General features: G+C 44.1%; 1 protein-coding gene across 4 annotated transcripts; it reads right to left on the bottom strand.

Annotated features, from left to right (window-relative positions):
* Nucleotides 1–17,055: 17,055 nt before the first annotated feature.
* On the bottom strand, nt 17,056–115,784 carry CYRIA (CYFIP related Rac1 interactor A). Of its 4 annotated transcripts, none has more exons than XM_074331710.2 (13): nt 115,663–115,784; nt 74,977–75,018; nt 73,190–73,347; nt 45,651–45,730; nt 32,676–32,797; nt 31,371–31,476; nt 29,406–29,542; nt 28,857–28,934; nt 28,565–28,681; nt 28,395–28,474; nt 26,819–26,945; nt 22,448–22,518; nt 17,056–20,406 (listed from the first exon to the last, which is right to left on the bottom strand). In XM_074331710.2, the coding sequence occupies exons 4-13, from the start codon at nt 45,718–45,720 to the stop codon at nt 20,343–20,345; spliced, it is 972 nt and encodes a 323-aa protein (XP_074187811.1). In that variant the 5' UTR covers nt 45,721–45,730; nt 73,190–73,347; nt 74,977–75,018; nt 115,663–115,784; the 3' UTR covers nt 17,056–20,342. The 4 variants fall into 4 exon arrangements, with proteins under 4 accessions (XP_074187811.1, XP_074187812.1, XP_074187813.1 ...); XM_074331711.2 differs by having other exon boundaries at nt 73,190–73,344; XM_074331712.2 differs by lacking the exon at nt 74,977–75,018 and having other exon boundaries at nt 115,663–115,739.
* Nucleotides 115,785–124,354: the final 8,570 nt, after the last annotated feature.

Raw genomic sequence — 124,354 nt, 5'->3', positions numbered from 1 at the left:
TTCAGCAAGGGACACAGAGGACATTATGTGACATACACCATTCTGCCATGAGTAGATGTGTCTTGAAGCCAAGTCTCAGGGTGCAAAGGAGACCCGTCTACTTGCCCCCTTCTATTTCCTCCACGTTGCCTTTTGTTTTTCTTCTCCCTTATTCCTCATTTACGGTCACCCTGCCTTTCTTTTCCTTTTCCTTTCTACCTACCCATTGCATGCCTACGTCTTAGGAAGGCCTGGGCTCCCACAGCTGAGGGCCTGAGTAGGCAGAGGGAAGGGCACTCGTGAGCTTCCTGTGGGCTCAGCGTACACTGTCTGATTGAATGCCCAGTACCACAGCGTCAGGTAGATTTTCTAGTTCCCACTTTGCATATGAGAAACATAAGGCTGGAGAAAGCAAAGGATGTTTCCAAAATCACATGTCTCGTAAGAGATCATCAGGCCATTCTTTGAGTGCCAACTGCATACTAGGTCCTGTGCAAGCCTGGAGTGCAAGATAAATATGACCTCTACTGTCAGGGGCTATAGTCCGGGAGCAGCAGCAGAGGGCCTGTGATGCCGCTGAGATTCTGTTGTTGCACGCTGCTCGGCACAATCAAATCACGATGTGGGGAGAGACATGCCAAGCCAAAGTGTATGGAGAGTTACAGGCGAGGCAAGAACAAAAATGTCAGTAATTGTTAGACTTGAGTGGAGGGAACCTGGAGATTTACTGTACTGCTTCTCCTACCTGGATAATATTTGAAAAACCCATGTCAAGTGGCTTCTAACTGTGTCTTCTCAGAAACAGAGACTCCCAAGTTCAAAATGGAACATTCCTCCTTAGCAATGAACACTCCTAGAAACACAGACCCCTCCAAGAGTGTTTTGTTCTTATAAGCCCTGTTTTTTTCTCTCTGGTTTACAGAGGGTCCTATGGGTAAACGGGGCCCTGAGAAAGGGGACAAAGCATGACGAGCAACGTATCCCCTCTGTCTGCAGTCACAGACAGGAGAGCCACACGGAATGTGAAGGCTCGTATCCAACTGGGACACTGGGGGTATTCCATCCTCTGTTTTCCAAGTCTTCCATGATATATGCATTATTTGTGATGACTGTTTTAGAAGACACTAGATAAAATCGTGATACTACCAAACGCATAGACTGTTGTTCTTTGGTCTTGCAGGAAAGCATTCTAACATGGGAGTCTCCATTTCTGAGAAAGCAACAGAGTAATCAATTTCCTACAAGGATGCTTTGTACAGGAAAGAGTTTGACTGAAAACCAAAGCAGCTGACTCTACCCCTTATCTGTTCCTTCCTGGCCCTTTGAACTCTTTGGCCATGAAGGCTTGTCGACAACATGGGCCCATCTCTAAACTGTGAATGGCAAAAGGCAGAGTCCTGTGCTAATGCCAGATCTCTTCCCACCCAAGATACAGCCATGTAACAATCTCAGTAAGCTGTCCCTCTGGTTCTGTTTGGATTTAGAAACTGGTTTCCGCTGCTGGCGTGGTGCTTGCACTGCCTGCGTAATCAAGACGCTGAGTACAGTCAAGCCCAGCTCTGTTGGTGGGTCAAGTCTGTTAGGCCACAGGGAATGGGGTGATTGTACCAATCTGTCATTCCAGTGCTTTTCCATGAGTACATTCTACATGCTGAGGCTTGTGTTAGGAACCTGGGGAAACAGAGAAACATGATGGAGTCCATCCAAGCAGGCCTGAGGCTACAGAAATAACGTAACTCAGGCTGAATATGTTCAAAAGCGAGTCACTATTTTGCTCACAAACTCACTTCTATTTCTGTGAATGATCCCCACCCCACCTCCCGACCCCCTCTACACCCACCTCCAGCTCCAGTCACTTGTACCAGAGACATGGGATTCATCCTGATTGTTCCCCCCCATCACGCACCCCAAACCCCTAACACCACATCACAATCTATCACCAAGTCTTCTAGATTATTTTCCTGCTTCTCCTTCCCCATCCCGAGCCCTGTCCCCATCCAGCCATCTCTCCTGATCTCCCTCCCCGAGTTTCCAATGACAGCCCTTCTCAGACGATAGCTCATAACACTTGACTTTTTAAACTTGACAATGCCTCTCCATCTCCTTCCAGATCAAGCCTGCCAATCATCTGAAGATCAGGTACTCTCCACGGTGCAGGTTCTTGAGACATTTCTCATCTCATTTCCCGCTCTTCTCCTTGGGGAGTCAACACAGGTTCTTCGCTTCTTCCAGGATTCAGTTCATATTTCCTTGATGCCTCCCCTGTCTTCCTTTGTTCTGTCTGGAGTACATCTCCCTTTGTCCACATGCTACCTGTCCTTCATACTTAGCTCAAATGCCACCTCCTATGTGAAGCCTTCCCTGATCTTCCAGTCTGAAGTCATCTTTCTTTTCTCAAAATCCCCTGAAGATTTCTGTTTGTAGAATCACTGTTGTCATGCAGGGCATCATGTGGGGTCGCTGGTCCCGCTCCCCACATAAGAACACAGGACATGATGAGGCCAAAAAGGAACACCCACGGAGCCATAGATAGGGGAGTCATACCACTATAGTCTCGCTGGCGGCTGGTTGGAGACACAGGAAGCAGGAGCCACATGATCCACAATCCACACTCCGCTTCTCTGCCAACCAACTAACCCCATTTGCTAGGTGCAATCCGCTGTGTTAACTGCAATCTGCTCTTGCCAGCTCAGCCACCACCTTCTTCTAGCAGCCCCCATTTGTTGCTAGCGTAGCCATGGCAGTTATATTAGTGGCCAATGGCTCACTGGTTACAGCTGACGGCCAAATAGCCACAGCTGAGGGCCATCCAATCACAGTTGATGGCCATTTACTACCTGAGCCAGCACCTTTCCACGTGAGGCCGAGAGCCTGGAAACTGCCCTCCTGGCTCTGTCCCCACAATTGTGGTTAGAGAACAAGCTTAAGATAGAACAGGCTTGGCCTTGAAATTTGATGAAGCCACTGAATAACCAGGTGCTCTTAGGGAGTGAGCCTCTCTAAGCCTCAGTTTTCCTATCCATGAAATGGAGAATAATCATACTTCATACATTTGTCTTGAAGATGAGAAATAACATACGCAAAGCAAAGTGCTTAGCACAATGCCCACTGTATGTGTTTGATAAAGGGTATGTATCATTATTATTCATGCACGTTATTATGCATTATCTTTAAGTTACGGGTATTGTCAAAGTCTCCTGCCTGTAAGACCTGAGTTTACCTACCTCACAGGGTGGTTGCCCCAGGGCCTGGCCCTGGTGGGTGATGGCTGATGGCTGCATTTACTACAGGGGGGTGGGGGCAGCCAAGGGCACAGCGCGGTCACAGAGCAGGAGCCCCGGGGCCCATACTATCAAAGGCTTGTGGCCCCGCAAGGACCAGCTTATTTCATGAAAACAAAGGGAAAGGTTTCCTTGAAAATCCCACTTTTTCCCAGATTTCCCTGTTGGCTGCTTCTGTGGCCACACATGTTTCAGATGAATCCACATTCAAATGAATTTCGGCCGACAAATAACTCGATACAGCTCTTTGGTGGGAGAGAATTCCTTCGGGATGAGGTCATGGTTTGGCTACAGTAAAATTAAAAATAACCCAGAACCCCCTGCCGCCCAGCCTGGCATCCACCCAGGACAGTGCATTTGGGAACCATTATCGGGTTTATCGGGGTAACGTATCGCAGAAAACCTGCTTCTGTTTATAGACCATTTTATTATTCCGTTTTGACATTTCCCTTTTTTCTTCAACCTTTTTTCCCCCTTAAGCAAATATCTATTAGACTGAGTTGAAATGTGATCCAACCAAATATACTCTTTTTCAACTTCAGGCTAAAGCAGGTCTGACTAGAAGCAGAAATGCTTAAGTGAGAAGTTATGATTTACTTTCTTTCTAAAGGGAAACAGTGTCAGAAGGAGAGTTTTATGTGACAAGGGAACTTTTGGAGCACAGAGCAGGGGCTGGCAGCTAACACAGACCTTGCCTGGTACTTAGAAGCCTGGGCATGGCGTTGCCCAGCACCCCCCATCCCCCACCCCCACCTCTACACACAAGGCAAACCCTACACAGTTCACAGGTAGAATCAGAGTCAGTTGCAAAACAGCCAAGTCCCAGATTGGACTGTAGGCATATGGATGGTGAGATCAGGAAAAGAATTTAGAGACAATGTACTCCCTTCCATTCCCATTTTCTTACTATTGGGTAAACTGAGGCTCACAAGGCTACAGTGACTTGCTCAAGCTAACTATCCAAGGATATGGTGTTAGACGGGGTGGGCCTTAGACTGGAGCTCAGAAGGTATGCATTTGAGAGCCAACTGTGCCGTGTGATCTTAAGCAACAGACTTGGCTTTATTGTATCTAGTCCATCTATAAAATGGGATAATAATTTGTGCCTTGCCTATTCATACAGTTACAAGAGGATTCGATGAAAAAAACAGCTAATATAGCAAATATTTACTGATTGCTCTCTATGTGTTACGTACTGTTCTGAGCCTTCACGTGACCCATCTGATACAGAAACCCTACCAATTAGATGCCAAAATGACCCCATCCTGAAGATGGGGAGCTAAGTGAGGCTCAAAGAGGTTCAGCAACACAACCAGTTACATAGATGGAGGATGGTAAAGGCTTGAACTGAACCTCGACTGCCGGATGCCAGAACCTGTGCTCTTAACGAGGACATGATTGGGTCTCTGTGACCAACTAAATCCGAACCCAAATGCGAAGGTGAAAGGTGAGATCTGGGCTGAGCCAGAATGGAGACCGAGCTCTCCCGACTCCTGTTCCTGGAGCTTTTTCCAGAACCTCAAACTACCCCAACTGCTGGAGGGGAGACGGTCAGGCTGCTTTTGTGCCCTTTGTGTCAGGCCTGGAGCAACAGATTCAATTATGAAATGGAAAGATGGTTTGAATTCTCTTTAAATGCATCAAAGTACAGACCAGAAAGGAATGTGTGCTGACGAGGGCTGGGGGTTTCAGAGGCCGGCGGCCTTCCCTGAAGATTGACACACCTAACAGCATTTCACGGGCATAGCTGTAAGGTTGTGAGGTCCCTGTGGTCGCTGAACGAGGCTCTACCCTTGTATTTGCACCCCTTTTCTCCTGCTCCTTCCCTTCCACTTCTGATTGGTCCCAGGCATGGCTACCTCCTGGCTCACCTCTTCACAAGCCCCTGGATGATCTGATGACGTGGCTCCTAACTTCCTCTAACTCCCATGTTCCCCTCCCGATTGTTCTCCATGCTCCAGCTCCAGTGCTGTGTGTGTGTGTGTGTGTGTGTGAGTGTGTTGTTGTTATTGTTGTTGTGTTTTGACCACTTCTTGAATGCATCACATTCTTGTTCTCTTAGGGTCTGTTGCCTCCCTCTGCCCAGAATGCTCTGTCCTCCACTGTTTGCCCATCTAACCACTCGCCCTTCAGGTCCGGGTCCAAATGTCCTTGCACAGACATAATCGCCCTGACCCTGAGTCCTCATTCATCTCTTCCCTACATCTTCCTTCTTCCTCCATTGAGCTTTTCTTTGCGTCTTTGCCCTCCTTACACTTGCAGTGTATTCATTTTTCATCTATCTTTTTATCTAGACTAGAGATCTATTACTGTAATAAACTGTTTATTGCAACCTGCATGGCTTATGAGTTTAAATGATTTTTACCTTGTAAATGGCTATATAAGCATCTTCGTAATGCTCTTGACTTTGCTTCTTCACCCTACAAAATCTGAAATATTATTTTTATGTTTATATTTTAAGATGAAGTTTGCCAACCCTATTCTAGACTGTAAGCTCCGTGAGAGCAGAGACCACGTCCCTTTTATCTACTTGGCATACCCAGTACTTGATTCAGCGCCTGGCACATAGTCAGCGTTCCATAAATGGTAGCACACTGAAGTTGCAATGGATTCTCCCTTTCTTCTGGTCGTCCCAGAGGAAGGCAGTAAGTTCAGTGAAATTCACTTGCATCCAGAAATCTCATCAGAACTTCAATTCTGTTGTTTCCTAGCTCTGAGACTCTGATAAGTCAACATTTCTGCAATTCCAGTTCCTTATCCTTCAAGTGAAGTTAATAATTGGAGAGATGACATAAGTAAGGTAGTAAATATAAAGGTGATTTGATACAATGTAAAGACTACATAAAATGTTGATTATTATCATACTAATTGATGCCATTGTACCAAATGTCAACTTGCTGCCTCTCAGCTCCCAATCCACCTTTCATTGCTTGCTCTGTGATGATGGACATGGACCCTGTATTTTCCCTTTGCCAGCCTCTGGGTCAAGGGGTAAACGTGCTCTGTTTGGCTCCAGTTTATATCCATTGCAGAGCTTAGAATGTAATGGAAAGTGAATAAATGTTTGAATAAATGAATGAAGAGTGGATCCAAAAATGTAGATCTAGAATCAAGTGAATGTAACATTAAAAACAAGACATATTTTAGCTGAAGAGAAAAGAATACATTAAAAATCATTGTTTAGTAGTTCACTGATCAGTGTTTCTTTAGAGGTAGGAGCTCCCTGCGACTGGCCTGTGCAGACATCAGCAGAATGACCTTCCCCTAAGAGCGTCATAGAAAGGCCATTCTGAATGGCATAGAACCCGGGGAACACTTGCCAAACTTTCACTGTCTGGATTTATGCTGATTAAGCTGATTATATATACACACATATATATAGTGTGTGTGTGCTGGTCACTTGGGGTCACCTTTCCCAAATATCCTGGCAGGGAAATGAGGACTTTCTTTGCTCATGGGTGTGTCTCATGGATTTTCATGGAGATTACAACTCTGACATATCAGTACTTCAAGCTTTTTTCTTAAGTAAAGCACAGACTTGTAAAAAGAAATAAGAGAAGACACAGAAATCTGGGTGACTGCCACAGGGCTAAATTGGATATGTCATGAATAATAAAATAAAGATGAAATAGGCCTTATTATTTGCAAATTTTAACTAAATCTATTAAAAATATTTAATTATAGCTATAAAAGTTGTCATCAAAATGGCCTACCCTAATATGAACATTAAAGGAGGAGACAATGAAATCTTCATTAGTTAATTAAAATTTCTTAATTTAATAAAGTGTCATTCTGATAGATGAAGCTAAATAAATGATATGCCCTGTAGTTTGCAAATGAAACCCTGAAATAAAAATGGTTGCAAAGAAAAACATTTTGTCTTTGTTTCATTCATTCATTCATTCATTCATTCATTCATTCAATGCCCCCACTATAGTTTAATATAACTCGTATGTTATCCAAATCTCAGAGTTGGAAGGCTCCAGGGCAATGCATGGCACTCAGTAAACATTTCTGCATGCACAGATGACCATCTACTCCAGCGCTCAACCAGGACACACTCAGAGGGAGAAACACTCGGTGCCAAAGCACTTGCATTTTACTAAGGATAACAGATGTCATTTCCAAGGTTACGGCTATAATGGAGGCATTAGAGACATTATCTAACATCTGTGAATGGACTGCTCGGTGTAGATGCCAATGATTGTGTTAGGCGAAGGCCGGGATAAAAGAATGAGGATGACGGGATGCTTGTCTACCCCTCTGCCGCATGGCAGTTGTCCTTTATAGATCGTAAAGTGAGTTTAGAAATTTCATTAACTGATAAAATTCCCAGCATGGGGCTTGCTCCAGGTGAATGCAGTGACATTGGCTCTTGTGGGAAAGTGGGCCAACCCCAGGAACCCAGCAGGAGGCATTATTCTGCCCTGGGCTGTGGGTCACGTTAACCAGCTAGTGTGTCCAGATCCACTTGGTAACGGGTTCCCTTTCCCCTCTCACACACACCTGTGCTTTGACTGAATGATAGTTATACACACCACCTGAGCTGAAATCTACAATGGATCCATCTCCCAATAACCAGAGAATGACTGAAGTTACCGTTTTCCAAACCTTTATTTGTACCTCCTTACCACCTCATGAAGCCATCTCTTCTCTTGCTCTGTGACATATCAGTCCCTAGGCTGTGGAGGCTCCAAACCCCAAGATCCAACCCTGAGGTTACTTAGGACTACAGCAGCTGCCCAAAACTAGCTTGTTGAGAAGAACTCCAGGAGATGTGTGATGGGAACCATGCCGGCTAAGAGAGAAGTACTATGACCCAATTCCTCACTTCCAATCAACACCAGGGTGATTTGTCACTGAGCCTGGCTTACTGATGGCCACTTCAATCTTTAAACCTTCATGCATATTAGTTGTGCAAACACCCATGTTCAAAATATTACCCATGTTCCCAGGCTCAGTTTATGGATCATACGCCCTAGGGAGATGGCCCCAATTACTCTATTTTCACGTCATCTACCTTCCCATTCTTTAGGGAGTTAGAACCTCGGAGATGCTGAGAAGCTGCCATAACCTCTGGATCAGTTGTTTTCAAAAGGTGAAGTTCAATATCTTTGTTTTTCAGTGTTCCATGGAGAGCAGGCCGTGAGCAGGTAGGAATCCAGACCCCTCATTGGCATGCTCCAATCAGCTCCACCTGTCTTTGTGTCACCTGCTGGGATTCTACATAAGCTTTTGTTTGACCAAAGGGTTTCTTTAAGGCAAAAATATCGAAAGCCGAAGGTCTAAACCAATGGTTCTTAAAAGAAACAATGTAGGCGCATATAAAGAGTGAAGATTCCTTGGCTCCCTGCAAAGAAATTCTAATTCAGCAGATGTGGACTAGGACTCAGAAAATTGCTTTGTTGACAGCGGTCTGGGGGTGGGAGGGGTTCACAGACATTTCAAGGCCTGGGGAACATGCAAGCTTTCTTCTAGAGAACTTCCTGCCACGATTGAAGTGCTTGCTCTCTGTGTTGTCCACTATAGTGGTCATTACAGGTGGTTACTGAGGATTTAAAATGCAGCTGGTAAGACTGAGAAATTGATTTTAAAATTTTACTTATTTTTAATCAAATTGAAGTAGCCACATGTGGTTAGTGGATACCATCTTGGTGGTGTAATACTGATATTTTCCCTATGAAAGAATCTGCCCTGTATCATCCTTAACAGGCAGACACACCTCCTTTGTTTGTTCAAAGACATTTTTGCCTATGCTGGAACATTCCCAAGTTGACTAGCATTAATTCATTTGCCTATGTCCCATTTATTATGTATCTGGGAATATATGGATAAACAAATTAGAGTATGTTTCTTCATAAAGCTCAGGATTGAGTAAGGAAGATTTCAGTCAAGGAAATGGACAAGTCCAGTCATATCAAAGGAGGCAAAGAGATCCCGATCTTGGCAGAGTTGGTTTAATTCATTCTGGATCTTTCAGTTTCTGACCTCCATGGTGCCTTTATGTCAGGTAAGGTTTTGCTTCAATAGTTAGAATCACTGTGGAATTATAGCAATCTCTTCCTGTGGGGAAACTGTCATGATGGAAGCACAAGCTCTGGAATGACACAGCCTGGGTCCTATTCCTCTGTCTGGCCTTTATTAGCTGTGTGCCCTTGGGAAACTTATCCAAACGTTCTGTGCCTCAGTTTCCTCGTGTGTAAAGTAGGGATAAATACTCTTACCTACCTACAGCCATTGTTGTTTAGAGAAATGGGAATAACATATTCTAAGTGCTTAACACACTGCCTAAGTGCAGTGAGTGCCAATAAATATTCAAGTTTTACAAGTTTCTCTAGCACAGTGATTGAGCGCATGAGGTCTGGAGCTCAGCTGTTTGGTTCAGAATCCTAGGCCTGCCACTTACAGCCCTGACAACTTGAAGCATTTCCTTAACATCTTTTGTGCCTCAGTTTTCTCCTCTGTAAAATGTGTTTGTTTTTTTTTTTAAACAGTAGGGATCACATAGAAAGTTTAATACACGTAATTCACTTAATTGGCCTCGCTCCTGGTAAGTGCTTTATTAGCATTTATACTTACTGGTACCTACTACAAATTGCTGGGTTCCTCTCTTCAGCCTATTTTTTCCAAGTCATCCTCCTGCCCAGGGGTCAGAATAATCTCTGAAGACATAAATTTGACCATGCCACTTCTTAAAGTCTTTCCACATGTTCCTATCGGCCTCATATCCTTTCACCTTGTCGTCCAGCCTCACCGCTCACTGGGCTCTCATCTTTTATTTTCCCCCTCTGCCCTTCAAAAGCCCATGTGCTCCACGCATATAATGCCCTGATGGTGTCATGCCTTCTTGCCTTTGCACAGGCTGCTGCTTCTAACCGAAAGAGGCACCCTTTCATCCTTGCCCCTTTAAATGTCTCCCTCCAGTCTTCAAAGCTCAGCTGCATCATGAGGACAAACTCTTTGTCATGTTCCATCTCGACCAGGCTAGCTTAGGTTTTCCATGTCCCTCACCACATGCCATTGTGTTTATCTCTATCTTAGTAATTATCGAATCGAATCAAATTTTATAACACCCCCCACCAGAATGAGAATTCTCTGACTTCCATAACTACATTCTTGGTAATTAGCACATGGTCTCATACCCAGTATAAATAACTCAGTAACTGAGAAATGAAAAAAAAAGACAAGTGATTGAGTTCCACAGAAGAAATAAAAGACGTTTTCACTGAGAACGTCCTCCCTTCGTCCTTAGGTCAGTGATCTTCACTTATCACTGGGGGAATTTAGAAAGGCTAATTTGACAACCCTTTGAAAAAATCATGCAAGGGAAACTATAATTCCATAGGTGCAGTCTAGTTATCTTGAGGCGACAAAACAAGTTAATAACAGGTAGTTTATGTCAACATGCCAAGCATGGCTGCTTCTCAAACAACCCAGCTCTGTCTAAGGCTAGAATGGGACATTTATTAAAAACACTAGCAAAGTCTGTCAAAGTGAGACTTTCATATCCATAATTCCTACCATCTGTAACATCTTATGTTACATAAGATCCCCAATTACCAGTAGCAGTGTTAATCCATCATCTGTCCTGAATATTTTTAGATGTTCCTTATGCATTTTTACTTAGCTCCCCTTTCTGTTTTTGTAAGTGTATGTTCTTCACTTGACATAATTAATTTTATGCTGACCTTATCATATCAAGGGACTATCCAAAATCCTTTGGGAATAATTTTTCAGAAGTAGTATAGGATATCATAACAAGTTATATTGAAACCAAAGAAAAAATTACAAGTCTCTCAATTAAGGAGAGGAAATCCAGTTTTACTCTCCCATCATATAATATTACAAATACAATTTCTTACAGGGTTATTAATTCTACTTAGATAAGAAGTCACTCTGTAAGTCTGTGGTATTATTTTTAATAATGGAAAGAAAACAGTATATTTTCAGGGAGTTGCTAATGCTCATGGTTTCAGAATGCATCTATTCTATCGATTCTTAATAAGTACTAGAGAGTTATTTATTCTTCAAGTTCCAGTTGGACATAAAACAAAAAACAAAAAACTCGGAGTCAAATAAATATGAGCAATTACTTACCATTTGTTAAATAAGGAGGCATAGAACTATACCTGTTTCTTGTGAAATGGTAATAATATCACATGTCCCTAAAGAGAATTGTGTGCCTTGTGAGGTATGAGCTTCTCCTTGATACAAATTTAAAAGCAAAGACTAGATAGTGTACTGAAAAGAGCTTTAAAAGATGAAACTTATTGTTGGCACACTTTACAAATGGAGATGCTTTTATGTGTAACATACAGTACAAGTCCCCAAACCAGACCCCCCAGGCCTACCTGTAATGTCACCAGCGGTTGTGGTGGTCAGTCAGCATGTGCATTGTCAGGGGTCTACCCAGGGGCCAAATCTCTCCACTCTTCTGTTTCCTGGCATCCATGCTTCCAGGCACACATACCCAAACAGACAAATCATATATTTGTCTAATCAAGTATAAAAAGAAGAAATATAAATTCAAAACAATTAATTCAAAGTAAATGGATATATCCACAGGTAAAAAGAAAATACTGAAAATTAAAAGACAATAATTTGTAAAAGTTTTTGTTAAGTATTTCTAAATGTGGATAAAATGTATTATTTTCTATGAACACATACACTACTAAAAACCAAAAGAAATGTATAATGTACATGAACAAGGATCACAAGAAATCAAGAATATTGACAGGCAATGCCTCCCGAAACATGTGGATTGAAATAGTTTCTTAAGCAATTTGTTTTAGATCTTCAAACAACATATAGTTCTCTGCTTCTTTTTAAAGTTTGAGTCTCCTCTCACCACTTTTATTTAACATTGTGCTAAAGGCTTTAAGTAGTGTTATAGCACAAGAAAAAGAAATAAAAGGGATTCAGAATGATAATGAAAAAGTAAAATTGTCTTTATTCTCAGATAGTCTATGTTAAACATTTTATAAAATCAAAGAAGACCTAACTAAATGAGGACACTTACAATATTCATGGATCATAAGACTCAATACTGTTACTATGTTCCTTCTTCTAAGTTAATGTGTAGATTCAAAGAAATCCCAAGGAAATCCCAGCACGATTTTTTTTCAGTAGAAATCAACAAGCTGATTCTAATATTCCAATGGAAATGAAAGGACTAGAATAGCCAAAATTAATTTGAAAGAGAACAAAATTGATTTGTTTTGTTTTGTTTTTCTGCTTTTTTGTTTATGGAACACCAATTAACACATCTGAGAATATATTTCAGGAAACTTGCTAAAAACAGTAGCATGGTACAGACATTGTCAGATATATGGCACAGAAAGCTGCGTGTGGGTTGTGTAGAGAATTGATTAGAGGAGTGAGGGAATAAAGTCTGAGTGATCTAAGGAAGAGATAATGAAGCTTGGAGTAAATAAAGCAAAACGAGCTGGGAAGAAATTTATAGTTTTTGAGAGATACTTAGAATATTTGTTAGGTCTCAGTGAGCAGCTGGGGGTGGGGGGTAGGGATAAAGAAAAAGGAAGAGTTGTTCCTATGAGTTTGTCTTGATTCTAAAGACATTTTGAGAATGAAAATGCAAGACGATACCTGGGCCTTTCAAAACTGTTTTCTGCCCATGTTATGCGATCTTTAGAAATCTCGAGCCAAAAAAAAAAAATAATAAATAAAAAAGCTTTTCCAGCTACCTAGCAACTTTATTTTTGGAATGAACATATTACTTTTGATAAGCAGAGTTCTAGAGACAACATTGAACCAACTAACAGGGCGTATAGATTCCAGAACAAAGGGTTGTGGACTGTTAGGGCAACACGCCTAGGTTGCTATCCAAGGTGCTGAATTGATGGCTAGTTATCGGAAACTCTGCTTTTGTTGCTCTTCTGCCTCTGATGGAGTAGCAGACTTGTCCCAGACTGAGCAAGACTTCATCTGACTGGCATGGCTGCCCTTGCTAGGATTGGCTGACTCAGGCTTTGATCAAGACAACAGTCTGCTTTCTCAGCTGGACTCCTGGCAGATCAGCTGCAAGCTGCAAGCTCTGCGTCCATGAGGGCTAAAAATATCCTGATAACCTCACTAATCATTAGAGAAATGCAAATAAAAACCACAATGAGATCCCATCTCACTCCGTTCAGAATGGCTATGATCAATAAATCAACAAACAAGTGCTGGTGAGGTTGTGGAGAAAAGGGAACCCTGCTGCACTCTTGGTGAGATTGCAGATGGGTGCTGCCACTATGGAAATCAGTATGGAGATATCTCAAAAAACTGGAAATGGAACTACCTTATGACCCAGCAATTCCACTCTTAGGTATCTATCCAGAGAAATCCAAGATGCTAATTCAAAAAACATATGCACCCCTATGTTTAATGCAGCATTATTTACAATAGCCAAAACTTGGAAACAACCGAAATGCCCATCTGCAGACGACTGGATTAAGAAACTGTGGTACATTTATACAATGGAGTATTACTCGGCTATAAAGAATAAAATCTTACCATTTGTAACGATATGGATGGACGTAGAGAACATTATGCTAAGTGAAATAAGTCAGTTGGAGAAAGACAAATACCATATGATCTCACTTATATGTGGAATTTAAAGAACTGAACAAATGAGCAAAGTAATCAGAAATAGTCTCAGAGATACAGAGAAAAAACTGATGATTGTTAGGAATGAGGGGGATAGGGAGGAGGGAGAAGGGGAAGGGATTAGACAGCATAAATTGGTAACTACAATATTGCCACGGGGATATGAAAGGCAGTTTGGGGAATACAATCAATAATGTAAAGATTTTGTAAAGAGGTCTTATTAGGGAGACCTCTTCATGGACGGTGTAGATGCTTGACCACTGCACTGTACACCTGAAGCTGAAGATGAATAACATTGTATGCCAACTATAATTTAATACATGTGTACATATAGTCACGGGATATGGAGTATAACATGGGTAATAGAGTGAATGGAGTTGTAATAGATATGTACGATGCCAGAGGGGCAATAGATTGGAGGACGGGGGTTATCACTTTATGAGGGGTAAAATGTCTGTTACATTGCTTTGTACACCTGAAATTAATAAAAAAAAATATCTTGACAGGTAGGTAACTATTTCCTCCAGGAATAAAACCGAGCAGCCAGAAGAGTAGAAAATTTGTTACTGTAGATGGTTGTGAGCTGTAAAAATTAATTCTCAGGGATTCATTTGAGCACCCTGAAATTTCCACTTTGCAGGCAGCTTCTATTGGCTACCAGCATATGTTGAACTGGGTCCTCTAAGGGACACGTTTTCTGCTCGCAGGAACTTAGTCTAGTGAAAAAAGCAAACACATGATTTAAAGTACTGCACAGTGGCTTATATTTAGCATCAAATAAATTAAGTGCAGTAGGGACCAAGAAGAGAGAGGATTAACATGGACGGCGATAGTTAGGGAAAGCTTCATAGAGGAAGTAGAGTAAGATCTGGGCATTGATGTATAGGTAGTTCAGATGGACAGTGAGGAAGAGTGTGCGTTAATGACAACATCGTGGGAGTGGAAATGCCCATGGTACCTAATGGAGGTAGTAAATACTTACCTGGTTCAACCTAGAGCTCTCTATTCTCTCATCCTCCCACCTACATGCACATGTAACATCACCACCTTCACACCCCGCCCACAGAGATTACATTATTTCTTTCATACAAAAGGAACAGACTTCTTTTAAATATTTCTTACAAACATTTGGAAGGAAATTCCATAGCTATCACCAAGTACTTTGGTATTTTCTAGAGGCATGCTTCTTCAAGGTGTAAGGAACCTTTGAAAACTAATGGTCCTCAAGTCACGATGTTGAAGACATCAGCTCTTTGGTGGCTTAGGAATGGTTAATAAAATACAACTCCTTACTTGAAACAAAACCTGTCATGGTGCAAACAAGGACAATTAAAAAATGAACAGAGAGTGCAGGCAGAGAAAAGGACGAATCTGGAAATGTGCTATTTGATAGGAAAAACTGGAAGACTTCATAGAGAACAGGCTTGAAGTGAGTTTACAAGAATTTTCAGCATAAAAGACTCTTTTTCCCTAAATTCTGGGACTCAGCTATCATCTCACTTATCATAATTTCAGAGGTATTATGATGGAGGCATTTTTCAGAAGGTAATTTCAGAACATCCATCTCTAACACTTCCAGGATTCCTAAACTTTGCATAAGAGAAAACAGGCAAGAGAAGAGCTACAGAATAAAAATACACTCTCATATATCTACTGGCCATTTGTATGTCCTCTTTGGAGAAATGTCTATTCAGGTCCTCTGCCCTTTTTTTAATTAGATTGTTTGTTTTTTGTTGTTGAGCTGTATGAGTTCCTCATATATTTTGGATATTAGCCTCTTATCAGAGGCAGAGTTTGCAAAAATCTTCTCCCATTTGGTTGGTCGTCTCTTTATTTTGTCGATGGTTTCTTTTGCTGTGCAAAAGCTTTTTAATTTCCAATAAACTTTAATTAAAAAAAATAGTCTCAGGAATTTGATGTGACCAGGACAGAAAAGCTCTTTCTTTGCAGTTTGACTTTTGAGCTGAAGCAGACAGAATGGCCAAGACGTCTCATTATTTACTAAGAGGTACCAAGTAGGTGTGATCAGCAGAAGTTTTCTACTAATAGAGATCAGGATTTTGGCATTGGATAGACTAATGTACTTAATGAATATGAATAGTTTAAGTAAATTGATCAATATTATTTAGTATTACCTAACCAGTCATTTAATTTATGATGAGTAAATATACTACAGACCTTTCAAACAGCAAACCCCTGAGAATTCTATCTACTCATTGATAACCCAAAGCAGGAAATCAGATGTGCATAGAAATTACAATATTCACCAGGTTTCACGAATGTGGCCAGCTGAACTCCTCATTCCCATCCTTCTAAGAGACCTCTGATTAACAATAAACTTTGTGGCTGGTATGAAGGCTATTCAATACTTCAGTAGCTGTATTCCAATTACATATATATTTCACTCATTTATTTCCTGTCTTTGACTTTCAACACTCCTCTCTCTCTCTCTCTCTCTCTCTCTCTCTCTCTCTCTCTCTCTCTCTCTCTCTCTCTCTCTCTCTCTCTCTCTCCCTTTCCTTCCCCTCTCCTTCCAGCTCTTGTCCACTTATAATTTGTCCATATGTCAATTTATAGAAACTTTTCTATTCCTATTCATTTCTCTTTATCTTTTGTCTAGGGCATCACTCTTGGGGAGTTGGACCCATTGAGAATATACACAATTAGGCCTCAGATGATCAGCTTAAAAGGTGTAGGCATTAAAAGTCATGCTCTAGAACAGTTAGTTTCAATGTCCAATAGTTAAGAGATTTGTTTTAGACCTAAAGTTCCCTGGAAAATGTACTTATATGAAATAGGTTCTTTGCTGATTTTGTCAAATCCGTAAAGTACTACTGTACTCAAACGAATGGTTGAAAGAGCATTTATTAGGGTTTCTTAGCCTCTGTGGACAAGTAAGCCTCATGTATTTTTAGATATCAGTCATGTCTGTTTATTTTATGCTTTTTTTCTTTTCTAATGAAGAGTCTTTGCTGAAGTAAATAAGATATAGCTGATACAAAGAGCAGTACATTTTGGGTATTTCACGTTGTGTATAAAGAAACTGAGGCATAGAAAAGTCCAGGAGAGACTGTATGATTTCCTGGTCCCCAGAACAGTTGTTTAGCAAATATCGATGTTTGGCATGTTTCATGACCACGTGCTTATCACCCACTCGACCTTGAACGTCATATAAAATAGACGTGTATTTTTAAATATATGTACCAAACTTTAATTTTCATTTCACACCCAAAACTTCTGTACAAAAAGAGGCAAAGCAGGCAAAAAAAAAATTACAATGACTTTAGCAAAAAACATATGACAGCTTTAAAACAGTGTTGTGTATGCAACAGCCTTTATAAGTGTAGTGGGGCAATTGAGATCCAAAATGTTTGTTTCTTTAAGATAAAATTCCAATATTTATTATTAACATCTAGAAAAACTCACAGCTGTCTAGGATGCAAGATTGAATGAGAAGTCTCTGAATTCTATTGGACAAGAATCCAAAAATTGAGTAGGCTTCATTTTTCTTTTGAGGAAGCATGAAATTGTTTTTACTTAAATGTGATGATGTATCAAAAATTTCAGTTCCCCATTAATATCTTGATATCACGGTGATGACTAGGGGCAAACGATGAAGCGTGATAGGAACTAAAGTTACAATCCAGTATCCAGGAATCTTTTTGGTTGTGAATGACTACCCCAGCCAGAATGAGTCACCCAATTCAAACCTTCATGGCTATTTGTTTTTTCACTTCTCATTCCTGGTGCCCCATGAAAGGTTTCTAAGAACAAAGTTATAATGCCAAAACAGCAGTGCATCAGAGAAATGTAATGTCCAGCTTGTTGCTTGCCCAACAATAAGTATCCGAGTAATGGAAAACACTGTTTATTTGAAAACTATGAGACATCGAATATGAAATATAATTAACATTGACATGGATGCTGCTGCTAGCACTTTCTCTTCTGAACCACTCACGGGTCTTGGATACACGTACATGCAGCACAAAGGAACATGATCGTTCACGACTCCAGGTGCCTAGAGGACAGTCTGCTGAAAGAATGTGTCTCCCACAACAGCTTGGAGTGGACCCAAGGTCCCTCACCTGTTCTTGATCACAGACAGCCAGTTAACCTGTCCTGCTGATAATCAGAGGCAACAGTTCAGACCCTGGGCTTTTGAGAATCCATGTCCTGGTGAGGCGGCTTTGAGACAAGGTGACCTGGCTAAAATCGGGCAGGCCAGCAGCCCCGCCGTTATGTTTGGTCCCATTTGATAGAAAGTGTCATTAAAAGTTATAAATGTGCTCAACTATTTACTCTGCAAGTCCATTCCTCTATGCAAGACTTAATCTCCTCACCTGATAAAGGAGGAGAATGGACCCAATGAGAACCATTCAGTGCCTCTGTATTTCTAGTCTTGACAGTTGTTGCCCAAGAATAACAAGTGGATGCCGAATAGAAGAATGTTTCTTACGATGAATAGTTAATGAATGTGTTCACCCAGTGTTAATCCTGTTTTCTGACTTCCTCTGGGATTTTAGAATCCCTAGGTTTGAAAAGGTCTTGACGGCCATCTAGTGCATTTCTGTTCTGATGAGAGAAACCCCATCCAAGCAGCTATACTGGTTCAGCTTGAAAAGCTTTAAGGAAAAGGGTCTTTCCTTTCTCCGTTGACTGACATTTAGACAGAGACCATGGAATCTGTTCTGCCACTTGACTGGATTTCTTTGTTAGAAACAAAACAAAACAAATGTATGTCTCCCCTTTTCTTGCAGGACTCAAGGGAATGCCAGCTGGACACTAAGGTCTGGAAAGCAATGGTGTGACAGCTTACATCTTGGGACACTGTGAATGATGTCTAACTCTGATGTACCCAGACCCAACTTCTGGAATTATCATTCACTGGGTAACTCTTCCGGTCTATCAGAAATAGGTAAAAATTATATAGGCCAGACTGAGAATTTATTTTAAAGTATCCAGTCACATCCCATAATATGTATGCATAGGCCACATGGTGAAAAAGAAAGAGCTTGGCGTCAGGAGTGAGGTATCCTGGGTTCTAGTCCTGTATTGGGGTGGATGAAGTGTGGGGGGTCCTGTGTGACTTCATCCTCTGTCTCATTTTCCCATTGGAGATTAGATTTGCAAGATTCCATTTTGAGCTCTGATCTGCAGACAGAATGACTCTAGGCTTTGTCATATCATTATTCCTGATGATAAAGTGGGGGTGATGCTTACTGGACTCGCTAAGGAAGAATCTAGGAGTCAGTTATTCTAATGACTCATAGTCTTATAGGGCTCTTGGAGATTATCTGTTCTCACTGTCCAGTTTATGGATGAGAAAGGTGAGACACAGAGCGCTTAGGTGAAGGTACCAAGATCACGCTGTGCATCAGTGGGGCTAGGACTAAATTCGGGAACCTGGACTAGGCTTTACGCATTGTAACAAGCTAGCAATGCGGTCAGAGAGGAGCTGCCTTTTAAATACCAGATAACCAGAAAACACAGATGTTTTTCTCCCTCCAAACCTGTCCCCTGCCCCCACTTTTCTGGTCATCAATGAAGTGCCCTAGACCTCTGTTATCACATGAATGGTCCACTGAAAACAAGGCTCCTATTGGGAGGGGCTGTGTGCCCAGCACTCTGCAAATAATTGCACTCTCAGCAAACTTACCCACCATTTCAAAGCCAGAGCCCCATCCCTTGCTCCTGTGGACAGAGAATGAAGCAGAGAGATGACTGTCCTGTTGCCTGTCCCCCCCAACTTGTCCCCCACTTCCAACACAACCACCTTCATCAGCCCACCTATGACAGCACACCTATTTTTGCTTCTCTCCCACTAACTAACTCAAACACAGGTGACTTTCCTCTTGCAAAACTGAAAGCAAACTTAAGAGGAATATAAATCTAGACAGAAAGGGAATATGCTGATGAATAAAATACGTGCCAACAGAAAGGTTGCACGTGTGGCTTGCAATCTGAGGAAAGAGAGGGGGTGTGCTGAATTCAAAACACTTGGGTCGGAGTCTCCACATGCATTTGTCTTTTCTTAGATTCCTCTCTCTCCCTCTGTCAGGATAACAGTTGTGTTTCTTGTAGCTGAGCCGACACAGGAAGTCAAATACTTTGTGTTTCTATAACTATACTTCCCAGAGAGATTACACATCTAGAAGTAAAACAATACCACAAACTATTAGCAATTTCTGACTGTTACAGGTGTAGTTAAAGGACTCCAGTAGCGAATTTCAAAGTCTCCAAATTTTGCCTTTGGAGAAGGCAGTTTTGTTTTAGACATCAAAGGTAAGGCTCGCAAGTCAATTTATGCAGCGCTGGGTTGAGTCAGTCAAGATACAAATTAAGGTCCATATATTTCAGTGACAAGAAGGAAACGGTTATGTAAATACACAAGTATTAACATCAATCTGTATTAAATTATGTAAACATATACATCTTCTGAGGTCAGTACATAGATCCTCTTCTTTGAGCAGAGCTTTACTGAAGCATTGCTCGAATCTGTTTGGAAGTCGATTCATCATTCAAGTGCTTTGTAGTGAACCTGGATGGAGAGAAAATTATGGAGTTCGGTGTGTAAATAGCGCTCTGTGAAAGCTTCGATAATGATGTAGCAGCCCATCTTGGGAGACACAGTTAATATTTATAAATCAAACTTAGTCTTGGTTTTTTAGACAGAGAGCCACATTTCAATGCCTAGAGTATTCTCAGACAGATTGAATATTTGATTCTTCCTTCCAAAGGAATTTTGTATTATGGTTATTAAACAAGTGGATCAAATAATCAAATAATTACACAGAAGAAATACAAGCAATCTCATTTTCCAGGGCGGTAGACTTCACATGATGGAGCGCAGAATCTTCTCCATTTAAGCTACCCCTGCTAAGTCATGACTTTAAAAATATGGGTTTGCACAGCAATATTACCCAACATCTAAATATTTATGGTCTTCCGTTTTCCTGGAAGCGCTTATCCTTATTGCCACCACAAGGGGGCACACATGCAGGTGAACAAACCAAAAAGCAGTGATGCAATCTGCATCCTCTTATTAACCTCGTGTAGAAATAGTTTACGAAAAGGAAGGAAGCAGAATCAACATGTAATACCATCTTGACTGTGTCCTGGGCTCTCTTTCATTTTCTCACACTACCTCTTTGCAGGAGAGGTTATTCGCCTCCATTTTACAGATGACAGAACAGATTCAGAGGGTAAATGACCCATTCCAGATCACAAAGATGGCAACGCACGATTTGTGAACAACCTGTGGTTTCTGACTTGGGTCCAGGTCTGGCTTCCCCAAAGCCTGTGCTCTCTCACTTTATCACAGAGCCTACAGAAACACAAATGCCAGCACTCACAGGGGACCCACAGCCTACCACAGTGCCCTGCTCTCGAAGTCTTGCTTCATGAAATAAAGCCGGAGAGTTCAAAAACTTCAGTAGCTAAAGTCTTCTTACTGAGTATGGAAAGCCAGCTGTCTGAGAAATGGCACCGTTGGAGAAAACCTTGGTTGACCCACAGATTCCGGAAGGCTCTAATACTAATGCTACATCTGTTCTGAAGAATGATGACTTAGAAGCACCACAAAACGGATCAATCTCAGTGTCTAGTTTATTTATCTCATGTGCAGCTCAGTTTCTTCACTTATTAAACGGGGCTAATAGATCAGCCTTACTTCTTTGAGTTGTGATAATTAAATGAGACAATGTGACTGGGAGTGGAGTGTAAAACATAAGTGTTGTACGTAGGTAGAAGATTATTGATCCATTCCACTTATTTTCATTGAACGCTTACTGCATGCACTACACTGAGGGGAACCAAAGATGAATGAGGCAGCAGGGAGGATAAAGCTTTCAAATTGCAATCCCGTATTGGAATGGCTTATGCACTGGTACGATTTGGCAGATTCCTATAGATGCATCACCGCTAAAAAATGAGGAGCCCTTGCCTGAAGTGGAGTAAGCACATGTTTCTTGGGAAGAGAGGCACACTTGGGGATTTACACAATGTGGAACAGGGTTCTCAGTGTTGGCAGCTGCATAGGTGAGTAGCCAGGGAGCTTCTGAACCAACACACACACACACATAATGGGTGCCTGAACCCCCAACCCAGAGATTCTAATTCATTTGGTCTGGGTTGGAACCTGAGCAGCAGTGTTTTCATAAACTACCCACATAATTCTCAAGTGCAGCCAGGTTTGGAAACCTCTGGTGAAGGGGGTAAGTGAGACCTGGGAAGCTGCTTCATCTGATGAGTCCCTGCTAACCACAAAGCAGTGTGGCCGGGCCTTAGGCCCATGACCTGCGGGGTCACCCAGGCCCAGGTTTAGGTCTGAGTTTGGCCATCTGCTGTGTGATTTTTGGCAAGTTATTTAAAATCTCTAAATCTCAGTCTTCCATCTGTAAAAAGGTGATGGTAAAAGTGGTGCTGACCTCAACAGGTTGTTGGGAGACTAAATGTGTCAAAACGCACAAGGAGTTAAGCCTGGGGCTCCAGCCCTCTATCCCTGTCAGGACAGCATCTAAATTTGCAATGGATCTGAAGGGTTGACTCCCCTGGCAGGTTTACCATGGGGTGGGGCTCACCTGAGGGCATTCAGCAGCCCCTCCACACTGTCCGGGGCCTGTTCCTTCAAAACTTTTATGCAGCCTTTCATCTAGGAGGAGAAAGCACAACATTTTATTAATATCCTAGTAATTCTGTCCGATGACATCTGTCCATTGTAACATCTGTCCATAATAATATCACATTATTTTTGCCCACAGAAAGCCAACGCAGAAATGACCAATAGACCTTCCTACCCCATCGGGCCAGTGAGTTGCTCCTCTGGGCTTCTAGAAGCTTCTATGTCAGTTTGTATAGTATACTACAATTGAATATGTTCCAATTCAATAATTGCAATTAAATATGCAATTGAATATGTTCCATATCTTGAGCCTTTGATCTTCTTGTTTTATACTCTAGAGCCAAGTGCAGGGTTTTCCCTCCAGTTTTATTTAAACTAATTATCATTATTCAGTTCATTGTAACCCTTTTTGAGACCCCACACACACACCATAGTGATATGGTGAGTATAGTTTCCAGGTTGTTGGTTGTGCTCAGTGGAAACTGACGGAATGAATTACAAACCTGATCATTTTCTGCCTTCCCACTGCCCAGAACGCTTTTCCTCATTTAGCTGTTTGATTGGCAAACTCTAAACAAGTTTTTTCAGGCTGAGCTGAAAATCTCCAGTACCAAAAAGCCTTTTCTGACTGCATTACCTTCACAAAGTAGAAAAAAACAAAACTTCTCTGTATTCCTAATAGTACACTGGCATTTATCAGAGAACCTTGGAGATTGCAGTACCCAGATAATTTGTCTTTCTCACTAGACCAGCAGAGGATTGGTAAAGAACAGTGGTGATGAATGTGAAACATGTGGAGGCAGGAGTGGGTTTCATCCATGCTTGTTTGTTTAATGTCCTCATGAACTTAGGCAAGTTTCTTAGCTTTTTGTGCCCCTGGACTATAATTTATTCATAATTTGGGAACAGCATGAAAGCTAAATTTATACAGATCACAATATATTCATAATATGCCCATTTAGACTTGTGTGTGTGTGTGTGTGTGTGTGTGTGTGTGTGAAGGAAGAACCTTTCTGTAAAGAATAAAATCACTCATTTGAAACTCAGATGTTCATACACTATATTAGATTTGGGAACACTAAGGGCCTCTTTTATAGTGGTCACTTATAAACATTTTCTGTGGGTATACTTCTGGTATATCAAAAGTTTTTCTTAAAGACCTGACAAACTCTGACTGATGGAGGCAGCCAAAGCACAGAGCTGAGAATCATTTGGGGGTCATGTATAGGCTCATCATGAAAGAATGTCATGGTCAAACAGAGATGTCTATCATGAGTACAGGATGGGATCAAGCTCAGGGATGCAGAGATTTGGACCCTGTCCCAATGGAGCTCATGGTCTAGGGGGAGAAGAGAGACAAATAGCTCATTATTATAGTTCGATATCTGTTCTTGTAAAAAAAACATATCAAAGGAACAATGGGAACATGGATTAGAAAAGGGGTACCCTTTGGGAATTTTTAGTTCTATTTCAGGTTGATTAAAGTCTTGGGTGTGAATAATAAAATGTGGTCAGGGATGTAGTCAGGGATGTATATTTAATGTCGGTTTAACAGCATGTTAGGGAGTTAGGGGCCTTTAGCTACAGACAACACACTGGATAGGTGTTAAACACCTAGCAACATTACTATATGGAAATGGATCAGAGGAAGCAAAATTGGAGATAGGAGGACCAGTGCGGGCCCTGGAGGGTGTGGAGTGTGAGAGCAGCAGTGGGCATGGAGAATCAGGGAGATGTGCGTCGATTAATCTGAGGCCCCATCCATAAGACTTGGTGATGTGAGAAGATATGGGGGTGAAAAAGAGAGAAAAAGACAATGTCTCAGTCCTGAGAGACAATTCCAGGTGTCTGCCTTTGAGACTGGGTTGGAAGAAGATGAAATACCGGAGACAAGAACCCAAGACGAGGAACAGCTTCGTGGGCAAAAGATTACCTTTGATTTGAGGATGGCCATGTTTCAGGTGGCCAGAGGAGGTGAGGTCTGGAATTCTGGGGATAGTTGGGGCTAGAGACCGGGGTTATGGAGTGACTCCTTATTGGATCATTCCATATGATTCTAAGGAAATTAGATGAAAGTGCCATCTAACTCCAGCCTGTTTTTCCTGGCACCCAAGAATAGAATCTATTCTCTCAGTGACACATACCCAGCTTGGGCTTTGGTGATGTTGCTCTGCTTATTCCTTCTGCCTGAGAATTTTCCTTCTTTCTGTCCATTTGGTAAAATCCTATCCCTTCTTCAAAGTCCACCATCACTGTCTGTCTCTGCCTCTAAGCAGAGTGAGTGTCTCCCTCACCTGGATTTCTAGAGCTCACTGTATATCCGTTTTATACTCCAGTGTATGCTCTTCCTCCAAGTGCATGTAACAGTACCCATTTCAGGGCCTTACAGATAAATATTTGTCTTTTCACAGTGGATGCCGATACCCTAAAGATTTATAAACCCAGTGTGTGTCACTGCTGGCTTAGAAGCAGACTGGAAGGAGACACTTTATGTCATCAAAGAAGATGGCCCATCAAATGCATGTTGTGTTTGGTAAACCCCAAACTTTCTTAGAGATACGTGCAAACTTCAATACGAGTAAGGCTTCCTTAGAGGCCTGCATGAACAAATAAACTTCATCAAGACGATGTATCATTAGATTTAACATTATGTAATGTTTACGACCTCAACAGAAAGACTCAGTAAATGATAAGCAAGGACAAACTTTTTAAAGGTAACAGCTATAAGAAACAATGGTACCTAGTGCATTTTTAAGTATTGACTCTGTGACAAGTGAACAAATGCCCATGGTAAATGAGAATGACCTATGAGTACCAGGTAATAAACTCAATCCATATTCAAACGATATTCATGGAGTTGTTAATAGAGTTATTTATACTCAGTCTATAATATTAAAGCTAAATACTACAGTTAAAGCCTCACAAAGAGCACAGTAAAAGTATTTATTGGTATGCAAAATTTCCATAATATACTGCTATAAAAATTAAATATCTTTTAAAAATAAAATTTAGAGCAGGGTGTTAATTTGTTAAATATATACACATATAGACACTAACATGAATATAAATAGAAAGGACACATATATGCTAATATATTGACAGTGGTCATCTGTCTATGGTGAGGTGACTTTATTTTGTATCCTATATTTTGTAAAATTTTTCATATTAATATGTATTTTCTTGGTAAACAGAAATAATTATATTAAAAATAACAAAGAGTCTGTGAAGAACCATGGCTAGATGTGCTAGGAAGCCAGAACCTCAAAATGAGTAATCCAGGTTGCATTTTTAATTGACAAAATTTCTTACATTCTGCAGACTCGTGGCCCCTCTGGGCATGTAGGCTTTCTGTCTACACAGGACTAAAGCATCAAAGATGATGTTCTGTACAGACAAATGAGCATAGAGTGGGCAGCACAAACTTATTCATCTCAGATAAGTTAGTGCCAAGAGGTCCTATTCTGTACTTCAGAGGCTTTCAATTACTACATGGGATACGCTACTGGAATGCTACAGGCAAGTGCTGGGCTGACAGGAGGCCTCCCACTATCAACCGGAAATCACTGGCACACCAAAATCATTTGCTTGCGAATCATATTCATTCACGCATTCAGCAAATACTCTATGGAACATTTATTTATTTATAATAGTACCATGCTGTATGTCCCAAGGACACTGCTAGGCACTAAATTAGATGTTAGGTATATAGATAATGGTCTCTGCTCTTGCCGCCACACTAAGTCTGTGAGAGACCTGGAAAATCCAATATGGCAGGTGCTCTGAGGGCCAGAGGAGAAGGAAGGCCCTGATCCGTGCAGGGAACAGGATGAAGGGACACTTGAGGAGTGTCTTAAAGGAATCCACCAATCAGAGAAGAGCAAGGGATTTCTGGGCAGGGAAAAAGGGCTCAAGAGAAGGCATGGGAATCAGGTGAAGCAACTAGTAAGGGTGGTAGCAGAGGAAGTTGGAACGTTGACCATGGTGCCTTGTAATCCAGTGTTTCTCAATGCTTTTCACATTAAGACTCACACAACATTAAAATATATTTATATGGCACTAAGTGAACTGAAGGGGTAGACCGTTCATGTGTTCGGCTCCTCGACAGGCTGAGGGGATCAGCACCTCATGTTCCTGCTAAGCTTTTGAGGTTGGATGTTTTGTTATAAGTGCATGAAAACACTTGACTTCTTGCTATAAGGAGAGCTGCCATCTTGGAGAGATCTCCCAGTGCATGAAAGTGGGAGATGGAGGAGAGGGAAGGAAAAGCAAGGTCTGTTTGGCAACGTTGGTGAACTCTTACGTGGAAAGCACATTTTATGATTATTCTTACATCAATTTTGGACGTCTTGCAGAAAGCTCCCACAGGGTGGACGTGGTCGTAGAGGATGATGACCCCAACCATCACCCTCATGCAAAACATCAATGTTTCTTCACTCGTGAACCTGCTCCTGTACTCCCTGGAAGAGATGAAATGGCAGCGCTGTTACTTCCTGGCCCGAGCACATTCGTTTCTGGCTCCACAACTGGCTACTTTAGACTCCTCCAATCCTCTCTTGAGAACAATCCCGGACCTGCAACCACTGGGTTAATATGCTCTTATAGAAACCCATGATGATAATTCTCCTTGAATCTATCCAACTAGCAATTCAGTGTGAAAATAAGGTAAATTAGAGGGCAGTAAATTCTCGTCTCTTCTGCCCTTCAGTGAGCCAGCTCATCATGTACATCACACCCCCACCCATCAATCTTGAATATTTTATAGCAGGTCCCTCTGGCTGTCCAAGATTATCGAGAATAATGGCTTCATTATGGAGAAAAAGAATCAAGCTCATTTCCACAGAGCAGCTATCGTGTCTCCAGTCAGGGTAACTTCCTTTGTTAAGATACAGGCTGCAGATTGAATTAAACTGGCAAAGATACCTAAAAGAAATGATGTACCATTTATTGGGCTGAGAGTATTTGTGAAGTCTGAATTTTGTTCACGTACCTTGACAGGGTCTCTGATGATTCAGATAATTCAGGCCAGTACTAGAGGCTTTCCTAATCTTTATTTCATCACGAATTGGCCCCACAATGAAGATGATTACTGTTTTTGTCATGGAATAAATCTTAACTTTGGTATAAGTGAAATGTTTGAAATTAATGCCATCTTATACTCGAACGGGACATCAAATTTTACAAGGCATTCTTGATGCCTTTGGGCCTCCCAACACTACAACCTGGATGGCATTATGGGAACATCATCATATAAGGAAAGCAAGGTCCAGGCTGTTCGGACTTGTCTATGGGCCCAGAAGGGGCTACAGACATAAGCGGAACCCAGACTTTTGAATGTGGACTTCCTCATTACCATGCTGCCTCACCCTCAACAACATCAACCATTTTTAAAATCTAGGAACTAGTTTAAATACAAAGAAACTGTGCGTGTGTGTGTGTGTGTGTGTGTGTGTGTGTGTGTGTGTGAGAGAGAGAGAGAGAGAGAGAGGAAGAGAGAGAAATTCATCATCATTCTTGCAACAATCTTACCACTTGTACTCTTGGTTCTAAACCTTCTCTCAAATCCTTTCTCCAATATATTTATAATAACACCCAGTCGTTTTACTCAATCCTCCATTTGGTTCTTATATAATTTGTATAGCATCTTTGATTCAAGTTTTGGTCCTGCCATCTAACAAGCTGTTCAATCTTTGGGAAGTCAGTTCACCAGTTTGGACCTCAGCTTCTTCAGCTCTAAAATGGGGCTAACTACACACTCATCACCCAGCGTTCTTTATGAAATTAACTTAGTTAATATATGTGCAAATATTAACGTGCTGACCAATGGTTAGATGTCTTCATCATCATTATATTGACAGGCCCTGCCTAGGTAAACTCTCAACCACAAATACATGTCTGATGTAACTTACGGCGTCTCCAGCATGACTTTACAGACACTTGTCATCGTACTGAGGCAGTCTGTGGTGTTCTCTATTGGCAGGGTTTTGTTCTAAATGACAGACAGAAATGGGTGTTAGCCCTGCTAGCAGCTTTTACGTGCAATCAAGTAAAAAGCACCTTGGTGTTCAACCTCACTTACTTCGGAGACAAAGTGCATTGTGGCATTGCTCAGGGTTTTCAGCATGGGCGTGGCTTCTGCATAGAAGAGGGACATACGGTTGGCCATCTCATTGTTGACTTCGTTCTCAATGTCTAGCTGATGAAAATAAGAAGAGAAGATGCAATTGTTCAAAAGATGGTCAAAATCCCCAGACAATGTCCTCTGGAAATGGAATTACAGACAAGGATTGTCTTGTCCCTGTGCCTTGCCCGACACAAAATTCAAAGGCATGGAGATGGGGTGCCTAGACCCAGGAGCCCCAGGGACTCACATGCATGTTGTTGATGCGATTGCGACTTATTGTCCTTCTGTAGTAGCTGAAATCATTCTGAATAGCCGGGTTCCTCATCTGAAATCCAGAAGGGGAGAAAGAAAGTCAGCTCTCAGCATCAGATGGGGAACACCCATTAGGAGCCCAGACACTAGATTTTGTAAATACACCAGGACTTCCCGTTGTTACACGAGTCAAAGCAATTCCTGCTTAAACATGACCACTCAGAGCTTCATTATTTAAAAATATGCTGTTTTTTTACTGTAGGGTTGACTTCGGGAAAGAGTATATTTGTTCTCAGTGAGGAATGACACTCGAAAAGGTTTTCTCTAATTGCATTAGGCAGATTTTGAATTTCCACATAAAAACTACCATCTTAAGTCACTTCTACCACAATGAGTACAAACTGTCACCGCCTTATAGGTCTCTCTAGGGAGTGAGCTATGTCTCACTCATCTCTATTCCCCCACCCCACAGCACTGGGGAGAATCTGTATGAGTGGGCACACAGTACAAGTTTCTTAAACTGTCAAAGCATATGTGGCCTAACCTTCAGCTCATCGAATCGAAGAGTGAAATGCAGAATTTCCGCGAACTCCTTAGCCAGGGCTTGCTCCCGCTCCAGGTGTTGGGTTGGCGTGTAGGGTGGACAGGTCAGAGATTCTAATAAACTCTGAAGAGCTTTTTCTGAAAGTCAGAGGGATAAGTACATATTTGAGGGGGCCCACAGAGATCCTTCAAAAAGCACAACTTGGCAGCCCCAGTTGATATTCTCAGAGGTAACCTGCACGGGTCTTTCACCTTATCTGTGTGAAATGTGATGTGTGTGGCTGAAAAAGAGAAGGCGCCTCACGTATGAGCTACTGCCCCCACTGCAGAGTCCCCCATGGCCACACAGTTTTATAAATGTCCCTCAAAGCTCAGGGAGACCCTCTCCTGTTCGGTAGTCCCAATTCCTAACACTGTTGGAAACCACACATACTTGTTTTGGGATCATGTGTATGCGACAGACACTCATGATCCAGGATGAGATGAGGTGGCCCTGAGCACAGGGGTTAGAAACCTGCTTTGCAGGGAGAAACATCAGGTCTCATTCCAGCTCTTCTCTTCATATACACTCTAACCTAAACCCAGGAACATTTTTCCTACAAAACCCATTGCCATATCTACCTCCATTATTGTCCTTGAAATAGTATCATTATTCCTACTTGACATTCCTTTGCAGTTTTTTCTTCAATATATTTCTAACAGCATCAAGTCATTTAACCAACCCTATATCACAGGGTTTGGCAAAATATGGCCATAGGCCAAATGTGGGCCACTGTCAATTTTTGCAAATAAAGCTTTATTGAAACATAGCTGCACTCACCCCTTTATGCATTGACTATGGCTACGTTTGTGCTACAATGGCAGTTCCAACAAACAGAGAATGGCCCATGAGCCTAAAATATTTACTGTCTGTCTCTTTATAGAAAAGTTTGCCAGCACCTGCTTGATAGTCTTTAAATGTCTTTCATAGTCTCTTTACAAGGGCATTTCTAGCCTCTCCCATCTAGGGGAATGCACTGTCTTCTAAGGCAGCTAGCTCTAACTTGGACTGCTCGGAAAGGGGGATCTTTTCCCTCCTGTTCAGCTGAAACATGGTTCCTTGGGGTTTCAGTTCATTGAGTCTAGACATGGACTTTAAGAAAACAGAGAAGTCAATCCCTCATCAATCTGAGAGTCTTCAGAAGCTCTCGTTTCCTGAAAAACCGGTTCAGTTTCATTCAATTACTCCCTTTGGGTCTCAGCTTCAAGTTCTCTTGACATCATGGCTGTCATTCTCCCCAAACATTTCAATCTCTCTGTTTTCCTCCTAAAATGTAGCATTTGTTTATGGCAAAAGTAGAGTAGAATGTGACTACCCTATTCCTCATTCTAGATATATTATATTAACTAATGAAACCTCAGATAGTTTTACTGTTGGGGAAAGTGGTTATATCACATCGGTGGTCAAACTGTGTGTGTTGTCAAGCAGACTTGACTTTACTCTTGCTTCTATAAAGCCATCCTGTACGAGTACAGAATTTTTTTTTGTTTTGTTTTGCTTGTTTTTGTTCTAAAGCTTAAGGGCAAAACATTATGTTTGTTTTTCTTGTATTTTACTATATTAAATTCATCACATGACTCCAGCTAACCAAGTTCTTCTTAGATTAGTAGACATCCTGTATCTTCCAACTTCTCTACCATCCAGAAATGTATGACAACATTGTTAAGAGCTGGATTTAGCTGAGAACAAGACCAAAGAGAAACCCACCAATAGAGATACTCTAAATATGCCAAGGACTTCAGGAGATGTGATGTCGAGGTGAATTGAAAGAAATGAAAATGACAGGAGTTGGCGTCTACGGCTTCTGATGGGACATAGTAAATGATGGGAGACATTTCCTAAGGCCCTGAGATCTTCATGCTACTTTCTCAAATACCATAACAGAACTTCACACGTGGGACACAAAAACTATGAACACACACTCACCTAGCCTTATGGAAAACTCATAAAATCTCTTTAGCCTCACGACCAGAGGACACACTGCGTTCCAAGCTGTCTCTTGAAGCTGAATGTCATTGGGATTTTGAATTGCCTATAAAAAAAAATCATAGAATTGTTTAAAAAGAAGCAATAAGCTCCACATCAAAATGACTTAAGACTGAGAAAGGATTTTGGTTCTAAAATATACAATTCCTAGTGTACTTTGCTAATGTGTGTTTCTTAAATTGACAGCAGTTCGTCGGACTGTCCTCCAAGATGCTCCATTAGAATGGCGATTTCAGCACTTGAACATAATGCAAATGACTCTACAATTAGATCCTCTGTCAACTTACTTTTTTTCCATTATCTTTAATGCAAAAAAAATGCACATCTAATTGGAAGCAATTCAGCCCTCCTCCATCACCATTTATTCTTTTAAAGTAGAAGTGCAGGCTCCGTAGATATTTTCCTTTCCTGACAGTCTATGATGTTACCTAAATTACCTACATTAATGGTGACCCCCAAAGTAGGAAAAACAACCTTTTAACAGGCTGTTAGTTTCTGAGAAATGCTGTTTTGCCTGGGTTTCAGCAGCTTGAGAACTGTGATGTTAGCGGTATTTTTTTCCAGAATGATGATGGCAGCGGCAGTAAGGTGTGTGTGTGTGCGTGTGGGCACGCGTGTGTGTATGACACTTCCACAAAACAAATATATCAAATAATAGGAGTGTGAAGTTTCTTGCCTTTAAGGCATTAAGAAGTCTCAAAAGTCACATTGAAATTTTCCTTTTTTGTTTTGGTGGTTGTTTTGTTTTTCACGGATTTATTTTTTTAATCTCGCAAGTCAGTTCAAAATGACAGACCTGCAGGCTACTTAAAGTGAGCTAGTTTATGACTGTTGTTTGCAATGCTGGTGGAACCTGCCAAACTTATTACAAAATGTTGGAAAGTTCATGTAAACCCAGACTCACATTTCAACTGTTGTTCACAGACTTTATGTATACGTTTCCCTCAAATGAAGTAATAGACTGACAAATTATTATTTAAATGTGAGTTCTGCAATATCACATGTATGTCTAAGAAGAGAATGGCTAATATTTTACATGGTCTACAGCACCGTGTGCTCAGATTAATGTACTAGAATAAAAGGGGCCATTCATACATTTTTTTTTTAAAGACACATTACCCTCCTTGTTATTCCTACTACGCTAGGAAATACTAGGTCTATTACTTAATCTTGCTGTGTGTGTGCGTGTGTGGGTTTCCCTTCTCCTCCAAGGGTGTTGTCAGCTCAGTATTATCATTGGCATACGTCTCGGATCTCTGGCCCCGCGCCCTTGTAAGCCTGCAGGTCTGCGAGGATGCTCTCGGAATCCTGGAGGACGGCACTGATCTGGTTCCAGATTTCCCTCTCTCCTTCTGTGGGCTGGGCATCTAGGCAGAAGGGGAACCAAAAGACAGAGGGCTTGTGTTTACAAACAGCTGGGGAAGAAGGTCAGCGTTCCGTTCCACCTGCTACACAATCCTAGTTTATTCCTGCAGGTTTGCTATTTACTCTTTGATAAGCTGCTGGGAAGGGAAAACTAACACAATTTCTGCCCGTTACTCAGTTCAAAATAGTCATCAGTCTTTCTGCACACATCACATCGAGCATGACAGAATCGTTGTAGGCATTCTGTTACTTATTTGTGTAGAACACATTATTTTGCACACCTACTATGTGCCAAGCAGTGCACTGGGTGATAGAAGGTATAAACATTGTCTTGTTGAGCCTACTTTTAATAGGAGAAGCTACTGAATATTTTCAGTTAGGATTGAAAATCTATGACTTTTAGTGTAGATGGGACCCCCCCCCTTATTTCCATATAAAAACATAAGCTTAAAAGATTAGATAATTATCCTTTAGAATCATGACAAAGATGTATCTTTCCAGAGCACAGTGCAGTGTAGAAAGCATTATTTCTCACTGAACATGAGCTCAAGAAGTGCAGGGAGTTCATTATAAACATCCATATTGTTCATCTTTGGTCTTGACCGTGAACACTACTCACAAAAATAAGCGACAGGCAAGCTTACATAACCAAAAGACATATCCTAACAATCACAGAAGCACCCCCGTAGCTACTCAGTGAATTCCCACTTGACTACATCCTTGTGGACAATATGTATTTTTGTCCCAGGAGTATTTTATAGGGGCTGGTGGGTGGCAGTTGAGTGTGGTAATGATTGGGTTTTATTTATCTCACAACACCTATAGACTAGATTATTTGTCTGGCCTAATAAGAAAATTAATCTCCCTCTAAAACAAAGGCACTGCTAATGGAGAAAGGGGATAGATGTCATCTACAATTCTGGTTTCAAAAATCCAAGTCGCAAGGGACTACATTCTCTCAGCGGACCTCACCAGTGAAAGGGAAAGATAGAGGTATGCCTAGTCTAACACTCCCCAGCTCAAATCCCAGTTTTGACCAATCTCGCTGGGAGCACAAAAGGTGGAGCCTGCAACATATAATAATTCCCAATGTTAGCCTGGGGTTGTAAAGACAGAATTCACAAGACAGGGGACACCTAAGGGAGGTGCGGCCCAAGCTGACCAGGCCTTCAAAAGGCTGAGTATAGCAGCACCCCTACTAGAAGGCCAGATACGGTTGCCCAAGTTCTGTACTCATGGGCCAGACCTACACTAATCCAAGGCCTTGAGAAGTGATGCCCACTGGGATTTTTAGAACATTTTCCTTACCAGGTTCCGCTACAACCTAAGAATTGGTAGAGTTACCTGGTGTATTTTTTTTTTTTTTAGAAAAACAACAACATAGATCCTATAGATTATCCAGAAAAATTGCAAACTATCCGTGCTGGGAATGAGATAAAAATTCAGCTAGGAATGAGAAGGGACCAAAGTATGTGCACACCAGGGTTCCAAGAAGAAAGAAATGAGTGGGCTGGGAGGGGTGGAATCCGCTTAATGTAAGGGATGCGACTTGAGCTGGGCAGACAGGTGATGGGAGTGCATCCATGAAGAGCATGAAGACAGTTCGGCAGTGGGCGGAAGCAAAGCTGGGCCTAGAGGAGGAGAGAGACCTGCCAGTTTAGAGGACAGGACCCAGCCTGAGAAACAGAAGTGGAAGAGAAACACATTGCTCTGTTATCGTTTGCGACCTTCCAGCGTTTCCCATAAGCACTTGGCAAGTTGTCTCAGGTACAGTAGCATTCACAATATTAACCACTTTATATTTTATCTTTTCCTGCTTTTCCAAACTTTCGCAAAGTGATATGTGTGTCTTCAGCAGAAAGCTAGAAACCCACAAGCTACAATACAGAAAGCCTGCAACTGAGGAAAGCATTTGAGTGGAACAGAATTCCAGGGTAGCACTGGCAATTTTCAAGGAAGAAGAAAGTCGGGGAACAGAACATATGACAAAAAAATGCAAAGCAAAGGTCCTAGAAAACAAATGAAAATCAAACACTGATTAACTCAAATCCTTTCCCCTTTTGATGAATGTTATCAAAAAAAATCACAAGCTAAACAAAGACAATTTCCCAAAGAGATATATATTTGAAGCACAGAAAAAGGAAAATAGAACCAGTGACCAAGATTCGGAGGGGTAAGTCTGAATGTAATTATAAAGTAGCGTGTAAAAGCAGAAGGCACTTGGAGACCAGAAAAGGAAGCCTTCTAATCTTAGCTGTCACTTGGCTCTACCTTAGCAAGGCACCACTCCATACATTTTAAACAAAACGGAATGAAAGCTGAAATCTAGAGGACTGCTGGAAAAACAACAATGAAAAACCCCATCCTTTTGATGATGACTTACACACAAAAGGAGAAAGATTTCAGTCAGTTTTTAAAAATAGAAGTTTTTCTTACGTACTTCAAAAATATGACAGTTTCTGATAGAGAAGCCTAAAAGTGGTACTGGGTATAGAGAAAGGAGCCTCTCTCTCCATCCCAGGTGAAGTGACACTTTGTGATACAAATCGACACTGACATTTATGAGACCACAAAGGATTGGACAAGGAACACGAGGGGTGGTGTCACTTCTCTCCCAGGGGTGGCAGAGTTGGCGGTGGGGCGGTGGGGGGGGGGAGGCTGTGGTGAACACCTTCCGTCATACAGTAACTCTCTCCTGGCAACTGGCATGATCTGTGAAACAGGACCCTACGTCCCCAGCCTCCCTCTCTGGGAAAATGTTTCTTTTGGCAGATATCCTAGTGTCTTATTTGAAATGTTTCTCATGTGGCCCTGTTTAGCAGGGGTGAGGTGGGAGAAATCCAATCCATCATTCCTTCTTTCATCCCGACTTAGAAAGGAGTTGGCTCATTTTCTTCCATAATTTGTTAGTTTTATTACATGTCCTATTTTTTTCCCTCTTTCCCCTGCCATGGAACTGAAATCACCTCTTCTTCCAGCTAATAAGTAGGCCCTTGACGCCAGCAGCACGGTCCCTGCCTTCTGGGCCAGGGAGCTATAAGATTCTCAGGGGACTAAAATCCCAAGTGGCCTCAATTTTCAAGGTAGAGTGCTGACTGGAAGAAGCTTGATTCTGTCTGTCTGTTTCTCCTTTCAAATGGGAAATGGACTGTGTAACCCTAAGGGACGCTTGGCAGTGGCCCATATCCCTGTGGAAGTCCATAATTCATCCTATTTTTATCCTCCAGCTAAATGATCAGTCAGGACTAATTAATGAGAATCGGATGCATTAGAATGTAGGACTCTGGCCTTATTTGTTTCATCTGACGTTGTATCTCCAGGACCTAGCAAGTGCCTGACACATAGTAGATGCTCAAGAAAAACTTGCTGAATGAATAGTTGAATGAATGTATAGTTGAACATCACTCTGTTTTGTGATGACTTTCCTACCAGTCTTTGACTTCTGAGGTTTTTGGAGACAGAATCTCTATGCCTGCCCTCAGTGCCCCATGCGCTGGACCGATTGGAGACACTCAGTAAACATGTCATGAATCAATGAATAAAGAGGAAAATGACCAGGTGGCAGAGATTGCAGGTGTAGGAAGCCGTGAATAAAATGAAGATCCGATTACTTCTAGATGCTCTGCTCTGTGTCTTCTCCAATGACTATTATGCCTCTCACTCTAGCATGAAGACAACAGTTTAGTGGTTACCAGAGGGTAAGAGGGGGAGGGGGTGGTAGTTGAGGGTAAAGGGGATCCAACATACGGTGATGGAAAGAGAACTGACTCTGGGTGGTGAACACACAATGACATATAGATGATGTATTACAGACTTGTACATCTGAAATCTATGTAACTTTACTAACAATTGTCACCCCAATAAACTATAATTAAAAAAAAAAGATATGTATTTGCCTACAATCAAATTGGCTATTCACACTTTCATTAATATGTGTGTTTTTAAATCATCCGTCCTTTATCTATGGCCACAATGTCTCCTCAGTGTGGTTAACACACTAATAGGTTATTTGATGGGTGAAAAATTGCACTTATGTTTACTCTCGCAATCCTAAGGCTGCTATCATTTTGCTTTGGGGAATATTTCAAGAGACTTTGGGGTCTATACTTTCGGGGTTCTCCATATTCAGATTCAATTTATTGTGTCTCCAGAGGTCAAGGGGAGACATCTTGAAAAAGACCTGGACGAATTAGTGATCGAAAAAGGTTACTATGTTTAACCTACCAGCGATCTCCTAAAACATTTGCTGAGTCAACAGAAACTCTGAATTATGGGTTTTGTTTTTCTGTTTTAACACAAAGATTGACCTTTAGTCAAAGGTGCACACACACACACACACACACACACACACACACACACACTAATATTATTGATAGAAATGGGTCCTTATTTCCTGTTGTAGCCAGTGAATTCTTTGGTGATGTTTCTTCTAAGAATCACATTCTAAACCTCTAATCGTCACCAATGATTCCATTGAAATTGAGGAGAATGGTTACATAAAGCTGGGTCGCTCCTATCTAACAATGAAGCTGTTAAAAATCCCTTTGATTTATACAGGTAATTTCAGAAACCAATACTTCTAGGAGCCCTGGAACAAGCCCATCCAGGCTATTCCCCAGGCGATGATTTAAACCCCTGTTCTGTACTTGCCATTGTGGAAAATGCGAAAATGTATCATGTGCACTGTGATCTTGAATAGATACATTCATTGTCAAGACCTCAATGAATTCCCAGTGCCTTGAATTTTTAATGGAAACAAATTCCTTCATCAATGAAGAGAGTGTAACGCTGCTGTTCGTTCTGTTTGCAGGGGATCTATTTATCCTCCTTTGGCTCAATCTGCTATGACAGTGGATAGTAACTGTCAGCATTTTGGTGTCACCGGGGTCAGGTGGAGGGTTCACTGTGGAGGACTACGATATTTACTGAAAGCAGAATGCTTGGCATTCCACTGTGGGGATGGAGAGGAAGGTGGCTATGTGTTTTGTTTGTCAGGAATGAACATCTTCTGGTGAACATACCCCAGGGCGTGACAGCAGGGCTCAAACCAGAGCAGGGCTGTCACATCAAAGGGCTCTTATCTTTGTACATCAGCCAAGGATGTACTGTGGCTTCACAAGCAGCAGGAACACACACACCTTCTCCTAACAACCTGTGTGGGACTGTATGGAAAATCTGACAGAGAATCAAACAAATGAACCTAAGATAACACGAGGAGAAGGCACAATTTATTTGGAGATGTCTTTGGCTTTGAAGGAAGCTCTGGCATTTCATCAATAGGATATATCGCTATCTCTTCCCCCCACCAGCTGTTGTATAAACACTAAGAAAGGTACAACAAAAGGGATTTGCCAAAGCCATAAATTAAATCTATAGCTCTTCTTCCCAACCCACTTCCTCACTCCACCCCTCTCCCTTTCAGGATAAACTAAGAGACATAAGTAACTATCTATTATTAACATTGGGGGAAACAAAATGGCAATGATTTATATAGCACAATACTAACTGCTTACAGAAACAACATAAAATTGCAAAGGTCCATTGGAAAATATAAGTGTGACTGAGATGACATATTTATTGGTACAGAAACATTAGTCAGCCCACACCAGCGGCAAGAGCCCTTTCCCATGGAACAACCAAAGAGGGATTGCAAAGAGCAGCGAGGGTTGAAGTGCTTGAAAGCTTGTTTATTTCATTCACATGCAGTGTGATGTCATGGGGGGGAGGGGAACTCCAAGGATAGAGTTTTTGAGACTCAGCTCCTACGGCCACTTTTGCCACTCACTGATGTTTAGACACCAGCGCAAACCAATTCATCTCTCTGAGCCTTCGATTAATTCTTGGTAGAGAGAGGGAAGCTAACAGGAGCCCAGTCTCCTCGGTGTATGGTCCTGCAGGGACGATGACCTGTAGGGTCATAATAAAGATACTGACATAGATGAAAAGCACCTAAAGAGCAAAAGCACTAGAAGTTTAAGGAGTCACGGTGAGTAAATCCCTGTGTTGGCATTCATAAATTGCTTCCGAGGACTGTTCTCTTCTGCGGTTTATTTGTTTTTGCTTGTAAAGTGACCAAAATATCTCTTATTTCCCCCCTTTCCTCTCCCAAGATTATCTGGTGTCCTCTGCACAACCTTAGCAGATGTGAGGGTACCAGAGAGGGACAGATGAAAGAAGAAATGAGGAGTGGCAAGAAGTGGACTGGGTCAGCAACAACAAAATCCCAGATGATCAGCTCAGCTGACACCCTCTTTGGTTTAAAGAGTAGGAGCCTGTAGTCCTAACAGGGCACAATATTCAGAGCCTTTCTCAGAGCACAATGGCCTGGAGGTTTTAGAATTTCCTTCTTAACACTCCCTCCACCCACACACCAGGATTGTTCTTGGAACTCCTATTATGCTCATAAAGGTTTGTTTGGCTTCTGAGAAAATCATTTCTCAGTGACTGTCTTCTAAGGAACATGTCTTCAGCCCAGCCTAGAATCTGTACTTCTGGCTAGTCCATCTCTACTCTGTTCTATTACAGACTTCTCTACTGCCTGCACTATTATCTCTTCAATGTACTTGCATCTTAACTCTGCAATAAAATTATATATTCCTGGAAGAAGAGATCATGTTCTTCTAATGTTCCTATATTCATGTGTCCATGTCATCCCTCCATGCTTCCCTGCCCCACCCCCACCCCGCTGCTCCTACTGCAATGCAGGAGATGCTCTGCATACAGGTACTGAATTAGCATCAATCAAAAAATTAAAGTTTCTAAACCTATGCTTCATACACAGTCCTATGCTGGACACTAGACGAGGAATTTAATGACAAAAGCATACGGCGCCATCCAAATCCTCTCCTCAGGGAGGTTCTTTAAACTGCAGTGAAATGATACCAAGGAAACCTAGTTAGATAAGAGGGAATGAAGAACAGAACAAGTAAATATAAAAGATCTATTAGAAGTACAGACACACACACACACACACACACACACACACACACACTTAAAAGATTATTGACAGTTCTAAGTAAAGAGAAAAAAACATTGCAAGGAGGAATTTGTAGCATATGACAAAACATATGACAAGCACACAAAAGGTGGAAGGATGGTGATTGGAAGTAGACTGTGATAAGGGTCTTAGCTTTTTCATGAAGTAAAGAATACATTTTGAAGATAGATTGCAATAAATTAAAGACACATATTATAATATCTAAAAGAAGCACTAAGAGGCATACGTAAAAGGTCAACAGAAGAGACAGAATACCAAACATTATTTGATTTAATCAAAAGACAGAAAAACATTAAGAAACAAAGAGCAACTATAACAAATGGAAATTAACACCAAGATAGAATACAAACAGCAGTTAAATGTACATACAATAATTAAATGCAAATTGACTAAACACTGCAATTAAACAGTAGATATTACCAGTCAGGATGAAAATCTAGGGCTATGTGTTGATTCCAAGAACACTATAAAGATAAAAGGGACAGATAGGACGGGGAAACATATACTATGCAAACACTAAGCAAAAAAACCTGTATGATCAAATTATTAACTGCTTACAGGTATATTTAACAAAAGCTGTCCAAGACCTCTAAAAACTATAAAACTTTGCTGAGTGAAATTAAAGAATAGCTAAACAAATGGAAAGATATACCATATCCACAGGTAGGAAGAGTCAGTATAGTTTAGATGCCAATTCTCCGTAAATCAATCTATAGATTAAATGTAATTATAATCAATATCCCAGCATGACTTTTTTTGTAGAGATTGAAAGCTAATTATAAAATTTATTTAGAAAAATAAAGGAGCTGGCAGAGTCAAACCAATCTTGAAAAAGAAAAACACCAAAGTTGAAGGATTTATTCTTCCTGACTTTAAAACTTATCATTTGTTATATTTTGGTATTAATTGGTGAAAGGATCAATAAAGCAATGGGAGAGAATAGAAGAACCAGAGTAGCCCCCACACGTTGTAGTTAACTAATTTCTGATAAGAGTATTAAAGCAATCTACCAAATAATGTTTTATCACATAAAAAATAAACAAACCCAACACTTCTCTCATAACATATACAAAAATTAGCTCAGGATTTGTCACTGACCTAAATGTAAAGCTTAAAATTCTATAACTTCCAGAAGGAAAAATAATAGAATATCTTTATGACCTTGGGGTAGGCCATGATTTCTTAAAGAGAATATAGCATGTACTCAATATAAAAGAAAAAAAGTGATAAATTGCATTTCAGCAAAATTTAAAACTTCTGTTCATGAAAAGACATTATTAAGAAAATAAACAGGCAAACTACTGACTAAGTGAAAATATTCGCAAGCTATCTCTCACAAGACAGCTATCAGAACACAGTAAGGAACTACAACTTAGCAATACAAAGAAAAATAACATAAACAAAAATGGGTAAAAGACTTGAGTAGACAACATTTCTTAAAAATGATAAGCAAATAACCAACAAGCACATGAAAAAGTGTCCAACATTATCAGTTGCAAATTAAAACCACAATAAGATACCATCCCATAATATACTACCATAGATTAAAAAAAAAAAAAAGACCGACAATAGTAAATACTGGAAAAGACATGGAATAAGCACCCAAGGTCCCTATCTTGCTGGTAGGAATGGAAAATAGTACATCCGATTTGGGAAACTATTTAACAGCTTCTTGCAAAGTTGCAAAAAACCGACCCAGCAATTCCACTCCTAAGCATTTATCCAAGAGAAACGATGCCCACAAAGATTCTACACGAATGTTCATAGCAGGTTTACACATAACAGCCAAAAAACTGGAAACAGCCTAGGTGTTCATCAACAGGAGAATGAACACACACACTGTCATACAACGGAAGAGTACTCGGCCAAATAAAAAGGAACAAGCTACTGATACACGTAATAACATGCAGATTGTAATCTACTTGAACTTCTTCCTACCTTCCACTCCAAGACAGACACTGTGTGAAGGACTGAGGATGTATGTCACTCTAGAGCCATACCTCTGATTGACAGCTAGCTCTGTACTTCCTGCTTGGCAAACGGAAATGGGGAAACAAGAACTAAAAAGGGCTCTCTGGGACCAGTTCTGGAGAGCTCAGCTCCGGATCTTGGAACGCCCAAGGAAAGGTTACTTGGCTAGCTCCCCTGTCTCAAACGCTATGGTGGGCTCATGCCTCTTTTGGATACCTTAGTTAAATGTGGTTTCCAAACTGGATGGTGTTCAGAAGTACCCGGGGAATGTGCACAAAAGCGGATTCTTGGGAGTAGGCCATTGAATCAGAATTGGGGGACGAGGCTCACACAACTGCACAAAAATGAGGTATACCAGATGTTGCTAATGATCATTTCAGTCTGGGAGTCGCTGGAAGGCTAATGCCTGCTGCCCACTCTGGGTGCTATAATGGTAGATTCGATTGAACAATTATCAGCAGACCTCCAGGCACAGATCTTTCCATACACTGTCCCCAAAACCATCACTCATGGAAGATTAGGTTGCATTTTATTCCCCTCTGTCTCCTAGCCTTCAAAGAGGAAATGTAGACATGACAAGGAAGCAGAGAGACAAAAACAAAAAAAGTAGTGGGATGAAAAAAAAACAACAATGAAAAAGATAATTAAGTGGCTGTGCAGAAATGTGAGCATAAAGTGTAGAACTTACAGCAAAGGTCAAACAAGAATTTAAATTCAGACCTACACAACTGGAAAACCGAAGGACAGATGTGTCTAATTTTGTATTATATTTTGACCCAGCTTAATTATATCTATTTGACCCAGTTCAATTATATTCCATCACTGACTTCAAAAAGAATATTCAACACTCAAAGCAGAGGTGCCAAAACCATTTAAGCTGTTGTTATATGCTGTTCAGGCTTCCTTCCTCCCGCCACTGCTTACCCCTTAACTCTTTGCAATCCAGCCTCTGCTCTCAAAGTAATGTCTGAAATCTGTTCTCTCCGTGGCTACCAGTAGTTGGGGAGCTCACTTACCAACGTTCATTCCCTTTTCAAGCCTATCTTTCTTGACCACTCTGCAGCATGTGAATCCATTTACACTCCCTTCTTGAACGTCTGTGCTCTCCCGACTCCTGGATCCAGCCTGTTCTGTTCTGTTCTTGCACATCGCCCGTATCTGGTACAAAGTCTCTGTGATCAATGCTCAACATGAGCTAAGTTCTGGGTCACAAAACTGAGTGGAGACCAGGCTCCACCATCAAGAATCTCAATTTAGTAAGATATTCTCCTTCCTTTACAATGTAGTCCCTTTCTTGGATCCTCTAATCAACCTCTCTTTAAGCACAAACACACCCAAAGTTCCCTTTTGTTCTGCTCTCTAGTTTTCCCACAGTGATTTCATCTATTCTTTTCAGAGATGAACCCCAGTTATGGACCTCCAATCCTGATCTTCTCTACCTTTCATGGTCTATCCCAAGCCAGCCTTTCCTTTTGGTCCCCATTTTCTTTCAACAAGCATTTGGGGCTCAGTCTAAATTGGGCCTCTTGCTATTCTTCAAACATGCCCTTTCTATTCATACTTCCATCTGTTGGAAAACTCTCCCCGTCTATACGTATAGAAAAACCACTCATTCTTAAAGCCCATTCCAAATGCCACCTCCTGCTAGAAGACTTCTCCGATTCCTTCACTGGTCTTCCATTTCCTGAAACGAGATGTGCATTCTTTCTCCCTCTTTCTTCCCAGGCCACCCCGTGCATCTCTAAGGCCCTTTTCTTTACCTTATGTTGAACCGTTTGCCTATAAATCTTCCACACTAGCCTGAGGCTTCATTAGGCAATGAATGTCCTTGTTTAACTCTGTCTCCCTAATGTTGCCTCGCTTACATGGATGCTCAGAACCATACTCAACATACTGTTGTTGTATTGAACTGAAATCTATACACTCAGGGAAAGACCATGACCACAGCCTTCCTTCCCTACCTGTCCATCCGTCATCACTCTCTCTTGAAAACCACTCTTAGAAAATAAGATTTGCAGAATAAAAGAAAACCATTCTTTTCCCCATAAGATGTCTTACTTTGTAGATGGCTAAAACTTCCCTCTAGTCAGGAATAGAATAATGGTTATAGGCATAACTTCGGAACTCTGATGTTCCAAAGAACACTACTGAAAACCACCACTGCTTCAAATCCCTGAAGATTTTACTTTTATCACTTTAAAGGCTTTTAAAATTAGACTTGACAAAGAACTCAACACTACTCTTTGTGGAAGCATGGAAAGCCAAGAATCCAAGAACAGCTAAATAGGCACATGGGGGCCACCGAATCTGGTAGGCATTTGCGAGTGCATGCACAGGTGCATGTGAAATTTAAAGCTTCCAAAAAAGAACAGGCATGCACTCCCATAGGTGTTTATATACTCCAGTTTTGAGTGAACGGGGTATTTGGCCTTTGTACGTGCCAGATGCAACAGTGTAAAATGCATATAGCAAGAAGGGGAAAGAACCAATTAAAAATGCAAGTAGTAAAATTACGGTGGTGGCATAATAGATAATTTGTTTTGTAAAAAATTCTTAAAGTTATTCATAAATCTTCGTTTTGAGAACATCCAAGATACGCATATTCTAGAGTAGCACAAGTTACACCAGTAAAAAGCTCATTCATTTTGAAGTACAAGTCAATCTGATCTTGAGCTTCTAGATGCACCCTTACCAAACCCAACCAAACATAACCAAACCCAGCCAAAACCAACCAAACCCATTCAAACCCAATCCAATCCAAGCCAACACAGCCAAACACAGCCAAACAAGAACAACAACAACATGGCAGCAAAATGAGTTAAATCAGAAGTGAGATATAATCTAGATCAATAGTTTTTTTCAGAACACATACATGAGCTTTGGGGTCACTTTTCCTTTTCAAGTAGCTATTTTAGACCTACCAAAGATTCTGAAAAGATACATCTAGACTTCTACCTTTTGGTTTACTGCACCTTGAAAGGGTCTTCTAGCATTTACTTAGAAAATCTGTTAGGAACTTTAATCTATATGTAAGAAGGTTCCAACTTATTTTTAATATAGATAAAATACTTGAAAAATTAAAGTTTTAAAGCAGATTATAGTCTGCAACAGATGGTGAATACCAGGAAAAATGTCATTTACCTGTGCCCACTATTGTAGAATTGTAATTAAAAAGGGGGGGGGGCGGTGGAACACTGCAGTGAAGATGAAATGAAACATGAGCTTAGTCAATTTAAAATGAATGTCACTCATCTGTAAATATATTTAATCAGGAAAATAAATAAGATAAGAAAGAATCTCTGTGTTTATTTAGTCATGATTGATAAGCTATTTTATCTTAGAAAAGTATTTAAAATTTTTGATAAAAGAAATATAACCTTTTAGATAAAAGGAGTGTGTCTCAAAATCCTGAAATAGTTTTATATTATCAAATAATATATAAAGAACAGATAGAGGTGCCTCAAAAATAAGTTACCCATAAGTCTTATTTCTGGTATTGATCATTTTTTTCTTTCATGTCTAGTGATAATTTGTTTTATATTAATCTGTGGAAATTACTATGTATACTATTTTTATTTGTAATGACATAGAAATTCATGAAAATTATTAGGAAAAATACACGACGATGATGATTTATGCTAGGTTTACAAAAGCTGATCACTTCTAAAATCAAAGAAAACAATAGACATATTAAAACAGATGTTCAATTGAGATTTTTAAAAAATAGTAAAAGAAAGAAGGAAAATCGTCTTCAAAGACTCAGAAAGAAATTCATAGTGACATTTGAATGTTTAAGTATCATATAAAATTTTCATAACTTTCCTATCAGCAAGCTATAAAAAAAAATAAAACGTTTTCATCATTACATTTTAATTTTTGGAACTTACTTTCAAAATCCAGGAAAAAATGTGGATAGTTTTCAATTTCCCTGGTAAGGACTTTGAGCAAGTTTCCCATGCCAGCAAACCTAGGAGAGACAACACAAAACCATAATATTGTTAGCAGTATACAAAATCAATAAAAGGGTTAAACACATCTGACTAACTTGCATAAATACCACTGGATCCCCATAGCTATGTCTGAAGTCCCAGTATCTTCATACCGGGAGATGAGTAAAAACTCAGCAAGAATTTCCATGAAAAGAATCAGGCATTTTAGTTACAGGAGGTACAGTTTAGGTATATTCTGCAAAATGATCCCTTTCCCTGAATCTTACAGTTAATATTTCAGTTTTGCTTTGTTTCCGTTCCACTGATGTGAAACATACTATGTCAATGGACAAGCACAAGAGAGAGGGTATTATTAAAACATCTGTCAAGAAAGGTAAGTTTCTTTAAGTTCCCAAGGAAGAGAGTTTTTTAAAAACGCCAATTTACAGCCTCAGGGACCCCTCTTGGCCTGTATAGGAGTCCACATTCCCCAGAGGTGAAACCCCTAGGCAAGCAGAGGCATCCATAACTTGACATTTCACTGGTAAAGGGATTGGGTACATCATGAAGTGTCAAAATAAAAAGGTATAATGTCCAAAAAGTTATTCTCAATGAAGCCGCAGCCTAAGGCATTTGCAAGAGTGAATCAAATCTACAGAGAAATAACAAATTGGTTACATTTTCTGCAATCTCAACCTAATAAAAAAGAATAGAGAACACGTATTTATTATTTAAGTAAACAGCAAAACTCTACTGCTCTCAGCTCTAGGTTAAATTATCTTCCTCAGGAGGCCACAGGTCCATTCATTCATCAGGACACACTGTGGAGCTGCAATTCGATGCTGGGTGCTGTGTGCTCTCTGGAAGGAATTCCTCTCACTCGTGACTTAGATAGCTCAGCTTGTGAAGGATCAACTTGAAACACCACTGGACCAGTAAAAGGGAACTGCAGGGCTGCTATTTTTGATGCACGCGGCTTCCTACAGTGTTTATGTTGCTACAGAAATTTATATATATGTGTATATATATATATATATATATATATACATATACATATACATATACATATACATATACATATATATATATATATATATATATATATATATATATATATATATATATGCCACTGGAAGAAAGATGTGATGAGAGAAGAACCCACTAAAAGGATCACTTTGTGCCTGAAAACACATAACAAGCAGTTCCCATGGGTGCAGAAGGTGGTATAATCTAGTCTCCATAACCTTCCTCAGAGAAAAACACTGGAGCACTCACAGATGCCATCTGTGCGGTCAGTCAGCTAGAAAAGGGACCCTTCAGGAGGCCTGCGTGCAGTTCTAGTTGTGTTTCCTGCTAGCTCTTACCCAGGGCAAGCTAGTTCACTCTCTGAGCCTCAGTTTTCTCATCTGTAAAATGAATTTGTGAAATGTATGTGTTTCATCAAGTTGTGAGGATTAATGAGAAAAACATAAAATGCTTAGCACAGTCCTTATGGAAAGTGCTCAAGAAATGTTAGGTGCTATTATATTATTATATTACTATTGATGAAGACGATGATAGATACCACTACCACCACCATTATCACAACAGCCTTGGAATACTTAGGATTCTCCTGTGAAAGATGCATTAGATAGGTTGTATGCAGCTCTAGGGAAGAGAACTAGGACCAATGAGAAAATAATGAGGAAGATCTTCATTCATTGCTATGTAAACAATTTCTAACCATTAGAATTGTCTGAACATTGTATAATTCGCCTTGTGAAAAAGTGACCTTCCTGTCCCTGGTGGTGTTTTAGTACAAATATGCTATATCAGCCCTTACAAATTTTGTAAAAATGGATCATGTGTTGGGCAGAAGATTGGATTGGATACTTCTTAGACCTGTCTCATCTTGAATTATATAACTATTTGGGCATGTATGCACATGTTCACACACACACACACACACACACACGCACAGTGAGAGGCAAACACCATGCTTCTGTCTTCCAAAAGAATCTTCCCTATTCTTTCTGTCATTCTTCTTTTCCTCCTTTGCTTTTTATGTACACCTCCTTTGAAGATACTTTTGAGCAAAGCCTTGTATGGGGTAGGTTCTACCAAATTAAAATTTGGAACTGAGATAGTCCATCCCTGCCACGGAGCAACTTTCGTAAACCCTCCCGTGTCTCTAAGAATCTGTTTTCAAGTTAATGAACAATTTCAATTCAGACCTGGAGGCACTTCTTGTAGGAAGACGACTCTACTGTTTAGTAACGACCCTGAATTTCAGATAAAATGCCTTAATGGAAGTTAAATATTCTTAATTTCCCTAGTTTTGTGCTATTAATGTGTCACAAGAAACCCGAGTAGATTTAGCTTCCTCCTAAAACTCTGTCTTGTGCATGATTTTACTGTCAGAAGACGTAGGTGGGAAATATGTCAACCCTTTAAAATTAGTAACAGAGTGGAAGCAACACATGTGGAAGTACCTTCAAATATTAGTTGGCTGAAGAATTCTATCTGCTCAGAGGTTATTTAAGCTGGTTGGCTGATATGGTCAAATATTTCGAACCATGATTCTAACATCGACCGAAGTCAATTAAGGAACTCCCAGTATGCAAGACATTTTATATCCCAAATAAGAACTGTCTGGAACAATGACTGTGGGACATTATGCAGTATTAGGGGTCAAGTCCAGCCCTATGGAACCTAGAAAACATGCATTTCAACACAAGCTCCTTGAATCACTACAGCAATATTTCATCTCCTTCATGGCAAATGATTTGATGCATCCTGCTTCCCCCCAAAGTCGCCAAGAATTCACGCACATATATACTGGTTTAAACTCTGCAAAGTCAGTTAACATCACACAGATGGTCACTGAGTAGAGACCGTGGTTGTTTTTAATTGGACCCAGGGCTCCACTTGGAAAGCCCCCTCACCCATGGGGCTTCCATCACAGCCCCAGCCATAGTCCTCACGACACAGCCTCTAATCTTGCCAACAGCTCAGTGCTTGTAGAATCCATTGCTATGTACCGTGTTACTACTGAGATGGCTTCGTTAATTCACATCAAGATGATTTTTAATATTTCATCTTATTCAATAAAAGAATTTACGAGAAGTTAATACGTACTAGTAGGATATGTGAACACTTACATAATGAAAATGGGAGAAAGAGAAGAACAAAAGCAGAACAAGAAGATGAAGGTAGAGAGGCAAGTGGTACATGAATCATGTCATCCAGACCATAAGGTCATCACATTTGCTGGAGATGGCTTATCAGTTTGGACCTGAGCTTCTTCTGACAGCCAAAACAAAGGAGAAAAAGGGATCTCTTTCCAGATTTGGAGTTTGGAAAATAAAACAAATGGGTTACACTGAGCAAGTACAGCTTTTAGTGATTAAAAAGAAAAGGAAAAAGTGATCACGGCTCAGACAGTGGAGAAAAGACAAATCTCCAGGTAAGAGGAGACTTTCACAGAGGAGGTGGAGTAATACCGTGTTTCCCTGAAAATAAGACCTAGCCGGACAATCAGTTCTAATGCATCTTTTGCAGCAAAAATTAATATAAGACCGGGTATTATATTATATTACATATTATATTTATTATATATTATATTATACTATATAATATTATATATTATTATGTTATTATATTATACCTGGTTTTATAGTAAAATAAGACCAAGTCTTGTATTAATTTTTTGCTCCAAAGGATGCATTAGAGCTGATTGTCCGGCAAGTCTTATTTTCGGGGAAACACGTTAGTATGTAGAGCATGCTTATTCTTTAAAACTAGTATGTTGTCTATATCGTAAAGTTTAGGTTTACTTTAAACACACACACACACACACACACACACACACGCACACACGCACATGCGCACATACATGCACACGCCTCCCGTGGCATCTCCAGACAGCAGTAAATTGACGCATCCCTGGGACGTGACAGAGCTACAGTGTTGCAGGTGAGAGTTGCGACATCTGAATTCATTCCTGTGGGGAAGGTCTGGCAGGGGCACAGCGAGGGCGAGTACAAGGTCATGGCTACCAGATGAAGAGCCAGGAAAGGAGTTAGCAGCTGGGTCAGTGCTCATGAAGGCATGGGCCCCGCAGATGCCCCGTTCAGGCAGCTATAATCATCTTCACGTTTCCCAGAAGAAAAAGAGGTTCGGGTGGTTAAGGGGCCTGCTCCACACTAGTACTGCACCTTAGGGAGGGCAGTACTCGCAGTTACAGGGAGGGACATATTTCTTTAGGGATTCAAAGAAGAGAGAAAAGCATGTGGACCGAGTCTTTCAGCAAAGTTTGCTTATGGAAGAAGTGAGCTGCCACCCAGGCATGGCGGACGCTGGGAATCTGGATCGGCCGAGAGAAGCCCTCCAGCTGGGGGGCTGAGGGAATTAAGAGTGAGAAGGGAACAAAAGGCACAAGTTGAGTGACTCGACAAGTCTTCCAAAAACAGAAGCCTTATTCCTCAAGGTTTCTTTATGGCAATCTAATTTTGAAAAGGGTCCTTTCACATTTTTTCCCAAGTAGTCTAGAAGGAGGGCAATTCTCTGGTCCTTGTAGGAGGGCTGACGGAGCCTGTAAAGATTGCCCGAATGTCCCTGCCAAAGGAGGCACTTCATCCCCCAGGGGTGACAATTTGGGATGTACACATGGTATTTTCTATGACTACTTTCTTGGCTCTGTACTCAAAACCACTTCCAGGGGAGTTGGCTCTAAAGCTGCTCAGTGGAAAACAATTCTGTTAAAGAAATAGTTCTCTGCTAACATTTCCAGTTCCAAAAAAAGAGGAGAGAATTAAAGTGCAAGAGGGCACACACATACATTGTTTTTTTGGAGTTTTTTGTTGTTGTAGTTATTGTTGTTTTTTTCCCCATTTGGAACTCTGTTTTTGTTTGGGAGAAAAAAAATTAAATAATAGCATTAGCTGCATCCCCGTAATGTAAAACCAAATAAGATCAGCCAGAGCTTGTGTTAAACGGATGTGGCCATAGTGTGTGAGGAAATTTGTGTGTTTTCTATAAATAGGACTTAACAAAGGACTCACGCGTAGGGGGTAGGCACTGGGGGTGGTGGCCTTGCCTGTGTACCCCAGAATTTCAATGCCCAATTTTCATGACTAGAGAACAAGCACTAAAAAGACTTTTTCTATAGCTATGGCTATTTGAAGGGACAATTCCTAAGCCAACACCACCTTTTGCCAATACAGAACAGAAGGTGAGAAAAAAATAAATAAAACAGCAGCTCCACGGTTTTATTTTGTAATATTTTCCTTACGGTCTAAGATGATAAGTATTAAATGCCTCTATCCGAAGGGATAGACTTTGTTAGCACTTTGAATGAGCCAATGCCTCCGGGAATCTACAGTATTTAGCATCTCTGGTGCAAAGGCTCTAAGGAATTAAGGTTTAGATGCTAGATCCATAAATCAGCATTTTGGGGATTGAGAACTCCTGGCACATCCAAATATTTTTGGCAACATAGTTAGTAAAGAAACTACAGACCAATCAGGTATTTATCAGCAATAATGTATTTATATGACATCCCATCTTTGTCAAAGGTGTGTCTGGCTGCATTTATCCTCAACATGAGCATGTATCAAAGGCAGGCAAGGTCTTATTGAACCCATTTTACAGATCAGAACTGGTGGGTCAGGCATAGTAAGTGTCCTTCCCAAAGTCTTCCAGATGGATTCTGGACTTCCTGATCTGAAGTCCCACTGTATCCTCCCCCACCACAATGCCATCAGAATACCTGCTGTATTAGAACTGGGATCATCTTTTAAAAATTCTTATGTTACAAAAAAAGCACTTGCCCAGAGGCCCACAATGCATGAGGCCACAGAAAGAACCAGAATGGGGATGTCCTGACTCTTAATCTTATGCTCTGTCTACTAACACAAAATATAAGTGGGACATCAAACCCATCTTGTAAGACCTGAAAATCTAAGGTACAGTGTGTTGCTGTTTCTTGAGACTTTCTGCTCCACGTTGGTAGCGTGTCATCAGAACATGCGAAACAGCTACATAACATCCGCACTGGTGGTTCATAAAATTGTGTGCACGTGGGTGTGTGCACGTCTCTCCATCCGTACCTGGATTATCCCAATTCAGACCCTCAGCAGAGCTTGCCTGTGTCCTGAAAACAGCCTCCAAACAGCTCTTCCTGACTCCAGCCTTGTCTCCTTCCCATTCATTTCCATATTGCTGGCAGAGTCATCTTTCTAAACACCCATCTGATTATGTTACTTCCTTGCTTAATACACTTCTGTGGCTCCCCAGTGCCTGCAGGATATAATGTATCCAAATGCATGCACTGTGCACGGAAAACCTGGCCTCTGCTCGCCTCCTGCTCGCCTCCTCCGTTCCCTCTCTTCCTCCACACCCCTGCCCCCTACCTTCCTTACGTGCTGCACTTCTCTAAAGGAGCCCTGCTCCTCACTGACCCAGGGCCTTTGCATATGTTGCTCCTTCTGTTTACAATTATAAGGACAGCTAACATTTTTTAATGATCAGCAGGCCATAGTGATGAGAGCTTTTCCTATATCGCATTTTAATTTTTACAACTGGATGAGGTTGGAACTCTTATTATCCCAATTTGAGAGCTAAAGAAATAATCTTAGAGATTTAGAAACCTGCTCAAGCCCACAATGGCTGAGCAGGGACCATCTGGAATCCGGTTCCATCTGACCTCAAAGGAAACTGCTTCCCCAGAATTCCCTTTCAAGTGTGAGTTTGGAAGTCAGGGCCTTCAGAAGGAACCCTGAGTCTTCCTTAGTCTTTGGCTCCACCTCAAATAAAACAAAACCCATTCCCTTGAGTGAGCTCTGCTTCTCTCTGCCCACCTAACACGCTTTGTGCACCTCGTCACAGCGCTTATCAGTGTGGACCCTAATTACACGCTTTCTCTCATAGCTCTCTGAATACAGTCTTCTTGGCAGGGCTGCCCTTATGCCCCATTGTATCCCCAGCATTAGCACAGGACCTGCCATTCAGTTACCATTGGAAAAGAAATCCTTAAGATTCCTCTGTCCAGTGGTTCCAAAACATTGATCAGTCCATGGCAAAATGAGAAAGAAAAAAAAGGCTATGCTGTGACATGTCTCGCTGAAAGCTAAAGTTATTCAAACATTTTTAATGCTGCAGTGATTTTATTTATTTTTCAAAATGATAGCAGATAGGTGCATCCTAAATCGCTCAAGTTTATTTTGAAACTGTACTGGTTTATGAAATGCAAACTTCTAGGAGCTGCCAACCCGGTCAGTGACTTGCCGGGCTTGAGAACAGAGCTACAAGAGGGGCCTGGTGTCCGGTCTCAGACCAGGGCCCCCAGCTGCACCCTGCTACCCGCCTTTGTTAGTTTTACCATAAGTCTGATCTCCTAACTGCAACGGTGACCCGAGATTTCCCCAGCACAATGGAGGAAAGGAGTCCAGTTCTGGCTTTAGGAATGTTTCTGGGGACTGGATGTGATTTTAGAAGGGCTATTAAGACAATCTACCTTTCAACCTGATCCACAGCGTTGGAGAAATCATGATGGCAGCCAGGATGGCAGCTGCTCCCAATGACACCAGAGGCTTGCAGACTCCCCACACCACCCTGCAAAGCAAGCACCTCCTCTGGCTTGCCTCCCATAAACCATCGGTGGCATCCAGGAAGCGGTCCCAGGAGGAAAGGGGACAGCCCTGATCCCTGTTATGCTGGTTTTCACAGGGCTCAGAGCCACTTTTCTCCTGGTAACCGCTAAATCCCCTTATACAATACTTACATTACTTAATTGTTTGGAATTATTAAAAAAAAACAACAACAGTTAGCCATGAGCCTATAATACATCAGCTACCAAATAGGAGGCTTAAAAAAACAACAACAACTTTTCAACCCAAGTATAGGCACATTTCTCAAACGATATAAGCAAGCACCTGTTTTTCTAGGGGGAAAATGCACCAATGCAATGAAGTGCCTCAGCTTATAAATTCGGGTGCCTGGATCTGCTAAACCAAGCTATGGATTTGAGAGAGCTGGGCTGGGCTGGAAGTCCCTTCCTCATCTGCCACTTCTGCAATGAAGTCATAAGGTTTTCTGTTCCGTTGCCGAATGTGTTGCCAAGAATCCAACAGATGATTTCATTCCAAGATGAAGGAGGAAAACTGAACGAGAGTGAGTCTATTAAGCACTTTCATCTGACAATAAAAATGAGTTAATGGCTAAAATGTGTTTTCAAAACGTTTTAACACTACAAGTAATGGCGCTCAAATGGGAAAATGCCTTGAATATTCTCATCGATCATTAATGCCATGGTGTCCCTCAAAAGGGATTGGCGTTCCCCGTGGAATTCAAGCTGCTGGAGTCCAGTTGTAAGGCGGTCCACGGGTATTCTCAAAAAAAATTACTGAGGGACCACTATGGAGCTGAACAATTAACTTCAGGTTGAAAATAGCCCTGTCAATATCTGAGTTCAGTTTTCTAAAATAGACTATTACCTCATCATGGTTAATTTCTCCATAAACATCAATATTACAGCAGCAAAAAGTCTCCAAGAAATGAGGGCAAAATTAGATTCTTTTTTTTTTTAGGGAATGAAAGTCAATGGGACTCCCAATCTGAAATGCTAGTCAACATGGAAACAATCAAACTGGGGCCAGGTTCGGGACCAGCCCACCGCTGGGAAGTCATTAGTGAATTTGTTCACTTTCACTTGTGAAATCAAGAACATTGTTATAAGGAAACTGCTTGATAAGGCTGTCCCTTACCTAGTGGGGGCGCTGACAGTCGTAGCCCACCCAGGCCAGCGAATTTCAAAGGGAATGAATGAGAACCTTTGCAGAGCCGCAGCCCCAGGGACCTAATTGCTAGTCTTGGAAATACATTTTGCTTACTGAGTGATGTTAGGCAACTTGTTTATTCCATCTCTCTCATAGGGCCTCACTTCAGTCTAGAAAATGAAAGGAAACACCGAGAAGTTACCTAAAGTTTGGGCTGTTCTGACCATCAGTGATTTAGATTCATCAGACTGGCAGGTCTCTTGGATTAGAAACTTCCTTTCTCCAGAATTCCTTCTCAGGTATTGGAATGAACAACAGCCAGGCCCCTCTTCCTCGGAGCACAAAGGAGCAAAGGTGGAATGCCCATACACAGGATGGTCAAACCTGGAGGGCCTCTGTCTCCCTGCTCCTCTCTCATCTCTCTAAATGTCCCCTTCCTCCATCTGACCCTTAAATGTCGGTCTCTAATGGTCTTTCTTATACCTTGTCTTACCATCCCAGGTAGGACCCTCTGGACTCCAATTTTCACCCATATGCCGAGCACACTACTTTTAGCCCCAAATTTGACCTCCCTCAACTCCAGACCTATACATTTAAGTGAATTTCCTGCATAGAAATTTTTTGGGCAGTGAGGATTAATAGCCTTTCATTCTGCCCTCCCCACATGGCCTTCTCCTCCCTCCTTCAATGCAAAGGATCGTCATCCATCTAAGTATAGGAGCCAGAAAGCATAGGAGTGCCATCTGACAGCTCTGCATCGCCTGCACCCCTCAGACCCATTCTCTCACCAAACTCTATCCACTTAATTTCCCACATTGCCCTCAGATCCACCTCTTGTCTGGGCCCTTCCCCTTGTTGTATCTCTTCTCAGCGCCTCCAGTCACTATCTTCACCTTCTCGCCTCCCACCAATCTGACACCTGATACCCTAAGCATCTCAGATCCAGCATCAGTCTCTGAGCGTGTTACAGGAAATGTCATGTGTAAAATCAATGCTGGTGAATTAAATCTCTTGCATTGCTGTTATCTTACCATATAACCTTAAAAAAAAAGGCTTTCCCCTTGTTTTTGCCTGCCTTTCGCTTCCTGGGCAGCTGCCTCACACATTTGTGCTTGAAGTTTCTCTGCCCCCATAGTTTGCTGTCAGGTGGTGAAATATGACCCTAGCAGATCAAGGCACAGGGGGGCACGGCGCTATTGGAAGCAGTCCTTCTGGGAGGTGAGAGCCCTCGAGGAATCTCACCGGCCCCAGAGCCCTGGATTGACTTCATTCGTAGGTCTAGGTTTCCAGAGGCTGAGTTTTCTTTCTTTCTTTCCTTCCTTCCTTCCTTCCTTCCTTCCTTCCTTCCTTCCTTCCTTCCTTCCTTCCTTCCTTCCTTCTTTTTTAATTTTTATTGGGGAACAGCATGTTTTTCCAGGACCCATCAGCTCCAAATCAAGTTGTTGTGTCCAATCTAGTTGTGGAGGGTGCAGCTCCCTGGCCCATGTGGGAATCGAACCGGCGACCTTGGTGTTATGAACACTGCACTCTAACCAACCAAGCCAACTGGCCGCCCTGAGGCTGAGTTTTCTTAACCTGGGGCCTACCTGTGTACCAAAGGCAGCTTTGGAATTGACAGGTCAAAGCAAGTATTACTTCCTTCCCAGGCCAAATTTATTTGGAGGAGAGTGCCCCGTCAAAAAATTATATAAGCATGAAAAACATCCACAGACACCATGTGGGACGCTAAACTCCTCAAGGATCAGAGTCCAGGGAGCTTGGTGGGCTCCACCACATCTCAAGCATTAACGACGTTCAAAGTGCCAAAAACCTCCCTTGAAATCTTCCTCAGAGGCAGGGCTGGCTCTGCTTCCATTTCCAGTTTCTGAAAGGAAACTTGATTTCAAAGTACTCTTCAGTGCAAGCCAAACTAACATTTTAAAATAAAATACCTGGGTCAAACCCCAAGGAAGCGGTGAAGACCATCAAGAGAAGTTGGGTCAGGAAAGATGGGCGAGGTAAGGGTTTGCTCAGGGCGGGGCGGTGGGGCCCTTGTGCTGGGGGACAGCTGCTTCCCCAGACAGACTCCACAGCCCAGTGGGGTGTGTAGTTTGGTGGGTGGAAGGAAGGCGTGTTTAGCCTAAACACTTCCCAAGTTGGCTGTAAGATGGAGCTAGTACAGTTTTTTACAAGGCATTCAGGGCCATAAAACCTGCCCGACATTCACCTGAGTTTCAACTCCTCTGAACATTCTGTACTCTGATCACATCAGAATATGGACAGTGCCAGGGGCTCTGGCCTCCCTTGTTCTTGCTTCTGTATTTTTGCTCATGCTGTTCCCTTTGCCTAGAAAGCCCTTACCTGCTCCTCTCACTATGGATGTCCTGTCTATCTTTCAAGGTCCAAATCAAATAGTATTTCCTCCCAGAAACCTCCCACCCACCCCACCCCCCAGGGTGAATTAACAACCTTCCTTGCTGCGAATTCTTTCAACGAGTATGTCTTCTTCATTTTCGGAGTGTCACCCATGTCAACCACTCCTCCCCACCCAAGTACCAAGTGCATGTCCAGCATACAGCCCTCTTCATTTATGTCCCTTGAAATAGCTTGGGAGTGTTAGATAAATAGTCATTGCATAGCAACGACAACAAGATGTCAACTGCAAGCAAACCGAGCAGAGAAAGCAGTTATTGGTAAGAGACATGGGTGGGGGAGAACAAGCGTTTTCCTAAAGAGAAACATTTTGGAGTGTGTGACTCTGTTGTTTTCTGATCCTAGATGACTTTGAGAATCACATGAAATCAGCCTTCTCAGAAAAATGCACACATGCGCATGTTCACATATATATAATTCCAGGAGGTACAATGAACACACTGACACCCAGGAATAGAAATTCCTCATCTATTTTAAAATCGCCAACACCAGTCAGGATGAGGAAGACATTTCTAAGTGTGTGGACCACGAACCACACTGAAAGGGAAGCGGAGTCATTTAGAGGAAATGGCCTGGGCTTGGACACCTTGGGCAAGTCGTTCTACTCTTTTGAATCTGTTTTCCTCCTGTGTAAAATGCAAATCATAGTACTCCCTTTGCTGTATTTTTATTGAGTAAATAAGATAACGCAGGTAAAGCACCTAGTATCTGGCATACAGTCAGCAAGCTTTCTGCACCTCCTATCTTGCATATAAAACATTGCAACCACAATGCAAACAAGTGATTTCCCTTTTAGCGATAAATTCTGCACTGCTGCTTTGGAGCAAGGGAAGAAAGCCGGCCCGGACCACCGCCTCAGTGAAGAGGTGAAGCAGAGTGCCTTACGGCTGCTGCGGGCTCATTCACATGGCTATTAATCATACAAGAGCCCATTTATGACAAATACAGGTCACTCCCTTTGCATGACAAGGCATATGGGTCCACAGAGCCCCATTATCCAAAAAAAACAGAGCATTGTGGGCGACGCGGGCGAAGCCGAGTGCACACACACAAGCGGACATTGTAAGGCTGTTTGCACAACCCTGCAGTGCTCCTCGCGGATTTCCTGCCAAGGAGACATTTAGATCTCATGGAGTCTGCTGCAGACATTTGCTCATTCAACATGGCTTCAGGCAGGGGGCTGGAGAAACCCGGCTGCGAGGTCCCCTCTGCTGGCTATCCACGGCACTGCATGCTGGGCTACTTGGATGATAAAGCAATGTGCTCTCAGGATCCCAGCCTCTTCTCTCTGTTCCCTTTTTAAGGAGTACAGTGCAATAGGCATGATCTTTGGGGTCTGCAAAGCCTAGTTCAAATCTCAACTGTAGCTATATGTATTAGCTATAGGTCTTTGGATCCGTCATCTCTTCCCTCAGATCTTACTTGCTTAGATGGAGTCCACTGTACACATTTGACTGTGGCCGCTGAAAGGGAATGACAGACACATGGCAGAGTGCCTGCCACTAGATCAGTGTGGATTGAAAGCCTGCATTCCACCTTCTCCTCCTGACTTCATAGGGTAGGTATTGTCATCTGGCCTCTGGAACTAGCAAAGGCAATCAACAAGCATCTGTTGTCTTTACTAAAACTGCAGCCAGCCTTTAGAGCAGAAATGTGACGTGATCTTCCTGAGGTCTTATCTCTGTAAACTTGTTTCCCAATTGTTCTCCCTTCCTTGCTTTACATTGTGTGTGGTGTGTTGGCACAGGTAGTCTATATGCACAATTTCACCTGGCATCTCAAATGCCCGACCTCCAGGACAGGCTCAGCTTGAAGGTGGAGGATGGGTTGGCAGAAAATATCAGCTAAGTTGTACCTTTTAAAGATGAAAAAAGGCCATGCTATTGAACTTCTTAAACTGGGTGGTGGTCTGGTGTTCAGTGTAGCACCAAGAACATGAACTTGGGTTTGAATCCCAGCTCAGACACTACATAGCAGGGTGGTTTTAATCAGTGTATTTAACATTTACCTAAACTCTCTGAGTCTGAGCTTCCGGATGAGTAAAACAGGGATTAGTTCAATCTGTTCAAGGGTGGTTTTTAGGAATAATGAGCCAACATATATAAATAGCATAAATGATAGTTGCCATAATTACTATTATTACTATTGCAATTTTTATTGTTCCACCCACTGGTCTTAATTCTGTCCCCCTGGCCAAGGAGAGGAGTTGTTCTTTCCTCATAACTATTAATATCTCCAAGGGCTTTAAATACCATCCTAGAGTATATGTACTGATGACTTCCAAATGTATAACTATTACCTTGACCCCTTGCTTGAACTCCAGATTCATATATCCAACTGACTACTTGACTTCTTATAGACACCTCAAACTTAACACATTCAAAATTAAAGAGTTGGTTTCTCCCCTCAAAATCTGTACCTTTTAAAGTTTTTTCCATCTGAATTGTTGGCAATTATGGCAATTCCATGTTTTCAGAAGCTCACTCCAAAAATATTGGTGTTTTCCTTGACTTCTCTCTCTCATATACCATATTCAAGCTCACAAATTCCCTCAGCTCTATTTTTGGAATATACTTTAATTCCGTCATTTTCACACCCTCCATCATCAGTGCCCTAGATAAAGCTAAAAGCCATCAACGTCTCTTGCCCAGAGTATCACACTCACTTCCTAAACAGATCTCCCAGCTCTCCACTCCTAATCACTTAGTCAGCTGCTACAACCGTGATGCTTTAAAAGTTGCATCATGTTACTGCTCTACTTAAATTCCTTCAATGACTTCCGGTTTCACTTAGAGTATAATGCAAGGTCCTTATCGTAGTCAACAAGGCCCAATGTGATGTTATCCCAAGGTAGTTCATTTCCTACGTCTCTCACCCCTTCACTGTGCTGCTCACTTTTTCTTCCTTTCTTTATTACATATGTTTCTGCCATAGGACCTCTACATTTGCTAGTCCTTCTGCCTGAAATGTTTCCCCCCAATATATCTGCACGATTTTTCTTTAGGTTTTGTTCAGGGTTTACGTTTAAGCAAAGCCCAACCTAACCAACCTGTCCAAAAGAGTACTTTACCCCACCCCCATGCACTGTCTTTATTTTTTTAACCTCTATTACCATTGACATATATACCCCCAACTCGAAGACTAGGGCTTGATACATAGTAGAAACTCCATACATACATATGGAATGAATGAAGTCATTTGTCCATGAACAAAATTCCTATGGCCCCTGGAACTTCTCTTTCAATAAACATAAGCTTCTCCCTCCACATTTCATGGCGGTAGAGGCTCTCAGGTCAGCTGATATTTTGGTCACACACTTTCACTTGGATAAGAATGGAGAAGCAGCCACTCAGGGCATGGGGAAATGTATGGTTGGGGAGTACGGTCTTAGTAAGGGATAGAATGAAACTGTAACGTACAAAGTGAGTTTTGGGGGGTGGGGCAGTAGAGGGACAGAAGGCCAGGACAATCAGCTGGGGACTGATTAGATAGGAACTCGGAAACTAGAAAGCAGGAGCAGGGACCCTCCTGAGCAGGACTGCAGCTTGGCCCCTTAGCGGGTCAGTTGGTTAATGTGTAACCCTGAGCCTGAAGGGCATGGAAGACAGCGATCACTGCAACGCCTCTAATGCCACCGAGTGTACAGGGAGTCACGGGCTCTGTGTCCTAATCTCATTGGAGCCACTTATTTGCTATCAGTCTTTAGGGAAGGTCATTCTCCTGCTCTGAGTCTCATCCTTATCATCTGCAACCCACCAGCACTGGCTAGGTCATCTGGAAAACTCTTCCTATTCCAACAGCTTAGAGTTTTATGCAATGAGAATGTTCAACAGTTACCAAATATACATTTAGACGACCTAAGGACAAACCATGAGCTAAGTTAATTAGATGTGGGACTCCACTTCCATTTAAGGAAAAGAGCTGCCCGCTAACAGCAGTCCGCAGAGCATCCCTGGGCTTGTTCCTCGAAGCCCTTTGGATTCAAGTTCTCCGGGAAGAATGATGACGACAGCGTCCCAGCACTGTCGCATGTCCCATGCTGTATCAAAATTGGCCACTGCTGCAATCAGGGATGCTGTCGAGTTTATCTCTGTGGAAAAGCAGTGATTCAAAACTCAAGTGGAATGCTTAAACTACTAAAGAGAAATTGTTCTCAAGTCCTTGAATACTTTTGAAGCATCAAATGTCATGAAATGTACAAATACGCGAACCGCAAATAATTTTCACATATTTATAAAGTGGGCCCCGAAGTACCTACATTAGGCAATGCTTAGACAGCCTGGTTTAATCTATCACATGTACTCAGAGGTCTCACGTGATGTTCTCTAATTCAGACTCTTTTCCTTTGGAACTCAAGAAGCAATCAAGGACCTGCCTCAGTCCCAGCCCTAGAAGCCGAAATAAGGTCTCACTGCAATTATAACAGTAGTAAAATTGTAACATTAAGGTACTAGGTTGGGGATAATTTGCAAATACCAAAGCTATGTCCATTAGCTTTCAAAAAGTTCCTTGAGATGATGAAACAATACTGTTAATACAGGTCCCAAGGCTTTGGAAGTCTACTTACATTGCCCAGGAGATGGCTGTATATAGTAGGAATAAGTAATAAGCTTCTTCAGACTTCCTACAGTTTTTGTCTAGTTGGCTGTGTCGGGTTATCTGTCTACCCACATTTCACATCATATTTGATTTGATTCAGCTGATCTCCTGCCAACACCCAAATCTAAATGCTCCCTAACCCTTGAATTCGCTCCCAAGTTAGAGCTGACCTCTTCCTGCCTATGGCCCTAAGATATGTACCCTGAATATATTTTTATCAAAATATACAATATTCATGTGTGTGCTGAGCTCCTTGAGGGCAGGTCTTAATCATCATTCCACCCTCCATACCTAGCACAGTTCGTGATAGAGTATAGAAAATAAGTGAATCGTCCAATATGTGAACATTTGCTCTTTGTGGAGACCAGAGGTAAATAAGACGTGGTCCCTGCAGTGGCCTGGGAGCACACCCAGGGCAAGACGCCATGTTCAAGGACAGCTGGACAGAATGGCAGGCTCTATCTGGGTAAAGAGAAAGTGTTCCAGGAAAGGAACGCAGGAGAGGAAGGAGACGACTCATCCGGGGCTGTCCCGGAGGATGGAGAGCGGGAGAAACTGCCAGTGGCTCTCCAGCGAACAGTGAGGCCTGGGGTCTGGAAGGAAGGGGACCCCAGGACCCTCACTACTGAGATCACACTCTCAGTGGGGTGGGTGGAGATGAGGGGCCTTTGAAGTGACAGCTGTCATAGGCTCAGCCCAGAGATCTGTTGGTAGATCCCAGTCTTCTGGTTATGATGGAGTGGAGTTTTCCTATGTGACTTTTAAACCTCCCCTAACGGTAGCTCCGTGACAGGCAAACTGACACCCATCACCGTCCTGGGCGGACTCCCAATACTGCCTCTCTCACTGCAGTACCAGGAGTCCTCTCAATTCCTGTCATGCCCGCTTACCTGGCGGCCTCTCCTCCTCAAAGGTGAATACCCCGGATGGGAACTGGGCTTACTGATGCTTGAACCCAAAATAGCCTGCTCAGGAAATACATATTTCTGAATAAATGAGAAAATGACTGGACAACCGATGGCGTGAATGCCAAAATCTGTATTCAAGGACCTCTTATCTGAGTTCCAGCCAATTAGTTAGAAAGAGAGAAAGAGGGAAGGAAGGAGGATGGGTGGGCAGGAAAGGGGAAAAGAGAGGCAGAGAAGGAGGAATGAAAGAAAAAGCGAGAAGGAAGAACTAAAGAAGAAAGGAAGCAGGGAGGGAGGGAGGGAGGGAGGAAAGTTGTTTTCCTACTTTCCCACTAGTTTGGTAAAGATATAACTAGTTTCAGGCATATGAAGGGACAGAATCATAGGGATTCCACGCTATGTTTGAAAAGTAAAAGAAAGAAAACTTGAGTCATCACAAAAGCAAAATATGGCACAAGTGGTGCCAAAATTCCCCTCTGAAAGAGCAGGATTTAAGCACAGCCTGTCTCCTGCCACTCGGAGGAGATGGCCAGTGACTCATCTTCCCCAAGAGAAGCTTGTGACACTTTCTCAGTGTGGGCTCTGACCCTGCCAATCAGCTTCTGGAGGCCCAGCTGGGAGAAGTCCAATGTCAGGGACAGGTGTGGCAAAATAGCAGCGTCTCCTCACCAGCTGGGTGGTGGAATCACGTTTTCTGGACGATCCTTAAATCAAAATTCCCGCACACGTCTGGGAGACCCCAGTGGTCTTTCAGAAGTGGTCCTTCCTACCTTCTGACCCTGGGCCGGTGGGCCGGTGGTGAGAGTCCTGTCCTAGGTAAGGACATGCTACTCTTCAGCCACCTCTCCTAATACCTATCAGAGCTGACACAGAGGGCCCTGACACTGAAATTCTGAAGACTCGAAAAATTACTTCACTCAGCCCCTCCGCTTCCAAAAATCCTCCTTATCAGAAAACCACAGTAAGAGCAGCTATTGACTGAGTGTCAGTCCCACATTTTAAGTGCAGCCCACAGACTATATCTCATTTCATCCTCATAAGAATCCTCAAAAGTGGACAAGTAGCTTAGTTTCAAAAGTTACTAAAGTGGTATGTTATTTCTGCTAAAACAGAAAACTTTTCTTTGGGCAAATGCAAGAGCTTGCAGTTACGCATTTTCCCCACTAAGGGGCGGTATCAACTCACATTGAAAATGCCAGGCCAGGTCTGGGTAAGTACTCAATACAAAAACAGAAGTTTGTTAAAAAGGACAAAACGGGTCAATTTCAACATGCTGAATATTTTCTAAATGTTATTCCTCCTAGTAGTAAAAATTGTCCAAACCCACAGCCGCAGCAGCCAATGCAGTAACTCAATTCCTGTTCAAGGTCATTTCAAAAGTATTGATCATGACCAGTTTGCCAGAAAAGGAACCATGACATTTGGGGAAAAAAAAAAAAAAAAAATTAATAGAGTCAGCCATTTGGTTTAGTAATTGTCCTTCCTGGCCCCTTCTGCTAATTTCTTAAATCATGTTTTCCACCCAGGGGAACATCTGTCTTGTGGCTGAATCAACTGGACTCCAGCTGCAAAGAGAAAAGATGACGGAAAAAAAAAAAAAAAAAAAAAAAGACTAAACTCCTACTCTAAACTTACCCAAATGAGTTTCTATCACTCACTTTGATGAAACTTTCATTAGCAATCGGCACCGCCACCCCAGGGCTTATGGACAGAGAGGGGACAGAAGGAAGGTTTTTCGTTTCCCAGAGGATGCTACTGCAGGAAACTCACAATCCACACAGAAGACAGCAAAGTCACCGTGCAACTTCCCGTTTGGATTTATCAACCAAGACCACAATTGGACCAAACAAACAAACTCACCAAGTTTATCTCCAAATTTATGTTCAAGCCCAGCCCTGCTCTTGATGACTAAACCTTGTGTTGTCCTGATTTGAACTTCACCCTGCAGCCGGGGTTCCCAGGCTGGTGTCTGTGACCACAAGGGACTCTAAATTTGAAAGCTTTGCCCTTCGACCGCTGCCGCGGGGCTCTCAGGCCTCCCAGGCAGATCAAGTACTGTTTAGGCTATGTCTTAATTCCACTTGAAGATAACAAATTGTTATTCTAACGTGAGGTCCAGGGTCGCTCCTCAGTTCATAGCATCTGAGAACCCAGCTAAACAAAATCATCTCAGGTTATCTGACGCCCAGTGGAATGTGAGAAACACACTGAAGAGACAGTGGAGACGACGGCTCCCCTTCCACTTGCTCGCCTGTGGCCTGGAGCGTAAGATGGAGAGACACTGCATTCTAGACTAAGCACTTGAAGTTCCAGAGTCAAATCCCTTTTGTTATCCTGTATCTGCAAGTCAGTGGTTGCTTCAGGACTGGTTGTTTTAGCGGGAGTTCCCCTTATACTGGCTTAATATGCATGTTGTTTTATGAGTCAGTTCATTTACTGATCCCACTTGGCACAAATGAGAGACCAAAAAGTAACCAGATGGCATTTATTGGGTGCCCACTCTGGGCCCGGCCTGTGCTAAGCGCTTATAGTGTCCCAATCCTGGAGCCTGGGACTGTGTGGCTTTCCATTTTCAACACTGCCTCCCACACTCTCTCAGCCTCAGTATACTCACCTGACGAAAGAATCAGACAGAACTTCAACCCGACAATCTCGCAGATCCCCCTGAACTGTAAGCTCTTAGGAAATTTCCAAGGCAAGACTTCCATATAAATCTTTGTAAAATAGAAAATCCAGGTGTTTAAAGGCAATCCTCGCTTACTTAAGAAAAACAAATTTGAAAAACAGCAAACAATCAACCCATTGTATGCAGCAATTCATTAGTTTGACCCTCTAACAGACTGTCCATGACTGACCAGACAGCTAGCATCTCTCGGGACGGTTACCAGCAGCTCCCACTTCGCTCCGACCAGGCACTCAGCAACTCAGGACTATCCCGCGGTCTGACCTGGAAGGTGTGCACGGTGCACAGGGCAGGTGCCATCTTCCTCCCCTCCGCTCTAGAAGTGGGTTGGCATGGTAACGCCAAGCCAGTCTTCACTGGATTCCACCCTTCCCTTTCATTCTATTATCACTGTGTGAAATCTTGCCCCAGAAGGACAGAGAAATCCTGAGGGTGAGGTCGGATGTCAGAGGAGAACAAGCAAGTCTTTGTCGGGCCTTCAAGGAGGCTAGGCCAGGCCAGGGCTCTCAGGCCGCACACAGAGGGGCCTGTGCTTGCTCAGCCGGGAGCAGCGGGGCCTGCTCTGTCCTACGTGGTGGGGCCTCCACGTCCATATCCTGAGCCCTCTTCCTCTCTGGACACCAGAGCTGGGCAACGTGGCGGGATCTCCACCAAGTGCCCCGAAGCATTTCACATTGAAAGGCTTAGAGCAGAGCGTACCCTCAGCACCAAAGCCACAGAATCACTATGAAGCAATTCCTCCCCTTGACTATACTCCCTGTCTCCAATTCAGAATGGCTCCCCTGTCCCTCAGCAATCCTTAGTCATCTCCTCCATCTTCTCTCCACCCACCGTCTGCCCCCATTCCTGCCTCCATCCCTGTCTTGCTCCCGTCCCCACCCTGGGCCTCCCAGCTCCTCTGAGAGGACTCTGGTCTCCTAAAATGCTTTCTTTAGTTGTTTGAATGGTGTCACACACTAGTGACATCTGACTATTTATCACTGCTGCTGACTTCAGCTTTGAACCTTTGTCATCTAAGACTCGTTCCGCACACAGGAGATACTTAATAAACAGCCATTAGGTGACTGAACCCACAACACATCCCAGAAACTTATTTTTAATAGAAAATTCAGCTGAGGCTTTAGATGAAAATACAAATAGCTAACACTTACAGAGTCCTTTCTATGGGCCAGGCACCACTCCATGTGCTTACACATATTAGCTCGTTTAATGACCACAGCAGCTACTGGCTTTCTCATTTTGCAGATGAGGAACTTGGGGACCGGGAGAGGTGGCAGCCTGCCCCAGCTCAGAGGAGGGTACAGCCCAGGCAGCGTGGCTCAGGCGGGGCCCTAACTACAGCGTGCCACAGCATTTCACAATGAGCACAATGAAGCAAACCTCACCGGGGGTCCACTCCAATGCACAATACTTGTTATGTGCCATTCCTTATAACTAGGGACATGGGCCATTGCAAATGTCACCACGTTTCCTCTGCATGTGATGGCCACTGAAGACAATCGAAATTGCTATTGCCCCTCTTCCTTGACCAGCAGCAGTTAGGAACAGAGAAAGAAGGGGATCCTGTGGGGGCACTGACAGCCAAGGGGAGGTCCTCAGAGGAACCGCTTTCCAAACCTGCTTCCAGCATTAAGAATTCTGCACAACTCCTCTGCCACTTTGCAGCCGGGTCCTGACCCCTGGATTTCTTCTTACTTTCTATCCAGATCAGGTGACATTTCCATCCTGGGGACCTGAGCTTACAAGGCTCAAACAGGGAAAAGCAGGCTCACCATTAGGGCCAAGCCAAAGTCCCCACACTGATTTTCCTCCTATTCTCCAACCCAGAGAAAAAGCAAAGACAGAGCTGAAGGGAGCTAGAGACCTAGAACAAAGGAATGAGACAAGGGCAGTGGCTACACCAGGACTCACGGCACAGGCTGGGTGGGGTGGGTGCAGGCAGAGCCTCCTCTGACTCTGTGAACTGCATCAGCTGTTCTGTGTTGATGGAGGCCTGGTCTTCCATGAAGAGGCAAGGGGTCTAGTTTGTCACCTTCCAGAGAGGCTTCCTGGCGGTGGTGACGCAAATATGAGCCCCACACAGGGGTCCTGCTGGACCACATGGGAATTCAGTAGGATTCAAAGACTGTCCTTGGGGATGAGTTCGGAAATGGAAGCACCTGGAAATCAAGTCCAACTCTCTCATAGTGATGATGGAGAGGGAAAGGGGTGTCCAAGGTCAAATGGTGAGTCAGTGCCGGAGCATGGGCTAGAACCCAACTTAACCAGACACCACAGCCATCTGTCCTTTCTTTTTTTCCTTTTCTTTCCTTCTCTCCCCTCCCTCCCTTTTCTTTCTCTTGTTTTCTCTTCTCTTCTTTCTTTTTCTTTTTAAACTTTACCTAATATCTGCAAAGGAAAGGCTTACTCCCCTGCGTACAGCCAGGGTTCTAGACAGAAGGAGGTAAGAGAAAGTTCATGTTGAGATCTTTCCTTAGATGGAGACAAGATGAAATCAGGTACTGTGACTTCTACTCAGCCAAATCCATCAAGAGGAACCGACAGATCCTCCAACGCAAGAGACAAGAGCGCCCTGGCTCTGGTGGGGGCGACTGGTTCTCCCAGAGAAACGGAAAGGAGGCCGTGTCATGAGCTTCCTGTGTCTCTCAGAGACTCCAGCCAGAGCAAAGCCCCTGCACCTTAGCTGGCTGTTGCTGAGATGTTTAAGCCGAGCAGAATGACACATGGTTAGGTTCAGAGAGCTCTGTGAGGAGGGAAAGTGCCCAATGCCTGGAACTGGAACCAGCTGCCTTGGTAGGTAGTGAACTCCCCGTCCCCGGAAGCATGGGAGGAGACATGTGCAGGGCAAGATGTTGCACCTGAGGAGTCTGGAGAAGCCATCTAGACACACGCATCCCTGACCCCACCACAGAACGTCACTACTCTGCGCAGCTCTGCAGTGTGGAGCTCTAAGTGAGGACCACGACCAAGAGAGCGTCTTCGTTGCTCCTCAGTGGTTTACCAGAAGCTTCACCTATTTATAGATACGGTGACACGGCATGTACAGTGGAGGAGAAGGCAATTAGAAGAGAGCTTGAATCCTGACCACCTAGTAGATGTGGGCCTTAGACAAGCTGCTCCGTCTCGCTGAGCTTCAGTTTTCACTTCTGTAGTTGGCACCAGTTCTCCCTCCTGGAGCACCTGTGACCTTCCAGTATCATGAGTGCATAGACCTGGGCTCATCCGGGGAAGTGTGCAGGATGGCAAGGGCAATTCTAACCCACCCATTCATCTTCCATACGGCACGTGTGACTGGAGGTTGTTGGCCCCAGGCTGTGTGCTGGGTTAAGATGTAATCTTAACATATATATACATATATATATATATGTATATATATATGTATAACATATATATGTATGTGTGTAGACATATATCTACACACGCATATATAGCATACACATATGTACATGTGCATATGTATATATATATGCTTTATATATATATGCACACATATACTATGTATATATATACTATGTATATATATATATAAAATATATTATTTTGTTTCCAAGACATATTTTTCCCAAGAGGAAGGCAGGACAGACAGAGTTTTAACAATCTCTTCCAAGTTCTCACGGTGAAGAAGCAGACCCAGTTCTCTGCAAAGTTGAGTCTTGCCACTAGAGAGCTAACTACAAGCTAGGCTGTTGAATCAGTGTTTGCGGATGATGGACATGGATTCCCCCTCCTCTTCTTTCTGCTTCTTTTCTTAGTCCTCCTTATCCTATTCTGCTCATTGACACCTCCACGGGGTCGGAGAAGGGATCAACTCAAATTAGTCACTTTAATTATTTTTAGTCACTGTTGGGAACAAGGTGGGACGATGAGGGGGTGGCTACTAATGGATTTTTAAAAAGCAGAGTTCAGGTATTATCTGTGCCTGACGATCACTCTGGCAATTTCCTCCCCACCCATCACAGAGGATTGCGTGTGGGCCCTTATTTATAGAGTGCTATTCTGCTCTCTCTCTCTCTGAGATCCCAACTCCTACTTATCCTTCAATGCCCAGCTCATATGTCCCTCTTGGAACCCTTCCCCGACTCCCCTGGGCAGAGAACATGCCCCTCTCTATACCCACCTCGTTTTGCTCATGTTGGAGCTCTTACCCTCTATCTGCCCCTGGGACTGTTGGCTCCTGTCCCTTTGTCACAAGCTTATGAACTTTGAGGGGCTGACCGTGTTTGATTTGTCTTGACGTTCCCAGGCTTAGCACAGTGTCTGACGCGTGGTAGGTACTCAGGTATCTGCTTAATGAATGCGTACATTTCTAAAGAGAACACTGTTATTTTAGTATTCAACAGAGAGACGGTTAAAAGATGGATATTACCCATTCATTTTCTGACTAACAAAAAATGTATCATGACCTACATTCCATGATTTCTACTAGAATTGCTTGGGCTTTTGCCAGCTACTCTCTCCCATCAGGAACAAGACTCATATTCTAACCATTTCCCAGAAATCTGTGTACCAAGACTACACGTGAAATGCTGTCAACATTTAACTTTCACAAGGACACTCGGTGGTGGAAATGGCTGGGGATTCATCCACTCTCGGCAGGCATCACCTTCAGTCCATCTGCATTAACCTGCTTTATAGCAGAGGAAACTGGTCTTATAATATTAACAAGGAAACGGGTATGAATAAGCACTTTAAAGAACCAGGTGTCACACACATTTAGGCCCTCTGCTTCCTCATAAAACTCCAATCTTATCAGGCCACCAACCTTTGCTTAAAGAACTCTTACCTGCTCTGAGTTGTCTTCAAGCTACACTCAACCCTCTTGGCCTGACATTCACCTTTCCAGCTTCTCTCTCTGAAAGAGTCCCTCATCTCTCAGACTTGCCTCACCTCACTTTCCACAGCCACAGTGGATGGCAGTGCACACAGTTCCTCCAAAGGCCAGCCCTTGCTTATGCTTCTCCTCTGCCTAGAAACTCCCTCCCCTACTCTCCATCTGCCAGATGACACCTCATCTCCAGGACTGAGTGGAGACAGCATGTCCCCTGGGAGCTTCCCCGGTTCTGCTCCTCAGTGTGGGTTGGGGCCCCTCCTCTGGGCTGCTCACACTCACTCTTACACAACAACGATACGTGTGTGTTGGCAGGTCACTAGCAGGTCTCCCAGGAAAACCGCAGATAGCTTGAGGGCAGGGCTGAATCCAGCTCTCATTGATCACCCAAATCTAGCACTGGCGTTGACACACAACAAGCACTCAGATGTTTGCTGAGTGAACGGATCCTCCCTCTACACTGAAGGCAAGTCTTGGCAAAGGCCTAGGTGAGTGAATTCCAGGAGAACTGGTAGAAGTGACCCATGGGAGGTTCCAGTGGAAAAATCCCACGCTAGCAAATTGGCTCCACAATGACAAAATTAGAACACTTTGACCTAATTTACCGATACATCTTCCCCAAGCAGCCTTGAGCCAGCGCCAGACCCTGGGACCCTAGGATGGGGCCAAGTCTCATTCATCCCCAGAGTTTCAGTACCTCATGCCCAGTGCAGGTTTTTGAGTGGATGGCTGATACTCTACTAGGCAGGAACACCCATCCTTATTTCTGCTTAGGATGCTTTAGGGGTGGGGCCTTTGAGATGCTCGGGGAAGAGGGTAGAAGAATCTCTAGAAAAGCCAGCCAGAACATATAAACCCATGTTCTTACAGGGGCTAATGAGGCCCTGCAGGATCTGGCCACTATTCTCTGCCCTCGTGTCCTTCCACTGTCCCCTCATTCCTTCTGCTCCAGTCCTCCTGGCCACTTGCAGTTCCTGAACGCCAAGCACATCCCCACCTCAGAGCCTTTACTCCTTCTGGCCTCGCGCCCTCACTTTGTTCAGGTCCTGCTGAAATAATACCAGACCTCATACCCTATAGAAGAGCATTGCTTGTTCCCCCAGCGTCCTAGCTCTCTGATATATATATATATATATATATACTTTTTTTTTTTGCTTTATTATTATTATTTTTTTACATAACATTCAGGACTGCCTGGTATGATGCATGCATGTATCTTTAGCACCTGTTGACAACTCTCCGATCTTACCAGAATGCAAGCTCCACGAGAGTGGGAACTTAGTTTTGGTCCACGCTGTATCCCTAACACCAAGAAGAACACCTGCCACATGGCACATGCCCCACAGACATTTGTCGAATGCGTGGCTGGCTGGATGAATGAATGCCCCACAAGAGCAAACCGACGAGGAAGAAAGCCGTGCCATGATCCTGAATGCACACATACTTGAAGCTAACTGTCTTGCTGAGCACCAGACCACAACACCTGTCCCCAAATCAACTGATCCCAGTTGCCGGGACATTCCTCTGGGTCTTGGGACTATGCTGGTCTGAAGTGGAAAAGCCGCGGGAGGGAGTCAGTTTTCAGTGAACACCTCATGGGACAAAGGACGGTGTCAAGGTGCTGGGAGAGGGGCACGTCCTGAAGTTGGACATGTGAGCGACGGCTTCCCCTGAAGACAAGCTCTGAAATCAAAAGCCTGTTAACTGCTCCTCTCCTCTGTAACTAGTCGGGACACGCAGTGTGTGTACCCAAGGCCGGTCCCTGGATTTTAGGGTTAAGGCTCAAATGGAAGCCAATGGGGGAATAAGAGGTATATTTAAATAGCTATAAATAAGGTTGGGCAAGGAAAGACGCAAACAATTTTTAAGGTCTAATATAAGCAAGAAACTATGCAAATGCATCACCTCCTTTGAGTCTCACCACAAGCCTACAACATAGTCTCCTCCTTATAGATGGAAAACAGAAGATCAGGAATTTAAAACCACCCAGGCAAAAATAACTCAACCAATAAATAGAGAACCGAGATTTGAAGTCAGGTCTGCCTAATTTCAAACCTCATCTCCTTCTTCTGAAGTAGGCTATTGCTCAGGGACCACGCCGGGGGAAGAAACAGTAAGAGGAAGAAAGAAAGGGAGCACAAGGTAAAGCCCTTTCCCCGGAGAATGAGAATCTGGTATGAGGAACAAGTCTGGGATAAAATGATGCTGGGAACTCAGAATTGGGAAACACCTTAAATATCACCTGTACTGTGCTCCGCTTTATAAAAGGCTTTGGTTTTAGTTTCAAGAAAACTCAAGATATCTAGATGAAAAAGGAGAGCTTCAGGAGGGGGACAGCAGGTGACATCAGCAAGGGAAGGTCACAAGCGTGTGGCCGTCCCATAATACTGGTACCTCTTTGTGATTCCAGATCTTGAATGCGTGGGTCTGTGGGCTAGCTTAGAGGAGATGCGTCGATATAATAGAGCCCAGGGAGCTGAACCCTCAGTAGGTCTTTAGTCATCAGGAAGGGATATCAGCTCATGTCACATCTAAGTCAAATAAAGATGTTCAAACAGACGTGAACCCCTCTTTATAGACGATAAGCGAAGTGTCTATAACGGCTTGGGAGGAGGTGAGAAAAGAAGGAGGTAACAAGAGAGAAGCAACGCGTTGGCAGTGAGGGAAGAGGGCGAGGGGAACGGTGACCTGCAGCTCGTGTTCCCCAAGTCCTCCTGGGTGACAACTTCATGAACTGAATTTGTCTCCAAAAATGTTCTAGCGAGTGAGATGCCAGCTAGACTGCTGCACAAGACCTAAATTCTGTCCCAGGTTGGCTACTTAAGACCTTCTCCCTTTGCTCATCTAAATCGCGACGGCCAGTATGAGCAGAAAGGAACCCCGATTGTGCCTAATCCAACATCAATTCTGGAAGCAAAAAGCAACCTACAACTAGAGCTGTAATATGCTCCCCTCCTGCACATAGTTCTAAGCTACTCTATTTCATGGCAAAACAGTCAAAAGTCTCAAGACAGCAACACTTCCACTCGGAATGCACGTATGGGTCCCAGGGACTGTTAACCATTTCAAAATCACAGTGACCTTGAAATGCATGTTGATTATTAATTATGTCCTTGTTTTTGTTTTTTTCTTCCTTTTACATGTATGTGGTGTTAGGAGGCATGGCTTCCAATCAAAGATGACAAATCCAGTGAAATGACCCTCCTTAATCCTTTCACGTGTTTTATAAGCATGCGTATAACATACTCAGCCCCCTAAAAATGGTGGGTATCACTGTGTTTCTGCTATCGCCTAAGTCACTTGTTTCTTACCTGGAGATGCCGCTTCTGATTCAGATTCACCAATCCAGGCTACGATGGAACGAACCCGCTGAGGCGCTGTCACGCCAAGACACGTCTGGCTCCCCAAATCAGGGCCGTGGCCCCCTTGAGTCCTGTGGTGTCTCTGTCCTTAAGTGAGTGGCAATCTGCTAAAAGGGAAAGCGAGTCATATTACTGTGAGAGGCCATTTCCTGTTCTCCTTTAGTAATGATACATTTTTGTAAGGAAAGTAAAGAGAGTTCCAGAATCACAGATAACCAGGGCTGGAAGAAATCAATGAGATAACCTTGTCTAATGCTTTCATTTTGTAGTTGAGAAAAATTGAGGCTCATGTAAGGATCCGACAAGTTGGGCGGAGAATCCAGATTAGAACGGGTCTCTGACTCTCTGGCCTTTGGAATTTTTTTAAAAAGCAGCCACATGGTCAGACTGACTCCTCAAACAACTGGTTATTGACCCTAAATGGGAAGTTTTGCTTTGTTTTTTAACAGATTTTTCAAAAAGGGAGGTGGCCCTTTTTCCAGATTGCTGTTTTTGTCGTTTTTGCAGTTTTAAACGCTGGGAGCTAAATCAGTAAAACAGTCCACCTCATGGAGTGTGGTTGGGGTGGTTCTCCCTGTTTCCCCTTAGAAAAATATTGTTATGGAACAAACAGCGTGACCCAGGAGCACAGTGGTGGGTGGGCTTTGTTTTTCCGTAATAGGCACGTGCGCACCCAGCCAGTAGCTCTGTCGGTCCTCCCTGTCTCTTCCTTTCTGTCTCCATGTTTCAGGAAAACACAGTAACAGACATGGACTCTCCTCCCATGGGTATCATTTATTATGTGATTCTTCTGGCTATCATACGTTTGAACAGCCATTCCTCTGCACAGACAACCAAAACCAAAGAAGGGATCTCGCATTTATTAAGCAAAAAGTATCTGCCAGCCATACCATGTGACTCTTATAGATATATGTTCTTAATTTGTCCTCAAAAACTCCCTGTGAGGTACCACTAACTTCATTTTTCCAAAGGGTTAGGGAACCGAGCTTCAGAGCTAGAATGATTTGCAGAGTCATAAAGAGGATACAGAGCAGAACCATTAACAAACTCACACATACGACTCCCAAATCTGTTTGTCCATCCACACTGGACTATCGTTATTAAGCCAACACACTAGGAGTTTCGCATTGTTTTAGCTTGAATGCAGGAGAAAGTTCTTTGGAAGCTGCAAATTGTTGTAAGGATATGAAGGGTTATTCTTATTAGATTCTCTTTCAGACGGGGGCGGGGTGTAAAGGCCAGGCTTCCTGCCGCGCTCCCAGCTGGGGCTCACATGCCCCAGAAAGCCAGGCTAGCTCTGGCTCCAGTTCTCAGCAGCCATGAGGGCCAGTCAGTCAGGAAATCATGATTATCAATGCTCCACGCTTTGTTCCTGTTGTCAGACAACAAGGGCCATGGCTGGAGAGATGTGGTGGGGGTGGAGAAAGAGGAAGAAAAAACAGGAAGTGAAGGGGGGAGGGAAGGAAATGATAGAGAAAACACAGCAACTTTGAAAAGTCCTTGGCGTGACTGAGAAAGTGATTTCTGAGCCGACAGTTGTGGGGCTGGCCTTGGATTTGGGGAAAGCATGTCATGGTGGCAGCTGGGAGAGACTCAGGATTGGTGCCCTGACATTCTCACCCCAGAGCACAACCCGAAGCCCCGACACAGGGGCTGCTTCCCACGGCCACTGGGTGTGGACGCTGGGCAAGGCGAATTTCCAAAGCAGAACCCTGTGGGAAGACCACATCTCTCACCTCGTGGCTGTGGCTGGGAGGCCAGGTGCGCCGCAAAAGAACCTGCAAAGAAGAGAATCTGTTGAAGTGATCGAGCATCAGAGGGTGCCATCCCATCCCCTGTTTTCCTTGTCAAACACTCTCAAAGTTATAACCCATTTTCATATATATGATTGGGACTTGATTCACCCAACTGAGCTCAGCTTTCTTCTACCACGAAACTAAGAAAGTCTGGCAAGTAGAATGGTGAGTCTCCTTCAACCATGTCTCTGAGAGACTTCCAGAATCCTTTCCTATCCATCTCGTCCAATCTACTTGTTTATAGACAAGTTCCCTAACTCCCATCAGCCATCATTAAGGATGGCCATCACCTGGTAAGTTGAACAACCACACAGATAATCCTAATAAGAACCTAGTCATACTTTAATACTAATACCAATCACACTTTACAGCCTCCTGACGGGTACCAGGAGAGTGTAGGGAATACACAGCCCCCTAACAGGCAAGCCCTCAGATACCGGTCCCACCCACCCAGGGGTTCCCTAAACTGCTTGTGTATTTGGAGAAGCTAACAAAAAAGTGCAATCCCCATCTGGAGCAGGGGCCAAAGCTTCTGGTGAGTTTTGATGTCACCAGCCTGGCAAGGGTCCCTGGACTTGTATTTGTATAACTTGGATCCTAACTCAGCCCTCAGGATATCCCACTTCCTCCCATCCTATAGATTCCATCACAGAGGACCTACCAGGCAGGACCTGGCCCTGATTTTGTAAATTATTTCCCCACCATCTAAACAAACACAGAGTGACAAAAAGTAAGCACGTCTTTGAGAGGAGTTCAAGCTTTCTGACCGATGGCTAGTGGTTTCCTGTTTGAGTCACCCACAGGCCAGATGTCCATCCGAGAGAACTGAGATCAAGCAGGGAAAGACACTTACAACTCCCTTCTCGGGCCCCCACATGCAGCACAACCTCACAGCACATCAATATTAATTTGCTTCCATCGCCAGCAGCTGTGGACGGCCAGAGATGTCGTCACGGTCCCTCTGCTGCATGGAGGGGACTGACACCACCTGAGACCATAAGAACTCCACACTTCTATAGCACCTGGCAGCCAGCAAAATGTTTTTCAATATCTTGTCTTCTTCAGTCATTTTAAATGGGGCACAAAGCAGAGGGGTAATTATCCCATTATGTAAAGGGAGGGGGGCTGAAATCCAGAGACATGAAATGACTTATCCAGGGTCACACAAGAGAACTGGGATGAGACTAGGCATCTCCTCATATCTAGTCTACTGACCTGTGACCTTTTCACTACATTGTGGGCCCCCACCCCCACCCCATTTAGTGGAGGGGCTAAGGAATAGCTTAGAACCGAGCTGCGTGTCTTCCACTTTTGAAGGTTCTGGAAGTCGGAGGGCAGAGCAGGGGCAAACTGAAAAGAAGGCAAGATAGATGGTGAGAGAACTAAAGGGCTTGGAAGAGCACATTCCCAACCTCCAGCTGAGCAGGTAAGAAACCTGCAGCCCACGGTGGACCATGCTTGTTCCAAGTCTCAGGAAAGCAACAGCACAGCCAGACTCTGAGGCTGGAAACCTCTGTGTGGCCGCTTTCCCTCAGCACCAAGCGTACGGGCTGACATGAAGAAACACAAATGGGCAGGTCTTTAGATAACAAGATAGCTACCATGTATCATGTACCTACAGTGTGTCAGGCGTTGTTCTCACCCCCTTTTACAGAGAAGGAAACTGAGGCACTCATCCAAGAGATTCAGTTTTTGAGTGGCAGAGTCAAGATTAGAATGCAGACCAATATGCAATTCTCCCTCCCCAAGCAGTTACATTAAAATGAAAAAGAAAGGCTGAGGCACGCAGAAAGGCACATTAGTGGAAAGAAACAGGGAATCAAATATGAACACTAGGAACGGACAACACCTTCGTTCAGACGACCGAGGAAGAGAGGCACCTCTCCAGGGGGGAATACTGAGAGGTGCTGTGCAGGCAGGACCAGGAATTTGGTTCCCAGTCCTCTTTGGGTGGTGGCCCCCCAGGGGCAGTCAGCACCCGTCAATGACGTCCTGGCCTTGGTGTTTACACAGCAGCACTCTTGGGAGGAGGAAGTAGGTTAGGCCAGGGAGGGGCCAGAGGGAGGGCCACAGATGGCAGTCATCAGGGCGAAGGGAAGGGATGGTGTCTTAGGAATTCAGTTCCCATGTCAGTGGGGGAGGGACTCACTGGGCAGGTGGGCAAGCGAGATGTTGCCTGCAGTGCCCACCGTGAACACTGCACACACTCCCAGGGACAGTAGGCTCTGGTTTCCGCCTCCCAAAGACCTGGGAGCAGGGATCACCCCTCACCACTTTAGAGATGGAGAGATTAAACCCCCAGTACCACTGAATAGTAATAGGAATAATAATAATAATAATAATGGCAGCCGCCATTTGTTGGCAGCCTGTTAGGTGTCAGGAAATAAGCTACATGCTTTCCCTGGGCTATTTAGTAATTACACTGACTCTGTGAGGGTTCTATGGTTATTTCTAATTTACAGTTGAGATTCACTAAGTAATTTCCTAAAAGTCAAAAAGCTAGTTGGCCCAGAGAAAGGATCTGAAGCATGGCCTGTGTGACATTTTGTCTCATGATTTCACCCACCGTAAGCCACACGTGCTGTGAAATGGTGACTTGTGATGGTGCAATGCTGTTAACCCACAACCAACTTCTGAGCTGCAAAGCACACAGGTACAGGTTTGTACTTAACTATATGACCCACATTATATCTATACTAAGTGCATATACACGGTCACATACAATTCGGGTGACCATGTGATTTATCATCCCAACCTGGATGCTTCTGAGAGTAGAAAGGGGACCATTCACGTCACTGGAACAACAGGCATAAACTAGGACTGTCCAAGACACACAGGATAGATGGTCATCCTAATATAATCCATAGTCCTGTGGGGCCAGTTATTTTTCTGTCCAGTTGTCTCCTAGACAATCCTCTGCTTTCTAATCCACATAAATATCCTTGGCAATGATTCACTCTTCCTTTGCTCATCAGAATGTCTTCTAAATCTACTGGGCTTGTAAGCTTTATATATAAAACAGACCGATACAACCTGGTTATAAAGCAGTCATGCTATGATCTGAGAAGCAAGGGTGTGACTACCTTTAGCAATGTATTTTTAAAGAACTGCTGGGTTCCCTGTGCCCTGGCACCCAGAACCTGAATGCACATCTGTTCCGATAACCAGCCAGCCCCCCACCTGTGAGGGCTCCGTGGCTCTCCTAAGGCCACCTAAGGCAGCTGGATGGGCAACCAGTGTGGGAAGCAGCTACTGCCCAGACCCCCTGGAGACTCAGCAGGCCACTGACAAGACACAGACCCTGTTTCCTCAGAGGGCAGCGTTTTGCCGGAACAGGCCTGGCCTTTCTTCACTGCCAGCAGGCACTGACCCTGCCCAGAGATGCAGAGCTGGGCTTGTTTGGCCAAAGATCTCCCCTTTCACCCCACTTGCCTGGGGAGGACGCACACAGCACTTAAAGCCTTTTGTTTCACCCTTTCCCAAAGAATCTGCTGTTCTTTTGAAACCAGGAAATCAGTCTTGAATCAAACTCACACAGGTAAAGTAAAATGCTAATGAGAAAGAAACAGGCCTTAGTCCATCCGCTTTTGCATTTATTCAGTCACGGAGAATCACAGGGCTTCTAGTTCAGTGACTAACTGACAGCTCTAGAGAAGCTCACTGGTCTGAGGAGCCCCAGAGATGCTGAAGGGGCTCAGTGGCAGGCCCTGGGGGCCCCTCCTGCAGTAACACAGCCAGGCTTTCCATCTGTTCTGTGAAGGGGCTTCTGCAAGTGATGTCATTTGGTAAATGGGCAAAATCCTTTGATCAAATTAGGTCACATTCAGAGGTTGTGGGGGGTTAGGGCATAGACTCATCTTTTGGGGGGGCACCATTCAACCCACTACTGCCATTATTATCACTAATGTTCTTCAGGGACATCTACCTGAGCTCTGCAGAAAGTGGGGACTTGTTTAATGGCACTCAGCCAGTGGGGAAGGTGGAGAAGCCGGACTAGAACACAGTTCTCCAGGTTTCTTCCATCTCAGCATGTGGCTCTCATGCTGGGGACCCACAGTGGGAAGCCAGACGCGAGCACAGCCTAGAGACCTGATGGTGACCGACCAGAGTGGCCTGGGCTCAGGCAATCGGAGACTGTCAGAGGGCAGGGACTGGATGACCATGAGGGCACAGACTCTCACTCTTCCTCACTTGCAGTACGCTGCACGTCACGTGACTATTTCCCTCAGCCCTCATAGCAATCCTGCGAAACGGTGGTACTCCTGGTAGCACCCCTTACAGATGAGGAACTGTACAGTGATGCAGAGGCCGAGTGCCCAGCCCACGCTTAATAGCAAGTTCGTAGGGAAGCACACATTTGAACACAAGCTCAATCTCCACTGAACTCCAAGTTCAATGGAGAAGCCAGCCCCTCACACACAGATGGGGGATCTGTCACGGGCTGCGAGGGCAGTGGCCAGTGGCGAGTGGTAGCAGAACCAGAAGAGCCCAGATCTCTACCCCTGAGCTCCTATTTGCTCAATTTCCCAGGGCTGTGGTTTAACATCTGTCCTGATGTTTTTCCCACCTAAACAGCCATTAAGGTAAGTGCCCCCATGTCAATGGCAGGAGGACACCAGTCAAACTGGCTGATGACTTCAGAAAACTCTACCTAGGTTTTCAACTGAACAAAAGTGCCAGGTGGATCCCCTGTCTTTAAGACAGTATTTCATAGTGTTTGTTACACCAGGTCCTTCTCTGGGGTGGGGAGGAGGAGACAGTTTAGGAACCTCGTTTTTCTGACAACCCCAAGCATCAGTACAATGAAATCTCAGACAACCTGGGCGTTTTCATGTTCCCTCCTCACTTCTCAGGGCTGCAAGCTGCCTTAACAACTTAACAGGTTTGAGGCATCAGCAGCTGACACCGCCTGTCTCCATCAGGCAGGCAGCAATATGACAGAGATTAAGATGTACAAATTGCCAGTTATAATAATAGTCATGGGGATGTAAAGTACAGCATAGGGAATAGAGTCAATAATATTGTAATAAGTACATAGGGTATCAGGTGGGAACTAGACTTATGGGGGTGATCACTGCGTACGGTATGTAAATGTTTAACCATTATGCTGTAAACCCGAAACTAATATAATATTGTAATCGAAAAATTTTAAAAATGCTTTTTAACAAGATAGAAACAAACACAGTTCAGGCTGCAGTGGCCGTGCCTGACCATCACCGGTGATACAAACTCGGGGTACACTTTGATGTAGCACGAATGCTTCATAGGGGGGCAAGGAAACCTGGGTCTACCTCCAACTTGGCCTTGGCGGGGCCGGGTGACCTGCAGTTCCTCATTCTCTCTGGTCTTCAGCTGCAAAGTCTGTCACATGCAGATCTTACAATGATGTGCACCAGCCGGCTTCTTTGCACTACACTGAAGATGCGGTGAGTTCTCTCTTCTAAAGCACCATAGCTATCGATGTTCACGTTTTATCTTTGCCTTTGAATGGAAAGTTCCTTAAGAGGTGGGGCACGTCTTACTTTTCTTTACGGGCTGATTGTAACCAGCCCCGAGCCTGACACAGATGACCAGTGTTGAGGGTTGAATTTGTACAGTTTGGCTTCCTTGAGGACAGTGAGCAGCTCAATGTGGCTGGTGGGGAGGAAAGAGGTGGCAGGAACACAGTAGTAAAAGAGGCCGGTGTCAGGCTGTGGATGACTTTCCGTGCCCTGACGCTGCCTGATGTCCAACAGTAAGCTCATGTAGCAAATGCCTTTGAAGTACTAGTGGGAAGACGGAGCTGCAGAAAGAGCCTGGGGTCTCAAGCCCCACAGCTGTGAGCTGTAACTTCTTTGAGCCTTGGCTGTCCCCTCTCTAGTATGGGAACAATGTCTCCATTTCAGGAATCCTTAGGGTTACCCAACATTAAAAGTGGCCAGTGCAGTAGTTGGCACCTATTTGAACTTCAGCAAATACGACTGCCCCTAAATAAGTGGGGCAGGACTGACCTGGAATGTCAGTTAAATAACTGTTCTGGAAATTCAACGCTAGTGCTGCCTAGGAGTCATAAACTAAGAAATGGTGCCGCGGACAGATCACATAGAGCGCAATCTGAGAGCCAATGGCTGGATTATTTGTTGCCCACGTTGCCTGTGATTCGGGGGTGCTCCAGCAGATCCGTGAAACCCTGCAGCACCCATCTCCCCAAAACGACATGGGTCTCCCATGGCGAACACCACCAGAGTGCCACAAACCACCTGTGGGCTCCCCAGCAGCCCCTGGCCACGATTGGCATCAACAAACATCCCCTCTTGGGTGGCTTATGTCGAGTGTTCTAGAGAAACCCCACTTACACCATGAGGCCAGATAGAAGGCAGAGCACTGTGGGTCGAGCAGCAGACAATCTGGACTCCCATTTCTACTTTGATGTTAAATTTCTCTAAGATCGGGCAAGTCACTCACTGCCATCTGGATAATGAAGCGGACTTTGAGACTTGGGACCCTCAATGTCTAGAAGAGTCCTTCAAGGAAGTGTTTTTGTATGAACTTCACCTGTGACATACACTGCCATTTGTGAAAGCAATTTTCTTACCGGGCAGGCTTCCTCTAAAAAGCCCATGAAAATGGAGCATCTCTTGTAGAATACCCCAACCCAAATCCAACAGGAATATGCTGCAGTCCACGAATCCCTGGTTTCTAGCGCTCACCCCATCAATTCTTGGCTGTGCAACCTTGGGTGAGTTGCTGTACCTCTCTGAGCCTCAGTTTTCTCACATGAGCATCAGAGGTAATAGTATCTAGCTCATACCATTTCCCAGCAACCATGCTTTGTAACACTTCACAGAAAGTGCAAATCCCGTATCACTCAGACAGTACAAGGTTAGCCATCCCTCCCCTCCGTGGATAGAGCCAGACACACTGCCACAAAGCAGGTGCGGGAGAAAACAGGGAATTGCTATTATTCTTAGTAAGGGACAGAGTCAGAATTGACAAGAGGAAGAATGATTGAGAAGGTACCTGCGACAGCTGGCAGCCGGCTTATCTATACTGCCGAGGACGTCACCCCAGCCTAGGCAGACAAACACTGGAGATTGCCTGGAGACAATAGCACAGCTGCTCCCATTCCTGGGTCCCTGCTGCGAGGCAAATCAGGAGTCATGGTCAACATTCAGGGCTGCACTCATCCTCAGGACTCCAGAGGATCCTGTCTTCCCCACCAGCACAGGGTTGCAGGGGGTGAATCACACACCCTCTCACCAGGGTCCCAGCACCCTACACCTCACCATGAGAAAAAGCAAGGTGGGAGCTGCGAACAGGGAAATGCCAGCGATAAGATTCCCACAGAAACCAACTCTAGGAAATGTACTTTTTCTGTGAGAACCAGCCCCTTCTAACAAAGTCCATGTTCCTAAGCCTGGCTTTCAAGTCCCTCCATGACGGGTCCCTACGCATTGAGAACCATCCTTTATATACATTCTCCATTTAAGCCCAGTGTGATTTACTGTTGCTTCCTGTTTTCTTTCCCAGCTGTGCAGCCCAGCCTGACACCTCCATGCCATCTATCATCCGTCAAGGCCAGCTGCAGCGTCATCTTCTCCATGAAGTCTTCTCTGATACTACTCTGATACCATTCTTATATTACTCTGATACTTCTCTGATACTTCTCTGATACTACCCTGATACCCCAGTCCACACTGACGTCTCCCGTCTCTGAACTCTCATAGCACTTTCTAGCTGAGCCACCCAGCATTTAGCACCCACGAGTCACCTCATCACTTTTTGACTGGACTGTTGCACCAACCTCCTAACTGGGTTTCACCCTGCCTGGACTCTGCCCAGAGCTCTGCAGAAGGAACTTTCTATAGCACACATCCGATGATGTGTCTTTTCTGCTTAAAGCCCTTCAAGTACTTCCCACTGGCTCCAGGATCAAATCCAAATGCTCCCGCCCCTCCTCCGGGGTTACACACATTACAGTCACACCAACTACTCTCCCAGGTTATGTAATGAGTTGGTACAAGAAACCAAAGGTGGGACAAGAAACCCGGTCACGTGATAACCAGGGAAGGGTTCTTCCCACAGTCCCAGACCACCCCCACCTCGGGTCTAATGCTGGACTACAGAGAAGATGGCCAGGAGCATACGGCACAGAACCATGGCCAAGGTATAAAACACAAGATCAGCTAAATCCTTAGGCTTGATAAGTCCAGTCAATCTACCAAACAATCAACTGTGAGAGTAGGTTTCTGAAGACATCAGATAGTGCATTTGCTCTTTGCATCAACAGTGGGGTGGAGGGGGAGGTATTATTTCTCCTTGCACATGTGTGGAGGCTGAGGCTTACAGAAGTCACAGATCTTATCCGGACCAAAACTCCAGCCAAGCCCCGTCTCCTGTGCTCTAACATTGTATATCCAACAACCTGCTGGTCCTCACTACCTTGTACCTACAAGCACTGCACACTCAACATAACTGATACAAGCAACAGCCCTTACCTCCTGCGCTGCCCAGAGGTTCACTCTATCCAGGATCTCCTACTGATGACTCCCTATGGATTTGGCCCTAAGACCACAGCTGCCCTTCTGCTCCTGCAACCCCTTAGATGGAAAGATTATGAAAAGAAATGTGCATTTAACAGAAGACGGAGGGAGGAAATTCTACTCTAACAGTGCTATACTTCTCCCAGCAGATGAGCAAAACCCCTTACTAGGCTAATGCTTCCCCATCACACACCACAGTAATAAGTGTGTGTGTGTGTGTGTTTATGAGGGAAGGAGGATGGGTGGAGGAACAAGATCCAAGGGGAGCAAGACGAATATTTGAGCAAAGCACACGTGGATCCAGTGGCATCCTGAAACCACCTGACACTGGCTCACCAGAGCCACTTATACATAACTCTTCCCAACCCCATGTTCAGTAAGATATTGTAAGTAGAAACCAGCCATGGTGGGAGTATTTACACCATGAAATTAGCAAACATCTTAATCAGGTGTGTTTTGGTTTTGTTTTTCCCGGAGAATCAGTTATTAAACATTTACCAGCATACCACTAAATGGATCCATGAGGACGCTGGGTTGGGAAGGCAGGCGATTTGAATTGTAGCTATAGCTCTGCTCCCAACTCAGTGTGATGGGCAAGTTTCTGCCCTTCCTGGCCCTCAGTTGCCTTAATGGTAAAAGAGGAGCAAAAATCCTTGCTTTCCTCACACATAACTACATAAACTAAGACAGTGGCTAGAAGGACATTTTGGTAAATGTAATATTATGAGGACGTATTTGGCAATATCTACAAACATGTTTGGTTGTCACAGCTGAAGTGTGTGGTGCTACTGACATCCAGGGATACTGTAAACATCCTACAAGGTGGAAAAGAGTCCCCACAACAAAGACTTATTTTGCCCAAGATTTCAGTAGTGCTGAATTGTGAAACCCTGATCTAAAGACATTCAAACAGTGGCAGATTCAAGTTTCCTGAACACATGGGCATCCAGGATGAATATAAAGGAAACTGGGTCAGTTCACAGGAACCCTGGGGGCCAATGGTACAGAATATTGTGAGGTTTGCTACAGGGTGACAATGCAAGAATAAGTCAGGGCTCTTGCCCTAACATGGTGCCAGGCACACAGTAGGTGCTCAGTAATGGTTTATGAGAAGAGCAAACGGGTGCAGCTGAAACCATAATGCACTCTGTCTCGCAAGCCCATGTTTAGTGTGTCAGCCCCTCATGCACACAGAGTGACCCTAGGTAGAAGAATCTGACAAGTGTGATTTCACCTCCTCTGGGAGGGTAACAGGAAGAAACAGTGTGACATTCCAGCCCTGGAGACTTGGGTTAGACAAATAATCACCAGCCTGGCGATCACAGCAGTGGTGGTCAGAAGAGCAGTTTTATTTAAGTCACTTTCTAATATGAGTTGAAACATCTTGAAAGGTGAGGTTTTCAAACCCTCCTCCGGGGAGGCAATTGTTAACACACAGCAGGCAGCCCTGCTTCCAACACATTCAGAAACCACTTTTTTGTAGACAATCCTTTCATCCTTGTACCACTGGGGACTGAAAATACATTTAGCACAAACCACCCGAAGTGGAAACAGCATCGGGTAAGAAATAGTCTAGGCGTTGTTGACAACCAGGGGGAACCGTATCAAAATCAAATGCGTCTGGCACAACTCACAAGGGCAGATGCAGTGACATGCAGCACACTACTGGCCCAAGGACAGTCAGCGGGGCTGTGAGGGACATGTAACCACAGCCCTCCCGGAAGTCCCCTTGCGAGCCTCACAATTCCCCATCCTCACACGGGGAGCGGCAGCTGATTTCTCAAGGAGTGGCTTACAGGACAGAGGACTTCCCTCGGTGTCTCCCTGAAGATCTGAATCTTCCCAGAAACCGCCTGACTTGCAAAGCCCTTTAATTAAAAGCCCCAGGGCTCAACGGTAATTCTACATGGGGCAGGACCCGGGGGCTTCTCAGGCACCAGAACTGCGAGCAGAATAATGAGGATCATTTTGCCCTTCCTGGTCTATGAATGACAACTCACTCAAGTACACATTAGACTCACAGAATGCCAGAGCTAGGAGCCACCTGAGCCACTGGCTGCCTGCCCCTTTCACTTATGGATGAGAGCCATGGCCCAGGGGAGGAGACGGACTGCCCCAGGCCTGCCCAGCGTTTCTTAGCGACTCTCGGCGACGTTGAGTGCCCAGAGAATGTTTTTGTTCAGGTTTCTCACCTCTCAACTACAGGGCTTACGTGGAGCTGAGGCACAAGCTGGTTCCTATCCAGGTAGGACCCGGAGCCACAGAATGAAGTCGACAGCTTCAGGGAAATGCATTTCAGCACAACCACTTTGTGAGAACCGGCTCTATCCTGGGCTGAGCTTGGCCCCTTCCTTCCCTCACCTCTCATTCTGTCCTCACATCCACGACCCCACAACCTGGGTCTTATTGTGCCCGTAATGGAGAGAAGGGAGCCCCTGCTAAGAGAAGTCAAGAAATGTGCTTAAGGCCAACCAGCTAATGAATTTCTTTGATTCTAACACTTGTGCCTTAAATAAATTCTTTTCTTTTTAAATTGAAACTTGTACAATCTAAAGCAACAATATGATAACTTCTTCATAATGGCAAAATGATTTCACTGTATTATCAATAATTTCCTGATTTATTGGACTGCAAGCTTGACCTTGTTCATACCAATAATGGCCAATATTCCTGACTATCCTTTATGTGCGAAATACTTTACAAAATAATTCCTCATTATTGAAAAATAGCTGCACATAACATCTCCCTCTCTCATTTTACTGATGCTAACACAAAGACGCAGTGTTTAGATGAATTTCCTGAGATTGCACAGCCTATCACTGGCAGAAGTGGGATTCTCACGTAGGTCTGTCTGACTCTGAGCTTTGTGTGCCTTTGACCCTAACGACCTGCTTCTTCCCCAGTGACTGAGTTGACTCAGTGCTAGATGAAATCCCACAGATGTGGGGGGCCCACCTCCTTCTTAAATGTGTCAGCTGGGCACAGTACCGCAGAGGTGATGAATGGGGCCGTGGCTGAGAGCTCATCTTGGGTTCTGAATGCAGCCACACACCTGAACGGCACACAGGACAATCACCAAAGTCTACCTGGTGGGGTGAGTCTTTGCTTAGGGTGCGTCCAGAGGGACAGCCCAGGGAGGAAGAATCCACCAAAGCCCAGCCTACAGCCTATCACCAGCTTCCTGCGTTCCTTCCACTCTGCGGATGAAGATTCTAAGAACCAAGTACGGCACCTCACTCGTGTTTGCCAGTAGCTCATGAGCGACCAGAACAAACGAATACATAAAACAACAATTAAAATACAGATGTTCCCTGACTTACGATGGGGTTGCATCCTGATAAACCTGTCGTCACTTGAAAATATAAGTAAAAAATGCGTTTAACACACCTAACCTACCAAATATCACAGCTTAGCCTAGCCTACCTTAAATATGTTCAGAACACTGACATTAGCCTATTGGTGGGCAAAATCATCTAACACAAAGCCTAGTTTATAATAAAGTGCTGAGTACCTGGTGTAACTTATTATGTGTACCGCTTTTGCACCACCTTAAAGTTGAAAACTGCTAAGTCGACCCATCATAAGTCAGGGCTGCCACATGTAGTAGGTGGGCAGCTAACCTCACCTACCTGGAGGGAAGCTGGTCTTAAGGCTTCATGGGAAGGTCAATGCCTGAGCTGAGTGTGGAATCTGCACGGGACCCAGCTGAGCACACGGGGACTTGAGAATGAGAGTGGGAAGGAGGGTGCTGAGAAGACTACTTAGTGCAGCCATAGGTGTTGCATTTGGAAAGGCCCCTCCCTACCCAGTGCTCTGCCCGGGAACCACCTTGTCCTGGGGGCCTGTGTTCTGGGTTAGCTTTCTGATCCAGTAAAGAGGCCAAAAAACCAATCACCAAAACCCCACCTTTCCTATTTATCTAGTTAATGGTTCCAACTTCAGATAAAAGAACTATTTTCACAAAGCCTTTCTTGAATCCTAGTGAATACGTAGGTGGATAAAGCAGATCTGATATTCAGATGACACGACTAGGTCTTTGCCGTGGAGCGTGGGCACCAGAATGGCTGGCTAATCTGTTTCCTCTCTCAATCAGCCTGGCTCTGTGGATGTCCGACTCCTGCTGAAACCAGGCAAGACAAAGCTTCCCAAGCAGACTGCTGCCCTCCGAAGTACCTGGACTGCAGGCCAGTGTGGGGGATAAAAGCTTCCTTCAGAGGGACAGTTTCCAACCATTGCACAATTGCCTTTATTAGCATAATGCCTCCTGCATTTTGTAAAACACTTTCCTTTTCCATCTCAGGAAGAATGCAGACACAGAAATTGCTGCCACTGGGGGGGGAAATTGTAAAATTTAAACCATGAGGCATTTGTTCAAGACTCCTGGGTAATGATGTCTCTTGATATATAATTCATGATAGCCTTAAAGCTTGGCCTACTTCTGACACAGAGATCATATATTTTGGACACATCGGGGAGGGGGAGGGATGAAATCACTTTTAAATGGATCTTCTGTATTTGCCTTTTGAGTACAGCAGACAATATTCTGGACCACTTTTTTCTACCATAAGCGTTCCCTTAAAGAGCTTTTTAAAAATATTTTTCTCTCTTAAATTGAAGACGCAGCATATCACCCAGTTTCAGTTTTATCTTCTGTAACACTAGATAAAAGATGAGGCTGAATCCATCTGTTAGCACATATAGGCTGCAAACTGTGCGAAAGCAGGAGCACACAGACACACACACACACACACACACACACACACACACACACTCCTTGCAAAAAGGGGGGAAAAAGAAAATTTATCGTCAGCAACCCTACCCATTGCCGACCAGATAGCAGCACTTTTATCCTTTTATGGGCAAATTCAGGAGGAAGCCAGCCTCACCACAAAGGCTGTTCCCCTCCGCTGCCACATGAATTGGGATGCTGGGACTGGCTGCAGGCCAGGCCCTTCCCCCACAGCCGGGGGTTCCAATCTCACCGAAATCACTAATGAGCCCCCTGGGTGCCATTACCTGCCATGTCTCAGCCTACTGTGGCCGATGGTGAATCACAGAGCAGCTAGGACGTTTCCATCCTCTGGTACAAAAGCCACACTCCTGGGGCTGGATTTTCTGAAGGAAATGAGCAGGCAGGCTGCCTGGGCCCCATGTGGGTCACTTGGCATTTCCTGTGGCACTGCTGGTTGGGGTGGCACCATGAATCGCCTCCCTGGTCTTTGAGAACTGCTTTTGCTGAACAATTCCCAAAAACGCTATATGCAATCGATCAGATCAGATGCAATTTATTAAATCGGATGCGATAGCCAATCAGAGATTGGAGGTTGGAGGTGACCTGGCTGGGCTGTCACCAGAACTCGCATCGCTCGCGTCTCCACAACTGCCTCTTTGAAGTGGGCACAGGGCAGGTGGAGACGCCTGAAATGCACAGAGGTGCTTTGTTTCTTAAATGCAGAAACCATGTTCATCACAGAGTTCTAAAAATAAGCAAGTTTCATTTCATTAATGAGGTGAAGCTTAACACTCACAGTTTGGAAGAGGATGGGGGTGGAGGTGACAGGGGGAGTGACCACATAAGCCACTGCACTGAACAAGGCTCGCGCGGTTTTTAGGGAGGGCTCAGAGCCAGAGCTCCACTCCACACACCCTGCACGCTGGAGGGCTACGTCCTGCGGATTCCGCTTCTGCAGTGTCTCTCAGTGCCCCTCCCCCTGCCTCCCCCTGCCACTGCCCTAATTTAGGCCTTATTATCTTTCTCCAGGATGGTTTTGCACACGCAGCCAGATGACTCTTCCTGAAGGAGCACAGCTATTATTGCGCCACTTCATGGCTCAAAAGCCTTTAACGATTTCCCCACTGGCTAAGAAATAAAGCCCAGCCAATAATTTCTAAGGCGCTCTTCATCAGGGCCTGGCTGAAATTCTAGCCTCATACTTTTTCCTCCTGCCCATAGCCTCACTCCCAGCTCAGCGCCACCTTGCCAGCTCTCCCACGTGAGTACCCTTGCTCTTATATTTCTGCCCATCTAAAACAGTCTCCTCGCCATTCTAACGCCTTAACTGCAAATCCTATTCATCCTTCAAGACCAAATTCAAAGGTCACTTCAGCCATGAACTCAACCTTGACCCCAAGGAAAATGTCCCTGTCCTCTGAACGCCCATCACTTTACTATACCTCCACCGCTTTCTTTTGCTAGAACAGATTCTGTCTATACCTTGTTTTTCTCCTGACACGGTCAGATATAGTTGCTTTGTTTAGTTATCTTAGCCAGAGACATACATATTCATTCTACCTAGATAGGTCCTGATACGTAGTAGCAGCTCACTCACTTTACAGGAGTAAGTTAGTAAGGATGGCTCCAGGATGGCAGACATGAAGCGACTTTGTGGGAGGCCCAGCTACCTACACAGGTCAGGTCATGGCATCTAGAAAAGCATCACTGAAGGAGCATACAGGACGGAGAGGAGGCCAGCTGGGTGGGCTGCGGTGCTAGGTGGATGACATAATGACCTCCACATTGCTAACTCCAACACTCAATTCTCAGTCTTCATCTTTCCTAGATTGTCAGCAATTTTGACACAACGGGGTCATCACCCCTTCTAGAGAGTCTTATTTACCTGACCTCTAGAAATTGCGGTCTCTTATTCTTCCTCCTAATGTCTGCTCCTTCTCAGTCTCCTTGACTAATTCCTTCTCTGTTTTCTCCCAAAAAACTCTTAGCACTGGCCTTCCCCAACACTCAGGTCTTTAGTCTCTCCCTTCTCTATCAAGACTCACCCTTTCGGTGGTCTCATCCAGTTCATGGCTTTAAGTATCATCTACATTTTGAGAAATCTCAGATTCCTATTTCCAGCTCTGACCTCTCCCTTGCTTGCAACAACCAACAGCTTACTCAAAAATCGACACTTGGGATGTCTAATGCAAACTTAACAGGGCCTCAAATTGAACTCATGTTTCTCCGCTCGGCTAACGCCCATTCCATCATTCCAATTTCTCAGGACAAAATTAGTTATCTTAGCCTCCTTTTTATTTCACGCCCCACATCTAATCTATCAGGGAAATCTTCTGGCTTTACCTTTAAAACCTTTCCACACAGATAGGAATACATGCCCTTTTCTCTGCTCCACTTCCCCCCATTGCTCTTTTGAGCTTCTAATATGTCAGAAGTCAATAAATATCACTTTACTACCTTTACCTGAGTTATTATCATTATTATTTATTATCTAATTCCTTTCCACTGATGTGTCATCTATGCAGTGCCTAGAACTGTGCATGGCACAAAGCAGGCACTCAATAAATATTTGTCCAATGCTTCAACCAACAACTTCAGCTGATAATCTTTGAATGGTAGCTTAAAAAAATAAATAGCATTCAGCCGCAGATGAAAGGCATGTGTAGGCAGGAGAAACGCAAGAAGCAAAGGCCTGTAGATATAAGCATTTCCGATGTCCTAAGATGCAACATTGTCCCAAAAGCCTGCCTGAAGTATACCAAGCCACTAAAGAAGTAAAGTTGAGCAGTTTCCAACTTGTCCAGACAAGTCAAGGAAAGTTTCAAAGTACTTCAACGGACACTACATTTCTTTTTCTTTTTTTATAAAAAAGACACACAATCAAAATGGAAATGAAGCACGCCAAAGTTGGTAACTAATTATGTATAAACTTTCCCTCTGTAATTTTATTCACATTACACATTTTCACACTTTTTTTTCTAAAGTATTACAAAGACAGTATCCGTAGTTCTATCTATATTCACCCACAATTCGACATCCTGTAAGTGTGTTTCCAGGACCAGGCTCTGTCAGTCCTGGTCCCTGTCATACCCTCGGGGCCCACCTCGACTTAGTGTTTTAAAATTACTTGTTCCATGAATAAAGAAGTGAATGAATGCCTTCTGAATGTCTGCTGCCAGAACTAGTTCCAGGATACAAGAATACATTCTGAGACACACTTCTCCACCAGAACTGTCCTTGAGGCAGAAAATGCATCAGCCCTCACTCTTCCCCTGTGCCCGGCTTCCAGCAGACATGCGATAAGGATGTGATGCCTGCCTATAAGTCAAGTTCGTCTACCTGCAGACCTGGGAGAGGTAAAGGGCACTGATGTACACTTCTCTTGCTGACTCCCTGTGCCAGCATCTCAGCATTCTCTCCTCTGTTACTGTGATTTGATCTGAGGCAGAGAGCTGGTTTGGGGCACAGTAGAACACCCCACTTAGCTGTGGTGTTCACCCTGAAACACGGAGAGGTTATGACTGGAATCAGGAAGGCTCTACTTCCTGATTCAGTGGATGGGCTGTGTCATAGAACCCCCAATGTTCGTATTCCTAAAAATGAAACCATCACACAGCGTGTCACACAGGCCATGGTGAGGACTTGTAAGACCCTTTGAAGACTGACCTCACTGAGTTCTAGCCTCGAAAGACCATTTCTTCTACGGGCACTGCCGGCCATGTCCCCCAGGAGCTGGAGCCTACTGGGCTATTCAAGATGCATCTGTCAAGCGTCTGCTGTGCTTTAACTACTGTCGTCTAGCTAAAGCTTCCACTACGCGTGTTTTCTTGGCAGATGTTTGTGGAGAGACTGGCCCTTACCCAACTCAGAAGCAATACTAGGGGTTTATGGGCTCTGATTAGAGTCAGGAATTAACTGGGCTGGAGAAGTAACTTCCTTGGAGGCCACACTTAGATCATCGCACGGCAGATGAATTCAGCATCGCTGGGCATGCTGTCTTCTATCTTTGGGGGATCTTTTACATGGAAGAGGGTCAATTATTGCTGTGGGAAATAAGAAGAAAGTGGAGCAGAAAAATACAGCAGGATGTTCACAGCGCGCTTGCGTTCGTGCGCGTGCACACACACACACACACACACACACTCACACACAGAGCCATACCCACCAAGCCTTCTATTGGTCAGCAGCTAATTGGATTTACCTGATAAATGCAAGACTTATCAAGGAAATTGATTAACATCAAATGAAAAAGTATAAATTCCTGTCTTTATTGTGGTAGAAATCGGCGGGGGAAGACTTGGGATAGTTAAAGTACTCTTTCATCTGCAAGTTATATTTCAATTGAACTTGCAGACATTCCAGGGGACAACTGGCAGAACAAAACACATCCATGAGAAGCAACACTTTTCTCATTTCTTTTCAATATCAGGGTACTTTTACAACCACTAACAAAAATCACACATGACTTACATCCGGCATTTATTAGCCTCTAAATCAATTAAATCATCTCTTCTTGGTTTGTATAGTTATTCAGAAAACATTAGCTAAGGTGAACGAGGATGTATCCTGGGCTGGTGCAAAGGGTATAGGATTTAGAGCCAGAGGTAGGTCTTAGCGTCAACTAAAACAGTCTTGAAAAGGTACCTCCCCCTCTTTTAGCCTCAGTTTCCTCATATGAGAAAATGAAGCTAGTATGTCATGCCCATGTCACATGGTTGCTGGCGATTAGATGAGCTCCTGTAATAACAGACCTACTACAGTATCTGATATGTAATAGGCACTCAAAAATGCTGATCTGAATCGAATGACTGTTAAGTAGACGCCATCTGTGAAGTCAACCACACATAGTTCTGCTTTCCAAGTGGTCGAATTATTGGAAAAGGAGATGGACTATATTCACCTACAACGCTACTATAAGGTAGAAAGTGGTAAAAGATACCACAAAGAAAATGCTCTAGAGGGTCTGACAAAGCACAGGTTACTTACAGCCAGCGAGGCCTGGGAAGGCTTTCTGGAAGAAGGCACATGCTGTAGGAGGATGCCACAGTTTATTTTGAAGGACCAGGATGGATTATTCATGTATACTTTAATGTATAGAAAAGTCAAAGCCATTGTGCTTGGTAATTTGGAGGGTTTTCAAAAAGAGAGAACATGACCAATACCCTGATCCCACATACTTTATAATCTAGTTGGGAAGAGGTCATGTGTGTATATATGCATGCACACACACATACACAAGCCAGTTTTCCCTGACAACTTGTGACAAATGGCTGATGAATAATTCAGAAACTCAGAGTGACTAAAACGGTAAGGCAAGTCATGCAGTGCAACCAGAAGTATGCGAGACGGTCTCAGGCAGGGACCAGATAGCTCTGGTTTTTCCCTCGCTGGGCCTAAGTATTCCCGTCTGTAAAATAGGTGGCTGGGTCTAATTCCGGTTTCTCCAACCATGTGGTAAAGTTATGCTAACTTATGCCCACTGTCTATGGAGACAGCTGGTAGGGTCAGGGTGGCCAGAGACCCCCAGACCTCTCCCCTGTGACCACAAGCCACTTCACCTATTTCCCCTGTGTGCTGTACAAAAATGACCATTATCCATGTGGCCATGAACAGAACATTTGAAAAATATCTAGTCCAGATTAGCTCAAAGAGCCTGCCTGTTTGGTCAGCCTACCAAGCGGAGCTGGAGTGTTGCCATGAAATGGAGAGGGCTTGAGTGGGCCAAAAGCAGAGTCTTAGGAATCTAGTGAAGCTGTGCCACACATGGGGGTCCAGGGCTCCAGGCACTGTCCTGGCAAGTGAGCGCAGGCCTCCCTGCAAGACCACAGCAGGCACAGCTAGAGTTGACGCTTCCTCCCTGTAACTTCCTGTTTTCTTTCATTGCATTTATATTTAAAACTGGTTTCTGTGATGGTCAGTACTGTGTCAACTTGCTGGGCCATAGGGTGCTCAACATTTTGGTTATACATTGTTTCTGGATGTGTCTGAGAGGATGTTTGTGCATGAGATGAACATTTCAGTCAGAAGGCCCAGTAAAGCTACCCAATGTGGGTGGGCCTCCTCTAATCAGTTGAAGGCCTGCATAGAAAAAAAAGGCCTAGTAAGGGAGAATTCGCGCTCTCTGTCTGTCTTCAAGCTGGTACATTGGTCTTTTGTCTTTTAACTCAATCCAGTGGCTCTCCTGAGTCTCTAGCATGTGGACTGCCCACAGATCTTGGACTTCATATATATATTGCATTGTATTGGGTCTATTTCTCTGGCGAACTCACACTAATACGTACTAGGTAATGGGATGTATTAATTTGATCAAGCAATGAAACCACATCTGGTACAATCCTCCTATCAAAAAGCTGTTTTATAGCATTAATGCAAACTAGTGAGTGGAAACTGAGCTTTCTTGTATCATCACAATTGATATGACGCAAAAAAAAATAAACAAGTAGGGGCCGGCCAGGTGGCTCAGGCGGTTGGAGCTCCATGCTCCTAACTCCTAAGGCTGCCGGTTTGATTCCCACATGGGCCAGTGGGCTCTCAACCACAAGGCTGCCAGTTCAATTGCTCAAGTCCCGCAAGGGATGATGGGCAGCGCCCCCTGCAACTAAAATTGAACACGGCACCTTGAGCTGAGCTGCCGCTGGGCTCCTGGATGGCTTAGTTGGTTGGAATGCATCCTCTCAACCACAAGGTTGCCGGTTCGACTCCCACAAGGGATGGTGGGTTGTGCTCTCTGCAACTAGAAAATGGCAACTGGACCTGGAGCTGAGCTGTGCCTTCTACAACTAAGACTGAAAGGAAAACAACTTGAAGCTGAACTGCACCCTCCACAACTAAGATTGAAAGGACAACAACTTGACTTGGAAAAAAGGCCTGGCAGTACACACTGTTCCCCAATAAAGTCCTGTTCCCCTTCCCCAATAAAATCTTTAAAAAAATAAATAAACAAGTATATTCAAATACTAAATAGTTAACAATGTCTAAAACTGAAGCAGGTCTGAAATCCAAAAGACCTTGTCTAAATGCTCTAAATGCTGGTTTTGCCATCTGTAAGCTACCTGACTGCAGGTAAGCACCTCCGCTTTCCCACCAGCTCCATCTTACCAGCTACTCTGGCAGAGCTATTGCAAAGGTTAGTGTCAGGCGAGAACTTCATGCACATGGGGTGCCCGGCAATGTTAATTCCCCTTCTCCCTGTTACAAACCCATTCCACGAGGCTCTGCAGGTCTGCGGGGCCTTCACCTGGCCCCTTACTACTCTGGCCTCAATTGTTCTCCCAAACCACCAGCCCTCTTCTGTCTTTGAATCAGCAACGCACACTCTCACCTCGGGGTCCCCCACTTTCTGTTCCTTCTGCCTTGTACAATACATATTCTTCCTGCGGATGTCAACATCACTCATTCCCCACTTCTTTCAGTATCTGCTGATCAGGCTGCCTTCTCTGAATCACCATATAAAAGTGAACCTCCTTTCCTGTCTATCCCCATAACCCAGCTTTACGTCTTCACCTAGTACGCACCATTGCCTGACGTTTTGTGTGTGTGTGTGTGAATGTGTGTGTGTGTGTACACACAAAAGAAAAAAATTAGGACTTTGCTTTGTTTAGTGCCAGAAACATAGTAAGTGCTCAATAAATGTTGACAGACTGAGCAAAGGAAGGAGTGCTCCAGTCATCACAGCCCCACTGCCACTGCGCATGCTCAGAAGGACAAAAGGTACAAAGGGTAGACATTGAGCCTTGAGTAGCTGATGGCAGAGTATAGATGAGAAGCACTCCTCCACCACGGAGCCCAGGCTGGGTGGAGGGCACCACGTACAGGGGACGACCTCTCCTGACCACTAGGACTACCCTCACTTAAACACTTTGAGACTCATTATAAAGGTGTCCATCAACACAAATCCTCATCCACTTTGGCCCAAGCAGCTGGGGAGCTAACGTGCCCTCGGGAAACTTGGTCCAATCATCACACAACTAACTGTTATTGTATGCAGCCAAGGACACACACTCTGGGTCAGACACACTTGGGGTTCAAGTTCTGGGCCCTCCATTCATCCGCTCTCATCACCTGGGCCAAGTGCTCATAACCTGAGCCTCAATTCCCTCTTCCATCAAATGGGTGTTAATAATGTGTGGTTTCCAGGACTGCTGTGGAGAGGAAGAAAGACCGTGTAGATGGGAATCCACTGGAAAACCAGTGTCCTGGAGCCCGCGAACACATGGTATCAGAGCTGTCCACAGAATGCTTTACCCACCAACGCTGACAGAAGGGGAACATGATTAATATTTGCCCTATTATTACTAAAACACAGCATTTTAAATGAGCCGTTTTTTTCCCTTGGTAAAACCCCTTAATCCTGGTGACAAAAGGGTTAGATGTTGAAATGGATTTTGAAATATCTGGATGCTCAGGATGAAATTACTCAAGTTAAATATGTTAGAGAAAAGGAAAATCTCAATTAGAGAATAAAAAGCAGAATAGCGCTTTGTCATTTCCAAGTTCATATTTTAGTTCACACTGGCCTCTTAGAATGTTGTCTACTCAAGGTCTTAGAGGGAAGTAGATGATGAGGGTCTGCCAGGACCCCAAAACACACTATACACGTGGAAGGTGCTTCCGACTGTGTGTGGGCCCTTGGCATTTTAAATATCCTCCTAGAACCCCCTAAGCCCTCTTCCTGAGACATGGCTCTGGGCAAGTTTCCTGAGTTGCACTTCATACATAAGAGGCCCCACACCTTTGACAGACTGGCCTGGCACTATCTGACACAGGCCGTTATGTGAAACATAATCAGAGGCCCAGGAGAATGATGGACAACGTCTCTGTGAATGTCCCTTGTGCCTCAAATGAGCATTGTTTGCGGCCTATGGCTGGACCTGACCAGAAGTCCTGCCTAGCCCGAGAGCACACGGGGTCCCCCGACTGCCCAGGCTACATACAACAGTGATGAGAACCCTGAATCTGAAGATTTTTCCGGTCTCGGCACCTTGTCATGAGACCGTGGCCAGATCAGCTGCAGAGGCCCTTCCTTCCTCACTATCCATCTCAGTCCCTCAGTGCGTGGAGTCCCACATCCTGGCTCAACCCAGGACCTCATTTCTACTTTTGCTGTCTCTTCCCAAAAGACCAGCAACATGGAGGATGGTTCCTGAGAAGCTGACAGTTGTGCTGCTTTCTGGCTCCTGCTCTCCCTTCTGTGCCAAGACTGGTCAGAGCTAATAACTAAAACAGACCTCGAATGCACTGAGCACTCACTAGGTATCAAGCATGGCTCCAAACACTTCACGTGCATCACTCCATGAAATCCTCACAGCACCCCTAGGAGGAAGATGTTATTATGATTATCCATATTTTGCAGATGTGACCACTGAGGCTCAGAGAGGTTGAGAAACTAGCCCAAGGTCACACAGCAGGTGAGTGGCGCAGTGGCCGACACCCCTGCATGGCCTTTGGTCTTGCCCTCACATCTTGGGGCTTTGGTTTTCATTTCTTTAAATTTAGGAGGCTACCATTGCTTCCAGCAAGATAGGGTAGGAACAAAAACAACAACAACAGATATGAAGAATAGTAAGTGTTTGGGAAAGCCAGAAAGAAAGACGCAACAATGGTCAAAAGCACTGTTATCACTGTCCCTGACAAGGATGGTGACTGTCAACAACATGGGACCTTGAATTATGTTTGCACCATGAGAGTTCTTTGATATAATGAGTTCCAACATGGTGGGGGAGGGGAGACTTCAGAGATGTGATTATATTTGAATTTAAGAAATAAACTGATAAATCTGTTTATCTAGCGCAAGGTTAAAATACATGCTTTGCCACATTTTCTCATCTTCAATGCTAGGTTTCACCCCTAGCACATGGGAATAAATGACACGAGATTTCTGCAGCATGGAGCAGCTACATTCTAGTACAATTTGAATGTTGGCTGAAACAGTGTAGTCTAGTTGGCTAAAATACCAACATTGGATGTAAGCTCATTTTCTACTGTGCCACTGAATATTATTTTACTAAGAACATAATGTTCACATCAGTTTGATAGGTTTAGAGCGTATGGGTTAGGCGGCATGATTTTTTCAATTGTAAAAAGATTATATAGCTTTTCTGGTTGCCATGACACTTGCACACACCCTCCCCTAGGACACAACTGACACTGGACTTGGCCATTGCCCTGTTTAGCAAATGGAACATCAGTAGAATAAAGCAGAAGCTTCAAGAACCACTGCAAGTTTCTGCCACCTTGCTCACTCTCTTCCCTCTGTCATGAGCATGACACAATCCAAGAAGCAGCTGTCCCTTCAGCCCAGGTCCTAGAAGGAGAAGAAATACGAAGCAGGGCCACAGGGGCCAACCTGCAACCCCTCACATAGGACATAAGCAAGATGCTTATTGCTTCCAACCATTGAAATTTGGGGATTATTTCTTACCGCAGCAACACTGACTAATACACCACATTTTCCTAGATCAAATTATTTCATATTCACAGGTGCTATGGTGAGGTCAGCAAAGAAGGTATCATGTCCATTTTATGATGAAGTCCCTAAGACCGAACAGTGGTTAAGTGATGGCCCAGAATCAAGCAGCAAAGAGATAAAAACAATGGGAACAAAATCAAGTACTTTATCAGAGCCAAGTGTGATTAAAAACAAGACTGACTCATCTTTAGTGTTAAAAAAAAAAAATCTCTTTTGCAAACGGAAGATTGGTTAAAACATTAACAAATCCTACAGGTTTTATTGGTCACTGTCTGGGCCAGTGCTTGATACCAGGGATGATGCAGCAAAAGAACAAGAGATCTACAACAAAGGGAAAGCAGCACCTACGGACAGAGTTTCCACCTCCACCGAAGTGAGTGGACTGCTGCCTCAGGAAGTGTGTCCTGTGACTGAGGCTGCACATGGTCCGACTGAAACTTCTCCATGACAGAGGCTATTCTGTGGCCATCAGAAGGCTTCCTGAGCTGAACAGAGTACCGCTGCAGCAGCTACAGGGCAAACATCCCCAGAGTGCCCACCACAGGCCTCAGGCCTGCAACCAGCCCTGAGAATGGTGAGCTCTCTCTCCAGGAAATTCACATACAAAGAAATCCTGACCTTAAAACTGAGCTCGGGACAGCGGCTCACAGGACCTGAAGGAGTGACTCATTCAATTTTCTTGTTCCTATTGTTTCAATTCAAACCCTATTGTTCTTTTTCTTCATTTGAATCTCTTTTTTCCCTCTTACTTTCACTTTTTTGAAAAGCTCCTTTTGACAGGAGTGAGTCACCTGACTCATGTATTTAGACACAGTTCAGGCAGCTCTCTGCTCTCCGTCCCAGCTTGCTGACATAGATGGAGGACATTCTGCAGCAGCTGAGCTTTTCACCAGAAAGCTCAATTTTTAACAACTATTTTTTGGGGGGGAGGGAGGTGGTCTGAGAGAGTTGGCACCCTGTATGTTGCCTTTCACGACAATTCACACTGCAGGTTTCTTACCCTGACCCAAGCTAGGCTAACTTCTGACAACTCCCTCCCCCTCATACCCACAGAGGCCGTTTTCATATCACACCCAAGGCTTTTCACATCCTGAGCAACAATCCTGGTCTTTTTCTTTCATTAGTGTAATATCAACAATAAAATAAAAACAAACATTTGACCCCATAATGTTTAGGTAAACATATAATACATCTGTATGTTTCTGAAAGCCTTGCACTGAATTGCAGAAACCAGACACTAATATAAAATCAGGAAAAGCACTTCTGAAAGCTGGAAGAAAGCCCCAGCAGGCAGTTGGCGACACACCAAGGGAAGCAAAGTTGATAAAAATTGAGCTGTGGGCAAATGTTAGACTTCATCCAAACCTCTCACCAGGTACCACGTTGCTTACAGAAGTCCCTCATAGGCATGCTAGTGACACCTTGCAATTTGTACACAGCTTTTAACTGGCTTTCGAAGCTTGTTACCTTCATCATATCCCTGAGAGGGAGGGCAGCAGAACAGAAGATCAACTCCACTGGTGGGAGACAAAGGGCTGGAAAGGCTGGCGTGACTTGCTTTAAACAGATCACTGGCAGGTATAGAATGTCTCTCCATTCTTTGAATACCAGGTCTGTGAATTTTTATGTCCCCACCTTTACGCATTTGAAGTCAGGATATTCATTTGAAGTCAGGACATTCAAATGTGCTTATCCCAAGCACTTTGAAGTATTGTTCTGCTAGCAAGGACCTGGAGAACGCAGGCTCCAGGAGGACCCAGGGAGGGGACCCTGTGCATGGACACAAGCAGCTGGCCCAGTGCCTGCACACAGTCCAGTCTCAAAAAAATCGTTGTTGAATGATTGCATCTTCTCTTTTTCTTTTCTTTTCTTTTATTATTTTCAGATGAACCCACCCCCCGACAGAACAGCGAGAAAGGAATTACTTCCCACCCCAACTCTCTTTTATCAACACTCCACAATTTTATAACTATGTCATACACACTTACACACACACACACACACAATTGAAAATCCAATGTCATCACTGCCCCGCCTTGTTAAAATTCCCTAATGGCTTCCCACAGACTTCAGGATGGCCTCCAGCCCCCGTGTCCTCTAATTGCTATCCCCTCCCGCCATGCTCCAATCTTACTGAACTATTTGTACCAACTGCTATGAGTTGGGACAAGTTGCTCTAAGGGTCCTTTTGTCCTGAGCTGGCAGGATTCCAGTTGGGAGCAAACATGAAGGTGGGAGCTGACAGCCTAGAGAGGTCCCTGCCCTGGCATGGCATGTCACCAGTGGCCAAATGCTTCTGCTCAGCCATCTTCTCTGCCCCTCCTTTAGTGGACCTGAATCTCCTATGTTCTTTTCCTGCCTCAGAAGAAACCCTAGCCTCTCAGACACCAGCGTTCCTTTCTGAGAGGAGAAATCCCCGACGGGGAGAATGCTCTTTTCTTTCCAGTAAGGTCTCCAGAGACGAAGCCTTCTAGGTCCCCGGTCCCCCTCAGCTCTCCTCTGAGTCAGCAAAGTGGGGAGCGGAAAGTCCGGGCTGCAGTTCTGACACGCTCTGTGGGTTTCTCGAGAGCCTCCTTGTTCCAGCCTGTGGTTACTTTGTAAACACCAGTCCCCAGCAGGGATCCGGCAGCCCTGCCAATCCCTGGGATTTCTGGTGAAGCCCCTTCCTCCCGACTCCACTTAGCACTCTCCCCTCCACACTGTTCACTTCCAGCTTTTTCCTGGCACCTTATTCTTTCCCTGGCAATGCACTTCGTGTGATGGTTGTCCAAAAAGGAACTGGCTAATTGGAGTTTAGAGACAGTATTCCTTCAAAATTCCCATTTTTTATCAAAAGAATAACAAATAATCTTTAATTCAAACTCTTGGCCTTGAAAAGAAGGAAAAAGGAGCAGAGTTATCGTAAAAGCTGGACTCTCCCTCTCCCCCAGGCCTAGAGCTTGATACTATAGATAATGAAAAATAATGGTAAGTGGGGCCTACTCTCCAGGGTGCCCAGGCCAGTAGGGGACAGACTAGTGAAAAAGAGGACCGTAAAAATACAGTATAGGTTCTTAGTTAGAGGCAGCACCAGATGGCACCGAAGTCACAGGCAGGCCCATGTCCATCTCCCCGACCTCACCGCCTGCCATTGTCCACTGTCCACTCTGCTGTGTGCAGAGCACATGGCACCCTGGGTTTAGCACTTGCTGACTGCCTGGAACATGTAGCGAGCACATGGTCCCTTCTCTCACTTCCTACAGGTCTTCACTCCCCATCACCTTCTAGTGAGGCCTTCCCTGACCACCCTTCTTAAAATAGCAACTCTTTCAGTCTTTCACCCAAACTCTCCCTACCCCTCTTTCTGTACACCCTTCTCTGCTTCGTTTTTCTTCATGAAACATATCACCATGTAATATAATATCCATTTTACTTGTTTATATGTGTATGATCCATCTATCCCCAATTGAATATAAGCTCCACAGGGAGTTTTATTTATTTATTTATTTATTTTTTTTGCTTTTTTGAGTTTGTCTTTTTGGTTCATTGCTGAATCTCCAGCAACTGACCCAGAGGCGAAGTGCCTGCCTCACTGTGGGTGCTCAGTAAATATTTGTAAGTGGATGGATAGATGGATGGATGGATGATGGATGGATGGATAGATGGATAAATTTGGGAAGAAGTTGGGGGAGTTTTCCAGGAAAACGTAACACCAGAAGTAAATCTCAAGGATGTGTTTGGGTCAAGAAAGAGCATCTTAGAAAGAGAATGTGTACCTCATATGTGATCTTAGGCAAGTCACGTGACCATTTTCTCTCCTGCAATATAAAGCTCATGCCTAATATTGGCAAGTCTGTGATGAGCCATGACAACTAAAATAGGAGTTTGGGGCAGCTAAAATGAGCCAAGGATGGTAAGGCTGATGCAAGACAGGAAAGACAAGAGGAACTGTGCCTTCCTCCACAAGCACCAGATGGAGTTCTGACTGTAGTGGACGGACAGCTCTCATTTATCAACGGCTCCCTGTAGGGAGCGGCATAATGAAGGCGAGAGCTGGGCAGGTCAGCAGGACCTGATTTCGCAGTTCGAAGAGCGGTGCTTCCGTCATGGGCTGAGGTAAAATCCCAGCACTCTACAGAACTGTCGTCCAATTGTTAACTCACAAAGCAAGCCACCACCTCTCACACGCGACCTGCCTTTCGGTAAATAAGTGCATCTCTGTCAGTCTTGGTTTTGCTCTCTATAAAATGAAGTCCACAACATCTTCTCCCATTAAATGACACATGTGAAAGTTTCCGGAATAGTGTCTGGCACGTTACAAGTACATGGTAAAAGTTTGTTAAATGGACATGTATTATTTGCATGAAGTTTACATCCAGGAAGGAAGAGCCACGGGACTCCATTCTGGAAAAAGGCAAAGAAAGCCAGTTACGATTGTATTTTCTGACGTTGAAGTAGAAAGTAGAAAGTAGACACAGCTTTTTATTTTCCTAAAAAAATAAAATTGTGGCCTGGAAGCAGTGTGAACTGTGTGGTGTGTGGGAAATTATACTAGGACTTCGTGAGCCAGGCTGACTTGAACCAAAATCCTGGGGCCCCATTTTCAATCCTCTGCCTCAAGGCAAATTTTTAAAACTTTCTTAGATTCAACGTCTTTATCCTCAAAAGAGAAATAAATTTACCTACCTTGCAAGTTTGTCTGTATGGTGAGAAATGCATACAAAAAAAAAAGACTAGCAAACTAGAATTAATAGGTGCTCGAGGCATGCTGAAGAGCATAATCCATTCTTACTAATATAATTAAAAATTTGGGTATACTGTGAAAAGTGAGGGTTCGTGTCCATACTGGGTAACCTGTAAGTCACTGGGTAGAAAAAATAACTCATGTGCACATACCACGAAATAGGAAGCAAGCACAGTGCTGCTATTTTCGTTTATATGAGCTACTCAAATTATTTCCTGAATTTGAGTTTAAACAAATAAATTTCCCCAACCCACAACCCCACTAGCACGTCACTGCATGACCAGAGTAAAAGGAGGAGGGGTGGGACGTTGACACACAGATGGTTCAATGGGGGAAGAAGGGGATTTTCACACAGTGCTTCATCCATGCCGACACCATCACGGCTCCTCTCCCGGAGAGCCTTGGGCCTGGAGTCTGGGGCCAGGCTTCCCTCGCCAACCCAGGAATTGCTTTAGACTTCATCTCGTCAAATCCACTCTTTAGAAATGGAGGAGCTGAGGCTCAGAGAGGGAAAGAGGCTGACAAAAGGTCAGATGAGTCAGTGCAGCCCTCAATTCCCAGGGAACTCCCTGCACAGTGCTCTCCCCACCACCCACAAAGTTTTCCTGACGCTTGGAAGGTTAGTAAGCAAAACTGTGCAAAGCTCCCTAGCCCCCTCCTCCCTCCTCTGTTCCTTCTCCCCCTCAGCTCCCGTCTCCCAACGATTTGGCCTGAAGGAGGAGATGACAGCACGCCAAGCACCACGTGCCCTGCGGCCAGGGCAGCTGCAGTCCACTTTCTCTTCAGTGTTACTCTCCTCTTTCCATTTGTCTCTTTCCTAATTTTTCCTACCTTCCCCCAACCGGCTATTAAATAAAACAGGATTTATTCCTAGTCCTTCACTTGTCATAAACCTGTACTTGGTTTTACTTTCATTTATTTCTAAGGCAGTATGCTCAAATGATTTGAGTCTTTACAAGTACATAGAATAAGATTTGACAGGGTTCTGTGTTTCAGAAGCAGAAGGATTAAATATTTTTCCCCTAAGAAAACGTTATGCAGTTACGTCCTGCCGGTTAACTTCAGAATTGCCTTTCTCGGTGGTCACTGGTCCGTGGGTAACAAGAGGTCCCTCAGCCCCGTGACAGCACCCTAGTGCTCAGCTCCATTCCTGAACACAAAGGCCAGAGTAGGGGCTGAGGCTCAGCCTTGTCTAGAGGGTGCCTGGCAGCACCTGGCAGGATGCGAAAGGGCCCCCAAAACAGGTGTGCACATGCTGTCTCTCTCACACACACACCTACACACATTCACATATTCACACCACGCATACACCCTCACTCACACACCTTGCACACACTCACACATTCACATACCACACACCCATGTACTGGCACATAATCTTATTCACAAATATCCACTCACAGCACGCGCGCGTGTGCGCGCACACGGTCCAGGCCTCGCTCATCTGCAAGCACCAGCCATCCTCAGAGGAACCTCATCTCAGTGTGCCCTGGTGTCAACCAATTTACAACTCCCGCGTGGCTCCAACAGTCTGTGCAATGTGATCCTACAATTCAAGGGCTCTTCTCCCTTGTGGAAACCCCCATCTGCAGTCAGGCCCCTGGTTCCCCTCATGAGTTACTGCCAAGTGAGAACCTCCTGAACGAGCAGGGTAGGGGCTCAGGGAGGCAGACACCGGCTTTCTAAACCTCCTTAGATTCTGGAGGACACGTTACACTTTCCACCTGGCAAAAGTCAGAATTATACACTGAACCTAAACTCAAAAGACAAGACATAAGGAAAGAGAGAATGAGATAGAGATAGCAGGAGGTCAGTCACCACTCCCCTCTACCCAAAGTTTCTACATTTCAATAGCTAATTCACAAAGACACAGGCCATATATAGCAAGGACCTGTTCCATTTCCTTGAGCAAAACTTGCACTGGTCCTATGCTCTCCAACAGGGAACTTTCACTCTCTTTCCTGACACCCCCTCCACAATGCCTGCGGCCTCAGCTGTGGCCCTGACAATGCAGCACAGCAGCTGGCGATGGCCTCACCAGCTGGGTAAACAGTCACCTGTAAGTCTTTGTGACATGTTCAGTGAGCCCTTGCTGGGCATCCGTGGAGGAGCTGGAGCCAAAACGAATCTAATACAAACCAGCTTAAGGCATCAGAGGATCAGTGTTATGAGAGAAGTAAAGGGGTGGCCAGGAGGAAGCCAAGCAGCGCAGAGCAGACAGACATCTTCCTCCTGTCGGCCCACAGGCTGGATGGAAGCTACGAGAATGCAACCAGGCAGGCTTCTGAGCACGTTTCACTTTCTCATGGGCCCCAGCCTCTACTCCAAGATTCTCAGAGACAGAGAGAAAAAGAAGTCATTCGTTTACTTAGAAATGAGTTCCTAGGGCCCAGAGAAGGGAAGCAACATGCCCAGTCTCACTCAGCAAGTCAAGTCCAGACCCAAGTTAAGAACCAAGACCTTCTCACGCTCCACACAGAGCGTTTCACTTCCCCATGCTCATGCTTCAGGCCTGGTTCCTCTTCACAAGGCTAAAATGATGAGTAGGATTTGAAAACTTCCCTCTACCTCCTCCCCAAAGGCCAATGATGAAACTTGGTTATAAACCACAATCGATCAAAATTTTCCAGCTTATTTTTAGTTCTAAGGAATTTTTTAAAAAAAATTACTTTGTCCCAATGAAACTTTGGAACCTGTGATTTCAAGTTTTTGTTATTGTTGTTGTTGCTTTGTGCCAAGCATGGACATTTAATTCACTTCCTGTTATGTAAATTGATGAACTATAAAACCGATCATTAAGGCTTTTGATGAGCTCAAGATGAAGCATGTCACCACAGCATTAGCATTCATCTTATTGTACCTCTCCATTTAAAGCTCTTCGGTGACCAGAGGCACTGTCAATGAGAAAGTTCTAGTAGCCTGGATAGAAAATCAAACCAGTCACAATGTTCCCTTAAGCCAAAGCCGAATCCAGAGCAAGGTTCTAACTCTCTCGACTTCTTTCAAGGCTGAGAGAGGTAAGGAAGCTGCAGAAACAAAGTTTGAAGCTAGTAGAAGTTGGTTCATGAGGTTTAAGGAAAGAAGATGTCTCCGTTACACTCTCCAAGTGCAAAGTGAAGTAGCAAGTGCTGATGTGGAAGCTGCAGCAAGTTATCCAGAAAATCCAGGTAAGGTCATTAATGAAAGTGGCTATGCTAAACACAGATTTCCAATGTATGCAAAACAGTCTTGTATTGGAAGAAGATGCCTGCAAACACGACATCAATTCCGCAGCCCAAGGATGAAGGAGTAATTTCAACTTTCAAGTCATATTATTTAAGAAATTCATTTCATAAGGCTATCGCTGTCAAAGATAGTAATTCCTTTGATGGATCTGGGGAAAGTAAATCCAAAAACTTCTGTAAAGAATTCACCACCCTAGATGCCATTAAGAGTATCGGTCAAAATATTCATGGGATAAATATTTTCCATTAACAAGAGTTTGGAAGAAGTTGATTCCAACCCTCAGGAATGACTTTGAGGGGTTCACAACTTCAATAGAGGAAGAAACTGCAGATGTGGTGGCAACAGCAAGAGAACTAGAAATGGAGCCTGAAGATATTGACTGAATTACTGCAATTTCACGATAAAACTTAATGGATCCGGATAAGGATTTGCTTCTTATGGATAAGCAAAGAGAGTGGTTTCTTGAGATGGAAACTACTCTGGTGAAGATGCTGTGAAGACTGCTGAAATGACAACAAAGGATTTAGAATACGACATAAACTTAGTTGATAAAGTAGCAGCAAGGTTTGAACAGGCTGACTCTAATCTTGAAACAAGTTCTACTGTGGGTAAAATGCTATCAAACCGCATTGCATCCTACAGAGAAATTGTTCGTGAAAGGAAGGCTCGATAGATATAGCAAACTTCATTGTTGTCTGATTTTAAGAAATTGTCAGTCACCTCAACCACCACCCATCAACACTGAGGCAAGACCCTCCACCAGCAAAACATTACTATTTGCTAAAGGCTCAGATGATGGTTACCATTTTTTTTAGAAATAAAGTATTTTTTAATTGAAGTATGTACATCATTTTTCAGACAAAATGCACCAAGAAACCAAAAAGGTTTGTGTGACTTGCTTTATTGCTATATTCACTTTATTAAGGTGGTCTGGAACTGACCCTGCAATATCTCTGAGGTTTGCCTATAAATAGTGTCCTGTACAATCAGGCCAGCTTTTGCCTCCAAATGAGCTACAAAGAAAAAGACCAATTTTTCAGAGCATTTTGGATTTTGGACTTGTAAATAAGGGAATGTCCCCATTTATTAGTTCTGAAGGTACTCAAGGGCCCAGGTTTGAAACCTCACCACTCCAGAAAACACACACACACACACACACACACACACACACACACCACAGTTATATAATAAGAAAAAGACTTAGGGTGGGGAGATCAATCACACAGTAAGTGTAATGCTGGATGCTAACTGGAATCATTATCCTTGTTACACTCCAGTAAACATCACAGCCAAGTTCATTTCAAGTATGAAATGGAGGCTCATAAGCTAGAAATAAAAGTCCAGAGGAGTAGATGCGGGGAGCTTTGCCAGGGGCGATCCAGGAATGTATCTGTCAGAGAACGAAGTTCCCTGTTGTTTTCCACCCAAAACAACAAATAAAGAGGCGCCTAAAGGAACTGGCAAAAACTTTTCAACCACATTTTCTTCCAAGACCTGGTAAAGAAAGACTGACATACCGTTTATTTACTGTTTATTTACTGTTTGCGGTATTCCTCCAAAGCCACAAATCTCATTAACTTCAGGTTGTAAATGAGAAAAGGTAGCAAGCCTCAAGAATTTGCCCAAGGGCAAGCCAGGATTCAAACCTAGGTCTGTTTGTTTCCAGGGGCGCTGAGCTGCTGACCCTGTAGCACTCGGAACTTATGTGAGACCTTGTATCTCACAGAACCTCTAGGTGCATTTCACCTCTGTGGATTTGAAAGAGCTGTAGTCTACTTGAAGCCTTTGCAATGCTGAATTCTTGTTCAGGCTTTGGAAAAGCCTTTGGTTTTGGTTTCTCCCAGTCAGTCTGTCTATCTTTAGCTATCTATCATCTATCTATCTATCTATCTATCTATCTATCTATCTATCTATCTATCTATCTATCATCTGCCTATCCTTCTCTTGACCTCAGTTTCTATAAAAAAGAGGAATTAGACTAACCGTGTCCTTTCAGCTTTAATGACAAGTCTGTCATTCTGCAAGCAGAGACCAGAGTTCCCTTATGCTCCCTTGACCTCCAGCTGCCTCAGACAGGGGTCTGAAAAATAGGTTCTACACGACCTGCCTTGATGCGGCGGGCTCCCAGCTCAGCAAGGCCATATGCTGCACACGCCAGAGGCTCAGCTCATTACTACCGGATGGGATTCTCTAATGAAATGAACTGAGCAGAGGATGCCCTCGAAGGACATCAATCCAACACAGAGGTACGGGTCACAGGGAGGCAATTAAAACACGGCTCTATTTTATTTTATTTTTTTTCAATTTTAAGTTGTGGAGGCACATCTAGCTCTTTGAGATGAGGATTTTACATAAGATACGTGCTTAGTAATTCCACACGCCTCACATATGTACAGCCCTCATTTACCGGGTGGGCGGGAGAGAAAGGCCAGGCTTGGAAAGCACACAGACATGGTTTCAGATACCAGCTAAGCAATTTTCCTAATAGGGTGGCATTATGCAAGTTCCTCAACTCTTCTGGGCTTCAGTTTCCTCTTCCATAGAAGAGGGATATCTATTTCAAAAGCTCTTCAGAAGATTGTTTCAAGTGGACATTCTGTGCTTGATATTCCTGCTGATAATACCCTATGTCGCTCAGAAGGTGCTGTAGCCTGCATTTTACCAAGGGGAACGACACAAGACGCAGAGAGATGGCTAACTTAGCAGAGCTCAGGCTGCTTGGCAGTGTGGCTGTAAGACCCACAGTCCTCTCTGCCTGTCTGCCCTCCCCCAACCACAGCACGCTGCCTCTCTGTGCTGGACGCCGGGGACCAGGGCTGACATTGCTACTGGAAGGACCGGCATTTGTTTGCCAATGGGAATGAGAGCACTTGACGGTGTGTTGAGGCAGTTGTGTGTTTATCATTGTTCTTCATGATCCTCAAATAACTGTGCATTTTCATTTATTCTAAAACCTGGAAATCATCAAACCAAGTGATTTTTTTTTTTTTAAAGGTCATTCACTTTAAACAAGAGCACATTCCAGTACCCAAGGCATCTGTGAGGTCCAGCCCTCCCTACCCAAGCCCATGGAGGCGCTGGAACATAGCAGTAAGCTGCTGACTTACCGCCTAGCCTCTGCTGAGCGACATCCTCCCTTTTATCTCCTTTTGTCAGGGGCCTTGACTTTCAATCATTTATCAGATGCTCAATCAGAATGCGGTTCCCTTTCTGGGAGGGAAAGCAAGGTTCCTCCGCTCTTTGAGAGGATCTTTCAAAGACACACTTGGCTCTCCCCATCCCCAGCTCTGTCTCAGCAACCCTGCTGCCCAAAGCTGCCAGCTTTTGCTTCTTCACCTTCTACTCGGGAAAAGAGCCCAAGGGCTTATTAGAATCAGGGCCCTTGTAAGTTATCATATCCAACCTTCCCATTTGATGGACATTGAAAAGGAAGCACAGAGATCTGCTCCGCTCCCACCCAGGCAGTGAGGAGCACAGCTGAGAGCGAGCCTCCGTTTTAGCCATGTGCTTTTCTGGTCCATGCTTCCTCTCCCTAGAAGATGTCAGCTGTGATTCTGGCGCTCCACAGAGAACACCCTCATGGAAGCAAATGGGCTGGGTTGCATGGAGTTGAAACAATTACAGGTCCCGCTTCCCCCAGCACACCGCACACTTAGGACACTGGCCAAGCTCCACTTAGATACCTGTTCTGGCCTCTGCTGCCCCATGGAGTGAAAGCTACCTGTGGGCAGACACAGCCCCTTCATGAGCACTGTGCCCCAGCCCGGGTAGCACAGGGTAAGAACCCACCCTGCACATATTTGGTAAATGAATGAATGATCTCATTTTTATGCTTGATCCATCCGAAAACTGCAGTTACTCTTTGGGGACACTGCATTCCCCAGTTTCATTTCAAAGATCTAATTATCCATGCCATACGGGATTTTTATTAGAAAGAGACGTCATTAAATAAGCAGACACCAGACGCAGGCCTGAGATAATTGCAAATAGAAACGCATCTGTCTGCAGTGCTGAGGCAGACCTGGTAAGCACGCTGCTGGCAAACATGGCGCCTGTGTCCAACACTTGAATGTGTTGGGACAATGAGGTACTTAACACAGGCAAATCAGTCTTCTAAATTACCCTGAGAAAGGTTAGTGAGCAATTCTATAACTGCTTTTCAATACCCCCATCTTCCTAGATGTGAGTCATACTGCCTGAATCCAAATCACCATTGCATTTGGGGAGCCATCCACCCACATTTTCTGGCCTTGTTGCTTCCACCTCTGTATCTCCCGGATGTACCCGCCATGCTTTCCATTCATAGGTTCAGTTGTAAAACCTGCTCCGTTTATTTCAGTGACACACCAGCAATCCATTCTTGTGCAAAGGAAGCTACTTCTAGCGTCATCAAACACTTGCTTGTAACTCAGACATGTGAAACTCCTTTTTTATTCATCACGTCTAGCAAAGAAGCCTCAGCCAACTGCAGAAAGGCTCGTTAATGCCGTGCTGAGAGCAAAACCCTAATAAAGTCTCTAAATATTTACTACGAGTCTGAGTTACAACACTGACCAGTTCCACCCCATTAAAATCTGCTCGCATTCCTCAAACACAAGTATTTTAGGTCACTGACATGCCAGCCAAGGAAATGACAAGACTGGGTACTATGGCACAAAGAGCAAGCAGGACCTAGTTTTAAATTCTGGCCCTGCCACTTACTAACTGCTGGACTCGGTGCAAGTGACCTCACCTTTCCTGGTTTCCTAAATGGTAAAAAGGGGTGATAATACTAATGCTAAAGTTGTATCGATGGTTTGAGAAAATGTAAATATACACATATGGTAATTAAAAAAAAAATGACAGGGAGCTAAACATGCTCAGAATAAAAAATAATATATATGAAACATTAACTTTAAAGTGTTCTCTATGGAGGAGCCAAGAATACACAATGGGGAACGGACAGTCTCTTCAATGAATGGTGCTGGGTAAACTGGGCAGCCACACGCAAAAGAATGAAACTGGACCACCTTCTTACACCACACACAAAAATGAACTCAAATTGCATTAAAGACTTAAACGTAAGACCTGAGTCCACGGCACTCCGAGGAGAGAACACAGGCAGTAAGCTACTTGATATAGGTCTTGGCAATGAATTTTTCAGGTTTGACATCAAAAGCAAAGGCAAACAAAGGCACAGATGAACACGGGGACTACATCAAATTAAAGTGTTCTCACAGAGAGCAACATGGTTTTGGAACTCAGAGCGTGGCTTGCCATTTCCAATGTTTTCCTCTTTGAGAAAACCAAAGCGATGGTGATTTACACAGCGTCTTGGTGTTGCAGAACACAGCTTATCTCGTGCGAGATAACTCAAAGACTAACCAGTGGTGTGAGGAAGCTGAGCATAGGCCATTTTTAACCTTCCCAGATAATAAATGGATCTCCGAAGGCCGGAACGAGTCCAAGGAGCTCCTCACCGCAGCAATAAGAGGACCCAGAGGCCTAGTAACTGAGAACTTTTTCTAATCGATGTAACTAAATAACAGCACGTCAACTGCGAGGTGGGCACCATGCCAAACCCTATAAACACATAAGATCACTTACATCTTAGAAGGCAAGTATCACTATTGCCATCTTACAGATACAAGAATTGAGGCTCAGAGAGGTTCCTCTTTCAGAGTCCCTCAGCTAGGATATAACAGCAGTAGAGTTTGAACTCAGGTCTGACTCCCAAATACACATTCTTTCCATTTGCCACGGTGCCTTGTCAGGTAATGCGTGCAGCCCCTGAGAAAGGATTTGGACCAAGATGAAATAGGAACCAGACGCTACCATGAGGTGATGAGTCAAAATTCAGCAAGGAAGGCAGGCCTGGCTCCTTGCCACCTGCCTCTCTCCTGGGCCCGTTCACCAGAGCTGAGGGAGGGACTATGAAGCAGTCACCCCATCGCTGTAAGGGCTGGACCAGGGCTGGCCAAGTGGGCCGGGGCCGGACTGCTGTATTTCAGCCACAATATACACACTGCCAGGTTCAACCTTAATGGGCGACCAGGTCAAGTCACCATCCCTGGGCCCCATGCCACCCTGCCTTTCCCTTATCACACCACCTCTCTGACTATATTACAAGGATCGCTATCGATGCCTGTCTTTACCAGCAGATGACATTCTTTGAAAACAGGAATAGTGGTTTTTATTTTTTGTGGTTTTTTTTTAAATCTCCAGTTCCCTAGGCTGTATTTGGTGCAAAGAAGATGCTCAATTAATCTAAGGTACATAAATAAAGAAACAAGTTCAACATCAAGGCTGGACAAGGTGACTAGAGAATACCTCTAACCCTGAGATTTTATGGCTTTGTTATTTCTAATCAGTTCTCAATCTCTGGGCAGTGGTTTGGGGTCTTTTTAGCAGAGAGAGAGAGACCTTCTGATAAAATGAGGACACTGTGTACTCCCTATAAACTACTGCATTCCATCCTATAAGAACAAGCAAATGTGGCCATTAGGACAGATGCTGTCAACCCCATTTTAAAGACTGAAACTGAGGCCCTATGAAGGAACTGACTTCCTCAGGGCCAACATCTGACCTGGTCTTTGCATGTCACCATAATGCGTTTTCAGCTTATTATTATCAAGACTAAAGCATGGGCAATGTGAAGGAAGAAAGGGGAGGGAGTGGGAAAGAAGAGAGTGTGCAATGAAAGGAATCATCAGGGAAGAAGGGGAAGCTTCTCTGGAGAATGTCACTGACAGCTGACAGTCAGTGACCCTATGGCCCTGGCCAGCTTTGGACCAGGACTGGCTTAGGAGGGATTGCTGGGCTCTCAGTGTCCCTGACTCATCCGGTTGCATTTAGGCCCTAAGAGTATAAAGCAAACTGAATGCTTCTTAGTGTTGAGTAAAAACAGGAAGTCACAAGTGGCTTCATTCCCCTCTCAACTTGGGTCCCAACACTTGGGGTCAAGGGTACACAAAGGATCTGACAGGCAGTTCCCTGGCAGCTCGCCTCTGTGGGACTCCAGCGGCACACCCTAGGAGCGGGAAACTGGGGCACACCTTCCCGTGAGCCTCCCAGAACATGGGTTTAGGGGCTCTGCTTTCCCTCTGGGCGCAGGGCCAGGAAGCCCACCCACAGGGTGGAGAGTCAGGGAGATGCCAGCTCCATCACTGTTCCTTCATTCAACAAAAACTGGGCACTGACTATGTGCTAAAAATCAGTGTGACCTCAGGGAAACAGCTCCTTCTGAGCTTAGTTTCATCATCTGCAAAGTGGGGACAGCCCCTACCCCACAGTGCCCACAGTCACGAAGATGAAAGGAAATAACATCCGTGAGCTCCCGCACCACACTGGAAATCTATTATTAGCACTGAGGCAGGATGCTACCCACTGTGTGCCTGAGACTGTGATGCTCCCTTCCCAGAGCTGGGGACAGGAGAGAGTGTGGGCTGGTCGGTCCCCACCTCTTTTCCCTAGTCTACCCTCACAGGAGCCCAGGGCCAGGAAGAGGTGAAGTTCTGCCAGCCCCCAGGCTGGGCCCAGTGCCCATGTTTATGACTGTTTATTTCAGAGCAAGTAGAAAGGAGAAATTAAAGCCATAAAAGACAGGACAACAGACCAATAAAAACCAGCTCCCAGAAGAGTCAGAAGGAGGAAGAGAGGCAAAACTGTCACCATAGCAACACAAGACAGTCAGAAGCATGCAGGAAAAACAGCCCTGCTCTGCCTCCTCTCTTCACAGCAAAGCAAGCCCTCGGACCCCATTCGGAGCTCAGTGAAAGCCAATGACCCACCCTAAGGCCCTGGCCCCCAGGCCCCGATGCCCAGCCTGACCTTGTTAGCAGCCACCCTCCTTATTGCGGCCTAGCACAGGTCCCAGCCCTTCAGGGACCCAGCCCAGCTTTCTGTGTCCTGGGGACTCAATGCTGTGGAGATGGCCCAGGCTCAACCAGAGTGACGGCGACTAGTGAAAGAGGGGAAAAGTTTCAAACAGGGAAAAGAAGGAGGGCCACAGAGCTCTGGGGGAGACCAAGGGCCTGAACACCAGCCTCCTTACTCTGCCTTGGGTTCCCCAGGGAGCAGGTGGGGAAACAGGGTATGGGAGAGGAGACCGGGCACAAAACAGCGGTCCCCCTGGGCTAGACTCTGCACTCCCAAAACAATAGCTTGGGAAATTCTGGGGATCTGAGGTGGGGTCGGCAAATACTGTGGAGGTCTCAAATGATGACCTGTCTCTGAGGATCAGTGCAGTTTGGAGGATTACCCAGGGACCAGCTGGCCCCTTTGACACAGGCTTCTGGGTCCTTCAGCTGGCACGCAAGACATGTGTTTCCACCAAACAGCATGGTTGGCCCAGGACCAGCTTTTTGGGAAGTGGGTCAAATTGTTCCCAAAGCTCAGGATCCATAGTCAGTCTCTTTCTAGATAGGGAGGGGGAGGGCACAGGGGGTGGCACTGAGGCCTGGGTCCTAGGCACAGCAGCGAACAATCTATGAGGTGCCAGAAGAATCTGCCTGGCAAAGAATCTATGAGGCAGGTGGCAGCAGAGGGAAGAGTCCAGGTGTAGGTGCTGGGGAGGGCTCAGCCCTGCCTCTGGGGCTATAGGAAGCCGTGGGGAACCCCGGCCTCTGCTGGTGGGAATGGGGAAGCAGAGGGCTGGGGTCTCCAGGAAGAATAGCTTTGGAGCTGAAGATACCTGGGGGTGGGGGTGGAGGGTAAGTGGTTGAAGGGCGAGGGGAGCGATCTAGAACACAGTCAAGAGGGCGTCCTGGGGGAGAAAAGGCAATGGGGCACAGAGGCGCCGTCTGCACGGCGATCGCAGGGCTAAAGGACTGGGTCCTCGGCTCTCCCTCCCTTCCTCTCCCCAGGCTGCAGGGGCGTCGGGAGCGGGGAAAGGATGGCGGGGTTCACCCGGCGCCTCCCGAGCCCGCTTCCCTGCAGCCCCCGAGCCGCGTCCCCGCCGCGTCCGCGCTGTGCTCACCGGAGCCGCCGCCGCCCTGCTTGGTCGCCCGTCCGCTGCTGCCCCAGCCGCCGCCGCTGTGGACGCCTCTCCCGCGGCCGCCGCAGCCAGCGAGACGGCCCCGGAGCCCCGCCCCGCCCCGCCCCGCCCCGCCCCCAGCCCGGCCCGCTGAGGCCGCCCCGCCCAGGCCCCCGGGGATCCCCACCCCCGCTGTCACCGGGCCTGGTCCCCTTCTGCGCCCAAGAGCGGATGCTGACCATGTCCACACGCGGTAATCCCTGCCCTTCTCTTGGCCTTGGCCGCTGGGCTTCGCTCTCCCAGAGGAAGCCCGGATCTACTCTTGCTGTTTCTGCACATCGAATTCCTCCATGCCCACTAATAACCCCCGAAAAAAGGGAAAAAGAAAAAACCCAAAACCAAAACCAAAAAAACAGGCTGAAAGGCCCTGCAATACATCCTAGACTCATACCCACTCTCTAATTAGCGCCCATGAGCCCAACCAGACCATCCCAAGCCCTACCCCTCTCCCAAATGACTGTGGCTTCTGAACCCAGCCTTCCGGTTCACACTATTAACAGGTTCCCAGTCCTGGCAGCCGCAGGTACCTGATGAGACCACCAAACACGTCTACACAACGCTTAGTCCAAATATAATTACCCCAAAGAGTAAGCCTGCAAAAACACTTAAAAAAATTCTGTGATGCAAGGGGAAAGTAGGGGATTAGTGTCATTGTCGTGATCATTGTTTTACAACATCTGCCATGGAGGCTTTTTGCATTAGAGAGAGATTCAGGAAACCAGAGAGGCCTGCACAGAGCCAAACAGGTTGTGAGTCAGAGCTCCTGGGGGGTGGGGTGGGGGGGGGTGTCTTGCAGGCCCAGGCTTCTCCTGCTTCCTTTCCCAGTCAATCAACTGGAGCATCGTGGAATATTTATTAAACCCCTGCCATGGGCCAAGCCATGTGTTGGTACTGGAGTGTGAGGGTTGGAAGCATAAGGTGCCCAGGTCTCCGAGTGCAGGAAACAAACTTCAGGAGACCTTGGTCAAGTAGCCTCCTTTTTTATTTCTTTTTTTTTCTGAGCTCCAGTGGGAGCCATGCCTGGCCCAGCCTCTGTTGTTATTCCCTGCCAAAAAGATCTGTTTCATCTTTGGGTGGGTCTATTAGAAAGTTCATCTTGCTCCACCCCCACATATACACACATACATACGCATCAGAATGTCTGACTTATTCTGTCCACCTTGAACCTAGTCAGGCTCTGGGAAGGGCAGGGACAAATCAGCCACAGACGCCATTCACCCCGTAAAATATTATCATTTCAGACAATGAGAGGACTCCTTACTTTACACCCATCTGTCTCTAATAATACAGCTTAAGTTGGTGAGAAGAGACTATTTGATGTATGAAATTTCACTTCCACACATATAAAGACGGCTTCTATTTCAGTAATTGAGGGATACCTGCATGGTATTGCCCAGCCCATTGGGAAATAATAGGGTTTCTAATTATCAGTGTGGAATTTAATAATTAAGTGTTTCCTAAGACACAATAATCAGATGAAATAGTCTTTCAACTTCATTAGTAATTCTAATAACAAGTTTAGAGGTAGCATAATAAAGATTTCAGTGAAATTAAACTATCATTGGGGGACAGGTAGGTTGAGATCAAATTTTAGATAATTTTTATTCACAATATAAATTTGCTAAAATGAACCTTAATATCGTAGTTAAATTAAATTTAAACTGAACTGTTCTAGTTTCAAGGACATCCTCATCGTTAATTTATTTTTTAAAAGAACTTCGGCAAAGTGCCAGCCACTGTGCTAAATGATATGGACACATGTCCCTAGCCATAAGGAGTACACAGACAGCTTGCCCCCAGTTTATGACAAGGCAGAACAGGACACAGATTAAAATAGAGGTATTGTCTATATGGTCCCAGGACAAGGAAGAATTCATTGTGATTGGGAATAACTGAAAGCAGATTATTTTAGGCTGAACCCTAAGGGATCAGCTAGACTACGCTAGGTGGGAAATGAGGTCAAGGACACTCCAAGTAGAGGAACAAAAGGGATGCCCTGTGCGAGGGGGTTCAGTGTGGCCGCAGTGCCAGAGGGACAGGGCAAAGTGAGGCTGAGAGTGGAGAATCGGAACACCAAGCTGAGAAGGCTGCACTTGGTCCTGGGGGCGCCACAGGACGGAGGGAGCGGCCTCAACTGGAGCCTCCAATAAAGAGACTGATGACAGCCTAAGGGTGTGTGGGGACCAGAGGTGGAGAAAGAAAAGGTGGCAGCAGGGATAATAATCAGGAGAACACTACCATCGTTGCCCAGGGGCTGTGGGCTACCCTCCCTGGACCAGGTTGTGCGCCCTCATTTTTGGAAACTCATTCTCTGAAGCATCCCCAGTGCTGACAGCAATACTTGGTACAAACGGGTCACCGATAATACTGATTGAATGAATGATAGGGTCACAAAGATGGGCATCCACTCTGCAAACAAAGCAGAAGAGCTGATGGCACCCAGAGCTCCTCTTCATCTACTGAGGTCCACCTGGGGGCAGGTGGAACTTTGCCCTTTCCCTGCCTAAGTCCCCTTGTTCCTTTGAAAGGCCATTTCTGCTTTTAAACCTTTGTTCCTACAGGGGCACCTGGATGACTTCCTCCCCATCTCCTGCTATCAAAGATCACTGTTGCATTACTAACCATGCCCTCAGGACAGCAGTGGCATTGTGGGCTCACACTTCTTTCCACCAAATGCCCATAAAACTGACAGTCTGAGCCACTTACTCTGACTCATTGCATATATGCAAGTTGCTTGAGGACGAGGATCTTATCTGAAACAAATAAAGCTACCACTCAATTTGGAATCAAAAGCTGAGCATACGCCCTGATTCTGACCCTCACGAGCTGTGTGAACTGAAGTGACTTAAACCCTTGGAGTCTCAGTTTTCTATTCTACAAAATGGGAGTAATAAAACTTAACCTCAGAAGATCGATGTCAGTCAGGGCTGATGTAAAGTGCTTTGTAGGTAAAAAAAAGAATAGTGCGTGTGTGTGTGTGTGTGTGTGTGTGTGTGTGTGTGTGTTGCTTCCTAGTGTGTTGAATAATGCTGGGCATACAGTAAGTGCTTATTTCAGACTTGTTCCTTAGTGGATTGATTCACAGATGAGGACTTGGAGTGGGCGGAAGGATTCAGTGTCATGAAGCCCTGCAGTGCTCTCGGCTCGCCCCTCTGCAGGAAGGCATGTGTATTTTGTCCTAGTTCACTTATTTCCCCAGGAATCATATAGTGCCTTCCCTCTGGCATTACCATAATGGCTTTCAAGGGTGGTGGATTTTCTTGCCAATTTACAGGCCAGGGTTCCTTTATAGTAACTAGGGGTTTCTACGGAAACATGGCCAGGCTTCAGAGGGAGCATAATAGATTTGATTATGAATATTGAGCCAGTTTTCACAGCTGACATGCTGCATTCTTCCCTGTTGCAAATATCACAGCCCAAACTATGTAGAGAAACTTGGTAATGGTTGAAAATCCTTGCCTGTGGCTGAATTAGCGCCTATGACTTAACAGGATCTGACTTCAGAGGTTTCTCCAGTCACTCACTGCGAGTGACTAAAGCTTTTTCAGACTTCCCTTCCTTTACACTTGGTTACCCTATGCCTGAAATGACCTTTCATCCTGGTTTATTCATTGAATTTCTACTCGTTTTTTAAAAATCCCTGCTCCAAACCAACCCCTCTCTAATGCCTCCTTCAACTCTCCAAGGCCACGTCAATTGTTTCCGCTTGTATATTTCCATAGTGCTGCCTTCACACCTTTACTGTGGCACTCATACCGAGCTATGTTGACCCGATCAGATTATATACAGTCAATTTTTGTTAGTCCCAGTTTTACGAAGTTATCACAAACACTCACCTGGTAAATCCTGAGCCACTGCTCCTAAGAGAAATACTATAACGTTAGGTTACTATGATCCCCTGGTCACAATATTTTCATCAGCTGATCAGCGCATAACCTTGTTTTATGCGTGTTGTGGTTTGAAGACACTTTATTTAATATACAGTGTTACTTCATGAACATTGAATTCACAGCCGGTAGCCCTTTAACTCATATAACTTGGGAACAAAGCTAGTCTGGCATTTTCTCCATAAGGCCCCTCACAGCCTTCTCGCACAACGCATTGCACCCTAAACTGCACGTTGGCACTATGCTTGGGGGCCGTTTTAAACCAGTGGTATCACCAACATAAAGCACAGAAATGTGAAAAACGTGGCTCCAAATAGATCACGAAAAGGACAATTGTTCACAGTCCGAGAGCAGAAACAAGAAGGCAGGACTTTGCCTAAATCGACCTCAGCCTGGAAGATGCACGTCGGTGACTCAAGTGTTTTGCTGTTTGGTGCACGTTGGCAAGTGATACGAAGAGTCACCAGAGTATTCATTTTGAGATCACAGACGAAATTTAGTGAGTAGACAAACTGACAAATACAGAATCCACAAACAATGAACCTGACTGTATGAGTCTCCAGACTAGACTCTGAAGTCTTTAGGGCCAGAATCTGCGTTTTATTGGTCTTGGTATCTTTCTGGCCCTTCTAAGGGCACCTGATGCATAAAGAACTGATGCTCAATAAATGTCTATCAAATGACTGAACCATTCAGTCCACTCTTGCATTTCTCTGGGCATTTCCCCAACAATGTATTAACTTATATTAATGAAGTACCAAAATGTGTCTTGTTCTTCTCCCATATGAATGTGAAAGACTTGATTTGGTCCCTTTCAATATTTGAGATGAGTCCTGCCCTTAAATGTAAGGACCATTCTGCGTGGAGTAGATCCCTCCTATGGGGCACATCTGGATGATGATGGGTAAACAATTATGAACACCACCATCCACCCATCTTCACCAAAAGAGAAGAGGGGGCACTAAATTTGAAGGATCTGGAAAAACAGAGTCAAATGGCCAACAATGAGAAAAATCACATAGCTCAGGAACTGAAAGCGGACATGAGTGATGAAGTACAGAGCGGTAAGAGGGAAGAAAAGTGGACAACTGGGGACAGGGAAGTCACAGGGACCATGCAGGAGCTTTGCAGTGAGGTCAAGATTTATGTCTGGGCCCCTCTCCCTCACTTACAGCGTATGACTTGGGGCAGGTTTCTCAACTTCTCTCTCCTTGTTTCTCACATACACACATATGTAATGGGGGTAATGGGACTTCCCACAAAGGGTTGTTTATGCAACTGACGTTTCTTATGTGCCTACTGTGTGCCAGATACAAATATGAATGTGATCATGACTGCGCACATAATGAATAAGTACCTAGCACTGTGCCTGATATAACCTAGCTACCAAATTGAAAAAGGGATTTTAATTATTTGCACCATAAATTTAAATCTGCTTTCTTTCTCTCTCTACTTTGCAAGATTTCAATGTATGGCTTCTAGTCTCTTCTAAGTCTAAACGCTTTGATACTTTTTCATAGGTCAGTTGATCTCAATCTTCATCTGGCCAGGTAAATCCAGAAACTGCTGATTATATCAATTTTGGCACCTTTAACAAAATGAGTCAGCCCCTCCAGGGGACTCAACCTCGCCACCCACAAAGCTTACACCGCCTCCAAAATCACCATTAACAAAGTAATGACATAGATGAGGGCCCCTGAGCAAAGACTGACAGCGTTTATAGGCTCAGCCTAGTCATCTATGCAGCAACACAAACACGTACATAGAAGTCACTTCTGACTATACCCATGTTATAGCTAGGGGAAATGAGGTTTGGTGTAACTTATTCAAGTCATCGACTGAGTCCCAGCCACAACTACGAAAATAAAACGCAGGTGTCATGGCTCCTTGAATTTAAAACCAAGCCTTGAATTTCTCGAACAACCAGATCGTCTACCTTTTCTTTGCAAATAGTCCCTTTGCTTTACAAGACATTTGTCAGTGAGGGAAAAGGCAGGTTGATTTAGGCACAGGCCAGTTTCTCTTTCTTGCTTTCAGAGATTTTGCCCAGTTTAGGGAACTGAAAATGCAACTGGGTACTAAGACAATGTTAAAATTCCCACCAAACAGAATGGTTGATTCTATAGAGCTTCTATACAAGTCCTGCTAGTAATATATGAATGTTTCCTGTTTAAATGCACATAGCTACTATATGTGACAATCACATAAATCACCATTTTAATGGTTTTCAACCATTGTGTTTGCCTTTTGACTCTTTAGTTACTTGATGCATGCCTTAGCATAGTGACACTAGCAGGAACTTTAGTATATTTAGAAGTCACACTTATCTTCTTTTTGTGATTCTCCTTTGAGCCACTGTCCAGATAAACCCCTATCAGCTCTCGCCCGAGTCATTTTGAGTTATTTCTGATTGGTCCCCTTGCCTTCAAATTCAGCCCATTCAATCCACTGTCCAACCTAAAGCCCCAGTGACCCTTCTAAGAGACATACATGGTCATGGCACGGATTCAAACCCTTTAGTGTCTCCCCACCACCCCAGAACAATATCTTACATTCTTCGCAGAACTCATATGGCCATTTGTAATCCGTCCTTCCTTGTTCTTTCTTTCATTTCTTTTCACTCTTAACTCAAAATATTAGTTATTAGTATCACTCCTCTCTTCCTTTGGACCTGCTATTTCCTCTTCCTGGAATGCCCCACTCTCCATTATCAAATGGATAAACTCTAAGTTTTCCTCCCAGGTAGGAGAAATATCGCCTTGTAATGAAGTCATTTCTGAACTCTGATCCTCCGCATTCCCAGGCCCAGCAACTTGCATACTTCATCTCACAGTGTTTTAATTCTGCCTGTCACTTCCTGTGCTCCTGGAATACGTATGTGTATATGTATGGATATATACGTGTGTGTGTATATATATATATATATATGTGTGTGTGTATACACATACATGTGTACATATATACATCTATTTATATAAAACATTTGTATTCCCAGCGCTTGACAAACTAATATACACTTAGCAAATATCCATTGAGTTGATCTGGCTAAACTGAATCCCTCAAGATCCAGATATTAGAAAAATATGAACTTTCAAGTTATTTCTAGAAAAGTAAAGTATAATCAAGCCTGGAAGAGCACCATAGCAACTTTTTAATAGAAAGGCGATTCCAGGATTCTTTTTTATTTTTAATGGTGAATAAAACAAAACTCCCTCAATGTGCTTTTCTAGTTGTGTGATCTTAAAATAAAATCCATGTTAAGTGATTATTAATCAAATACAACAAATAGTTCTCGGCTTTTGATGTCAAAACCTTTCCTCATATATGCGCACCTCTACATTTTCTTTGTGTTAATTATACTAAGCCTCTTTTGGTTCTTCCCTGGACATGTGCCTGGGAGGGTGGGGCAAGCTATAAATAATGGTCATCATCATTATAAGAAATATTATTTACAGTCTATTGTTAGAACTGCAGACTAACTCACAGGCCTGCCCTCGTGCACCTACAGTGATTTCTTGGGGACAGTCTTGGGTTCTTGAATATTTCACCTGTCTCATTAGTGTCACTCACGTGGCATGACTGCTCAGATGGCAGCTGCTTCATCCAATAAACTCCATCAAACTGCTTCCATCTGTTAATAGGAGAGGAAATGGAAGGTTTTAGAAAATACACTGATTTTTATGTTGTTATACATAAATGCAATTGGTTTTCTGAGTTCCACCATTCATCTATACCCAGGCTCCCATGAATCTCTTTAATGTGATTTTTAAAGAAATACCTTTTATTACACATATTTAGACATTTCAAGATCTTAAAAGAAGCTCAGAGCAGAAGAGGCCTTAGAGATAACCTAATCCAATGTATTCATTTGACAAATGGAGAAACCGAGGCCCAGAGAGGCAAGGCGATTTCCCAAGGTCATATGACAAGTAAGTGGCAGCCCTGGAATTAAAAACATGGTGTCTTGGTTTCAGGCTAATGCTTTTTTCTTTCCCTGATGCTGAGCAAATCTTCATCCACTTTCTGATTTGAGCACTAAGCCTTTCGGTCTGCTGTGTATTTAGGATGCTAGTTCTTTGTACATAAATAGTCCAGTTTCCTCCACAATTTTTCATAAATCCCCAGACTATTCAGTTGATCTGCATTGGGTCTTGTCCCCAAGTGCGATGAGCCTGTTTAGTGAAAGGTCCATGCCAAGTCTGGACACAAGAACTGAATCTGCCATTCTCGACAGGCAGAGTGGTCTGGTGGGAAGAGCTTGTCCTAAATCCTGGGTTCTAGGAACTGCTTTTTTATTTGTTGTATGATTTGGGGCAGGTCAGTAAACTTCTCTTGTTTCAATGTTTTCATTTGTTCACCATGGATAGTAAACGTCTGCCCTGCCTACCTTAGAGGAATTTTGCGAGACTCAAATGAAATGACAGATGTGGAAAGACGGTGAAAAGCTAAATGTAAAAATCATTATTTTGTGTAGCAGCAGAAACACAGCAGAAGAATTTGCTTTTGTTCCTTGCCACGGTGTCCTGCGTGGTCATTTGATGTAATTTCTTGCAGGTGGTCAGGTTTTCTTTGGCCCTTATTTTTCTCCTACCAACTAAAGCTGGAACAAATTTTATACTTTCATATATTTAAGAATTTATTTAGCACTTACTAGAGGTCAGTCATTCTGATAGGTGCTAGGGAATACGAGGAAGGCTGTTCTTGTGGATTTACTGCCCAGGTGGGAAACACACGTGAAAACACATAAG

The sequence above is a fragment of the Rhinolophus sinicus genome, chromosome 2 (assembly GCF_057876585.1).
Source record: "Rhinolophus sinicus isolate RSI-liver-muscle chromosome 2, RSI-T2T, whole genome shotgun sequence".
Taxonomy (NCBI): Eukaryota; Metazoa; Chordata; class Mammalia; order Chiroptera; family Rhinolophidae; genus Rhinolophus; species Rhinolophus sinicus.
This window is presented reverse-complemented; position numbering and strand designations above follow the sequence as displayed.

Coding starts and splice junctions, on each gene's coding strand:
- CYRIA (XM_074331710.2), bottom strand. CDS start 45,720: ATGGGAAACTTGCTCAAAGTCCTTACCAGGGAAATTGAAAACTATCCA. Junction 32,798..45,650: donor TTTTTTCCTGGATTTTGAAA/GTAAGTTCCAAA, acceptor CCTTCTGCCTAG/ATGCCCAGCCCACAGAAGGA. Junction 22,519..26,818: donor GCAAGACGTCCAAAATTGAT/GTAAGAATAATC, acceptor TTCTCCTCCTAG/ATGAAAGGCTGCATAAAAGT.